This window comes from Limanda limanda, chromosome 5 (assembly GCF_963576545.1).
Source record: "Limanda limanda chromosome 5, fLimLim1.1, whole genome shotgun sequence".
NCBI lineage: Eukaryota > Metazoa > Chordata > Actinopteri > Pleuronectiformes > Pleuronectidae > Limanda > Limanda limanda.
Window position 1 is genome coordinate 20,912,066 of NC_083640.1, and position 138,377 is coordinate 21,050,442.

Genomic DNA, 138,377 nt, shown 5'->3' on the forward strand with positions numbered 1-138,377 from the left:
CAGAGGTGCTTCCATTGATTTTTCAAAGTTCATATTTCTGATTCAAAAAAAAAATGCTGGTGCAAAGAGAACGTCTTTAAAAAAAAAGCTGCAGGTCACTTTTACGCACTTTTACGCACCGCCTGCCCCGAGCCACAGCGCTACACGTAGTTCCTCTTGTCATATTCCCCGTTCGGAGTGGCTCTCTTGGTCTGTGCGTATTTGACCGAGTATCCCGAGTTCCCACTGGGGGGACAGGAGCAGCACAGCAGCGTGCCCCCGATCAGCAGCATGGCTGTGGCCGCCCAGCCGATGTACAGCGCAGCGCCGATCTCCCTCTTCTTGGATGCGGGCACCTGTGGATTGTAGAAGTCCGATATGATGCTGTTGGCCAGCCAGCACAGAGGCACCAGCACGAACAGCCCACTGAGGATGTAGATCACCCCTCCGGCGTTCACCACCCGGGCTTTCACGTACTCGGTGCGGATGCAGTTGGTGCACTGCGCCCCGGCGATGGTCACCATCAGTCCCAGCACGCCCATCACCGAGGAGATGATGGTGAGGGCTCTGGCCGCCTGCAGGTCGTGGCTGAGGGCGAGGACGGAGTCGTGCACCTTGCACTGCATCTGGCCCGTGCTCTGCACCACGCACGACATCCACAAGCCGTCCCAGATGGTCTGAGCCACCACGATGTTGGCCTCGATGAAAGCAGTCACCTTCCACATGGGCAGTCCGCACGCCACCATCACCAGGAGCGAGCCCACTACGCACAGAGCCAGTCCCACGATCTCCAGTCCGGCAGACACCATGTTCGCACTTTACGTTTAAGTCTTTTAAAAAACTTCAAAAGTCCAAACTCTCCCCTAATTGATCTTCTTCTTGAACGCCAAGTGTGCTTCTGCTCTGTATCTTCTTCTTCTCGCCTCGATGTCCAATCAAGCGTCAGATGTTCATCACTGGGCTCAGGGAGACGTGAGAGGCAGCAGCGTCTCTTTGTTAGCGAGGGGATGTGAAAACAACTGGAACCACAGTGGCACCGAATCACCAATATCTGCAGGGGTAGGTGGGGGGTGTGTGGACTGGAGGAGAAACTTTCCTCCAATCACATGTCGCCGCATCCTCACGGGACCAATGGAAACGCAGGCAAGTGGTGAGGCTGAATGAAGCGGTCCAGAGCGCATTGTGCGTTTGAACAGTTATGGCAGAGGAGAGGGGGGGGGGGGGGGGGGCTCTGATGGTATGTGGCTGAAATGCAGTGGTTTGGTGAATCAGGGCGGTTGTTGTTGGTTTTTCAGACATGGAGTTTAATGGCACTTGTCTGCACCGAGAAGGGCCATTTCACACCCATTGTGTAAAATATATGAGGCTTTTAATTGTCTGACATACAATGTAAGAAATAATAATAATAGTAATAATATTTATAATAATAATGTAGATGCATCCACTTTGATTTCGAATCAGTTTTACTTTCCTCAGTCCCTTAGAAAAACGTGAAAAAGAATAAATATATTTACATATTTACATCACACATTAGTTACAAAAGTATTATGATGACACAATAGTTTCTGTTTCATTAAAAATGCTTGTTTGCTTTGATTATTCATTTTGTTATTAAGGTTTCGTGTTTCGTGTTCATTATTATTATTATTCAGTGAAATGCAACCTTTGAATTCTGCATTGTTGGGGGTTTTGTTCATGTCTGTGAAACATCCTCTAGGCTATGAAAGATTAACTGTGTGTCATAATGTAAATGCAGAACCAACAACTACCGGGTTATTATTTAGAATAATCTGGCTCACTGTTGCAGAGATTGTGAGAGGCCGCCCAGGAAAGGTTTTAAAATGTGAACTTGTGTGTTTTGTTATACCCAGATGTTCCTTTCAAAAAAACCGGCGTGTTATCGTGCCAGCATGTTCCTTACTAGATCTAAATAGACTCTCACGTACTCGCCCAGTTCTGCTCCAATGACCTTGAACAACCACAAAGATACTCAATCAAGTATGTCGGTTACTCCTGTGTCCAGATGTGTATTTTCTTATAATTTCTTCACGGCTGTAGACTAACAGGAGTTGCATATAGCAAGTATTTATATTTCGTTATTTCATATTATAAAATTTAAGTTGTTTGGCAGTCATGTAAGAAAGTATAACAATTAATAATGTAGGATTGGCTGCTGGAGGTTTCCTCTTTTACAGTTGATTAAACTTATAGTATTTAGATGCTTTAAAGAAAAGCATCAATACCAAAGTGTAAAATGACACCGTTACAATTCAAAGATGCCACTCACGTAAAAGACTGTAAGTAAAATCATGAAAATACTTGAAATATCCATCATTATGAGATTTGATATAATTAGTTTATTATCACTCAGGTGTTGAGAAATGCAGGGATTTGGGGTCATAGCTGGTTTAAGTTGTCTCATCTTCACCGTTCGTCCAAAGGAAAAACTGCAAATGGTCATATTTGAGAAACTGGAACAACTAAACGTTCTTCATCGAGAACAATTATCAACATAGCTGATTCATTTCTATGGACTTTAATTTACTTATTTATTGAGTTGTGCTTATAGAGACTGTTATATATCGGAGATAGTGCACATTCTATCAATATAAATAAAAAGTCGGCTACAGTCCCTCTGAAAAGTGGAATAGAAAATTCAAAATGGCAAAAAAATAACATATTCAAGTGAAATATCTAAAAATGTGCATCCTACTTACTTCAGTCAATAACAATAAAAGTTTTCCGTGAAATCGGCGGGCAGAGAGGAGCGCGTGAAAGAAACTGAAACACGTCAGCAGCCATGTTGGATCTGACAATCAATGTGTGTCTACGGCTCAGCGGCCCCTGTCCCGGAGCCAAAATGGCGTCAGTGGCGCAGCTCGACGGCCGCTGGCGATGAGAAGAATCTCCTCGGACGAGGGGCGGGCTCTCGGGAGCGGTTTCCGGGTTTCCCTTCCTGGGCTGGGACGGCGGCGAGAGTCCAAAAAAAAAGAAAGAAGCAGCTCCCGTTGATTAGGAACAATCCCGCTGAGGTAAGACACTGTCCGCTGGTTCCTCCATGTTGTCCTGTGTGTGTTTGTGACGAAACCTCGGGGTTCAGGTGAAGCTGGAGGAGGAAGGTTCCCCCCGGAACCTCCGAGCTGGCAACAGGACACCAGGCGAGCTAACAACTGCTGCCTGCTAAAAGTTTGACATGTCAACTTTTCCAGAGCTGAGTTTCTCTCTCACTCCGTCCATTAAAAGACACGTTTTTATAGAGGAAATGGATGTTTTCTTTCGAGGGGGGAACTATGGCGCGTAACTGATGGTGATGGTGCAAATTTTAATGTCAGTGTCCCAGCCGTTGTGGTGGTTAAACTCAGTGACAGACAGACTGGGTGTGGTGGGTCAGATCCACAGGCCTCCACACACACGTTACACACACACACAGACACACACACAAAGTGGGACTGAAGCTCATTATTTTTACATGTCTGACACAGTTACACGAGTGAAGTCTCCTCCTCTTCTCATATTCACAGCCATGATCATAAATCCAGTACTTTTTAAACACTTAAAGAGATAGTTCACCCAAAAATTAGAATCTCACTCATTATCTACTCAGCCGATGGAGATGGAGGGTGAAGTGTTTGAGTCCATAAAACATTTTTGGAGTTTCAGGGGTAAACAAAACAACAATAAAATAAAAACATAAATGCCTCCATACCTTTATCCAAGTGTCCGTACGCCCCGGCATTCAAGTTTGACCTGAAACGACTTCTTTTACTCCATGTTTCAGCCAAAATGTCCTCTGATATCTTCCTGTGGAGCCACGTTCATGTGGATCGCAGAGGATATTTGGGCTGAAAACATGGTTTAAATGACGCTGTTTCAGGTCGAATTTAAGTGACGGGGTTTACGGAAACTTTGACACCACTGAAACATTATGGAGGCTTTTTATATGTTGTTGTTATTTTAGTTTGAAGAAGTGATCACCATTAACTTGTATTGGATTTGGCTGCAATGCTGTTTACCCCTGAAACTCCAAAAAGTGTTCTGTGGACTCAAACACTTCACCCAACCCTCCATCGGCATAGTAGTGAGTGAATTTTCATTTTGGGGTGAACTATCCCTTTAAGTTTCTGTTGCCTCATTGTCTCAGTTCATGTTCTCATCAGACTTCACTGGGCCTCCATATTCCCAAACCCGTTTCATGTCGAATCTGCACAAGAACACCCATTCCAAGCATGAACTTTCACGAATTTCCTGTTTAGTCCTCTCGTGAAACATTCCTGGCCTCTGGAATAACTTTCTATCATCGATCAGTTCCTGACCTTTGGTTGAGAGGCGTATTTGCGCGAAATGAACTTGATGTTTAGACAACTTCACAATAACATTGGCAAACAATAACGCATTTCAATGATGTGTCTGTGGCGGAGGGCCACCATTGAAGAATTATCATCCATCTTTGCTTGTGCTTAGTGAAAACGCACATATTTCACTTCCTTTCTCGCTGGGTTGTGAACATTATGGGCACCATGGTTGACTGCGTGAGCTGTAATCTCAGGCCGGCAGTTTCCCTTTTTATTACACAGATGAATTTGATATCAGAAGGACAACAGAAAGGCACCCGTGCCTCTGATCCAGCACCTTCACCCCTCTCTGACCTTTCCCCTTCCTGCGACCTCTTCCCACAAACACTGGCACGACACAGAAGCGCTGGGGAAGACATTTGTCTGACACTGTAAACTACAAGGGGATGTTTCCTCCCGTTTTTCACTGGGGTGTGAATGGAAAAACAAAACTTGATTCACGTCGACAAACCCAAGTGGACGTGCGCTATTGTGCCAAAGGCTTGATTGATTTTACACAGCAAGACATCTTTATTCACGGAACCATATGTGGAAAAAACGGAGGAAGAAAAGCACATTAAAAATTTACTTTGATCCCTCGTTTTATTGTGTTAACAGGAAAACGGTCTTTTTGAAAGTTGAGTTGTTTTCGCCCACTCCATGCTACAATCGGTCAAGTATATTGGGGCGAATAATTTTGGTTGTCAATGGGGCTAGTCTTCATTTTAGGAATGCAACTAACTCTTCTTTTCTTTAAAGCTGAAATTATTCAATTGGTGTTGATCAAATTTGAAATTTATCAACTTTGTGGATGACCAATTCGTTGTTTAAGTTATTTTGTTTTATTTAAAGTAAATTATCAATAATTTAATGAGATAAACTTCTAATTATCATACTTTTAAAGGTGTTACAATAAAGGGAATTCATAGTTTGGGTTTTTTACAACTAGGTGGACAAAAAAAGGACATTTGATTGATGCTACCTGGTGCGTGAGGATAGCGGATGGTGTTTTTTTTTTACAGTTTTCTGAATCAAATGACTTGTGCGATCTAACTATTGAGATCTTTGAGTTGTATCTCTACATTTAATTTTTTTATATTATTGAATCATGACTGATCAGCCTCGGGGTTGGATAATATGAACTTAGACTTGAGCAAATATAATTTTATTTTAAAAAGGTATTGAGAAAAAAAAATGCTAAGAGTAAAATCGTATAACTGTGTCTAGTTATGTATGATATACAACAAAGTAAATACATTAAAAATTAAAGTACATCATCACATTGATGCAAAAATTCTTCTGTTTCAATATTGCTGTAAATCAGTTCAGCTCACTCTTGCTAACTGATTTAAATTTCCCCACAATATAGATATATTTATACATGTGTATATACAGTATATATGCACATATATTTCTCGATTGGTTTGCAATAATTACCTTTTGACCAAACCTACACCTTTTACCTGACTTTTAGATTTAGTTTCACATTTAATCATTGAACTTTCTCCTCCTAAGGTCCATTGTACCAAACAGCAGCTGTGATAGAATAACAAATTGTTTCTATTCTATGTTTTTAAGTCATTTCCTTTCCTGTCCCCATTTTCATTAATGTTCCATCCTGTGCTTTAAACTCTGTGTGAGCTGGCTGCTTTCCTCCTGGTTGAAAGGCTTTTATATTCCGCCTATTGTGGCCTTTTCCCCCTCTCTATCGTCTCATAATTGTAAGTGTTTTTAAAAGCACGACTTTAACACCAGCATAATATATTTATTACTGTTGACTATTGCTACTACCTTTGGTCTCCAGGGGCGACATAATTACAGCCAACACCCCATATCAATGGGTATTGTTGTTTATGTCTGTGTATTCTACATGGGCCAAACATCACTTTTATAATGCTGAGTAGCTCCAGGGTCCCTGTTGCCATGATCACTTGCCAGTAAATTACCATAATTGTTGTGATGCCACTGAGTTCACACAATCTCCATGGTGTGAAATTATTGCTTCAGTGTTTCCACTAAGAACAGAAAGTTCCTAAACCACGGAGGGTTGGTGTTCGGACCCTCGACCCTGCCTGTCAGGAAGGTGAATAGTTCTGCTCGTACTGCTGCCCCCTTCGTGGCTTCACTCCAGCCAATAAATCAACTGTAAATGCCCGACATGCCAACAACTTTGGCTTTACTAAGGTGGCATTTTTCCCTTTTGGCTCAAACAGTTTAATCTCCCCCATGTCTGGCCTGTTGATAGACGTGTGTATGTGTGTGTAAGCAGCTCAGCAGCCTGGCCGATTAAATGGCCATTATTAAGTGAGTATTATTGAAGTGTGCCTCCCGCCTGTCTGTCCTGTTGTGTTGTCTTTGTGATATTACAACTGCGATATTTGAACGTTTTAATTAATCTGCTGCTGGACTAATGCTGCTTTCCCACAGAGCCCGTCAAAGAGTAGAAAGGTGTGTATGTGTGTGATACACACGGATAAGCTTGTGTGGGCAGCTACATTAACTTAGATGTTCATTAACAATGAAAACACATTTTTTGGCGTCTTTGTCGTGTTTCAGGGCTGAAACTAATGTAGTGGCTCAGAGGATGGAAACGCTGGTTGGTCAATCCATCACTTTGTTGCAGGTCGGACTTGTTTTACAGTTAAAAGTCTCAAAAAGGAAATCTATGAAAGGTGATACAGAGATTCATGCTCCCCAGAGGATGTATCCTGATGACTTTGATTTTCTCTATCATGACTGTAAAGTTGACATTTTAGATTTATCCCTACATAAGTTGAATGGATTGCCATGATATTCGGTCTATATATCAAAGTTCTCGTCAGAATACATTTTCATAACTTTGGCGCTCCTTGGACTTGTCACTCAGTTTCATCATCAGGTCAAACAAGTAGTGGAAGATGATGAACATGACAAACATTTTAGCCCCCAAACATAGCTTGACCCTAGACTCGAAGTCTTGTTTTCATTATTCATTTCATTATACACTTTTACAGATATATATTTCTACTTTTATATAAAAAAAATAATAATAATAATAATTTAAAACCACTATATATAATGATAATATTCCATTGGGTTATCCCTTCGGCTGGTGTCTCCCCTCGCTGTCCTGCTTGTGGCCGGTCCTGAATGTGGTCAGGGGTGAGGCACGTGTTCTCCCTCCTCCCCAGCTGAGCTGCTCTGTATAGGAAAGGCTTCAGGAACCAGAGGGATAAACAGCCATTGTTCCACTTGTGGGCTCGATGAAACTACCCTGTCAGTATGAGAGATCTCTGGCCTCTTTCATGTAGATACAGAGGGCCCCCCGACTACGGCCTAATGAATCTAACAGTGTGAAATGGTTCCCCAAATGAGCGAGGTCAGTTCGGGTTCCCATGCCGCCTGTTTTACCATTACGTAACCAGAGTGCATCTCTGTTTGGCAGCACACTGCAGCCTGCCTCTTTCTAATGCTTATCACACTCCACCTGTCAAGGGCCAGTGTGTTGGTGATAAAATGGAGCCTGTTCTTCCTGCTCAGTCATTATGTGGCTAATTTATCAAGCGAGCTTGTTGCTCTGTCGTCTGCTCAGGGTCGTAGATTTGGGCAGGAGCAGGGGTTACACTGGGCTGCGACAGTTTAAATGGTGTATAGGAACAAACCTGTTGCCCAGAGCTCTTAATCTCTGCTCCTTCCTTATGATAGTGTTGGAGAACAGTGTTGTCATCGGCCTGAATTAACGTGGACTCAATGTGCTTTTGCCGCTGACTGTATGGTTGAGAAGCATTATGATGTAAACAAAGAAACAATGTTAATTGGGTTGGTTTGGTTCTATTTTTATTAAATACTGTAATTTATTTTTTGCGATTTTACCCATTACTAATCTACTGTATGTGAAAGTTGTATGAAGTTCTCAAGTATTGGTGACAAGAATTTTCCTGCGGATTAAATGCCTATTTTTAAAGTAACCTTTTAAAGTGACCTCTTGAGAAATGATTTCATCAGGATTCCTGGAAGAAGTGATTTGCTGAAGCAGTTTTCTTTTCTTCTTCTAGGTGTTTTTACCAGTAAGCTCGTCAGACGTCCAGTAAACAGGAGCGATGTCTGAAAAGGGGAAGGTAAGTAAAAAAAATGAAATTGTATGAAGTAACTGAGAAAGTATGACACATCGACAGAGTGAACAAGAGGGTTCTGGTAAAGCCGTGGTGATTAAGTCTCATGGTACTTGTAATCTCATGCACACACACTTACACAGGCATCCAGGGAGGATATCCTGTATAAATGCTAGTGTTTCATAGCTTGGTTTTATTGCCTGTTTCAATTTCTCAATGATATGCATCATCATCAATCTCACTTCACCTGTACAAACACACTTTCCCTCATAAACTGATGGAAAATGTCAGGAGAGAGTTGGTTAGTAGATTTACTGAGTTAAGAACTCTGTGACAAATAGAAGATTATATTAAATTACATAAATACTGTCCCTGTTTTACTCAGTCAGTACTAGTTCCTGAAATTCATTTTTTATATCTTTTTATCTTCGGCAGTTCCAAGATGCATCAGGCTATGTAGGTTTTGCCAACCTTCCAAACCAAGTTCACAGAAAATCTGTGAAGAAAGGCTTTGAATTCACCCTAATGGTTGTAGGTGAGTGACCACTCGTTTCTTACAATAGAGACTTCAGCTAGAACTCTTTTGAGAATAGAGCTTTATTTGTCATTCTCTTTGGTTTTCAGGGGAGTCTGGTTTGGGAAAATCAACACTCATAAACAGCCTGTTTCTCACTGATCTCTACCCTGAACGCTTCATCCCTGGTGCCGCAGGTACACTCCCCAGTACACACACACACACATACATGAACGTGCACAAAAACACACACTGTAATAATACAGAAATGTCTGCTGCAATGTCTCCAGCAGAGCAGTGCTTCAAGAGGAATGCTGGGAATGCTTTAGTCTCAAAATATGACCCTGCCCTTCTTATGACTTGACTTAGATTAGGGCTTGTTCTGGCTTGAAAACAATTATCCGTGCCCCCCCGGGTCAGTATGTACAGATAAGAAAACATGTAGTCCTTTTAGATGACAAAACCTATATATATTTATATATTATATATTATTGTTACTATTCTATAGTTGTGTTGTGTTTTGGTTGTGTTGACTCCATTGGACAGTGGTTCATCTAATCATATTTTTACTTCCTTCCCTTTTCCTTGAGCAATTTCCCTGCAGTCATTAATAAAGTTAAGAGATTGTGATTATTATTGTTCTTGGGCTCCACAGAGAAGATTGAGAGGACGGTGCAGATTGAAGCATCGACCGTTGAGATTGAGGAGAGAGGAGTGAAGCTTCGTCTCACTGTGGTCGACACCCCTGGATACGGCGACGCCATCAACAGCCAGGACTGGTGTGTTTGTGTGCTGTGGGGGAGTGAGAAGTGATAATAACTTGGGACGTGCTTCCTGTCCAGTGTGGAGACTCATTCTTCTCTCTTGAACAACTCCCTTTCTTAAGTTTCTACTTAAAGTCCTTTTCCTACATCTTTTTTCTCTGCATGCTCTATGTTTCCTTCAACTGTGTGTGTGTCTGGTTGTATGTGTGTGTGTGTGTGTGTGTGTGTGTTTTTGTTTGCTTGTTTGGTATCCAGATGCTAGTGCTGTTAGTGTGACCTCCCCTATCCTGTATTTCCTGTGGATGGACCTGGTGTTGCTGTATTTTTAGAAGAGTAAATAACTGCAAAAGAGATGAAGTCACATTAATACAGTTGCTTCCTCTTTATTCTGTCTCAGCAAAATTGTCCATTGTTTTTTACATCTGGTACAACAGTGTTTTTGTGGTAGCTTTGTGTGACTAATGAGGCTTCTATCCATTTATCATCAGCTTCAAGACCATCATCCAGTACATTGACAATCAGTTTGAACGGTACCTCCATGACGAGAGCGGACTGAACCGAAGACACATTGTGGACAACAGGGTGCACTGCTGCTTCTACTTCATATCTCCATTTGGACACGGGTAAACAAACAAAGAAATCCACACACACACACACACACACACACACACACACATCAAATCTAACCCGGAGTTGATTTTTTTATTCTTCCCAGTTGAGTTTGTCAGATCTACAGCAGTACTTCCAAAATTATCTGAAATAAAAAGACTGGGAAATATATTTAAATCATTCACTTTGTGCTGTAGAATATATAACAATGATCACACCATGCCACCAAGCAGATGCCAACAAGGCAAAACCTCCTAACTTTTGATCAGTCAAAATAAGGTAGCTGTTACATCATTATTATTATTATTATTATTATTATTATTATTATTACAGGTCATTTAGCATGCAAGTAAAGCTGCTGTTTAGCAAATTAATTTCCGCTTATAATGAATTGAAGTGTGTTTATTGATGAACATATACATTTGACCTTTAAACCCCTGTCTCTAAGTTCTCTCTCAGTACATAATCCGATTGACCTCTCTGATGGTTTCTCGTTTGCTGTCTCTTCTTCTCTCCTTTTTTTTCCTTTCCCAGTCTGAAGCCGCTGGATGTGGAGTTCATGAAGGCCATCCACAGCAAAGTCAACATCGTTCCAGTCATCGCCAAGGCTGACACGCTGACACTGAGGGAGAGGGACCGCCTGAAGAGGAGGGTGAGTTGGATGTACACATGCACAGCTGTCCCCTTTTTCCTGGATACAGTATGCCATAATAAACGTTCCCGTAGATTTGACATTTAGGTTTGTTTTCATTCCATCTTCATCTCTATGGTTTAGCCATAAGAAAATGGAAAAGCCAAGTGTCTGCCTGTCTGCACGTGCACCTCCCTAGACTTCCTACTGTTCCTGACATGAGTATCCATGAATATGGAAACCAGACCAATCAGGAAGATCATGTTTATTCTCTGATAGCCAAAAATAAGAGTTACCATTAGTTGCATCATGTCCTAGGTCAGAAGTATGTGGGTGGTGTGTGCGGCTTAAGTTGCAATTCCTTTTTCATCTCAGCCGACTCCACTGTTTTTTAATTGGAAGTCAGACTGTCTCCCCACCTGCCCTTACATGCCCAGACCCCCCACTTGCCTCTCATTCAGCTCTCGGAGCCGGTGGTCTGGCCGGCTCGGGAAGTCTGTTTTGTTCAAAGCAGTCAACAGCCAGAATCGTTAAAATGGCCGATGCAGCATTTTAGCAAAATGAGGGGGTCACAGTTTAAGGTTTTAAAAACACACACGTTTCGTCTCGTTTCCAAAGATAACAGGATGTCACATTTGTCACAGTATCAAAAGCTGAGAGCTCAGTGAATACGTTTTAACCACCGTGAAGGGTGAAATTCCTCCTCTGCGCTGACCTTAAGAGGACCTACCAGTTTAATTGTACTCTGTAGTGTTGTTTTGTGTTTTGACCTTCCTCAAACCTTGTGTGAGTGTTCCTTTGGCACTTAAGATGAACAAAAACCATGTTTCCTGCCAGTGCTGACCCCCTCCCCAAACTACAGAAAACCCCCAAGCGTGTTGGCTGTTTGATCCAGCTGGCAGCGTGCGAGCAGGTCAGCTGTGTTGATTGGACTTTTGGCACAATTTTTGTTTAAATCTGACCATGTTTTGCTTTTCATTCAGTTAATTGTTGGACATCATATACTGTAAATGTGTAGCCAATAACAGCAGAGAGGGAAATTACTGTGTGGCAGCGGAAGATACTGCAGCTGTATCACTCTGATCTGACTCCTTTGCTGCCGAACTGTCCACAACCATATCTGTACAGCAGAGTTTATCACGTGCGCTGCTAAGTGTGCCCTTAACAGACATTTCCCAGTGTACACTAAGGAGCAATTAGCTGCTGACTCAAACAAAATCGACACACACACACGTACATTTTCCATAAAATTCTCTCCGGGAAGAAGACATTTTTATTTCTGAACTACATTTTGAATTTAGAAGTTCTGATGCATATTCAAAGACTTGTTTGAATTTAGTTTGACTGTATTTAATGAGTTCCTGGACAGACAATTATTGTCAGGAAATTCACAGGGTTAATTGAGCAATCGGCCCCCACATTTAGGAATGGCCGTGTCCCCTCAGGAGTGTATGTTATTTCTGCAATTGCTGTCACATTCTTGGCACACAAAACTTTTATCTTCATCTCAATTTGTTAAAATAAGTATCCTGCAATGGAGCCTCTGTGGAGATTAACATGTCTGTCAGTGTATTTCAAATACCATACAATTTATTTATGGATATTCTTAGTTTTTAACAGTAATCTAGTACAGATAGGAGAGAAACCTTTTATATACGTGTGTCCCTATTATAAAGGATACAGCACTTGTTTATTACAGTTGAACAGAAAGTTCACATAGGGACACATTCACAACCTCAAAGCATCTTCATTGTAAACAGGTTTCTCCTGATGTATTGACTCACTATATTATGTCTTACTCTGAGAGTTCACACTAAAAATGTGGTGTGACATTAAAATATTGACTTTACTTTTCAGGTATATTCAGAGTTGATTTATCTCAGTTATTTACTTTTGCATATAATCCCCATTCGTCTTTCTAAGTGTCTCTCAGGAGAACAAATGTATCTGTCCTTAGTATTCGTTGGTTCGATCAGATTAGCTGAAGTGGCTCTTAGGTGTACGTGCCTGATTCCTGCCATTCAGTCTCGTACAGTGCACTGAGGCACCAGGCCTTCCTTTGAGGTCAGAGCAGCCAAGAACCTGCCAGAAAGCATGATTGATATCCCCCTGTGTTTCTCCCATAGTATTCAACAGTTTTTTTTTTGTAGGTTGCTTTCTCACCGTTTTAAGCCATTTGTCGCCCAGTAAACAGGTCCCCCTTCCTCTCAGAGCTCGTCCAGTGTTTTGTCTTATTATTTAGGGGGAACAGCTTTTACAGAACAATAAAAGTTTCCTGCAAAGTGTGAAGGCTGCTCTCCTAACTAGATAGAACCTGCTGTCCCGTACGGCTCAGGCTCTACAGGACACCGTTCAGCCTTCATCCCCTTAGTTCTTCTTTCTTTCTCCCCCAGACCTTCCTCTGCTGGCAGCGCCTCACTCAGCTACCTCTTACTTTCTTCCTCTGCCTCTTAGTGTCCTCTTTTTTAATTTTCTCTAATGCCAATTTCCTTCACCGGGGTCTCTGTAGTCACCGGCTCATTAAATGCCCCGAGGAGGGTATATTGAAGGGCTGATCCTCTCAGTCTGGGACCTTTCAGTCATATCCTGTGTGAGGCTTTAGTCTCAAATTGCTTTAGATTTGTGTTTTGTATCTCAGTTTGAACAGAGATGACAATATGCAGCTGGTTTATACTAGAATCCCAATGGAAGCAGGTAAAAATGATTGCTGTTTTCTGAACTAAATAGTTGTTTATTCAAGTTATTCTGTAACTAAAACAATCCAATCAAATCCCATCTTTTGGTTTGTGTTAACTTTCAGATGTGAGATTTCTTTACTAAAACTTAGTTAAATGTTTCTCATGCTGGTGTAATGCATCAATAACAAATAGCCACAGCCTAGAGGTGAGAAAAAGCATCTTTAAACATCTGAAACTCTGCTGTGTGGTTTTTTAAATGATCAGCAGTAGAAAAGCTGCATTTAAAGCAGTGAAATACACCTTAGTTTGGATGAAAAGTTTGCAGGCTGTTCTTTTAAGCCAGAGGTCAGTAAGGGCTGGAGAACCCAGCTCCTCCTCTGTTCTCGCAGCAGACAATAGTCCAGACCCTTTTCTTCCCTCCACTCCCTTCTGGGTCCGTCTGAACCTCCTCCCCACATCTCTCATTGCTTCCCTCATCTTCTGAATCTCTTCTCCCTTCTTCTGTTTTCTTTCCGCATCCATCTCTGCTCACCGTCTCCCATCCACAGCCCCATACGTCCCCCTATGTTTGTCTCCTCAGCGGCCATATTTCACCCCTGGCCGAGGCCCTGTCCTGTTTTCCCCTCATTGTCTGACTGGCTGTTGTCTCCCCCAGTCGCTCCACCACATTCCCGCTGTGTGAACCAGCTGTCTACGACCCCACTGGGACACATTATCCGTGGACTGGACTGCTCGTACTGGCCAGTATTGTCACCAGGGTTTCTTAAATGGAATTAACAGAAAGCGAAGCAGTTTTAACAAGGAGGGTAAACAGAGGGTAAAAGTCTATGGTGGGATCTGTTGGGCAAGGACAGGAAATGATAAGGCAGGTAGAGGCGACTGATTAATGATATGTGAGCTTGAGATTCATTTTTTTCTTTGTACATGTCTCCACTGGTGCCCCATGAGTAAAGGTGTTGAACGTCATTACCTCCGTCTCCCTCACTGCTCCTGTGTGTGTGTTTGTGTGTAACGTATACGAGTCCCTGGTCGGCCTGTGCTCTTCCTGCCTGTGTTTCAAACACGCGGACATATTTATTTTTCTGCCCTCCAGCAGTCATTGTGCCAGGCCATGCTCCACGTCTCTGCAGATTTTAAAACAACAAATATGCATTTTTTGCCTCATAGAACCAGCAGCTCTATTACACACAATCCCACTCCCACTACACTGTGAAAACAGGGGGGGGGGGGGTCCTTGTATGGAGACCAACCTGTAGCTATGGTTTCTGGACTTTTGCCTCGCTGCTAATGAGTCACTTTTAGCTGCTGGGTTTACTGTGAGACCCTTTTGATTGCCAGCTCAAGTCACAGAACGTGGTGTGTGTGGATGAAAAAAATCTTAAACTCGCACTGTCCCCTTCTAAATCGTACTTAAACACAAGATTACATGAATGGCTCGATTGTTCCTCTCCATGCTTTTTGATCAGAGGGAGAGGTGGGTGGTCTTAACTGTTCTAATACTTAGCCGAGACAATAGCAGTGTGGGTGTGTGTGCGTATGTGCCTGCGAGTGTGTTGATCACCGTTACTCATATGATGCCTTCTCGTTGCTATGGTTGTGGGACTTCCTCTGCTGTTCCAGTCAGGATCGTCCACTGGCAGATAGGCCTGGAATTCCTGTACGTGCATCCACGTATCTTTAATCCTCTAAACAGAAAATGATTGTTTTTCCCTGTGCCGCTTATGGGTATTGGTTCTTTTAGTAGAAGATTGGATCTGAGCAGCCAGAGGGAGTCGCTCTGTAGACTCTGTGGACGTCACAGTGGCTGAAAATGCCAGCATGTTTTTGACCTCTCCATTGTCCTGAAGCAACAAAACTCTGCACACTCAAGCATATGAGAGTGTGTGTGAGTGTGTGTGTGTGTGTTCGATTGTGTAGGAGGTGTAAATCCCTCCAACCCCTTTACATTAGGTGTTGCTGGTGCTCTCTGACCACCTCAGACCCCCTGCAGGCAGGAGTTAGTTGAAAATGGGAGAAGCAAGAGAGAAGCATTTATTTTCATGTGTCTTATCATTAGCACTTAATTTTTGTATTTATTTCGATTTTTAATTTAATTATTTTTCCAGATTTTAAATCTTTCTATTCGTCTTTCTGTAATCTTGTAATTGAGTTAATTGAAGTCTCTATAGAGCAACAGACAGCTCAAAAACCCTGAGAGTAAATTTATTTGTTGGCACACGCCTGGTTTAATACTCTCTTTTAATCATTGCATTTAAATGTTTTGTTGATAGAAGATGGTGGAGCAACTTTCCAATTGTTTCACACTGGCTTGGAGACACAGTTTGACCTACAGGAATCTCATAAAAGGACAGAGAGCGCTCAGGAAAAAGGACTTAATGCTCACCGTTGTCCATTTTCCTTTAATAATAAACTCTGCCGTCTTGGAAAAAGAGGGCCCCTGCCCCTGAAGGTGTTTTCTCAGTATGGAACCAGGTTTTAAAACTGACTAAAAGCTAATCAGAATTACTACTTCTAATTGCAGCGATGCACCTTTTCAGTCCCCTGGCCGCTCTGCAGAGGCTGGCAGGCAGCAGTGAGGTTACATAAACGTTACGTAAAACTGCCGCTGCTCTGGTCCCCCTGTGTCTCCCTGTGTCTCCCTGTGTCTCCCTGTGTCCCTCTGTGTCCCTCTGGTCTCCCTGCGTCCCCCTGCGTCCCCCTGTGTCCCCCTGCGACCCCCTACATCCCTGCTCTTCCCAATCAGAGTTGATTAGGGAACAGTTGGATTGTCTTGTTTTGTAGATTGTTTTTTTTCTCTCTCACTCTCCATTGTTGATTTCCTATGACTGTTCTGGTTCATGTTTCTACTTCCAACTATTGTTCGCGGTCACAGTTTTGGTCAGCTCTGTCCTCAGCTGTCACTGTGTAATTGCGACTGTGTGTTTGTGTGTTTGTGCACGTGTTCACCACAATCCCCTCCTTTTGTCCCTATGCTTTTTTCTTGGGCGGCTATTTGTTTTCTTGCGATGTTGTTTGTCCAAAATTAATTTCTCGGTGCTTAGCAGGTGTTTGAGTCATTCATATTTTTGTGGGTTCGCTTGTGAGAACGGAACAAATCCTGAAAATATTATTCGCTCTGCAGGTTGACGAGGTGAAATGGTTGATCCCTGTAATGATGGGTTTGCAGCCCGCTACATTGTGATTTGAGGTTATGGTGCAACTGTAGAGAAAATCTGCTGAGCCGTGTCCCCCATGACCTCACCATCTGTAATTAGATCTATGTATAGAACCACATGTATGCTATATTTGGACTGCACATAACCAACAGGGTATGTTTAATACAGCTATTCCTGGAAAAGAATCAGTCCGACTTTTCACTGGAACCACACGTCTGACATGATTCACCTGATCTCACTCCTGACCCATTTTCTAACTGGACAGCGTCAGCCTCCGTCCCCCCCTCACACTCACCGTAACTGGCCAACATGACGAAACATTTCCACAAACAACGTTTCGAACCAAACGATGTGAGCCAGAAACATAAGCCGATAAATCGCGGGCTTCCTTTTCTAATTAATACTGAGGCCGAGTGTTGTGTGGCATTGTTTGTCCGCCGCCCTGACAGCCCTGAGTGGACCCAGCATGGCCAAGCATAACAGCACAGGGAGGGGCGGGGGCAGGGGGGGAGGTATTATAGCCCGACAGGATGATCATAAAGTCAAAATGGCTCCCACTGCCAGCATCTCTGTGCCAACAAAAACACACAACTACAAGGAGGAGGAGAGGCCGGTGTTACATTAGGGATACGAGGCTTACATTGTGTACAGTAAATCAGAAGGAGACAACAGGGATTTGAAGCAGGCAGTGATTTTGACATGGGATGATCCCTGAGAGGTCCTGATTATAGGTGTCAGGCCGTACTAAGCACACGTTACCGAACGGAGTACTTCAGGTAAACAGCCATTTTGAAGCTTTTGGCTTAGTTAGGTCTGGAAACAGATGATGGCAGGGAGACTCATATCTGTGCAATGACCAGAGGATGTTTCTGGATGTTTAATACTAATGTGAAATATGTTACTGCTCTCTCAGTTACCTACGCTGACAAGGTTATATTTTCAAACTTGTCCGGTTTTCTTTTGATTGTTGGCTCAATTGTTTGTCAGCAGATCTACTCAAAAACAACTTAACAGATTTATACACAACTTGGTGTAAGTATGGGACAAACAACAAATAAAGTAAAAATGGGGGGTTCCAGGATTACTTTGGTGAGAGGTGTTTTTTAATATTTTCATCGAAAACCCATTGAACAAGTCATGAGTACATTTTCAAAGATATTTTTTGTGGTTTCACCTTTATTGATAGGTCAGTGAAAGTGTGTAATGCGGAGATAAAGTGGGAAATCAAAGGGCCAGGTCGGAGCCGAACCTGCAGCCGCGCAGGAGGACACAGGCCTCAGTATCCAGGGCGTCCACAATACAATCCTAATGAGAGACAATCAGGCTCATTAAGAGATCTGACATGTATGAGTCTGGACAATTTTGGGGCTTCATCAAATCGAAGGGGACTTTGGGCCTTCGCTGTGGTATCCGCTCTGCTGAGGGCCAATCCAGTTAGTTGTTCATTTAACTGATTTATCAGTGGCCTTCCGTTTAGGTTTTTCCTGTTTCACTGCATTTTATCTGAATTTATCTGTCTTATCTTCATGTGCGACTGGTTTTGTTGTTTGTTTAGTTTTTTCCTGCCATTGTATCTCATGTGTTTACTTTCATACAACTTCCCAAAATTCTCTGTGCTCTGCCCCGCCACAGTGATGTTTATCCAGCCCCCATGTTAGAGGGATCTATAAATTGTGTTTGAGCAAAAGAAGGAAAAAGAGGGTCTGGTCTTATGTCACGCTCTCCTGTTAGTCCTGCGAAGCCTGTTTGTTTTTAGACCTGCCCCACAACAATACCCGACTCTCCACGGCAGACACACTATCTCACACACACTTCGCACAGAGCTCACTGAGAAAACAAGCAGGAGCCATAACAAGGGCTCAAACAGGAGCTGCGCTCGGTAGGAAAACCTGCGCTCACTTCCCAGGCTCCTGGCTGACTCAACACTGTCCACAGTACATGAAAGTCCCCAAAAAGTCAGGAAATCAACATTTGACATTTTTGGGCTGCGTTACACAAGACTGCATTGTGGATCTAAAAAGTCTGCTCTGGAGAACACAAAAGAAAAATGCAGCTTTGATGTTTAGAATAATAAATACTGACATCTGTCCCTGAGGGTCGGAGCAAAGAAAGCTCCTTTGTTTGAACTTGTTTCTTCACCGGTCGGCCTGCGAGGGAAGCAGGGTGAGAACTCTGCTTCTGACTGTTTTAGAACTATTTCAGAACATACACACACACACCTACACACACACACACACACACACACACACACACACTCACACACAGGCCGTTATTATTTTTCACCTGTCTAACCTTCTCTGTCTCACCCCTCTTTCCTCCGTGGGGTGCTTTAATTAAACGTGTTGCTGCAACAACAGGTACTCACTCACACCCTGCCATTAGTCTGTTGGGCCATCTTACTTTCTGTTTATGGGTCAGAGCGGCAGCTGTCATTTTGTGCGTATGACACAGGTTAGCGAATGCACCCATTTTACGAATATAGACAGTATTTAGATAAATTACCCACATCTCTGATATGCTGGAATTAAAGCAGATGCACATAGTGGATAGAGAACTTTATGAACACGGAATACAGAGGGCCGCATGATAGATGTTAGAGCGCACGCCACATGCTCGTACCACAGGTCCCTGGTTTGATTCCCAGCCGGCCAGAACACTTACTGCATGTATACATTTCCTGTCTCTTCACTCTTCAGAATTAAAAGTAACAAACAGAGACATTTATAAAAAAGATTTTTAGGATCAAAATACCCTGTAGTGGTGAGTTACAGTGACGATGGTTTACTGATCGTTTGTCTCTAGACTGTTGGAGTCTGGACTGAGAACAGGTTTCAGGACTCAAGTCTTCCTTGTTCAGTGGTACATGTCATGGAGTCTGTGATGAGGTCACAACACCGCCTCCATTACCCTTTATGTCTCTCTTCTTTTCATTTCTTAGATCCTGGATGAGATCGCCGAGCACGGGATCAGAATCTATCAGCTGCCTGACGCAGACTCAGATGAGGACGAGGAGTTCAAGGAGCAGACAAGAGTCCTGAAGGTGAGGGAGGGGCTATGTCAGCTGTGTGGGCGACATCTTTTCTGATGAAGTGATGGATGTCATTCTCTCCCCATTCATCCTTTCTTCCTCTCTGACACCTTACTTTCTCTCTGTATGTGTTTCTGTCTGACCTTCTCTGACCCCTTTGTTTTCCACATCTCTTTCCATCTGACTTTGTTTCTCACTGGGATCCTTTGACTTTTATCTTCCTTCCCCAGGCGAGCGTTCCCTTTGCTGTGATCGGCTCCAATCAGCTGATTGAGGTGAAGGGGAAGAAGATCCGTGGTCGTCTCTATCCCTGGGGAGTGGTTGAAGTGGAGAACCCTGAGCACAATGACTTCCTCAAACTACGCACCATGCTTGTGTGAGTAACCCCTCAGTAATAAAACTGCTTCAGCAAAAGGGTAATCTGAACGTCTTGCTCATTAAACTGATAGAAACAGCTCTATACTGCCTTCTAGTGTGTGAGGATGGGATTGCGTGTCTGTGTGTTGCAGGACCCACATGCAGGACCTGCAGGAGGTGACTCAGGATCTGCACTACGAGAACTTCCGCTCCGAGAGGCTGAAGAGAACGGGCAGGTGAGATGTGAATCTATATCAGGGAAACAGCAGATGATCTGGTCACAATTTTTAGCAAATTTAATAATATTTCATGTGCTTTCGTGCAGGGCTGCGGATGAGGAGGTGATGGATAAGGACCAGATCCTGCTACAGAAAGAGGCCGAGGTAAGAACTCCCACACGCCTCATCTCAATTTTGTAAAAGCTGCAAAAACTGAGGTTTAAAACATATAAAATTAAAGGTTGGGATTTTTTAAGCTTGGTATTATTGAGCTTCTCACTTGCCCTAAGCATGTGAAAGGAGTTATTGGTCCCTAAAATTAATACTCCATATACCAGGTGCTCCCTTCTTAACTTCTCAACACTACTGTAGGAAATGAGAAATGTCCAGTTCTTCAATTGTTCTGTGCAAAACCAAAAACCACTCACATCTCTGACGATAGGTTCCCAATTCATGCAAGAGGCACTGTAATTATTTTAAGTAATTTTTTTCTGGCATTTTGCCTTATTATGATGGCAACAGTGGATGGAAACAGGGAAAGAAAGGGACGTAGACTGGGGATGAAATGGCAGTGTTCCTACCTGTGCTGGACTTGACCTGGCTGCTGTTTTAACAACTCCGTCTTACAAGAGAGTACATGCTTAACAGAGTGACCTAAAATGACCCGTGTGCATTTCTCTCTGGAGCCACAAGATGGCAGTAGACATCATAGAGAGCAACTTTAGTGTTTATTATTAGTTTGACCTGTGATGGTTTTCAAATATAAAAGCTTCCTGTTCAGTTAAATCCTGTTAAGTCTGTCTTATGTAAATTATATGCAAAGTTATGAAAATATAAATGAATATTAATCAATATATAAATATCATATAAATAAGTCAGACTTGATTTAATATGACTTTATTAGCGCTGAGTTGACTTTATGAACCTGATTAATCCTGATTGTTTTTGTATTCTGAGAGATCTTCTGTTTATTAGAGACATGAAACAAGTCTATTCCCAGCAGAGGAATTTTCCCTGGAACGATCGGCCCACTTCTGTATTTTCACCACATATAAAGTTTACTGAGCTGTTTCCAGCTGGTTCAAGTTCTCATTACTCATCAGCCATTAAGGGCAAACAAAACACTGAACAAAGATCTAAACACGGAACCTTGTTTTTCTTCTTTCTTGCAGCTGAGACGCATGCAGGAGATGATCACTCAGATGCAGGCGCAGATGAAGATGAACGAGTGAAAAGATCGATAGGAGCAGAGAAGAAAGCACAGTGATCTTAATAAACACACACACAAACACACACACACACTCGGTTCTCCTCTGAATCCATCACTGCCTGTGGCCCCCTGCCGACCCACCAGGAGCCCACGATCACATCATCTTCATCTGCACGCCCAATCATCGTCATCATCATCATCTTCCATCCAAACATCCATCAAGGGTTCACAAGCTCACAGTATTTTTTTCTATTTGTAATTTGTTCTCAAAAACCCAAGACTCACTTTTCAAAAGTACGACCTCGATAATATTTGATTACTTGACAACATTGACATTTATTCATCATTTAATTTTGTATTAATCGTGATCCACCGAGCTGCCAGGGACAACAGACTGTTAACAAACATATTTGCAATAATCCTGCATTTTGTTCACGTCGACGTCGACATTTTCCAATTATTTTGTTTTCACTATAAGACTAGTTTGAATTTTTTTTTTTACTTAACAGTGAAAAAACTGTCTACTTATAATGCTTTCTATTGGCTTGGGAGTCTCTGAGAATCATCTTCATCTTTGAACGGTTTCAAACTTTGCGAACGTGTTGGCTTCAGTCTCACAACCCGAGGCCTTTAAATATCACCACAGTGAAATGTAAGCGTGGTTGTGAACGAGGTGAACTGTCCATGTTGAGAACGAGGAATCCTCTAGTGTCCGGGTTTCTGGGCAGAATATTTGCCTGTAGTTGCCTTAGAATGGAAACCTTTATTTTTTTAGATACATTCAATTTGAGGTGAATGTTTGTCTTTTAGTTTGAAAAGCTGTTAAACTAATTTACACTCCGTTACACAGAGAAACCAGCATTCTGTAGGAACGTGCATAATTAAATTAAAGGGCCATGTTGTTAATATCTTTTTTATTTATCAACAGCTGCATGATCTTAACGCCGGTGCCAAACCACAGACTTAAAACTAATCAAACAAGTCCAGTGGTTTATTGTGTATTTGCTTTAGTAACATTTGTACGCTACTTGTGCAGTTCTTAATCATACTGTGTGTAGCTTCTCCCATTTAAATATCCACTACTATAATATGTAACTGCTCTTTGTGTAGACTCCCTCCAGCCTTCTGACGTTCCACCAGCATGATTTTGTTTCTGTCTTTTGCTCTGATGCATATCTGTCTGTTGTACTCGCGTAGACAAAACACTATTATAATTTTTTCCTAATCAAATGTCAGTAAAGTCTTGTTTTTTTAAATGTCAACATTTTTTACATTTCACTCTGAAATAAAAATGTGTTTAGAGAAAAAAAGCTTCAGGTACTGTCAGTTATTTTATTTTTATCAGGTGCGTCTGATAGAAAGAAACAAAGATCAAATCTTCCTTGTTGTCCCCTTCACAGAATCTAAATATTTGAGTTTAGCACTTATTATTTGTTTTTTATTAATAAATTCTATGTTTAATCTACAATAGAAAATGGATCAGTATCTTCAATGCAGTAAATGGTACATAGTGACTTGTGGTTCATTTACTTCAGCTCATCAGAAGTGTGAGCACATTTGTTTCTGTTGTTTTCATCTTGACATTTAAAGATAAATATTTATCAATTAGCTGTTTACATGTATTTCTGTGGGAAAGATTTTTACTGTGTAAACTTGAAACTTGGCGAGAGCAGCACAATTCAAATGAAGAGCAATTCAAGAGGTTTTATTCATGTTCTCTCGTGTTGAGCAGCTGAAATCACCACAATATCATCTCAGCATCAGGGTTTTATTACAAAGCTTTTTCAAAAAGCAACAACTACTATTAGAGAACCTCCGTAAATTCTGTGATCTGCTCTTTACTGTAACAACACCATGGTTGATGACATCATACCGAGGCTCCACGCCACTAACTTTCTACCGGAATCACAGTTTGACATGTTTGCTTTAAGTCAAAACATGTAACTTTTATGTGCCTGGACTGATTTACTATTACAGTTTGCACTTTGCTTATAATTTTGATGCTAAAACAGTGGTTAGGTGTCCTGTGATTTTTGGGCGGGGCGCACAGTTCCTTGAAACGCTGCACAGGCTTTGTGGAAAACCTAGAAAAGTAGAAACCCGACAAAACAACTCAGTAGAGCGCATACCTCTGCACAAAAGTCCCCTTAAATTCAACCCGACTGCACCTAAATGCACCCACTCGTTGATAGCAGTCCCCTGAATGTGCTTTGGTAAAAAGTTCCCTGACCCACATCCACCGAGTTGTGTGATAATCCTTCCTGTAGTTTTTGCGTCATCTTGTGTACAAACAAACACACAAACCCACACAGGAAGGGGCAAAGGGAAACTTGAGCAGGATAAAGCTCAGTGGTGAATGTTTGTGTCATAATCCAACAGATTTATTAGTAGAATCAGATGATTTTAAATCGAATATGTGATTGATGTTCATACTTTGGGATTTGGGACAAACCTCTGTCCTTCCCCACGTCCATCCAACCCTTGGATAATAAGATGAAGACAGACAGTCAGTCAGAGGGGCTGCAGTTGACCCCCCACCCCACCCCCCTCCTGTGACCGCCTCAGCTGGTGGTTAAACTCTGCGCTGTGATTGGCTGAGTGGAGCAGGGGGAGGTCCCTGTCGGCTCAGCCCGCCCCCCCCCCCGCCCTCCCCTCTCTGTGTGACCGGGCTCTGGAGGCGAGGGGCCGCTGTCAGTGAGCGGTGCGACCCGGGGAGGAACATGTCGAGCAACACCAGGTACAAGAGCCGGATCCCGGTGAAAACAGGTGAGGAAGACGCTGATGATGATGAAGATGCAGATGATGCTGTGTTTGTCCGTGTTGCATTGACCTGCTGCATGTCTCTGTGTCTCTGGGCGTCGCTGCACATCCCTGCACCTGCGCCTCCTCCTCCTCTTCTTCCTCCTCTTCCTCCTCTTCCTCCTCATCCATCATAATGGCCAACAGAGGACAACGCGGAGGTAAGAAACGCTAATTTTCTGTGTTCTGGTGAATTAAACGTGTTTATTGAGAGGTTCTGTCTGAGATCAGCGTCGCGGCTGCTGCAGCATCACAGGCGGTGTTCACGCTTCTGAGCGGATGTGTTAGCGTGGGTCTTTATTCGATGTTTTGTGTGAGAGATGCATGAAGACTGGTGAGAGCAGCCATGCCACCACAGACTGAGCTCTGCTCTCCACACTGACAGGAGGAGGAGGAGGAGGAGGAGGAGGAGGAGGAGGAGGAGGAGGAGGAGGAGGAGGAGGAGGTTAGATTTCATTTTTAGACGCATATGTGGAGCAGGCCGGCGTCACAGCATCAGCATGCCTCCACCCCTCCCTCCTTTCCTCACTATCCATCCCTTTCTCATCTCCATCCCTCCTCTCCTCTCCATCCTCCCCATCCCTCCTCTCCTTCCTCTCCATCCTTCCCTCCTCTCCATCCTCTCCCTCCATCCTCTCATCCTTCTCCTTCTCCACCCCTCCCTTGTCTCCTTCCTCGCCATCCCTCCTCTCCTCCCTCTCGTCCCTCCTCTCCATCCCTCCTCTCCTCCCTCCTCTCCTTCCTCTCCCTCTTCCTCCATTCTCTCCTTTCTCTCCATCCCTACTCTCCCTTCTCTCCATCCCTCCTCTTCTCCGCTCCCTGACACAAATAGGAGCAGTTATCTGTCCTCAAGTTGATCTAATTCTCAACGTTACATCAGCTCGACTTCAGCATTATTTCAGTCGCTACTGTTGGTTGAATCCTTCCTGGTGAAGGTTCAGCAGGAAAACGAAGCTGCCACATGAGCCTTCAGGGGAGGTGATGCTCAGTGATGACCCCGGGCCTTCCTCCTCCTCCTCCTCCTCCTCCTCCTCCTCCTCCTCCTCCTCCTCCTCCTCCTCCTCCTCCTCCTCCTCCTCCTCCTCCTCCACTTGCTCTGTTCATGGTGTCTGGTGACTGTAGATAAGTGGTAGCATGTTGGTTTGCTTAAATGATTCAGTGATTCCTGTTATTTTGATCGGCTAATAATTCAACACATTTAAATACAACAATAGATTAAATGTCTACAACCCTTGTACCTCTAAATAATATATAACAGTCAATGTATGAAGTAAATACTGGTACCTGAAAACAAATGCAATACTTTTACCACTGGTATTAAAACATGCTTTACAATAAACCTAAATTAAAAAGTCAAACAGCAATAAGAAGGATAAAAAAAATCATTACTAGCCCAATTTATTTCATTTAGTTTAGTGTTTTAACTTGTTTTATTTTTGTTTCATCCCTTTGTGAAGCATTTTGTTACTTTGTCAAGAAAAGTATACATTTATTGTTATCATTATATATATATATATATATATATATATATATTTTTTTTTTTTTTTCATATATATATATAAGTTCATATTGGTCCAGTATTTACTCTCCTTTGTGCACGTTGTCCATCTCCTACCGCATAGAAACTGGTCAGGTTGACTACAAATTTATTTTCTCACACAAATGTACTATTGGACCAAATCCAGGGGCTGAAATCAATGTGGTCACATGCATCATAACCACACACACATACACACACACACACACACACACACACACACACACACACACACACACACACACACACACACACACACACACACACAGACACACACAGGCACACAAGCGTATGAGTAGATTTACTGGGAACCTGGATTAGCATTATTCTTGTAGAGATGTAGTTTGCAGCATTTTGTGCAGAAACATAAAAAAGATCTAACGTTACAATCAAAGCAAACGTTTCTCTCTTCATATTAATTTTCATCCACGTAGAGTGGTTCACTCACGCTCAGTATTCCGATTACTACACAGTTTTTACACCTTGTGGGTTTTGTTGCTGGCTGTGAAACGTTCATCACTCCCACATACTCCACTGCATCTGACCCTGTTGGACACTTCCAGAAAAAAATTTCCTATTCTTGAGGAGGAGGAGGAGGAGGAGGAGGAGGAGGAGGAGGAGGAGGAGGAGGAGGAGGAGATAACTGATATTCAATCCTGAATCAACGTTCCCAGTGACTTCTCTTCTCCTCTTCCTCTGTCCAAATTTCCCTCCTCCTCCTTCAAAGTCCCATCACTTCATGGGACTTCATTCGCTGTGATTTTTCCGTTGCCAGGCAACAGTCTTTTTTTAATCTGTTTTTAACACTTCTCTGATACGAAGGACTGGACGACTCCATCTGCCCTACCCACAATCCCGTGTGGTGATTATTCTCGGTGTGTGGGAGGATATTCATGGAATATTTTTGATCACAGAGAAAAATCACAGTTTTATGGACAGTTAGCTTGGATATGGCGTCACCCTGATTTAGTGATGCACAGAGGGTCAAATGATGTAGCACCTCTGAATAACAGCTATAGCACTGTAGGAACATCCTGACCTTTAGGACCTTTAGGACCACATGGAATGACGGCACGCTCCAGTATTTCCAGTGTTGCAGCCTCAAAAAGTAGTTAATAAATGAGTCTCACGTGATAACCTGAAAACATTTTTCTGAGCACCTCTCCGCATCAGATTAAGATTAGAATAAAGATACTTAATCTGTCCTTGATCCTTGTAACAACAAAAAGTCTCACCATAAAGTCCATTAGTGCTTAGTTTATGAGCCTTTGATCAAATCACATGATTTTCAGTTTTCCTGAGCTCTTCTCCTTCAACGTCAGAGTAAGATTTGAATGAAAACTGTTCATTCTTGATCCTTGAAACAATAGTTCAGTTTCAGCACAAGGTCCAAGCTAATGAATGTGAATGTTGATATTTAATTTATTGTTTTGAAAAACCCTGTATTATTAACCTTTACGTCACTTATTCTGACATCTTATTTATAAGTGCAGACCTGATGGCTAATTGGAAAGTGAGACACTCTTTAGTAATCACTGTATCTGATTATTTGTATTTATCCACAAGGGACAATGCACAATAATTAGCATGCGTCCAACATGTAAATGTGGCAGATTTAGCCCGGCAGGTTTTCTTCTACTTGTTTCTAACAGTTTGATATCAAAAACATATAAAAACACAGAAATACACAGATTTATTATGGATAATTAATAATGATATAACTGTATGACATATGTAAGGTCACAAAGTACAAATAATTACAGGAGGTGACTAATACAGTTTTGCAGAATAATTAGTAAAATGAGGGGTTAAACAAAGAAAGTCTATAATCACTTCTCCAGATGATGACACCGGGGGAGTTTATAATTGAGATGAACAGTAACTTGTACTCGTTTTTAAATTTGTTTCATATTGTTTTAGATATATATATATATATATATATATATATATATATATATATATATATATATATATATATATATATTGTTGTATATGTCTGATTGTTATTTATGTGCACCAACCACACCAAGGCAATTTCCTGTATGTGCAAATATACTTGGCAATTAAAAGAATTCTGATTCTGATAAAAGCATTCTGAATGGCTCAGCAGCCGAAAAGTTGCCAGTACAACCTCCTAAAAAAGTGTTATTAGAAAGTGGGATCAAATTAACGGTAATTTATATTTTCCACTTTATCACATCTTGTTGTCTTCATCATCACTTCCCAAGATGTCTCACTGCAGGAGTGGACAGATGTTGAGTCAGACGTATAAAACACATGTGTAACTTCACTTCAGATACACTCACTCCTCCTCTCACTCCTCCTCTCACTCTTTAAACACACTCTCGCTGCCACAGATGGGATCGTCACCGGCTCCTGGTGAGGACCAGCTGCAGAGCGTCTCGGGGGGATGGGTGGGGTGTGGAAAGTGGGGATTTGAGCCCCCTGTGGCTCCATCTCCTGAACAGAACCAGGAGGAGTGAGTGGTTGACACAAGAAGTCTGGGATCTTTTTAACTTGAAGTTTTCCTATGAAATAAATAGTTTTATTTCTGGGGGGGAAATACTGATCCTCATTATGGTGACCCTCGCAGACGTGTGTTCCAAAAATGTGGAACTATTCCTTTAAATGATCTCATTCCACACTTTGAGAGGCTGACACAGTTTGAACACAGTGTGTGACTTGTTCAAATCAGAGTGAAACTTTATAAATCACTCTTTCTCTTGCTGAAGTTTGGAAAAGCCAAAGAAAGACAACCAATGAGTCTCCAGTGGTAAACAATAATAGTAATAGAGTCCAATAGAAATAGACAAATAAGCATACAGATACAAATCTAGAGATTGTGGCTTCATGGGTCTCATCCATGAGTTTGTCAGATCTGTGGCTTTAAACAGTTTATTTTCCATATTGAAGAGGAAATAGAAGTAAAGAAAAGACAAAAACTAAATCTTCCGACAGAGACTTGATTTGCTCCAAATTTCCAGAGCAGGCAGAATAATATTAGATTTAGAAACTGTATGAAACCCCAGAGGGGACGTAGATTGGTTGGTTTGTTTCAGTCACGTCAGTTCAAAGCTAAACAACCTATGAAATCACACAACATTACAATTTTCCTGAAAGAGCTGTCGTACACATAGAAGATGTCAATAAAGACCTCAACTTAAAAAGACAACAGGATTCAGGAGGTTTTAACGATTAGTGCCGGCGCCATGTGGATGTGCTGCAAACAATAACAATGTGCTTTCTGCAGTGGAATTAATACGTCACGTGCTGCCCTATCCAGGCTCCGCCCCCAGCTTGGTCCTGTTGTTGTGAACGTGTCTGAGCCGGAAAATCTCCTGCTGCGTTCAACTAATTAGAAAGGGTGGAAAAATTGTCCCGATTACAATTTTCCCGACACTTTCCAGAGTTCGTGTCTGAGAATAGTTGCAGTTTCGTCAAATCCCAAGAAGAGACCAAACTAACACAGTTAGTTTGAGTTGGTTCATCTCCCAAAACCATGACGTAATCACTCGACTTAAAGCTCATTCAAAGCTCCTGAATATGTTAACCTTTTGTAACAGGTCTTAAATATATTGTTTCATTTAAAAAATCTAGATAATTTCCTCTAACAACTGGCGAATGTAGGTTTAAACTAACAGTAGTAAATGGTGCATTCGGCTCAACACTCACTAACAGCAGCAGAACCGAGCATGTGAACTAAAAATAAACCTCAGTGCTCCTGTTTTTTGTAATGAAAGAACTAGAGCAGCACCGTCGCTGTTTGATGTGTTTTTAGATTAGAAATCTGTGACACAGACCAAAAACTTCCGTCCTCTCGACACACTTTCTTCTGCCTTTGGTCCGACAGACATTTAACTGACTTGTTTGTATCATTCAACGTTGAGGAGCCGTGTTGTTCCCACCAGTGTCCCTCGTCTCTGAGTGGGCGGATGCTAAAACTGGCCTCTGATCGCCAAGTGTCCTTCATTGAAGCTATTTTATTGTTGCCTGAGCAATTACATGCTGTCAGATTAGCATGTTTAAGAGCCAAGTGCACGCAGGCCTCTGCATCTCCAAGGAGAGAAAACACAGGGGGGAGGAGGGAGGGGGGAGCCCGGAGACTTTGGGTCCATTTATGCTGTTTTGACACCCCCTCTCCAGCAGGCCCTCCGACCCTCACCCCCTCCCATCACCCCTCTTCTTCTCCCTCTTACCCTCGTCTGCCTCACTCACTGTTTGCAATGTGGAGGAAGCGGTCAGGGTTAATGGTGTGAAAGTGCCAGCTGGACAGCAGGGAGAGGCAGAGAAGTCCTCGGTAAAGGTCACTGCTCCTCACTGCTCCTCACTGCTCCTCACTGCTCCTCACTGCTCCTCACTGCTCCTCATTGCTGCATCACAGGGCGTCTGGCTGCTGCTGCAGAGACTCCACAGGATTCTAAACCCACCATTTTATACCACTTGATGATTGATTCTCAAGATCATGTCTCCGTTCTGAGGAAGGGTTGAAAGCAACTAAATACCGATGTTCTTATTTCGCTTGAAGATATATTTTTATATACAGTAGTTTTTCTTTTCCCACTACCAGTAATTCCTCTTTCATTTTCACTTTCAGTTACACCTGTGCTGTGGCTCTGGGGAGGGGGGGGGGCACTAATGGTCTGTAGGTCTTTGATCCTCAGCTGAGAACAAGATATTCCAGCAACTTTTAGACATTTATGTTAATTTCAGGATAAATTGTAATAACTTGAAATCTCTTATTAACCTTTTAACCATCATCAGGGGTAAATTTCGTAGGATTATGACCAAATATCTGCTAAACTAATGATACACTGACCAGCTTTAGCTTTAGCTACGCTTTGTGTTTAGTTATTTAGCAAATGCTACAATTTTGACACACTAATCTAAGAGAGTGGAAATTATCTATACAGCTAAAGTCAATGTAATGTGTCTGGCGACAACATATTCTTTTTTGTTGACCCAAGCACATAACTGTCACACCAGAGTGTGAGTTTCACACCCAGAGTCACTTTGTCTGTGGTTTCCATGATAGCAGCAGCAGGTTTGGAAATAAATTTCGTCGTTACTGTGCACCTAAATAAGATTATGATATTTGCAGTCATGGTTTAGTTGTACAGGAACTGAATTAGAAGGAGACAGGTTTAGAACATAGAACCCTCAACATGAAGATGTCAGCTATAGAATCATGTTGATATGAGCATTTGGCTCAAAGTCATAACGAACATAATTCACTTCAGTTAATTTAGTCAGTTTCTTTTAACATTTTCATGCAGGAGACCCAGTTACAGAGACAAGATGAAATATCCCATTCTTCCACATTTTTTAATTTGTACAGAAATAAAACCCTGGACAGATCTCCAGTGTATTGCCGTGCCGAAATAAAGAGACCAACAACTTTTCACGCTCCAATTTTGTGAGAAATTTAATCTCCAATTATCATAAACCCAGTCTGCATGTCTGTGGACCTGGAGAAAACCCCCACAGACACGGGGAGAACACGTAAACTCCACACAGAGAGGATTTAAACCCACAACCTTCTTGCTGCTCTAACAGCCTCAGCCTTCGTTATCTTGTACAAACACGTTCAGCGGTGGACCAGTCAGATGATCCGACAGAAACCTTAACCCAGCGGGTTTGTCTGAGACTTTAAAGTGTGAACAAGCTGGACTGTCAGATGTGTGATTCTTCTCACGCTGAGTTTAGATTTTTAAATTATTTTTTCGCCCGTCGTCTGTGTGTTTGGGTTGTGGTGTCTTGAAACTGTTCGGCGGTAAGGAGTAATGTGTGCAGTGCTGGACCAGATTCATTTGGATATTGTCCTGTATGTTTCTGTAGCTGTATTGTGTGTGTTTGTGTGTCTGTGTGTGTTTGTGTGTAGCCTGGCGGTGAAGTCGACCGCTGTGGTCTTTTGAGAGATGCTTCCGTTAAGGCCGAAGCTTTGTAATAAGTGAGAGGAAGAAGCTGAGCCTGCTGCCCGAGTGGCTGATCTCTGGATCTGTGCCTCTGCAGAACTGACAAACAAACACAGAAGCGCAGACTCACAGTTATATAGTGAAGAGCGGAGTTTGAAGATTTTAAAGTCACCCACACATACAGCAGCTTGTGTTTCCAGTCATTAGTCCTGAGTCATGGTTCCTCCTCAAAGTCTCTTTGCACCTGCTGTTCTACATCCGACCCTCTCTCTGTTTGATCAGCTGGAAACGAGCAAAGAGGTGAAGCCGACCTGAAACTCTGACAATTTAGATCTCACATATCAACCATGTGTGTTTGGTAACTTTGGTAACGTCGTCTTGCAAGTTTCAAGAGTTTTAAGCTCTTTATCCAGATGTTCCGGCAGTGATCGACTTCCTCAGAGTGCATTGATATTTCATAAGTTTGACCATAAATGTGTTCACAAATCAAGAGGGAAGGACATACACAGTATTTCATAATTCAAAATCTCTTCTGGTACCTTAACATTTCACCCAGTCATCCTCTTCCTTAATTTTCATTCATCTCCGTGTGTGTTTGAACGAAATAACTTCAAAGCTCCCTGATGGATTCCCACTAAACTTGTTATGGGAACACTACTTGTGAGGGCGTCTCCAGGCAATTTATATTGGGAGCTGATTGGTCAAAGGTCAAGGTCAAGGTCAACAATATGGTCTGAAAAACACATTTTCCAAGATATCTCTATAGGATTATATAGACATGACCTGAATCTTATATAGCCCGCAAAGTTATTCACGATGTTATGGAAGGAATAACGTCATCACAAAACGAGAAAATTACATCACACACTGTAGTAATGCATCGACTTCTGCGACCAATCAGATTGTATAAATGCATGAATCATGATGACGTCACCATAAAATGGCCTCATTACAATGTGATGGCTTGCATCACTTCTTTAGGTTACGTCCCTAACCCTCTGACGCTGTTCAGTGAACATAATGATCTCATTAGACTTGCAGATTATATTTAGTGCATCTGTGTGTGTGTGTGTGTGTGTGTGTGTGTGTGTGTGTGTGTGTGTGTGTGTGTGTGCGTGTGCGTGTGCGTGTGCGTGTGCGTGTGCGTGTGCGTGTGCGTGTGTGTGTGTGTGCGTGAATAGACAGCTGGCCACAGAGTGGTGCTGGAGGTGGGGGTTTAGTCGGGGGTCTATTGTAATACCATTTCATGGCATCTGTTCCTATCTGCAATTCAGATTGACCCTCCCACCCCCCCGCCACATACACCAACTCACTCCTTCATCACCTCAGCTCTTCTTCTATCATCAGCCTCACTGTCATGGCTGAGAACACCTCAAGTGTTTCTTCCCAAAATCATGAACTTTTAAAAAATCCGAGTCGGGTCCTCTGTCTCCCTCCTGTGGAGAGACGTGGGACGTTTGCATCCTGTACGTGGCATCACCGCGGGGTGTTGCCGAGCTGAGGAGGAGGAAAAAAAAGAACTAAACAGCTTCAGCTTCTTCTATTTCAAAGAGCATTTAAGCTCTGCTGCCCACATCATGTATGAGGCGGACACACCCACACAGACACACACACACACACACACACACACACACACATACACACACACAAAAACCACCATCACATCTGGAAGGAATCAAGTTCAACCTCTGCCATGACATGCACCTCATTCACCTCCACACACACACGCACACACACACACACACACACACACACACACACACACACACACACACACACACACACACACACACACACACACACACACACACACACACACACACACACACACACACTGAGAGTAACCAGAGTAGACAACATGATGGCTGATTTCCTTTGCATCCCTTTAATCAAAGTCTTGAGCGGGACTTTCTAAACTTTAAGTTAAATGACATCATAGATATCCGCTACAAGAATTGTAATGACCCCACAAAACTGATTCACTTGCTGTAAAATATAGTAAATGTGTTAAAAATGTTGAACTATTACTTATAGTGAAGGTAATCCTGATGTGATCAAAACAAAACAGCAGTTGTAAACAGTAAACTGTGTTGTTTAATGGGTTTATTTAGAGAAATATTAGTTTCAAAATAAAGCATGAATTATAACCAGCATCCTGATTAAAGCTTTTTGAAAAAAGTAAGGTTAAGATACATTTATTTGTCCCAAACACATGCACAGACATGCACAAGCACACTCATGCAATTGTAGGGAAATTTAACCTCTGCTTTTAACCTGGTGCAGGACACACAGAGCAGTGAGCAGCCATGTACGAGAATCCTCTTGGATTTTTGGACAGATCAGTCCAGGTTCGTCTTTTTGTTGTTTCTCTGTGGAGTCGAACCAGAGACGAACCAGAGATAAAGCATAAATTATAACCAGCATCCTGATTAAAGCTTTCTATATGTGTTAAATTTGTTCAAAAGTAGAATAAGCTATCTTGGTCATCTGGAGGAAAAATATTGGAAAATAAATTAACTGAAAATGAAAAGAAAAACACCCGTGAATCATTTTTGAGGTGCTCAAAACGAATAATACACATAATACATTATAAATCAAGATATGAATCATTCAAGTATAACCAAAAGTTAGGAGACACAAACACTTTTCAATACAACACATGTGACACGAGAATATGAAGCTCAGGTGAGGATGTGTAGTCAAACCATCACAGCTGCACCAAACATATTGACGTGTTAATTCTCTTGATTATCTCACTGCTCAGGTCTGTTCCTGCAGCGTTTGTGTCTTTATCTGCCTCAGCTTTGTCACAGTCGAGTTCAAACCAGCTCTTCTATTGTTTCATATATTTTAAAAGTGAACGCAACCCTTTCTGTCCGTCCGTCTACTCCTCCTCGTTACCGTGGTCACTTCACTCAGCGCAGACTTTTATTTTTCAACTGTCGCAGCTGGGGGAGGGAGCACAGGCGGAATGAATGAGTTTCTTTTAGACTTTCGCTGCTTCCATCCCTGCCCCGTTTCCTCCCTCAAATTGCCACCTCTCTCTCGTGCTCCCTCTCTCCCGTTTCCCTCCCTCTCAGACAGAATTCCTCCGTACCTGTCTGGACAGGGAGAGCCGGAGCGCCACAGGGCAAAGGAAGGAAAGAAGCGGAGAAAGGAGGAGGGCAGGCAGGGGAAAAGAAAAGAAAAGGGAATCCAGAGAAGGAGAATAAGAGGAACAAAGGGGTCTGATTTAAAGAGCACAAACAGGAAAGAGGTGCATCAGAGACATTTGAGGGACAGAGAGAAAGGGACAGACGAGTTTATAAGCTAGTATAGTCTTTGCTGCATCCTGTTTCCTGCTGGGTTTATTTTTCGACGTTCTGAGACCCGTGGCTATTTTGGTCCGTCAGTGTCGGAGCGGTTTGGGATGGATGCCATCATGCTGCAGGAGAAACTGGTGGAACGGCTGCTGTGCCCACGAGTGAGGACGGCCAGACAGAAGGTAAAGGTCTGGATTCGTCGGAGGAGATAAATGCAGGATAAACAAAGAAGATCTTTCAGAGTACACTGAAATATAAAGTCTCAGAGTTCAGGATTGGTTTTGGAAATGCAGAAACAGGAAGTCCTCACACCTGTAAACTCACTGTCAGCATCTTTCTAATGTTATTCTGACTTTTCTCTGGACGTCTCTGAGTTCAGTTCACTCTTGGGAAACGGCTGCAGGGTGACAGACTCACTGCTGGGATAATTGAATGCTTTATTTCTTATGATTTCGCACAGATTTATATGCAGCCTTCCTCATTGTCACCCAGCTAGCTGTTTGAGCAAGTGTGTGTGATTGCACCATCTGAGTGTGTGTGTGTGTCTATGTGTGTGTGTTTGTGTGTTTTTATGAAAGCGATCCTCACACGAGGGGGCTGTCGGAAATGCCTGTGACAAGTTATGACAGCTAACGAGGATTCTGACTGTGTGTTGGACTTGTGTGTTTGCAAAGTTTTAAAAAAGAGCTTTTCAGTTCTGTTGAATGCAGCTTCTGTGTTATGTGTGTTTGTGTGTGTTTGTGTGTGTGTGTGTGTGTGTGCACTCGGTGGGGGCCTCCAGTGTGTATTTCTATCTCACTTGTCAGCACTGCAGGGTAAAGATGACGTTCTGCCAGATGCGGCAGCGAGACCCGGCAGGACTGAGAGCTACTGTCCGACACAGTGAGAGCCTGGCATCCTGTGGTTCCCTTTGTGAGAGACTTAGTGGAAAATCTGAGACGCTGGTTATTCTCAGCTGGGATGAAGAGGAATGCGTGTTTTTCCACGCAGTTGTAGATTTTCTTGATTTTAAAGTCAGCCTGTCTGTTGTGGTCGTTTTTAAAGCATCAGCCGGAGGGATTCATGTTGTCTCCACATTAAAATGGTTATTTGGCGTCTGCGTCTATTTTTAAACTGCTGACTTTTGATGTTTTATTGTAGAGCTGAAATAATGAGTCGATTCTCCACTTAGGCAAATTACCTAATAACTTCTTCTAACTTGTTATCCTTCTTTTAACAAGAAGACTATTATTTTCATGTTGTTGTTTCTCAAACGTGAGCATACTGTGAAGTGGTGGAAGAAGCAGTGTAGAAATACTTTGATACAAGAAGTCCTGCTTTCAAACAATTGCAAAACTTATTAGCGTTTGGCATATTTACAGTACTAAAAGTAAAAGTACACATACAGAATTTTGGAATCATTATAGAATTATAACGATCGCATTAACATGCACTTGTGTGGTTGATGTTGTGTAATTATATGTAGCTTTTCAATTTAGCCCCTAAAGGATCAATAAACGTATATCTTAACATATAATAATAAATCATACTGAGATAACAAGTACCTTAAAATTTAACTTGAATAAGTTACTTGATGTAAATGTACTTAGTTACTTCTCAGCCTTTTTTGAAAGTATACTGATTATTATTTGTTTGGAACTGGTCGTGAAAGAAAAAGAGTATTTTAGAGACAATAATTTAAGGACACAGTATATTATTTTTCCTATTGATGGAATAATGTTTTTTTCCTCAAGCCTAAAGTGAAGTCCTCATATGAAGCTGTAACAAGAGAATGATTTGCTTTACTGCTTGAACAAATATTGGAAAAAAATCAAAGAATTTATCCAAATAGCTGCCAGTGATTGTTTCAGCTCGACAGCAGCTGTCAAGTGAACTGATTTAAACATCACTGACTCTTTCACAAAGTATTTTTTTTGCTGAAACTAAAAACCTTCTCCTTCCTCTTCTGTGTCTTTTCTTTCTGTCTCAGGAGAAACAGTATGTGGGTTTTGCAACTTTGCCCAATCAAGTCCACAGGAAGTCGGTGAAGAAAGGCTTCGACTTCACCCTGATGGTGGCAGGTCAGTTTGGAGCTGAACGAGCGAACGTTACAGGAAACTAGTATTTCTCCTGTAAACATCGGTGAACAAGATATTATAGAAACAATATAATTCAGCTGCAGCCTCTGAAAAGACCATGAGGTTGAATCAACACATCTCTAACTAGAATGAGTCTCAGTTCAGCACATACTTCACATACCTCCACCCAACAGTCCCCTTAAATTACATCAAGCTGCACTAACTTACACACACTTGTAGATATCAGTCCCTTGAATATAACAGATTTTGTTTAATCAAGATTCATGAATTCTCTGTCAGATCAATCGAATGTATTTTGGAAATTCTTTTGTTGTTGTTTTTGGTGTAATCCTGCTTACAAACAAACATTCAAAACACACAAACAGGGGTAAAAACATAGCGTCCTTGGTGGAGGTAATAAAACAGCTTCAATACAAACTGATGGATTTATGCAGGATGATGACGTTTATTGTCTATCACTACAATCAGTTCATTTGAATCTGATATACACACATTATATTTGTGTGTCTGTGTGTTGCAGGAGAGTCTGGAATGGGTAAATCCACCCTGGTCAACAGCCTGTTCCTCACAGACCTCTACAAAGACAGGAAGTTACTGAACGCTGAGGGTGAGTCTTCCTGCTCTTTATCATCTCACTCTGATATCTTTGTTTTGCACATCAACATCTGACCTACATCTGCAGCGATGAAATCTTTTTTGGTACATTTGCACTTGATTAACTGGTAACGTGTAGTGTCGGTGATATTTCATATTTCTGTGGGTGACATATCCCTGCCAAAATAAGATTTTTTGATAAAATTTCAGACCAGTTATTTATTAAATCAGGGCACAGTATGACAATTTAGCTTATAAAGATTTCATATAATATGATGCAAGGATAAATCTGCCAATCCTTTATGAATGTAGGTTTAAGCTTGTTTTAATCGTATCCTTGTATTTATACAAAAGATGTATGTGTGTTTCATGTCTTTCATGTTGTCGGTGATATTCATGCAGTTTAAAGTTTACTCAGTCATTTTTTGTAAAATATTTCTGATATCCTCATACATTGTTTACTCCTTAATTTGAAATATAATCCCACACTTCCCAGTATTCATGAGAATAACAGGTCAGATGTGTATCTGACCTGTTATTCTCTGTAGCTGATCATAACAACTATTGTGTTATGTTGTGTGTGTTGTTGTGCAACCTGGGTGAACATGTAATAACAGGTTTGAACTGTTAGGTAGCGGCCTCTAGAGCTGCAAATGTGTATTAATCCATCAACAAAAATAGTCCCAATCAAATGTACAATTTAGTACTGTTAAAGTAATTTTTACTAAAACCTGTTTTCATGGATTTGTTTCTAAAAATCAAACTCTCATTTTGAGCTTTATCCTTTTAAACAGCTTTTTAATCAATGGAATAATGATTATCAATAATGCCACTGTTGCTAAATGAATAGAAACACCATCAAAATCATGAATCATTCTATTATCATCCGTCATCTGTTGTTTCCCCTCTTTTCCTCCCTGTCACTCACTCACTCACTCTGCGACTCCTTCTCCGTGTCGATGCCTTTCAGAGCGAATCAACCAAACAGTGGAAATCATCAAGCACACGGTCGACATCGAGGAGAAAGGAGTCAAACTCAAGCTGACCATCGTAGACACGCCGGGGTTCGGAGACGCCGTGAACAACAACGAGTGGTGAGCCTGAGGATCTGCAGTGTCTGACTCAGCCTGAACTCACAGGGTCTCGAGGAGCTGCTAATGACGTCTGTTTCTGTGTGTGTCCCAGCTGGAAGCCGATCACAGACTACATAGATCAACAGTTTGAGCAATACTTCAGGGATGAGAGTGGACTGAACAGAAAGAACATCCAGGACAACAGGGTCCACTGCTGCCTCTACTTCATCCCTCCATTTGGGCACGGGTAATAACACACACACACACACACACACACACACACACACACACACACACACACACACACACACACACACACACACACACACACACACACAAACAGAGGCACCTTTTCTACCTCATGAAGTCAACGATTAAAACAGTATTGAACTTCTCTCCACAGGCTGCGTCCGGTCGATGTTGAGTTCATGAAGGCGCTGCATGAAAAAGTCAACATAATTCCACTCATTGCAAAAGCTGACTGTCTCACGCCCAACGAGATAAAGAAGCTCAAAGACAGAGTGAGTCCTGGATCTATAGATCTGCAGCACCGTGGAGAATCCAAGATGTTTGCCTTGTGTTTTATTATTCACTGTATAACCCTGATTCTGATGTGTCTTTATGTGTGTGTGTTTGTGTGTGTGTGTGTAGATACGAGAGGAAATAGACAAGTTCGGGATCAAAGTGTACCAGTTCCCTGAATGTGACTCCGACGAGGATGAAGAGTTTAAACAACTTGACAAAGAGCTGAAGGTGAGTCTGGCACGGTGACTGGAGATTTCTGCATGTTTTGCGACAGATTGTGAATCTGAGTAAACAAAAGAAGGACAACAAATTATTATTTCATGCTGATTGCATTGATAACTAATTTGACATATTTCACTTTCTTGAAATATAATTCTCTGTCAGATCAATCAAAGTCTTTTTACTCTGTTTTAACCCCTGTTTCATATTTTATCTAACATATTATATGATTAGACATTCAGCTTGATTAAAAGATTAAAGAAAACAATGAGATGCAATGGAAAGCTTAAAAAAGGTAGTAGTAGTTGAGCCAAGATGGTTTCTTATTTTCTTATTCATACCACATGCAGATAGTTTCAGTTTCAGGTAGAGAGATTGTAAAATATCTTAATATCACAGCTACAGAGTTTAGTTTTGATTCCTCACGTTGTGAAAACCTGAACAGAAACGTGTTTGTCCTGAAACAATGTCCTCGTTTCACAGGATAATCCACCGGCTTCGCTGTGAGCCACTTTCACAGGGAATTAACTTTTGAATGCAGCTGTAGTAGGAAATCTGTTCGGTGAGGTCTGTGGATTATCCAGACTAAACACTCCACTCTGTTTCACCTGTTTATGAACTTTTGCAGAAGTTCAGGAGTTTACATGTGTTATGAAGGGCATCTAACCGCTGATCGCCCTATTGTGTTGTGATGAACATAATGAAAAGTCTGAAATGAAGAGGTAGTTTTGTGTAGCTGTGAATTCAAATCTTGACAAACGCTGCTTAAATTCGGGTGTGATCATTGAATTATCTATTTTGGAAAGTTACACAAAACTTTCGGATGATTCTGCTGTCGGAAAGAAACTGACTGTCCAGTTTTTTCGAAACACAATGAAGAGGCTTTCACTCGGAAACTATAGAAAGATGAGTTAAGTTAGGTTTTGAATCTCAAAACCCTTGATTAGTAAAACCAGATTTGTCTACATGACGAGAGACAAAGTCAAAGTCAATAAGGTTAAGTGTTTTTTTGTAATTCCGGTGAACTGACCCTTTAATATTTGCTCTCTTAAATCGAAGCGTAGCTGCAGCTTCGAGGTGAGGCCAAGGCTTGTGACATGAATCCTCTGATCAGCCGGGAAGATCAGATCAGATCAGATCTTTTACTCGTCTCGACAGTTACAGTCAGGTTTCCCTTGTGACTGTGTGTAGCTGTGAATATGTATCAGGGCTCAGTTTGCTCCGTCAAATTCCTCTGGGTAGACATCAGTTAACGCTGCCCTCCTGTGTGTGTGTGTGTGTGTGTGTGTGTGTGTGTGTGTGTGTGTGTGTGTGTGTGTGTGTGTGTGTGTGTGTGTGTGTGTGTGTGTGTGTGTGTGTGTGTGTGTGTGTGTGTGTGTGTGTGTGTGTGTGTGTGTGTGTGTGTGTGTGTGTGTGTGTGTGTGTGTGTGTGTGTGTGTGTGTGTTGCAGGAGTGCACCCCTTTCGCTGTGATCGGCAGCAACACGGTGGTGGAGGCTCGGGGTCAGAGGGTCCGAGGACGACTGTACCCCTGGGGCATCGTAGAAGGTACGATGGTCTTCGTGTTTCCTCTCCCGTCAGCCTGAGCATGAGTCAGACACAGTTTGTGTTTTAAACTGAATCTTTGTCTTTGGTTTCTTTCAGTGGAGAACCAGTCGCACTGTGACTTTGTGAAACTGAGGAACATGCTGATTCGCTCGCACATGCACGACCTGAAAGACGTGACCTGTGACGTCCACTATGAGAACTACAGAGCACAGTGCATACAGGAGATGACCATGTACGCGTGAGAGAGAACACTGATGGTGTTTTGTAAACATAAACTGCTGATGTTGCTTGATGTCGCTACAGATGTCAGATCAGATTTGTCTCGTTCACACCTCCTCCATTTCCTCCTCTTCTCTCAGTAAACTGGCTCAGGACAACCGAATGGAGAGTCCCATCCCCTTCCTGTCCACTCCAGATGTGGAAACTGAGAAACTCATCAAATTGAAAGACGAGGAGGTATGAAGCATCATTTGCTGCTTCAGCAGACGATGAATGACCTTTGTTATTATATCTGATACGACTGACGAAACCATGAATGTAACAAGGTCTAATTCTTTGCTTCAATCTTTGCCCTTTTATACATCTACTCTTTATTCTTTACACGACCTTGATAACTTTTAACTTCAAGCTCCAAGTCCTCTGTCAGTCTTTCCCGGAGAATTGTTTAATCAAACAAAAAACTAATCCTTAGATGCATAGAGAGGAAAAACACAAGGTGCTCAGAAAACTCCCCTGTCAATATAAACATATAAAACTTTTATATTAGGAAAACAAGCTGTGGAACCTAAAACCTTTGCAAAAATTGGTCATCATGAACTCATGAAGCAAGCATGATTTGACACTTTATCATCCCTGGTTTGGAGAATAATCTCACCATGGCATCATCAAGTGGAAACTTTGCCACTAGATATTTAGTTAGTGTTATTTAAGGATTCAAGAATACAGAGCAATAAACCAGCAGGGAGGAGTAGGATATTCTGATCCGTGCCAACATTTTCTGTTATCTTTCTTGGCCCATGTCCCATCTCACAACGTTTCACGTCTTCTTCATAAATAATCACATAATGCATGAAACATCTTCTCATGAGCAAAGAGCTGCCTCATCAGCCACGTGCATAAACCAACATTAGAGGAAATCCTTCATTTTCCGAAATGTTTATAATCTGTTTATGTGTGAAACCAGTGGGAATTGTAAATGCATGTGTTGACCCGTCCAAACCTTCCTCTCCACCTGCAGCTGAAGAGGATGCAGGAGATGCTGAACAAGATGCAACAGCAGATGCACCACAAAGACCAGTGACATCTCCCAGAGCAGAGCAGAGCTGTAGCGCCACCTGCTGTTCCCCCCCCGCCCCCCCCCCCCCTGAACAACAGTGGGAGACACCTCCAGACAAGGGAGCGATGGACGTCAAGTGTCAGTGGCAACTCTGGTTGTACATTTATCTTCAGTTTGGTGCTTTGTATAGTTTGTTTGCCCGGAGACTTGTTTCATCAGAGTTGTTTTTTTGTTTTTGTCCCCCCCCGCCCTCCACCTTCTGTGGTTAAACAGTCTTAACATATATAATATTAATGTGTAATTTAAATTACTAGTCAGTGTATCTAATTTATAAATGCAATGCTAGACCTTTTTCAATATTCTGTCAGGGTATGAACATGTGTGATATAAGATGTTTTGTAAAGAAATTTAGGTTGTTGGTCTTGAACCTGGATATTGTTTTTTATTATGTGTTTGTGTGTGTGTGTGTGTGTGTGTGTTTGCGTGAGCGAGTGTGTGTATCTCATGAAATTTCCTTAGACAACACCAGGTAAACATCCATAAATCTCCCATTTGTCTGACAGCTGAGGTACCACAGTGACTTTACTTTTTAATAAGGTGTTTATTTCCTCTCTGATCCTCATTAATATCTTCATGTAACCTTTTTTTTTCTCTAACATATGGCAAGTCAAAAAAAATCCTCCTCCAGCATTTTTTTACCTGTGCTGGTGGAGCTGAAAATGCACTTATTGCCAGTGGCTAACTGTGAATGGAGAGCCTTTGACGTAATGAGAGGGTTGGTACATGTGCGAGCATGCTGCCGTGACTCGTACCCGCTGAATGCTGTGGACCTATTTTTACTGCTTTATAGCCAATGCCCCTGTGCTTGTATTAAAATGCATCATGACCCACAGTTTGCTGCTGTGCTACGATGAGGTGTTGAAAATAACGACGAGCAAATGCTGTGTTTACGCTTCTGTTTTAATAATTCTGCCCTCGTCAGTGAAGGTGTGTATCCTATGATTGCTTGAGTGTGTGTGTGTGTGTGTGTGTGTGTGTGTGTGTGTGTGTGTGTGTGTGCGCGCGACCGTGTGTGTGTGTTGACTCTGCTGATGCTGAGACACAGAACATATTTTGCCTGAAGGCTCTGAGCTCAGCCTGTGCCCCTCTTATATAAAGGTGTGACAAATAAACCCTTGTTTCTCGTCAGTCTGGCTCCGCCTCCTCTGTCACTTCCGGAGTCCGAGCAGTTCGGGGCCGGAGCGGCTGCATGGACATTATCTGCTGATTCATGTTTTATCTCCTGCAGACATTCTTCCTCTGCATGGCACACGACATCTTCTCCCTGTCAGTCAGAGGAGACACACACGTAACGTTAGTATAGGAGCAGTGATGGAAAGTAACAAAATACAATTTCAGGGTACTTATACTGCTAGTGAGTGCTTGTAGATTTTTGTTGATACAGATAATTAATACAAGCAAATAAATTATATTGTATTATTACATGTAAGGCAGTTTTAAATGATCCCCTTTTACACATGAAGGCATCAATTATCATAATACAATGATATCATTCTGGAACGAATCTGCATAATGAGTATTTTAGCTATTACTGCTATTAATTGAATAAAGTATCTGAATAGGAGTAGACATTTTGCATTCAAACTTTTAGTAACTTTTAAAACTATAGTAACTAAAGTTAACAAATAAATGTAGGTGAGTAAAAATAACAGCACTGTGTTCAAGCACTTAAATTCAGTTCTGCACATCTTTGTACATTAATATTTGACAGTGGTCTTTATCAGTGAGTGCCAGCCGGCAGAACCACACACACACACACACACACACACACACACACACACACACACACACACACACACACACACACACACACACACACACACACACACACACACACAGCTCTCAGAGCGTCAGTCAGAAACAGTCTCTCTCCCCTGAAGACGCGCAGCACTGAAGGTAATTTATTCTCTATATTGAGACTTTTCTGTTCTGTAACTTTCATTAACATTAATTATGTTATTTACATTCAAACTTAATGTATCTAAATATAAATTGGTGTGCAGCCTACACAGTATTAACTAGTGAAGGAAAGTGAGAGTTTTCATGGTGTCAGTTTACTGCACCAACAAAATATGTTGTATAATGAACAAATTAAGGCAGTTGTCTATGCTATGTGAATGCACAAACTATGTCTATGTAAATTTAGTAAACATCACATGTTTATTTGTATAAAATCTGAGTGGAGGTAGCCCAACAAAATATATTACTTTAAGACATACTACCCAAACAATGTGTACTCATATACAAAGTGGGTAATGGAGTTTTATATTCTTAAATATATAGACTAGACGATTAAAAAAATGTACACATTCTAACACACCACATTTACAGTGTAAATTAACACCTAACTACCTCAACACCACAAAGTTCAGACTCACAACTTACGACAGAGCTGAATCAACACCTCTCAGACAACCTAATAAATACAAATACGTAAGCATTCCTGTCTATATTCTTATATACCCAAACAGCTCTTGTAAACCATTTGATTACATTTATAATATATTTTTTTATTTATGATAATGACGTATTAGTTATCAACATGAGAATGGCAGTCGTCAGTTTGGAATAAAGGGAAATGGGCCTGTTTTAAAAACTTTAAATGTTTAAAGTAAATTTTTTCTGTAACAGTTGAGTGACCTTTTGTTGGAGGCTCAAACTGCGGGTGTCTGTATTATTTTGTTTTCCTACAAATTAATATGGTGTATGGCAAAATCCCTCTGCTCTCCTCTCCTCTCCTCTCCTCTCCTCTCCTCTCCTCTCCTCTCCTCTCCTCTCCTCTCCTCTCCTCTCCTCTCCTCTCCTCTCCTCTCCTCTCCTCTCCTCTCCTCTCCTCTCCTCTCCTCTCCAGCATGACGGGGCTCCTGCTCCTGTGTCTGCTCCTCCTGTGTGAAGGTCAGAGGTCATCATCGTGCCCTCACCTCTGCTCCTGTCACGGTGGTCTGGTGAACTGCAGCAGCAGGTCTCTCACCTCCTCCTCGCTGCCCACCAGTTTCCCTGCCGGGACCACCGAGCTCCGTCTGGACACCAACCTGCTGACCACGCTCCCTAACGGCCTCCTGGACAACTTGACCCCCCTCAGCTCTGTCTCTCTTCATGGTAACCCCTGGTCGTGTGACTGTGGCGTCCTCTACCTGCGAGCCTGGCTTCTGCGTCGGCCCGCCGGCCTCACGTCCCACCTGGGCGTCAACTGCAGCTCCCCCCCCAGCTTGAGAGGGCGACTGGTGGTGTATCTAACCGAGGAGGAGGTGCTGGAGTCCTGCCACTACTGGTACTGCGACCTGGCCTGGGCCTCCCAGGTGTGTCTGTTTGTGTTTGTGGTGGTGCAGGTGGTTCTGCTCGTGGCCCTGATCGTGTTCCTGAGGAGATTCGAGAGGTTGACCAAAGAAGCGAGGAGAACCAAAGAGGAGAGCTTCACAGCCGGGGAGGATCCGAGGGAGAACGAGTACTCACTTATGAAGGACAGCAGCATCTGAGCATGATGACATGCACAACTTCCTGTCTTTTTTTCAGTCTTATCATTTTTCCTCCAAGTGTTATCATGTGGGAGAAACGCTTCCTGTCTTCATGTGAAAAATTCGTCTTATCATATACATAATGATATCAAGAATAATATTTGTTGAATAAAATGTTAAATATGTAGAGAGTGGTACATTTAACACTTCTTCTTCTCTAGTGAACAAAGTATGTAATGACATTTCTAACTCCTCATACATATTTAACATTTGAGAACTTAACCACTACTTAACCAGTCAAAAATATTCTTTAACGGCTGATTATCGTATTACTGGGACATTGCAACCAACTGGGACTGTAGTCACGTCAATTATAATGCAATTATACAGTCATGCCCCTCCTCTCTGTGACTTGTATTTGACATGTTTACAGTATAAAGTAACATAGTATATTTAGATATGCACAGTAAAGTATATAAATTTGAACTGATTTCACTCACTTCCATTAAAATATTTGAATTCAGATGTGAAATATGTGATACCATATGTTCATGCCACACAATGATCACACAAAGAAACCAGACAGGAACTTTCTACCTGAACCAAAACCCACGTGTTTGAATGATCAGATTTCAGTTTCCTTTCTTCACAGGATGTCTCGGTTTAATTCTTTTTTTCTGTGCTCCTACTCAAGACTTTCAGTCGCTTTATTTATGGATGTGAGAGGAATTAAAATAATAATAAGAGCTTGAATAAGAAATGGTTATGTTAATTTTATGTTTTTCTGATGGCCCTATATTTTATTTCAGATTAAGTCATTTGCAATTTTCTATAACCTTGTGTGTAATTTCTTCTTCATAACAATATCAACTTATATTGACTGTACCATGTTTAGACCACTTATAATTTAGACATTTGCATACGAAACTGTTTTCTAATCGATTTGATTGCATTGTGGACTAAATCAATAAAGATATTTGACAGAAAATCATGGATGGATTATTTTTTCTCATCTAATTCAAACTGATATATTTGCTAGTCGCCTGATTTTTCATTCTACATGTGCTACACTGTGATTTCCAACACATAAATACATAAATTCGATAATAATTATGATTATGATCATTTAAAACCCCCAAACCAATCTGTCATGGAGGAGGATTCTTTTGTAATCATTTGTGTTCGTGCCGGAACCTTTCTTCCAAGACGACGTTTCATCGGCGGACACTTTTAACTGACGGACACCCGTATGTTTACACGTGATATTCGTGCAGAGCAGGATTTCCACACATGGAGAGTTTAAATTTGTGAACTTGTTGTTTAACCTGCTGAAAAACTAAGGTTTGTGTTTTTATATGAATCACAAAGATTCACTGTAGCGTGTGAAATACGTTAAAACACATTTATAGCTGGAGTTAGCTCGTTAGCTCGTTGCTTTGTTTGACGAGGTGTCAGTTCAACATTACTAGTTATTTATTACTTATTAAGTAATAAATTATTATTTTCCAGACGTCGGTGTACAATGGGGAGACTGAGGAAGAGGCACAACTGGAAGGGGAGACAACAGCCTGACAGTCAACCAGCAGCAGAGGAAGACAAGGCTCAGGAGGTGGTGGTGGAGCTACAGGGTAAGACTCCATCCAGAGACCAGTCCAAACATGTGGGACCTGGACTGAACTGGTGACCGATAATGTGTGTTTAGAAAAATATATATAATATTTATCAATCAATAAATCAAATTTGATTTTTATAGCCCATATTCACAAATCACAATTTGTCTCATAGGGCTTTAAGATTGTGAGACATCCTCTGTCCTTAACACTCAACAAGAGTAAGGAAAAACTACTAAAAACCCTTTTAACAGGGTCAAAATAAGTAGAAACCTCAGAGAGACACATGTGAGGGATCCCTCTCCCAGGACAGACAGACAAGTGTAATAGATGTCAAGTGTAGGAAAACATCATCAGGATAAAGGTTTTAGCAGCATTGATGAGGGTAAAAATTTTGCAGGATAACTTCAATACTATATGTCAAGCAGTCCTGCTACAATCATAGTGTATGGTCAGCAGCCAGCACGATCAATATCAGCTGTATTTGTGACAGATTTATTCATAAAGCACCTTTCATACACAGATGTAGATTATAGGTGTGTACAGGAACATTCAAGAAAAACCACACCGAGACAACATTTAAAGAAAAGTATTTAAACAATATGAAAGCACAGTTTAAAACAATTTAAAGAAAATTAAAACTTTAAAAAGAGGTAATAGCAATAAATCTGTATCAAAATCTAAACATGAGCTGTAAGGGAAGAAAATACAAATAGATCGAGGAAGGTGATAAAATTAAAAATACAATGAAATCCAATGATGACTTTATAAAATAGCTCAATAAAAGGCAGTTGATTCCAGCATTGTGCTGCATAGAGACTGAAAGCTGCTTCTCCGTGTTTAGGTTTAGTTACGTGTCAAATTCAATGTACCGGGTCCAGATGAAAACCCCAGAACTTTGACGTGTAATATTATGATTAGAGGGAGATGTTGACCGCATGGTGTCATATGTACATGGTTATTCTTCAGATGGAGCCAGACTCAAAGGTGTAGATAAGAGCAACGCTTTGGTCCTCCCATCAACCAAAGCCAAGAAGAAGAAATCCTCAGTGACGCAAGTTTCCAGCAGAAAGCCCCTAACCAAGAAGCAGAAGAAAGTGCTGGAGAAAGTGCTGGAGCGCAAAGAGAAGAAAGCTCAGGTGAGAGACAGATTTAAAACAGCTGGTTCCGACAAAACTGAGCGGCTTTAAGAAGAGACTTATTTCTTTAACAAGGTTGTACAAGCAGTGTCTCTGTGTTTGTAGTTGTCCTTAGATTTCACACATTACAACTGTCTAAAATACGGGTGCAAAAATATAAATGTTGTGGTTGAGATCATAATGAAGATGTTTGATGTGTGGCCTGACCTTTGACCTGTGACAACTGAGTACTTATGTAATAATGTTGTGATGACTAGTTGCAGATGGTGTGATATTTATTCTTTGATCATAGTTTTAAGACTTCAGTTAGGAGTTTTTGTGCTTACACAACCTATTCATGTGTTTTGTAGAGAAACATGTTTTCTATTATGTTCTGTGGCAGTTTATAAATGTATTACAGAAAATAAGAGATGATCTGGAATGAGTGAGAAAGATATTGATTTTCGGTTTCTTTACTTAAATTCAGGTGTTATACTATAGAAAACTTCCTAAATCTATCCCTACTCAGTATTAATATGATTAATGCAAATGACCAGATCACAACCAGCTAATGTGTCGCTCTCTGTGTGTCCCGTTCAGAGAGCAGACATCCTCATCAAACTGGCTGAGGTGCAGATTCCAGAGTCTGAGATTAAGCTGCTGTACACCACGGCCAAAATGGGAACAGGGGACAAAATCTACCAGACTAAAAAGTTAGTGCATGAAACCAACACAAGCAGGAGGAGGAGGATGTGTTAAAAGTGAGGTCGGTGTTTTAAATTCTTTGTGTAATTTTCAGTACACTGGATGAAATAAAAGAAGGAGACTCGGGTCCAAAGGTCAGCAGCGTTATTGGAGCGAACAGGAAAAGAAAATGGAATATAGTAGAGGAAGATGATGAAGAAGAACAAAAGGCAGAAGAAAGCAGCGACCTGGACACTTCCTCTGATGATGACGATGTGGAAGGAGCGGATGAAGACGTGAATAAATCTACAGAGATGGCTGAAACTAAGGAAACCCCACCTCCATGTCAGGAGCCAGAGTCCAAAGAGGGAGTGAAGGAAGAACAAGCAAAACCAGAAGAGAATGGACAGAGTGAGAAGAAAGTTTCAGATCAAGAGCAAGTTCAAAACAAGATACTGTCGCAGCCAGCGGTCTTCATTCCTGTTGACAGATTACCAGAAATACAGGTGTGTGTTCATTGAGTGTGGGTTTGTTGTCTGTGTGTTTTTTGGATGATCTCTTTAAGTGTGTTTCTATCCGATTCTGCAGGCGGCTCGTCTGAAGCTTCCTGTGTTGGCAGAGGAGCAGGTCATCATGGAGGCAGTGAAAGAAAACCCCTGCATCGTCATCTGTGGAGAGACAGGAAGTGGAAAAACCACTCAAGTGCCTCAGTTTCTGTATGAAGCTGGTTATGCCAGGTAGTTTATCCTCTTAACCGGACAATCCTTTGATGTTTCACTGGGTTGTTGCATAGAAAATGTTTACATGTGGATTGATGTTCATTTAAGTGTGTTTGCATGTGGTCTTTATATTTTGTATCTTGTTTCCTGCAGTGAAAGTGGGATTATCGGCATCACAGAGCCGAGACGAGTTGCAGCTGTCAGCATGTCCCATCGAGTCGCCAAAGAGATGAACCTGTCCACACGGTAACAAACATAATGCAGATTTTCATCAAATGTATATAAAATAATGTTTGAATAGAATATAAAAACGTTTCATCTTCTCAGCCTCTTGATTCTGTTTGTTTTTCTTTGCTCAGCGTTGTGTCTTACCAGATTCGATATGAGGGGAATGTGACAGATGAAACCAAAATCAAGTTCATGACAGATGGTGTTCTACTGAAGGAGATCCAGAAGGTACCATCTTTACTCTTTAGTTATTTAAATAAAATATGGGAACACATGGTGACAGATTATTGGACCTACTGATATTTCTAACTCTAACGGTACATTCAGGTAACCAATATGTTATGTTTATGTTCATTTATCTAAACCAAAATTGTTATCTATAGACAGAAATAATGTCTTTTTTTTGTGTTTCCTGTGAGTGTTTGTTTTATTGTCACCTCATAAAAATTGAATAAAAAATGAGACATGTCTAGTTGTAAGAGATCATGTCTATATTTCATTTTGAACCTCACAAAAAAACTAAACAAGTAGCCTAGTTAAGGCCGACTAGTTTAACTAAGTGACTCTAAGTTTGAACAGTCACCAGCAACAGTAATAGACTCTGTTATAATACACTGTACATTACACCTATGTGAGTCTTTTAACTGCTTTGATATTATTTCTCTCCGCTCTGCCAGGATTTCCTGCTGAAGAGATACAGTGTGATCATCATAGATGAAGCTCATGAGAGGAGCGTGTACACAGACATCCTCATCGGACTGCTGTCTCGCATCGTCCCACTCAGAAACAAGGTAAACCACAGTCTGCGCTGTGAAAGCTCAGACTCACACATTTCTGTTTCATCAACTGGCTGTTTCACTCTACGCAGAAACAAATGCCCATGAAGCTGCTGGTCATGTCCGCCACTCTGCGGGTTGAAGATTTCACAGAGAACCGGAAGCTGTTTCGGATTCCTCCACCCGTCATCAAGGTGGACGCTCGGCAGTTCCCTGTATCGATCCATTTCAACAAACGCACCCCGCTGGACGATTACTCCGGAGAGACTTTTCTAAAGACCTGCAAGATCCACCGCATGCTGCCTCCAGGTGCACACACACATGTTCACTTTTAAACCGATTTTGTAGGTTTTAAAATGTTCACGTTTGTCTACTACAAAACTCCACCGCCCTATGGAGGTAAAATTACTGAATCTGAGGTTAACCAAACTTCTTTTAGTCTTTTTTAAATGTAATCAGGACAGTAAACAGAAGTAAATAAGTCAAATCGTTACACACACTAACTACCACCCTGATGTTGACGTCCTTCAGGTGGAATCCTGGTGTTTCTGACGGGTCAGGCAGAGGTTAACGGTCTGTGCAGGAGACTGAGAAAAGCTTTCCCCTTCAGAAAGAGTAACACAACCACCGGTGAATGTAACACACACACACCTGTGTCCTTTCACTCTCTGTCATATCTATTGGCAGTTATTTATTGACTTGTTTTTGTGGTCAGGTGAAGATGAAGACACTTCAGAGGCCACGAGGAAGTTTAAGAAGAACAAACAGAAGAAGAATGTCGTAAGCCATCTTTTTATAGAATGCCATATAAAGTCTGTTTTTTTTGTTTTATAAATATTGGTTGTGTACTTATCCTAAGAGTTCTCTCTGTCTCCAGTCTCTGCCCCGCATCCACTTGGATAACTACTCTGCTCTGCCGATGGATGAAGGGGACGAGGACCGAGAGGCGGGGATCAGAGACGAGTACGACTCGGACCTAGAATACGGAGACGACCCTGACAATGCAGGTGAGCTCCTCCGGTCCAGAGCGAACATTCTTCCAAGCCAGTTGTTTATATTTCTCATCCTGACAAACTCTGCTCTGTGTTTTGTCTCTGCAGAGGAGAAGGCCGACCCGTCCATCCCTCTCTATGTCCTCCCTCTGTTCTCTTTGTTGGCCCCAGAGGAGCAGGCGAAGGTGAGAGGAAACTTTTGAAACGGAAACAACAATGATGAAGAGTTACAATGAGAACAGAGATATTAAAGTAATGTTACTGATAATCAATAGGATACAATAGAAAATGTGTGTTCTTCTTGACTGTAGGTGTTCAGGCCCCCCCCTCCTGGTACTCGTCTGTGTGTTGTCGCCACCAACGTGGCCGAGACGTCTCTGACCATCCCTGGCATCAAGTACGTGGTTGACAGCGGTCGAGTGAAGAAGCGTTTCTACGACCGGGTCACTGGAGTGTCATCCTTCAAAGTCACGTGGACCTCACAGGCCTCCGCCAATCAGAGGGCGGGTAGAGCGGGAAGAACAGAGCCGGGACACTGCTACAGGTTGAGACTTTGAAACATTGTCATAACACAAATGTTTTCTTTAGTGGAGGAGGATTTCCAAACCTCTGCGTCTGTTTCTGCAGGTTGTACTCGTCTGCAGTGTTCGGAGATTTCAGTTTGTTCTCAGAGGCGGAGATCACCCGCAGGCCTGTGGAAGACCTGGTTTTACAGATGAAGGACCTCAACATAGAAAAGGTCAGTAAAACAATTCAAACATACAGGATTCAGAGTGAAACGCTGCTGGGTGATTTAAAAACAGCTTCATATATTCTGTTGTGCAGGTGGTCAACTTCCCGTTCCCCACGACTCCCTCTACTGAGGCTCTGGTGGCAGCAGAGCAGTTGTTAATCTCGTTGGGAGCTTTGAAGGAGCCGCCTCACACTGAGAGGTGGGTCTCTTCAAGATCTCTGACTTTATCGCTTTAATTAAACAGGACGATAGTTGTGTGGTTCTTACAGAGAAGCAAAGTCATATCAGCTTTGTCCTGATCAGATAAATTGAGCCAATTATTCCTCGTATGACATGTCCTCACTCTCTTTTTATTATCAGGGTCAAAGAGATGCAGCGAGCGAGGCTGTGCTCTCCCATCACCCCCCTCGGCAGAGCAATGGCTTCATTCCCCGTGTCACCCCGTTACGCTAAAATGCTAGCACTCGGGAAGCAGCAGGATTGTCTGCCATATGTCATCGCCGTGGTAGCAGCCATGACAGTCCGGGAGATCTTTGAAGACCTTGACAGGTGAGGACACACACAAAGGAGTAGGGACGTCCAGTGCCTTGTTCAATTTTAACCTGGAGCTTCAAACGTGTAAATATGAAATGTCATATCATGCAGCCTTATCTTGTTTTTATACTCATGACAAGTTTCTGATTCTCAGACCTGCAGGAAGTGAAGATGAGAGCTCCACTCTCGCACAGCGTCGAGCTCGGCTGGCCCAGATGAGGAGGCTGTGGGCTGGGCAAGGAGCCTCACTCCAACTGGGCGACCTCATGGTCATGCTGGGTGTGTTTGCTAGTGTGAATTGTGATTTGAATTATAATAGGCTATATGTTCACACTTAAAGGTTTTCAAAGAAAATCTTGATTGAGGAACATTTGTTGGGAAACAACAAAAATCTATGATCATATTTTATTGACAGAAGTTTTACCCTGAGGTGAAATGGTTTAGATTTCAGTGAGATATAAAAAAAAAAAAAGGTTTATACCAAAAAGTTGTCGCTGTACCAAATTTTTTATATTATGATCATGTTGTTTAACCTTATGTCTGTATTCTTGTGACTGCAGGTGCAGTTGGTGCTTGTGAATTTGCTGGCTGTACTCCCAAGTTCTGTGAGGAGAACGGCCTGAGGCATAAAGCCATGGTTGAGATCAGGAGGCTCAGAGGGCAACTCACCAACACAGGTACAAACATGCTACAAACCCAAAAAAACTAACACAAACACCTGCTGCAGGAACACAACAGAAAATCATCCGTGTTCTTTTCTCCAAGTGAACGCAGTTTCTCCAGAAGTGGGAGCATTTGTGGATCCTAAGATGACTCCGCCGACCGCGCAGCAGGTGGTTTCCTTGCGGCAGATCGTTCTGGCTGGACTGGGAGACCATCTTGCACGCCATGTGCAGATGGAAGAGATTCTGGATCCAAAATGGAAGAATGGATATAAGGTAATATACACTGGAGACTGTGATGGCTGTGAAGGAGACTTTACTGAGTTATCCTGTTCCTTCAACCCCTCACCTTTATGTGCTTTTGTTTTTAGACGTGTCTGATGGACGACCCAGTGTTCATTCATCCCACATCTGCACTGTTCAAAAAGCTGCCAGAGTTTGTTGTCTACCAGGAGATCATGGAGACCAGCAAGATGTACATGAGAGGTAAAACATCTCGGAGGAAGTCAGTAAAGCTGCTTTCAGACATGAACTCTGCAGATCCTCCATATTTTATACCTGATAGACATAGAAACATGATGCTGATTGATGTGCACATGTTTTTGGGGATTCAGGGTGACTTTCTCAGGATATCAACAAAATTGTGCTATATTTATATATATGTATATAGAAAAAGATGCCCCTCAACAACAGGAGTCAAGTTAAAGCCTACAGCAAATGTCAGAATAGTAATAGAGTAATATAGATATATTGCAGAATACTACATACTCGTTCTCCTCAAAATGTGTCAACAAGCCACATTTCTACACTACAAAATAAAGTTTGTATTGGATTGTTTTACAGCTGTTATTGAAACATGATTTGCGGGCTGATAGTTTCACCTTGTTACCTTCCTTCCTGTTTCTTGCAGGTGTCTCAGCAGTAGAAGCAAATTGGATCCCACAGTTCCTGCCTCAGTACTGTCACTTCGGCCCCCCGCTGGAGTCTCCGGCACCATGGTTCTGCTCGTCCACCGGCACCATCAAATGTCACCGTTCAAGCACCTTCTGTAAGTTCTCAACAGCTGCACACCACAGCTGTGTTTCTGCTGAAAGTTGTGTCTGCTTACATTTGACTGATCACTGTTGTCCTCCCCTGCAGTCCGTGTGGCGTGGCAGCTGCCAGCAGTGGAGAAGGATTATCCCGACTGCCTGGACCGTTACAAACTGTTTTCCAAGTTTTTCCTCGAGGGACAGGTACTGCAGCAAAACTTGAAAGTTCAACGTCTCTGTCAAGTCGTCACTTAAGACTCAACTGGGCGTGAAAACTTGAACGGGACAAATTCTGTCTCATCTGTAACTGTCCTTACACTTGTCTTTACACACATTTGTCTAATATGATGAGTATTTGTTGCCTTATCACCTGTTATTTGTTTCCTTAGCCTTAATAACACATTAACTATCACCTCACTATAACCAACTCATTGTAATTATATTCATGAAATATAAATAACTGTCAATATGAATCAAATCAATCCAAAATGTGTTTACTAACAGGTTATGCCAGATGCATTGCTCTGTGTGCCAAAAAAAATGCACTAGAGTTAAATAGAAATAGGATTTTCTTTTTTATAAAAATCTAAAATCTGAATCTGAAATTCAGAGCTGGTCCAAAGTCTACAGAAGAAATAAAGCGGTGGACTTCAAAAAGGAGCTCTTGTGTTATGTTAACTGATGTTTGCTTGGTCCCGTCTGCAGGTTTGTCCTAAACTAAAGAACCACGCCGGTCACCTTCTCTCAAACCCCTCCATCATGTGCAAAACATGGGCAAAGTAAGTTGATTCTCTCCCACACATACATCTCTTAAGGGCATTTCCTGATTTTGATCAATTAACAAAATGCTTAAGATAAAGGACTCTTCTTTTATTATTGTGTCTTATTATCTGTTGTAGACTTCAGCCCAGGACGGACGCTCTACTGGGGCCGCTCTTGACAAAGGGAGTGGACTGCAGAGATGCTCTTCTCTCCGTCTGGAAGACTGACGATAAATGTGAGGATTAAATCTGTTTTATTATAACTTTTCTGACAAACCCTCTCGTTATCTAATCACTGTTTTTTCTCTCATATTTTTTTCTCTTCCAGTTCTGTTGTCAGCGTACTGTCAGTGGCTTCCTGAATCCGTGCATCAAGAAGTAGCCCTAAGCTGGCCTCCTGTTTAAAGGAAACAGAAATCACATCATGGTGTTTTGAGCTTGGCTTGTATTGACCTGCAGATGGGTAGAACCCCTTTCTTCACTGTGGACGGGCTTCTTCACACTCATCTGTTTTGTTATAGTGTTACTGCCACCCCACAACATGGCCTTTTCACCATTTTGTATTGTATACACTGCATCTATGATTTGTACAGTTCTGTCATGAAGACAGTGTTTCACCTAGAGTTCTATTATGACTTTTAACTTGTTTTTCAGAGTGCTGCGGTTTGTTCTAAATGTCTGATTTGGTCTTCATAAGACTCATTAAAACTAAGAGGCTCTGACCACAACTCGTGTGTGATTCATTCATACTGTGTGTAAACTTTGGTTAAACTCCACCACTCTTACACATAAAAAGCCACTTTCACCCTGTGAGAACAGATGTAAACCTTTTCTGTCTTTGGAGAATCTTTGTCAACAAGATCCTTATGATGTCAGAAGAGTTATCACGGCTAAGTTTCAGAGAAGTACAACTGTGTAGCTGAAAGACACTACCAGGACATTTACCATTCAGGGAGTGACTAATGAGATTCTGCTCAGAAATCTGTTTTAAAGTCAGGAACAGCAGCTTAAAAACAAACTAACAAGGTCCATTATTTTCACATGATCTTCAACACACAGTGTTTACCTGGTTGTCATTTGCTGAGACCTTTATACATTCATGTTCGAATTAACCTCAGATCGTGGAATGGCCTGAGAGTTTCAGAAACTAAGGGCAAAATTAATAATTTGCCTTTAAAACAGCAGCAATTCTCTTGTTCAGAGTTTTTAAGGAATGTTTTATTGATCCACATGGGTGAAAGTCAGCTATAACAGCAGCCCAAGTACAGAATGAATACAGGTATAAAAAAAACTATATAATGAAATATATATACACAGCAATGAGACAATTTACATTACATAATTTTTATCCAAAGCAATTTACAATAAGTGTATTAAACCATGAGGGTACAAACCCAGAACAACAAGAGTCATGAAAGTACATTAGATTAAAAAAGACAAACTACCAAGTGCAACATATAAGTGCAACTAACTTAACTTGTAACAGGAATATAAAGTAGTGCAAATGCAACAGACAATATACTATACAGAGGACATATAGTGTTGTGTAATATAGAATATATGTGTTCTGTACAAAATGTATAAATTAGCCCAAGACCTTGTAATGTTCTTTGATCTCTCTTTGATATTTATATAATCTATAATGGAAAACCTTGTCAAACGCTCGCTGTGATTGGCTGCCGACCTCTGTGTCGTCATTTCCTTTTTCCGGCTCGTACTATTTCCGGAAGAAGCAGAAGACAACAGTGCAGAAATACGTAGCTCCTGTGATAGTTTCTAAATAAAAGAAGGACAGATATTTATCCAGTGGACTGAGCAGCAGAGACCCGACCTGTCAACATGGTGAGTATCCCTCCGCCTGTGTTCACCGCTGAGGACGAGTCAGTGTCTAAACTCATCGTAGTTCAGAGTTTAGCTTGTGACGCTACAACATCAACAACAACATGACGACAGCAGCAGGAAGATGCGCTGTCATGGTGAAACCAGTCCAGTCAGCTCCACCACAGCAAACACCACGGCTCTGGTTCTACTGGCTGAGTCTGATTTGTTTGTTCCACAGTTTTCCTTCCAGGTGTTCGATCACCCGATGTCCCGGGGCTTCCAGAACCGCTTCTCCACCCAGTACCGCTGCTACTCGGTGTCCATGCTGGCGGGGCCCAACGACCGCTCCGACGTGGAGAAAGGAGGCAAAAGTGAGAAACACTGGAGGAAATGTGGAGAAATGTGGACTCATCCTGTCACTTTAAAGGGATAGTTCACCCTAAGATGACGGTGCACTCTACTACTCAGCACTGTGCTGGTCGAGGGGTGGGGGTGCACTTCTGGAGTGTCAGGGGACGATAGATAGATGGATGGATACTTTATTAATCCCGTGGGAAATTTAGGTCATCCAGTAGTTTATACACTTATACACCTCGCCGACATACAAACATAAATCACATATACATAGGGAGAACATATTACAGATACAGAAATGGGTCTGACCCTATGGTACAGAATGCAATGACTGTGTCAGTGTCCAGTAGGAAAGTGTTCTTGTGCTGCTGGAGTGGATAGTACAAAAAATATATATATATATAAAAGAAGAAGAAAAAAAAACAAGAATATGTAAGTGGTAAAGTCTGTGTATGGGGCTAGCATAGCCAGTAAAGGGATGGACAGTGGGTTGGTATATAATGAGATGTGATGAGAAGAGAACAGCGTTGCAGCCAAATCCAATACAATTAAAGTTAATAGTCACCACTTCTTCAAACATAAAATGCCTCCATTCTGCTCCTGTGGTGCCATCCAAGTGCTAAATGTGTAGTACTGCAGGTTAATTACGATCTAGTTCTCGTATATTTCGACCCGGATTGCACTCGATGCAGAACTATGTCATTTTTTTTAAGGTTTCGTGCTTTTATCTCTTAGTCCTGATACTTATGAGAATGTTTGTTCTTCCTGTCGCTAATAATTATTTGTCTTCTTTTCAGTTATAATGCCACCGTCAGCGCTTGACCAGCTCAGTAAGTGCAACTGAAATCTCCTAATTAAAAAGAAAAGTCTTATATGTATGTAGAGTTCATGTTTCTTATCTGTCTCCACCTTTTCCCTGTACAGGCCGGCTTAACATCACATATCCAATGTTGTTCAAGCTGACCAACAAGAACTCAGACAGAATGACCCACTGTGGTGTTCTGGAGTTTGTGGCAGACGAGGGAATCTGTTACCTGCCGCACTGGGTAATAAACAGAAACAAACTCATTGTTGATGTCAACAGAGATGAAAGTGTCTGTCGTCACCAGTGGTTCAGTGGTATTCTTCATAAGTAGAAGAATAGATTTATCAACTGAGTATTTTATATTTAATGCCAATATCAATAAAGATGTAATCTTAAGAATCTACAAGTAATGGAAAACAGACTCAATAACAAAACTTGGAATTTAGGTAAATTAGGAAAAATGGTGGAATGGATTTTTAGGAATATGACTGATGCAGAGAGATACAATCTTAGATGTTTCTTATTCTGTCTGAACTGTTCTCTCTTTATTAACTGAATAAAGTTGCTATGTAATGCAGAACTGATATTTTATTTATTTCCTTCACTGCAGATGATGCAGAACCTCCTGCTGGAGGAAGGAGGGTTGGTGCAAGTGGAAAGCGTGAACCTCATGGTGGCCACCTACTCAAAGTTCCAGCCACAGAGTCCCGACTTTCTTGACATTACGAACCCAAAGGCAGTGTAAGAATGATCAGTTGAGGAATGTAAATTCAGCCTTCGTCACATTTAGTTTTAAACTTAAATGATCGACTGAGCTGTCGTGTTATTACAGACTGGAGAATGCTTTGAGAAACTTTGCCTGCTTGACGACTGGTGACGTCATAGCGATCAACTACAATGAAAAGGTAAATCAGTGAATCCAGATTATGGTATTCAGATTATGTGAATCTGTATTTGTCTGTTTTTCTTTTTACTGAATAAAGGAACATATGTTTGTTTCAGATATATGAGCTGCGAGTAATGGAGACCAAGCCAGATAAACAAGTTTCCATCATTGAGTGCGATATGAACGTAAGATCCTCCGTTTTATTACAGACAAGAGTCATTTACTCTGTTTAATTAATTGTGTTTAACTCTGAGTGTGACTCTGTTTCTCAGGTGGATTTCGACGCTCCGTTGGGTTACAAAGAGCCTGAACGACGGCCTCAGCACCAGGAGGAACCAACAGTACGTACCACACGTTAACGTTACCTCTACACTTACTGTGTTTGTGCTCTGGACAGTTAAATAAAGCTCTTAACTTCACAGGAGGAGGAACCAGATCCCAGCAGTTACGCAGACATGATGGACATGCGATTCAGAGTGAGTAGATATTGTTGTTGGTGTATAAAAATCTTCACAATCAATGATAACCGTATGCAATCTAACTTTGAATCTGTCTCTAATGCTCAGGCTTTCACGGGTTCTGGTAATCGCTTGGACGGTAAACTAAAGGGAATCGAGGCCAGTCCCGCTCCGCTGGATCCAAGTGATGTTAAAAGGTGAAAAGATTTTCAGTTTGAAATATGAAGTAGCCTCACTGTTTAATATTGTAACACTATTCAACATGATATGATTTATTTTATTCCTCTAATACACAATAGATGATAAACACATGATTTACAGATTGATTATAATGTCTGTAGGTAGATCGGTGATTTGAATTGAGACAAAGTGATGCATCTCAAGTCTGATGCACACTGTTGTTGTTCTGAGGGTCAGTGTGAGTGCTCAACGGTCACCCTGTTTTTATGTCATATGACATGGTCTATTTTACAGCACATGTAATATCGAAGTGTAGGGATTTAACCAACTCAGCTCGGCTCGTGTTGTCTGGCTGCTAGGAAGAATCAAAATATTTGTCTTTTCTTTAAATCATATCTTTCATCCAACAGAGGCATTCCAAACTACGAATTCAAAGTCGGCAGGATCACCTTCATCAGAAATTCGAAGCCTCAGCCCAGGAGATTTATAGATGATGTAAGAAATGAATGGATGATGTTATTACATGTAAAACATTTTGACTAGTGTGCATTTGTAGTATTTTAATTCCTCCAAGTAATTCAGCTAATTAACTACTTTTATCTCCTAATTCTGTCAGGATGATGCCTTGAACAGATTCATTGCCTTCTCAGGCGAAGGACAATCACTACGCAAGAAGGGCAGAAAGCCTTAAAGAAAGTGGAGAGCTGGGCTAGAATGATCATATGTATTATCACCTTTAACAGCAGAGTAACAATAACTGGTCTTCAGATGCATTGGCGTAATATCAGATTGATTTCATATATATCAGGTTGACTTTTCCCCACTTCATAATTGTTTCATTTGTAAAGTTCAATTTGAATATGATAAATTAAAATTTTGGAGCAATAATAGCTCTAGACTTGCATTGTGATTATATAAAATTGGATGTTTGATTATTTTCACCCTGACTTATAGGGATACGTTACAAGTTGTTTCCTATTTTTCCTGGTTTATTTATAGACAAAATTAATAAAGGATTGTGTTTTGCAGCTAATTCATTGTGTCCTCTTATTAATTGTTTGTTATATTATTTCTGTAACTTTGGCATTTTTCTACACTGGCATCCAACTTATTCATTTCAGAATAATCAGATGAGGACTGTGCATAGTGGATAGAAGTTTTAATTATTAAATACTCATTTCGTTTTTACTAAGTAAGTAATAATGGAGTAGGTACTGAATAAAGCCAATAGAAAACACTTTTTAAAAACCAATAGGTGTCTTTACTTGTCCAGCACAGGTATTTAACTTAAATTAAAAGCAGAGAACTTTAAATAAATTGGATGAATATTTGTTAGTAAATAAAAGATCTTATGTGATGTTTAAATCTGCTTTCTACAGTAATGTATACTCCTGAGTGATTTTCAAAGTAAGTGGCGTTGAACTGTGCGGTTTGTGCTTTTACTGTGAAAAGAAAGTCACACCGGAAGTTTCCTTCCATTCAATCTTCCGCAGCTAAGCTAAGTTAGCAATGGACCAATCTGGAGCTGTACCGTGGAGGGTAACTAATTCAAAACATTAACTCTATCGTAAATTATGCTCTTTGCTTAATGAAGTGATTCAGTGTATCCTGCCTTGATCTTAACCGTGAACCAAACTGTTAGCAAGGGGAGAAGCTAACCGATGCTAAAGGGGCAAAGTAACCTTAGCTAGCTGCCGATTCGCAGTGTCTCGCTCAGCAGGAGGTTTAAACAGGAACCCGCTGTTATTTACCTAGTGTATTATTAACTGTGACATTTAATGAAGCGCGTCAAATAAACAAATGTAAACTGGATCATTGTACCTGAGAACTGGCGACCTTTGGTGACCTCAGGGGGGCGCTGTCAGAAAGCAGTTACACACATCTGCTTTTGCATTATTAAGTCAAAAAAGTATTGCCTGATTTTTCAGTATTGTTTGTTTTTTGCATGTTACTTGCATGTAAATCAAGTTCTGTGTCAGAATGGCTCATTGTCAAAGTCTCTTCACGATGCCAATATCCACTAAGAGTTTTATCTCCTCTGGTTTAATCACATTTGTTAGTGAAGACAAACAGTTTTGGATAATGCTGGAAACCTGCTGCACATATCAATCCCACTGCAGGTTGATGTGTAATAAACCCGAACCCTGTCGCCCACTGTCTCCCATGGAGCATGAAAGATGTAACAGATTGTGCAGCCATTCAGAAACACAACAGAATCGGGTTAAAACCAAATCCTAACTAGATAAATCAGTGATGATCTCTGCCCTTGTCCGTTACCTGCAGCCCCCCCGGGTATGTGATGACTACTGGAGTGAATTCAGACACTGCAAAAGCTTGTGGAATCGCTTCCACCACTACTACACTCATGGAACCTCCCCGTCCTGCAAGCAGTGGAAAGTGGACTATCGTAACTGCACCGAGTGGGAGAAACACAAAACCACCGAGGCAAAGGTACGAATGCTTCCACCAAGTGTCTGCACATCACTTTAGAAATTCCTGAAGCTTCTCATGCGTGTACAAGCCGACTCACAAGTAAATATTCTTTCCAAAATATGTCTGTATTGCAGGAAGCGTTGCAGGCGAGTGAAAGGTGCAGAGTGGCCGAGCAGAGAAAGTTCACCCCGGTGTGGAACCTGAGGCAAGCTCCCCCCAGAGACTGGAACCTGCCCTTGAACCAGGGGAAGCCTCAGGACTAATGGATTTTAACCTGCTGTCTCTGCGGTGGCCGGAGCAAAGTGAACTGAACATACGTAATATATTTTTCATTTCATGGACATAAAATCCCTATGAGCTACATGCTGGAGACTCTTGGTCACTCACTGTCAACTCAGATTGAGCTCAGAGAGCTGCTGTGTGGAAGCAGATATGTGGAGTGTATTCAAACAGTGAGGGCAGCATCTAGTGGCCAATGATGAGGATGGCAACACATGAATTACAACATGTCTGTTATTAAAGCACTTCTGTTTTTGACAGTCATAAGTAATAAAGTGTTCACAGCTTTCATAAACAGATGCAGAGGATGACTGCACTCACACACTTGATTAAACAGTTCAATATGAATTGTTCCTTGTTAGGGAAGAACAATATATGGTTGAATCATACAGCGGGTACTTATTCAGGATTGTATTTGTCATTAAAAAAATGTTCTACACTAGAATGTACAAAGACTGTTTTCCCTCAAGCACAATTGTCCTCTCTAAATTCACTTGTTTGGCTGTATCTGATACTGTAGATGCTTGTTATTGATGCAGTAAGGTGAGCTCAGCTGTTAAGTTTCAACCCATCCAGAGCTGTGCACTATATCTCAGCCTTATATGATTTGATCGTGGATTTATGCTAAAATCACAGTAAAGTATACTGAACAAATTGGATAAATAAAAAAAATTCAGTTTTATTTTCTTTTTATGCTATACACAGAGATGTGAAAATGGGGGGAAAACAAGTGATAATACAGACGTGAGAGAGCGGACGTGACGTCAGCTTCATACGCTTGATGACAATTCACTCCTTCATCTTCACTGTTAGAAAAGCTGCTTCCTGATTTATTGACTCATGTACAAACAAGGATACACCAAAGAAACAACAATACACAGTCTACACCCACAGCTTGTGCCCTGTCCATCACTGGGTGTAAACTTTAGTGATGTCATTGTATTTCCCATCCGGAGCTTCATAGGTCTTCGGCGGCGTGTAGGCAGGACCCTCGTGACTGAAGGGGAACAGGAGGGGGTCTGGCTTCAGCGCTGCCTGGTACAGCTCCTCAGACTCCAGCTTCAGCTCCTCCAGCGCTTCCCTCTGCGCCTCCAGAGCAAGTTCAACAACCTGCATTTCAGCCATGTGCTGCTCCTGCAAGATTAAAGGCAGATAAGCAAATCAAGCCTCTATTAACTGTACATGATGGAGAGCAGAGGCCAGAGGCAGCATTTTCTTTAAAAGCATTAGTGATGGAGGTGTAATCAGTAAGTGGTGACCTGTTTGTATAGACTCCACTCCTTCAGCAGCAGGGCTCGAGCCTCACTTTGTTCAAATGACAGCCTCGGTGTAGAGCGCTCCCTGAGAGATAGAAAACAAGTTATAGACCTTTAGAGCAGCAAGGAAAGAACAAAGGGTGAGTCGAAGAAAAACCGATGATACATTGTAATGTGGAGTTATGAGCCGGCCTTCAGCTGTTTAAATCCTGTGTAGAAAACCAAATTCATACCAAAACACTTGTACAAATGTATTGTTTTAAAGTGCTAATAATAATAAAATAATCCTTAATACAGTAGTGATTTGAACCTCGTTGCATAATTTGTCTCTGGTCACTGAGGTCAGGTTTCCAGCAGCCAACTGTCTACAACATGTTGACTATGGATCCAGGAGGCAGAGAATTAGGAAAGTCACATCCTTGGATTAATGAATTTGCTCTTCCTGCTGTTTTCCTTGTGCAACAGGAGTTTCACACTGTTTCTGGACTAAGCACCAGCTGAGGAGTGAGGACATGTATCAAATGATCAATATGTGGCTTCTTTCCTTTTTGCAGTTACAATGTCAAGAACTGAAATAGACCAGAACCAACGCAACAGATGTTCATTGAGACAATTTAAATCATTTCTATTATATATAGTAGTTCAAATATGTGACATCAGCCAGGCAGTAAAAACCAAGGCAGTATTTTTTCTTTTTGTAGGAGAATACTACTGCCAGCCTTATTCTTTGAAGTACATTTTACTGTTACCACATCCAACATTAGGTGTTGTGTTGAGGGCAGCGCTTCCTCAACACAACACAAATTTAACCAACAGTGAAATATGATGTACCTCGTTTCATCCAAGCATTTGGTTGGAGTCATGAAATCTTCTATCGGGATGTATTCAGCAGGAACCTTTTCCAACTTCTTCAGCTTCTTTTTCATCCGTTCTCTCAGTAACTGGTCCCTTCTTGGGTCCACCTTCTTCTTCTTCTTGGGCTCTGCTCTACGGCACAGAACACAAAGCACAGCGCTATGTGAGCTATTTCCATCACAAGGTACATGTTGAGTCAGATTGGGGAAATCTAACAGTACAATACATGAAGTATATTTATAATGTGACAGGAAAAGAGATATTGTCTGGTCATAATGATTTATTTGATACTGACTTGGAACAAAACTATTTGTTGTACACAGTCTGGATTATACACCATCATACTCACCATCAAAATATTACATTAAAGCCTCAGTGTGTAAGATTTAGGTGAAAGGGATCTATTGGCAAAAATTTAATCAAAAATAATCCTAGTGATGTTTTCACTACTGTGTTTCATCTAAATTGGAAGTTTCCTCTACCCTAGAATGGACCCTTTATAGTTAAATGCATTATTTTTACATCAGGAGCGGGTCCTCACTACGGAGGCCGCCATGTTTTTTTTACAGTAGCCCAAACTGGACAAGCTAAACACCTTTTGAGTTTTTATGAAAACTGAAGGTTTCCACAGGTTCTCTAACATGTTTGGAAGGGGAGGGTGAGGTGAGGGGTATTCAGCTGCAATATTAAAGTCACCACTAGATGTCACTAGATTCTACACACTGAACCTTTAAGTTCACAGTGACATTTCCTTAACGTTTGAGGACAGATTTGTAATGTTTGTTTGTTGCAGGGGTTGTTTATTTAAAAATGAACTACACATGTCATTTCCAGACCAATATCTGTCTAGTTGAGTCTTGATCTTACCTCAGAGGGGCAGATGTCTTCAGTGTCATCACCGAAGCAAACCAAGGACTCCTGGAGACAACATGGACAGGTTCTCGCGACAGGACGCTGCAAAGACAACACACAATGCAGGAACCAGTGTGTTGGTCGATCACAGATCTGACAGCAGACACGTCTCCACTCAATAACCTTAGCTAGCCGCGTTAGCTCCGTGTAGCTAACTTCAGGTCCCATCACACTTACCTGGACGCGGAGCTCGGTCGCGACAGAAGCCTGCAGACACAGCGCGATAAAGGCAGAGACATGATTCCTCTCCGTTCAATCTGAGCTCCTTCTGAAGAGAAGTTCACATGCAGCCTCACATCACTGGTTTGTCCCTTTGCCTGAGTGAGAGGTGGCGCAGGGTGATGACGTAGGGTAGTTTAACAATTTAACAAGACGCACTTTCGAGTGTTTTATTCTGCGCATATAAATAAATAAACCTCGTTAGTTAAAAATAAATCTCACTTCAAACTTTGAGTAAAAGTTAAAGAGGTTAATTTTTTAAATTTTGAATCGAATATATCAAGCAAAATCCTTTAAGGGATTTAGAATAAATATTGAATATTACTGCACCTTCTATTAACTTGTAGATACCAGTAAATGTATTATGTTACTGTACTAAAATATTCTGCGGGTGAAGTTCAAAATCTAATCTAAGCATATAAACTGGACAAATTATTCAGTTTGAGGATAGACACATTTTTCTATGATTTGACAATGATGAGGCAAAGAAAGATATTGAATTCTTTGTGTATTGGATTTTTCAGTGAGAAAATTCCACATTAAAAAATATTGAACTTTTCCATCGAGAACCTCGTCAAAATGACAAAAAATTATATTCTGCGCACATAAATAAATAAAAACCTTGTTAAATAAAAAGAAGTCTCACTCTTGCTGCACCTTCTATCTACTTGTAGATAAATAAATAACTGTAATTTTTTCTGTCACTAAACAAGAATGTTCTGGGGTTGAAATTCTTAATTATATTATAATTCATTTCCAGGATAGAGACGTGTTTCTATGTTTTGACAGTGATGTGGTAAAAATAATCTAAATTCTTCGTGGAATACATTTTTCAATTGGGAAATACCGCATAATTTTTTATCCAATCATTTCAATCGAGAACTGCATCAAAATGAATAAAAATGTCGAAGAAAAAACATCACACTCCAGCCCAGAGTGTGGCGGTAATGCGCCAATAAGTTGCCTGGCGACCCTCAGAGCCTTGTTAGAAGAAGAAGCACCTGTGATAGCAGTAGAAGAAGAAGAAGAAGAACTACAGTGTGTGTGCTCTGGTTCAGTATTTGGGGGAAAGGTCGCAGCAGTGTCCGACCCTCGTATTGACTCTGGACGGCTCCACAGTGTCACATCAAATAAAGCAGAGCAGAAGGTTGATCGTGGAGGTTTGTTGAATCCTCATCGTCATCATGTCTCTTCTCAGAGGTGAGTGCACACGTCCCAGCTCTAATACAACCACACACTGTGTAGGAGACCCACAAGCTGCTGCTGCACTTTGTTAGCAGCTCTGCACATGTCACATTTTCTCAATAGTGTTATTATCAGTGTATTCACACGGAATGTTCTCACTGTAAACTGTTTTTTTAATTTTTAAAATATGTGGGATCACGTCACAGCAATATAGGTAAAAGGTGACAAGATGGAGTCATTCAGAGCTCTCCGGTCATTGCACAACTTTCCACACTTATGCAAATTATACAAATGTGAAACAGATTCATATACTCTTGTAACAACATGGACCTAAAAGCCTGTTTACTTTTCACAAAAAATAAAAGCTCACAATCTCAAAAACTTACTTTACTGTAATTACTGTATTATTCTATTTTTATACTTCATGATATTATAGCAAACTGAACTAAATCGAAAGCCCAGTGAAGTGTAAACACATCGACAGTCTCATGAAAAGTCAACATTTACACTTGATCCCCTGTTGACATTGTGTCTGATTAGAATCTAAAAAAAACAACACATCAACTCTTTTTTTCCAGACAGAGTTAAAGATCTGATTTCACTCTGAATGACCCAACACGTGTAAAAACTCCAATATAGCTTTCATAAAGCTCGACAGACATATTTTCAATTTTGTTTAAAAGGTTTTTATAAATCTCCTTAATCCCTGAACAATAATACTTTTTATATTCACGTGAAATATTGTGGTGGTATACTTTACTTTGACAATTGAAAATTCAGTAGTAGTTGGTCCCTCTATTCCTGTTTCAAGCATCTGATGTAATTTCCTCCTCTGCATCTCAGTCCACTGACTGCTAGTATATCCTCAGTATGCGTTCTGGCTGTGGTTTAATGGTGGGAGCTGCTGTCACTGCACTAAACTGCTCCTTTTCTCTTCAGGTGTATTTATTGTAGCGGCCAAGCGCACTCCGTTCGGTGCCTATGGTGGAGTGCTCAGGGATCACAGCGCCACAGATTTGGCCGAGCATGCTGCCAAAGCTGCCCTCGCTGCAGGGGGCGTCGCACCCGAGCTCATAAACAGTGTCATCATGGGGAATGTCATGCAGGTAACTTAAATCCAACATGACAGTGGTCACATTCAAAAAGTGCCTGTTTTTGTATGCTGACTAGTGTTGTGTCTCCTTCTAACCCTCTAACCTCAGAGCTCATCAGATGCACCCTACATCGCTCGTCACGTGGGTCTGAGGTGTGGGGTTCCAATCCCAGTGCCTGCACTCACTGTGAACAGACTGTGTGGATCTGGTTTCCAGGCCGTCATCAGTGGTGCTCAGGTAAATACAGCAGGAATACAAATGTACAATAAACCATAGTTTTAAACACTCAGTGGCCACTTTATTATAAAACAGGTACAGTCTAATACAATCCAAAACAACTGGTTTACTTTTATACTACTTATGTTGTACAGTTTTTGTTGACACTGCTGTAGAAAGGGTGCATTACATTATGTGGCGTTCCTAATATTTTCTACATAAACACAAAATGAAGAAATATTCAAAACACTTGTCAATAAACCAAGTCCAATGCTTTTAACTATGACCCCAAAAAAGTTGATTGATCTTTTGCCTTTGTGCTCCAAAACAAAAACCTTGTACTTTGTGTGTTTGCAGGAGATTTGCCTGAAGGAGTCGGAGGTGGTGCTGTGTGGAGGTTCAGAGAATATGAGCCAGGCTCCATACGCTGCTCGCAACATACGATTCGGTACAAAGTTTGGATTCGATCTTAAGGTTGGCTTTTGATTGATTTTCTTCTACTTAATATTCACCAAATATAAATGTAAATGGACCCTTGTGATTTTCATAGAAACAGCTCTTTGCTGAGCCTCAGAAACTTGAATATTAAGCTCTTCTTTGTCTGTCTGACAGCTGGAAGACACTTTGTGGGCGGGTCTGACTGACCTGCACATCAAGATCCCGATGGGCATCACGGCAGAAAACCTAGCAGACAAATACGAGATCTCACGACAAGACTGTGACAACTATGCATTCCAGACGCAGCAAAGATGGAAGGCCGGTATGTTGCTCTTTTCATGGCCTGCTCGCCTTCCACATAATGACATTGAAATATATAGTTTTTCAGAAGAAAGACTGGTATTTTGCTCAAGCTCAGTATCAACAGCAAGAAGTTTCTGTCCACAGCTCATGAAGCTGGTCACTACACAGCAGAGATTGCTCCCATTGATGTGAAAGCCAAGAAAGGGAAAGTGTCCATGGCTCAGGACGAACACCCCCGGCCTCAGACCACGTTAGAACAGTTTGCCAAACTGCCCACCGTCTTCAAAAAGGGGGGGACGGTCACTGCTGCCAATGCTTCAGTGAGTTAAAGCCTGAGGTGCTGTCTGCTGTTTACATGTATATACAGTATGACTGATCTGAACACTCTCTGCCTGACCTCCAGGGTGTATCTGACGGTGCTGCTGCGTTGGTGATTGCTAGTGAAGATGCGCTGAAGGAGCATGGGCTCACTCCACTGGCCAGAATCGTGTCCTATCACGTGTCAGGCTGTGACCCGAGCATTATGGGAATTGGTGAGTTACACCACTGACATGAAGATGCAGTTTAATCTGCTAGAGGCTAATAAACTGTTGTGGTGTTTGACCTGATCTCTTTTACTTAGTGTCTGGTTTCCTTTGAATCATCTTAGGTCCCGTCCCAGCGATCACAGAAGCTCTTAAAAAAGCCGGTCTGACTCTCAACGATATGGATCTAGTGGAGGTTTGTTACCTGTGAAAAACATATGTGACATCCTCTGTGTGAGAGTAGGCGGGATTCAATATGGAAGTAGTAAAGATGAGTTAGGTTTTGAATCCTCAGATTTTCATACTAAGTTGTTCCACTGATGTCGTTTGCTCTGCACAGGTGAACGAGGCGTTTGCTCCTCAGTTCCTGGCCGTGTCTAAGGCTCTTGGACTGGATCCAGAGAAGACCAACGTTAACGGTGGTGCCATTGCCATCGGACATCCTCTCGGTGCTTCTGGAGCCCGCATCACAGGTCACCTGGTTCATGAGCTCAGGTAGCCTTGTCATTCCTAATTATAAATATTTACTGTATATACGGCGAATCTTCTGAGATGTTGGCCCTTTGAGAAGCTTTGAATAATGATCTTTGTTTTTTGACAGACGACGAGGAGGCAAGTACGCCGTTGGCTCCGCCTGCATCGGTGGAGGTCAGGGCATCGCCATCGTCCTGGAGAGGTGCTGAGGGAAGACGCTGCCAGTAGCAGAAGAATGTCCGTAGAAGAATGTTAAACACAATTTCTCCACTCCAATAAAAGTGAAATTCAGTCGACATGCGCTAAAGAGATTTTCTTCCACAAACACACAAAATGGTCAATGTGCTAACCTCATTTTTTGTGATTTACTCCTCTGGTTCAGTCTTTTTATACAAAATGAACAATAAATGTTCAGTCTAGTGTTGCCTGTGAAAACAAATCACTAACTCCTGTGTGAGATCCTTGTACCACAGTGCAGCAGGAGACTGTTTTTTTTCATGTGCCTGAAAGACAGAGGTGACTCCTTGTTAGCATTAACCCATGTAGCATATTAATAACTTACCAATATAGTTTGTGTACGGTTAGAGTGACGTTTGAAGAAACTCAGAAAACTCATGTTGGCCTTTTTATCTCTCCTTTATCAGGGTGTTTTACTGTCAGAAAATATGTCTGATGTTTTGCTTTTGTATTTCTCAGAACAGAAATTTGGAAAAATAAATAAGGTTTTCATCAGCAGCTCTTGATTGTACACGTTGATTTTTTTTGTCATTTAACAGAGAACCACTTATAATTTTTATTTTAGTCCTAGTGGTAATTCATGTTCAGACAAATCACTATTGTAATTCTGTAAACATAGGATTATATAGTTTTATTTCTTATTATTATAGTGTAATTCATAAATTGAACATCAAACACTCTTCACAATACGTTTTGCTGTTACCAAGGTTTTTAAGGAAGGATTTTCTTTACTTAAAGGAAATATTGAAAATCAAAAATAATTTTGAGATATGAATTTGAATATACTTAAGAAGAAGAAAAGTCAGTTCACAGTTATTCTTGGAGTATTAGTTTCAAGAGATTTATTGTCATACATAACGTTACAATGTAAATGTAATATACAAATTACATTAAGCAGTCGCTTGCAATGAAATGCTTGGGTCACAGGCTCTCTTATGGCAATGCTCAAAATATTATAAGCAGAAGATGATATTTTTGAATGTACATAAAGTACATATAATTTTCTTTTTAGTGTGCATCAAATGTAAATGTACATTTTTGATTTTTGTAGGTGTACATTGAGGAAAGAGGAGAAATGTGAATAGGACTACAAATACCACAAAGCCTAGAGCTCCCTGAAAGGCGACGCACTTACGTCAACGTAATGCTGCAGCGTCCTTATAAACGTCACATCCCCGGATGTCGGTCTTTTTTTCATAGCTAAGGTAAGACTGCCTTGCTTTCGTGTTACTGTGGGAATCAAATCTACGTTCATCTGCGGTACAGAATAAAAACTACAGTTAAAAACCTTCAGGAGACGAATCCCTGTGTTTAGACGAAGCTTCGGATGCGATTATTTCAGAGATTAATCCGCCATGTGTCGGTAGAATGAAGAGTTTGGTGCTTCGGCAGCACCAGGCCGGCGGCTAGCCTTCGTGCTGTGTGTAACGCTAGCTAGCATGCTAATAGAAACGTGTTGTTCCGCGTTGTATTCGGGTGGTTTTAAACTTCCACGTCTTCTGTCACACACTCTGCTTCTTTTTAGATTAAACATATAATTGTTTTTCAGTCAAGTGGCTGTAAAACGTGTTTAGCGACTGTACTGTCCGTGGTGCTAGCTGCTAGCTACCAGTACTTAATGCCCCCGCTGCACTAGCTTGAACTGTGGTGCTAAGAACTCACCATTATTATAATAGTGGTTTTATTTCCTGCTCATTAATGCACACTATGACTATTTACATTCAGGCTGCCATCCATTGTTGTCATTGGTACAGTGGGAGTTTACTTAAAGCTCTACACAATGTAATGTGTTTTTTATCGTTAAGCAGCAACAAGGAAGTGTTTTTTTTAATACAATGCTAATATATCATGCTGTTCTATATTTAGTGAGGACATTATATTAAGGCTTGGAAACTCTTAATGGAAAGTACCGCATCATCTTAAATCCTGTTCAATTGCTGCAGTTTTTAAACTAACTCCTGTTTTTATTTTGCTTCAGATGGCCGAGGGAGACAAAGTGGCTGTCAAGAGGAAGCACGGGAGCCGGAACCCGGTTCTGGCCCGGGGTATCGGCCGGTACTCCCGATCCGCCATGTTCGCCCGCCGGGCAATGTACAAGCGGAAGACCAAGACCACCGAGACCAAGGTGAGGGCAGATGCACAACGTAACAAATGGACCCACATCAGCTGTGATGGTCCTGTTCTGATCACCATTGGCTCTTGTTACAGGTGGAGAAGAAGCTTAAGGCGAAACCCCAGTTCACTGTTGTGAAGACTGTTGGAGGAGACAAAAATGGAGGCACACGTGTGGTCAAACTGCGTAAGATGGTGAGTGACATGTCTACCATTCTTTCCTTTCAGAATTGATTCTGTTCATATCAATGACCAATGAAACTCAGGATATGTTTATGTAAACAGAAACAGAAGGCAGAAGAGTTACACATCAATGGCTGCTTTGCTGGATTGAGTACATTGTTTTAGATTTTAGTCTCCATCGTTCTGGAAGATCCTCATCAGTCCATATTCTAGACACACAAGTGCATTCAGATCTGTACCAAACAGCAAGAGTAGAATTCTTCAATTTGTGCAGGAAAAAATTGTAATAACTTTTATTTGTTCCACCTGTAGCCCCGTTACTACCCCACAGAGGATGTTCCCCGCAAACTGAAGAGCCACGGGAAGAAGCCTTTCTGCCAGCACAAGAGGAAGCTGCGTGCATCCATCACCCCAGGAAATGTCCTCATTCTGCTCACTGGGCGCCACCGTGGAAAGGTGAGAACCATGGAGCACAGGCCGTGATATCAATTCAAATGTTGTCTTGAATTGGCAGAAATTACTTGCATAGTGTTTGTAGAGCGTTGGAACAACTTGTCAGGTCAATATGTAATGCCCCTTGTATGACTGGGTGCAGAACTAATGTTCTAAGTTTAGAGTCCAGTGTGGGTTTAAGGAGCAGGTAATCTGTGTGTTTACAGAACTACAACCAAATCTCGAACTTTCATATATTACACAAAATAGTTTGATGCTGACTTGCATCATAAAAGGATTTAGACTGTCAAGGCATATAAACCTGAATGGATTCCCACATATAACCATCCTGTACTTAATGCAGATGATTACTGTTGGGTATTATAAACTCATTACGTCATGGCCAGCACTTCAGTGATCTAGCAACACTTAAAACGATTTGTGACAGTGAGGTAAATACATTACTGGTAATTCATTGTAGTTGATGGCTAGTTTTATAGCGAGACTTCTGATTGACAGTTTCATGGATGAACTGGCAGTTGAAGTAAATAGTCACCTAGAAACGTGATTTGGAAAGAAGATGATTTATTATTGAATAAAGGACTCCGAAGTCTAAACCAAATTTGCAAGACAAATCAAATCCCACTTGTGCTGTTTAACTTGATTCATTATCTGTGAAACATTTGGTCACAAATTGTGATTGACTTGTATTTTTGTCATAGATAAAACGGTTCCAAATTAACGTGTCCTGTCGTCACAATTCATAGAACACAGTATCAGAAGATATAAGCCGGTTCTAAGAAATGTGCATCTCTATTGTGCAGGAAAAATTCCTGTTGAAGGACACAGTTGGTTTAATATCAGTGTAATTACACACCCACGGTACCACAGACGTACCTCCCACACTCGAACACTACACTGGCAAGTTGTGAAGCAAGTATGCCCACACAGACTGAGCAGTGGCTGCCCTAGATAATGTTTCAGCTATTAAACTGACAGGCAAAGAGCCCCCTCAATTAAAACCAGTGTCAAGTAGGTTTATTTTTTCCTTTTCTAAATAGCCATGCATTCAAGTAGTTTGCAGCCATTGTCTCCAATTGGCAAACATTTGAGTTTTTGCTTACCACATGAGTTGTGCAGTTAAAATTGTTTCCAAGTTGCCACTAAATACTGTATACAGTGTTTGATGCATCAATTGTTGATTGATGTGCAGCTTAAATCAATGCCACTGTTCTCTTTTAGCGCGTGGTCTTCCTGAAGCAGCTCTCAAGTGGTCTCCTGCTCGTCACTGGTAGGTGGTGGTTAATTGAATTTGGATTATTCATCCATATTTCAGAGTAGTAGCACTGTTGGCTCGATGTTTATTTTGCTTTATTCCTCTTGCAGGCCCTCTTGCTTTGAACAGAGTCCCCCTGCGCAGGGCTCACCAGAAGTTTTGCATTGCCACCAACACAAAAGTTGACATCTCCAGCATGAAGATCCCCAAGACCCTGAGTGATGCCTACTTCAAGAAGAAGAGGCTGAGGAGGCCCCGTCACCAGGAAGGAGAGATCTTTGACACAGAAAAGGAGGTGAGCTAACGTGGATGTTGTCTCAGAATTCACTATTTCACTCATTTTCTATGAGACGTTAAGCTTCCAGTTTGATTCCTACCTAACGTTGGTCGTCTTCTTCATTTGTAGAAGTACCAGCTGACAGAGCAGAGGAAGGCGGACCAGAAGGCCGTTGACGCTCAACTCCTGCCCCTTATTAAGAAAACCCCTCAGCTGAAAGGATACCTGCGCTCCAGCTTCTGTCTGTCCAACGGTGTTTTCCCCCACAAGCTGGTTTTCTAAATGTGTTAAATAAAGAGTACCACCATCTTACGCAATCTCCTGCCTGGTTTGTCCTGACTTGTGCATTTTCTATCCCAACCTTTACTCTGCCATCAGCATACAGCTGTTCTACCAACATAAGTGTATAAATATTTCATTTTTAAATTAATGTTTGGCAAGATTTAATGTCACGTGGAAGCAATTTGAGCCCATTAGCCATCTGATGTCATTAGTGTTGTTCTAGCTAAAATTTAGGGCCTCTGGTGTGTATCTGTTTTCAGTGAATAGTTCTTTGATCAAATGTCTTTTCATAAAAGCACCATTCTTATTTAGATTTGCAGATGACTCCTCCGCTCAGATTTACCTGTAGGCAACTAAAGCCTGCCTAAATGTTTTGGCTATGGATATAGAACCAAATGTCTAAGGTTAAAGTGCTTGTGTAAAAACTATTCCTGAAAGAAGCAGTGGCTCATCATTCGTATGAAATGTTCAGCTTCCCTCAGTTTTATTTTTTTATACAGGTAGTGTTGGCATCATATGGATTCTAATGCAATTTCATCCTACAGGTAATGTGCTAACTTTAAATTTCAATACCAACAGATGTCCTTCCGAAAACAGTACCTGGGATTATAATCATTGGTATATAATCGTTTAATGCAATGAAGTGACCACACATTGGACCCAGACAGCTTAACAGCTATGCTTTAATTAAAAAAATGACATGTCATGTAACAAGACAAAAATAAATAGAAGTGTTTCATCTCTTTAACATGGCCACGTTTTTTTAATCCTTAAAAACAGAACAAAGTAGAAAGCAGCACAGAAAAAGGCAGCGGCCCCTTGCCAAGGAATGATAAGTGCCTTTGTCGAGTCAGTCAGTACTGTATGTATAATGGTCAGCTGGTGGTTAAAAAAACCAACGCGTCCATCAGCCGGACTTGAACAGCAGGATGGCCACCTGACCCAAGTAGAAGTAAATGAAATGCTTGGTCTCATGGGTCACGTAGCTGCCGAAGTTCCTCCCGACGATGCAGTGCCAGGTCGGGTTGTATTTCTTGTCGAACTCCTGTAAGGGACATTTTTAGAAAAGGGTTAGGGTCGTCTATCTCCAAGCAAGAATACATAATTAAATAAAGCATGTAATACAGAAGGTGAGTGAAAACAACTGACAAACCACTTTTGTCATTAATTATTTTAAAGGTTACATCGCACTTAAGATTGCTGCTGTGTGACATGAACTCAGTGAATCCTTCCATAACTAAACGAATGGTATTTTCCCCTGGAAATATAAACCTCTTTACGGCCCAGACTATATTCTACATATGATCACACCCAAAAATATATTCCTTTCATTGTCAGTAATGACGCCACTGAGTGGAAATATTTAGTTTTAGCTGTGTGTTTAGAGCTAGACACACTACATTGTGGTAAGTGTGCCCCCCCCCCCCCCCGAACTGAAATGCATATTGTGACAAGACCAGATTTCTGTATTTTTGCCATTGTGTGGTTGTGATCATAACTCTAAAAAGTTATTTAGGTATCAACAGCTAAATTATACTTAAGGGACTTTGAATAAATAAAACTGATAAGAGCCAATTTTGCCAAAGCACCCTATAAACCACAACATTAAGTCTACATCACAAAATCAAGTTAATGTGTTTGTTTATCAACACTTTAGATGTAGACACTAAGTTATATCAATGTGAAAGTGTCTATAGGAACAAGGGTGTGTCCCTTCCTGCTCACGAACAGGAATGTCATCACTGGAGAGAAATATGTGTCTCGTTCCTCGGGAAGTGCGGAGACGATTGGTTATACCAGTTTGGGTGTGTGACAAGGATGATGAGCGAGGGGTAGTTAAATATAATAGATTTACATCACTGGCACTTGGAGCAGAAATAATGGGTTTGATGAAAGTTGCACGGTGGCAACAGAATTCCTGAGGGGATCTGAACGGAGGATCTGCCAGATGCAGAGGCGGCCTCTTTGGTTTCTTTACCTTCTTGATGAAAGCAGCGATGTCCTTCTCGATGTTGTACTTCTCCAGGGCCTGAGTGGCACACTCCACCGCGTCCTGCTGCATGTCCTCCGACATGTCGGCGTTCTTGATCACTGCTTTTCTGTCAGACATGGTTGCCCTGGGAAACCAAAACACAGCGGAGGATTCATCATCAGCTTCTCAGGCACAGTTTTTACACACACATACACACACACAGAGAGAGAGAGAGACACACACACAGAGAGAGAGACACACACACACACACACAGAGAGAGAGAGAGAGAGACACACACATATAGAAAGAGAGATCGACTGCCCCCCACCCCCCAGCATCCCTGTGGTCGATGGATTCAAATGATCGTGTAACGAGAGGGTCTCATGGGCGAGTAAGGAGGAGGACATAAAATGGCTGGTGACGATGTAATTACATAACCACGGACACACAATATCTTAACTTGCCATTTTCTACCAAGTGTTGCGTAACAACTTCCCTCAGCTGGGAGCTCGCGGGGTCTGCGCTGTCTGCGTAGTTTCTATAGATACGCACGACATTTGCGACGTTCGCCTACGAGCCACCGGAGCTTATTAATAAATTATTTATTTATTTATTTGATTTAAACGCGAAGCCTGTTGAAATACGAGGCTGCGAAATGGAGCCACGCTCCTGCGACGTCAGAAAGAAGCAACGTTAGGAAAATGCCGGAGATACTTCGAGGTGCAGATGGAAAAATAAACAAAATAAATAATTAAAAAACAAGTGACTTTTACGTTTTTCGGATGTAAGGCGACACGATGGGAGGGGGGGGGGTGGTTTTTTTTTTAGCTAGCAACACATCGCCACATGCATTCGGAGCGATGACTTGCTGCTGCTCATTCATCCAGCGACAGGAAGGAAAAACACCATCACATTTTACCGCTACGACTTTTAAAGAGGAATTAAATCAGACTTCGTGCATTTCCCCTGGTGTGGATTCGGCATATTTACCTCTTGGTTGCTGCTCGCTCGGGTTAAAGAGAGATGACCGCTGCTGTGCTGACAACTCCCGCGAACTGCTGCACACAAAAGTGATCTGTGGGTGTAGCGGCTGCAGCCTGCGAGGCTCGCCGCCCTCCCATTGGCTGGTATTAATGCTCGGGGCGAGCGGATTGGCTGCACGGAGGCCATCTTTCCGGTGTTTGTGGCAGCGTTTTATTTCAACCCGTCATGCCTTGCGAGTTGACGGTTGCCGCGGCGACCGTAGTAAACAGCTGCACCGTAGAAAGCGTCGTTTCACGTTTTCCTCTCATAGGAAATATTTGATTGTTATTGTTTTGTTTATTTGTTTTTTTGTGGTTTTAGAGAACATTTCTGAAGAAAAATCTAAGAAATAAAATAACATGAATCGGCGAAAATGTTAAAAAATACTAAATTATTTATAAAGGATAAAAATGTCGCTTCCTGCGTACGTCACGTTGCGCTGGACCACGCCCACTAATCACGCTTTACGGTACACGCCAGCAAGTGTAGACTACACGGTAAAAATTTAATGTAAATCTAATTAAAGTTTTAAAACGAGGCTTACCTTCTTTTGGCAGTAGGTGGTGCTATCACTATCACTATATACAGACTAGTTTTGTTTAAGACATCAGACGAATCTATGACCACTGACCCTGTGACATTAAAGCAAATTGACCTCAAGGAAATATTGGATTAATTAATCCTTTGAATTGTTCTTTTTATAAATCCTGGGTGGAGTTAAATAAGTAAATCACAAACAGGTGTTATTCTTTCAGCTTAACTCTTTGATAAACAACACGGGTTGTCATTCAGTATTTTAGGTAATTACCAATTAACTTGTTTTTGATCATCACAAATCCTTATTTGGATTATTCCTTTGTTTTTTTGGATAAAAATACTTTTTTTATCACTACACTTCTAATGCACAACATGGGTTAAAAATGACCCATATGGATTTCCTGTGTTATTTCATGCCTTAGAGTTTCTTTGCCATAAGTTTGAAATCAATGTATTTTACCTTTTAATATTCTAAGTATTCATTAAATATCTTGTTTTAGATTACCAGAAATCATAAAAGTTCTTCCTTTCTTACTTTATAAACAAATGTGGGACCAATATGTATTCACGACAGAACACCTACCATTAATTTCGCACCGCTGCTTTTGCACATCTGATGCATTTAAGTTTATTTTACAATCTATTACCAGTGAGAAAGAGAAATATGCACAATACTAATTAGCTGTTAGCTAGCTAGCTTCTTTTCTGGCTAGCTAACCATAGCTAGATCAACAAAATAAAACTCGAAATATAACAGTATATACTAATCGAGTGATTGATATGCATTTGACAATATATTCTAGGTTCTTCTCTATCCAGAGTGTAAATTGGTGGTCGATATCATTTCAGACTTACGGTTTGTTAAAGATCAGGATAAGAAAAATGAGGAGACAATTTTTGGTCTTGATTCTGAGGCATTAATCTCAGATGCTGAGGATCTTGACTATGAGTCTTGGAATTCAGTTCTCCTAAATATAGAAGGCTCCTTTGATGACATAGAGGACTCGTCGTCTATGTCTTCAAAGGCGCATTCTCCTTAATGAAAAGCAAGAATAAGCCATGAAAGATTATAGCAAAGAAACACCCAGCCAAGCATGAAATAAAAGGAAATAAATATAGGTCATTTTTGACCCATGTTGTGCATTAGAAGGGCTCTGCATTAAGAGGTCCTTTATTAGTCCCGCCATGGGGACATTTGCAATTTTACAGCAGCAGAAAGACATCAAATAAGTAGTATTCAGTTCTTGGGTGAAGGAATATAAATAAATATAAATAGAACAAATATGTAGAAAAAATATACATGTAATTAAACTGGTATATATAGTGAAAAGAAATATATTATTTGTCAGAATATAGTACAGTGAATAGTGCACAGTTGAGAAGCGTTAAAGTGACAGTCTTTAGTGTTGGTGTATGTAGTATGCATAGCTTAAGTCACAAACAACTGTTATTCCTTATGACCATATCAACCGTAAGTACGAAATGACTTGTTCTGGTGATTCAGAGTAATCACCTGGACAACTAAACTCAGCAGTGCAGTAAATCCATGAAAAGTCCATAATGGCACAAGAGATTAATCACCAACAGCTGGTAAATCTTCGGCTGTACCTGGCAGACCTGAGGACAAAGGAAAATAAGGAGAAGAACAGACTAGGAATGCAGAAGATGAAAGAAATGTTCATCTTGTACGATGAATTTCACACTGTCGGTGCTCAGGCCCTATTAACAGTATTTACAACATTGATTAAAAAAAAACACTGTGTGTGTGTATGTTGTAACATAATGGAAAAGTGGGTCAATGTTTAAAGTATTTGCACATAAGAAAACGTCTGATAGAGATGAAGGGAGCAGCAACGACGAATGAATTGAAGACTTATTGTCAGTAATGGTAGAGTATGTGAGTAGGCATAAATTAAAAAGAAAAGTTCCACCCTGGATCAGACATGTGGCTTTTATTCTCATTGTGAAATGGTCGTCAGCCTTCATTCTTGCAACAGATTTCTCCGCAGTGAACCAGAAACACCACAACTATATTTATATGGTCCGGCTATGCTAGCAAGTCAGCTGAGCTTAAGCCGCATGAATCTACCTAAACATCCCGGACGGGCATGACACAGATTTTTCAAAACGGTTGAAAAGCAAAGTAAAAAAAAATTTAATAAAAACATGACACTGTAATTTTACCAACCCATTCATTTTACTCATTCATAAAAAGACGTTAAAACCCACTCTTTGACATCGTTTTTTCTTAAATACTTTATGAACTAAAATACAACCACCCACGTTAAAAACTGACTTCAAGTCCTAATCCTAACATTCAGGTTTTGTGGTGCAGACTAAAACATGTACCTGAAGTTACTCCGTAGCTGCATTCCTGTTGCTGTTTTACTTTTGTTTACTGCTGTTAAAAGCCTCCCTGAAAACTCGATCACACAATTCCCTACACGTAATAGTTTTCACACAAACTTGTACAACATGTAACAGTCTTTTTCATATATCGATCAAAACCTGAGAAAATTTGTATTCTTCCAATTTGAACACAATGTTTGACTAGAACTAGAAACTGCACCAATTGATGAAACATTTTTCTTCAAATAATTGTTAAGCCCAAAATGGTAGAGAATTATCACATGTGTAACCCCGCCCCCTCCACCACACACACACATTTCATGGTGATTGAGATTTTACAAAACTACTAAAGTAGTGATCTCATTTGCATGTGTAATAACTACACATTAAACCACATTTTCACATCCAAGCCAAAGTATTACACATCACAACTGTCCTGATTGTGGAGATGACAGAGGTCCTCAGTGTTTATGATGGTTGAGTACAAACTTAATCAGAATCCAGGCCCCTTTAAGACCAATCCTCTTAGGTTTTGTAAACGAAATAAATTACAGTTGACCCTAATTAAAAAACTTGCTGACATTTTTTCTAAAGCCCATAAGCTTTCATACGTGACAATGGAAAATAGATTCTTAAAATCAAGATAAAAATTGTCCAAAACAAGTGACTAAATGACGTTCACAGTTGTTTTCATTTCAATAATATTGCTGAATGGTACATGAAAGATGAACACACATTTGTGTACGCATGCTTCTGATCCTCCAGCCTTTAATACAGATGTGACAGAAACTTCACTGGCTGCGTTCCTTTGGCTCTCTGTATTTGTACTGGATGTACTCAAAGATGTCTCTCTCACTGTCCACCAGGAGAGGCTCCCCAGCCACACCTGAAATAGATCCACACAGAAGAATAGCAGATATTAGAAGCTGAATGCATCTGAGGTTACTGACGGATGAAAGAAGCGGCACATAGCTGGAACAGAGTTCACAGGGTTCATGTCATATTTGACTGAGTCTCACCAGTGACTCCCAGTGGTCGGATGGTGTACTCGTTCAGGGTGAAACCTTTCTCCAGGGCATGAGTTCTCATATTTTTATTGAAGATATCACTTCCAGTGAAATACAGGACTCCACAGTAGTACTGGTCTTTGGGAATTAACCTTTGGGAAAATGGGGAAAGGATAATTACAAAGCAGGATCAAACAGATGGTAATAAAAAACTAAAAATATAAGTTGCCTATTCACTGTTGTAGCCATGTATCTAAAGCTTTCTAAACCTAATTTTGGAAAAAACGCAATATAGAGCAGGGCACCTGATATCAATACGCCGGTGAAGGTATTCTTCTTCCTCCTCCTCCTCATCATCATCATCACTCTTCTGCAGTTGGCAGACTCCCTAGAAACACAAGAGTTGGACCGTTGTGACCTCAGTCATGCGCTTCATGGGTTGGGTATGGTTACTGTACTAACTGTGTTACCAGTCACATCAGACACACACAGCTGAGCACATGAGACAAAATAAGCACAGGCCTCACCATGAACTTGGTGTCTCCTTTGGAGAGAGTGTCGGTCACAAACCCTGTGGACTCAAAATGACTGACCATGTCGTGGAGGAGCTTAGGCTGGAGAAGAAGAATGGAAAAGAATGAATATGACAAAATATACAAGCTGCAGATCATGGCAACACACAGTGGTGAGGTACAAGGGAGAAGAGTTGTACCTGTTTCTCAGTCTCAGAGGTGTAGTCTGGATGTGTCAGCAAAATATCAATATCACCACTCGAGGCAGCACCTGGAAATTATGAACATGTCAATTAATTTCATGATTCCCAGAGTCTATACTCCTGCCATTGACTGAACATCAGCTGTAATAATCATCAAGGGGAAGATTTTACCTCTCCTGTAACTTCCACAGATTGTTCCAATATATTCTTCACCAATTTTCTTCAACTCTCCCCGAATCAGAGTCTAAAAAGAACATTTGCACACAGATTTAGAAAAAGCTAAACAATACTCATCAGAAGATAAAAGAAAAATATAAATGCTTGATCACCTCCATCTTTTCCATTTCAGCACGAGGGATCCTTTTCTCAAACTCCTCAAAGTACCTGAAGGCAGCACAATAATCCATGAATTACAGCTCATGTATCAGTAGAAAGACTTTTCACCTTCACACTGAGCAGAACTTACTTGAGTCCAATCTGTTGATGATGGTTCAGTTTGTGCTCGATCTTTTTCAGATCTAAATAAGGAAAGAAAATAAAAGACCATTAAAACCATAATGTACATTTATTGAGAACCGGTATGTGCTACATGTGTCAAAATATTACAAGTCAAACAAAAATAAATAAAAAATGATATTTTTATAATTATAATGTAAGTCAGCTTCAAAACAAACCTTCTAGTGTCTTCACCCCATCTTCAAAAAACTTCCTGGCAGCAGCAGGGCTGAGGTCAAGAGGCAGAAGATGCACTTTGTTATATGAATGTTGGAAATGTAAATGAAAACAAAAAATATGCGGTATCCCTTTGGCAACTGAATTAGTCTTACAGTGATTTTAATTAGTCTTGATGCGTTTCCTGGATACACAATATTAAATAGGTTTTTCATTTGTATCAACAGTTAAGACAAACCCAATTCCAGTAACTCTGGTGAGGAAATTGATGGAAGAGCTGGTGTCATCAGTTCTGATCTAGAGAAAAATATAAATGCAGCACATCAGTCTGTGTAAAGTGTTAAATTTATCTATTATACAAAAACCAAAAACATTACACCGTTTCATCAATCGTGCGTTCTCAGGCCAAATGATTCACCTTTTCCAGTTTGCGTAGGGTCCCAGTTTGTAAGAACTCATCTATCTTTTCTGCTATTTTAGGTCCAACACCCTCCTGTTAAAATGGGAAAACAAACACGCGGGTGCTGAGGAGTGCGAGCTGCAGCGGTTACGTAAGGTGCCCAGAGTGGCTGCTCAGGCTCAGCAGCGGGCATCACTTCACACACAACCACAGCAACATCACTACACAAGTGCTGAAGACAAACAATGATGCGGCCATTTCCAAACATCTTACAACGCCCTACTTTCAGAGTAGCATTATCCAAACATAACAGAATTTCTTTATGAAGCACATTATGACACATTAAAAACACTTAAGACTGACCAGCATGTTATTATCAGTGTTTTCAACTAGAATTACTAAACACTGTTACCTTCATAAAGGTAGAATTTATAAGAGGACTTAATACTGCATTGCACTAGCTATGTTTGTGCTTGTACTGGCCAATTGGCAACATGTGCCACAAATCAGCTAATGAATTATTTATACGAGTTACTCAATAGAGACATTCAATTTGTAAAATTGTATTCAATGCACATACCAGTTTCTTGGCCTCTTCCCCATTCTTGATCTTGTTAGGGTACTTGGAAATGGTAGATGCTGCTTTCCTAGGCACAGAGCACAAGACCAGTGGTTATGTAACAGCAAAACAACATTGTATAAAAAGCTTTCACTGAATTCCTGCTATAATAATGTAAAAAAAAATAAAAAAATCTAACCCTAACCTGGTTATCAAAAATTGGCCATCAGTTTAATGACAGCTCCCCCCCTCACAGTAATTACTGCATTATTAAGCACATCAAGTTAACTAATGCCATAAATCCTGTCCTCATTTGGTATCGGATGAAACCCTTTTATGGGGGTGCTAATCCAATAATATGGTTACTATACAGGCGGTTATATTGTATTTTACTGTATACCAGGTGTTTTTCTTATATACTTAGTCCATCCTCACTCATATTAGTGGTGTTATTGATGTACAAACACATCTCAGTACATTTTAATTCTAGCCACTGCACAAACTAGTCATCGAAATTATCATAACCCAATAATCTTTAAGAAGGTAGTACTTGTTGCTGTAATAAACAACATTACTTTTATCTATGTGAACGTAACAGCAAAACATTTCATTCTTTTCTGTATTTAAAACATATTTAAACCCGTCCACCTCCAGAGCTTACCTGTAGGCGTTGTACTTGTGTATGGCCCTGTTGACATTTTTCTCATAGTTGGCCAGCTCTGCAAAGAGAAGTAAGACAGTACAGAGTTTAATACTTCATTCACAACCAGTCCCACCCACTGCAGGACACCATCACAGCACTGGGCAGCTTAAGGAGAGGACCTACATCCACCCAGTATGGACTCTAACTTAACTGTGCAATACTCATGCTGTCTGTGCAATACAATGGTTCATGTGCAATCCAGTCAATGCACTTATTCTCACACTGTATATATGAGTCTTTATTCCATTCATATTTTTCTATATTTCTTACATTTCCTCACACTCAGGACACTTGCATGATCATATTACTTACTGATGGCTATTTTGGACTCTTGCTGCTGTAATATTGCAAATGTCCCTATTCCAGGACGAATAAAGGATCTAATCTGATTCTACCTCATCAAACCACTGTGGTTTGTTGCTGTTATTTCAGGAAGGCATTTAAATGGCAGTGACCATTAACTTCCCGGATTTACCTTCTGAACAATTACTGAGAAATGCAAGAGAGGAGGATTATCGTTAAACATGGTTTGAGAGATAAAGCACACATGCAATACGTTATTCTTTAGGGTTGTTGTTGTTTAACAATAGAACATAGCAATCATGCTAGCGTCTGTTAGCTGAGAGCAGCTGTCCGATTCTTCACGTACCGACAAGAAAGTCTGTAATTCCCTCGTTGGGAGATTCCTGCGGTGCTTTCCTCTTGCTCATCGTGGACTTGAAAACCTCTCAACCGACCTCTGGGGATTTAAAACGGTTTTATATGAGCGAAAAGTAAAGTTAAGACCGCTTAGTGTTCTTGGTTAGCCTTTAGCACGTCGGCTAGCTCACACTGAACAATGGCCGCAGGACGTTGGAGGGGGCGGGGCTTGTGTGACACGTGACAGACTCTCAGGGTGATTCTCTGCTTTGTGTCAGTTTTTTTTATTCTTTTTTGTTTAAACGCATCGTAAGTTTTCATTCAAAATTATAAAATGCAGCGACTTTACAAAAAATAACCAACAGTCAGTTTTACACAAATCACTGAATGAATAACCATGTTTTTTAAAACGACAACATTCTGTTACAAAAATACATTAGGATCTAAATGGAGGTAATTATTAAATTAACTTAATGTACTTGGCCTTTGCTTTTTCCCTCCAAAATAGAAATGTAATCATTAACTTTAAAATTCACTTCCCATTAAAAACAATAAAATAAACATGGTTCAGTGTTATGTTACATAATGCAGCTACAAATGAAAGATGAATCTCGATAAAGCAGTGGATCTACAGGTCCGTCTCCTCCTCCTCCTCTTCTTCTGTCTTTCCTCTCCTCCTCTTCTTCTTGTGTGTTAGGAATCTATTTTAATGTAAACTTTGTCCCTTGAGAATATCTTAATGGCCTCCTCGATTTCAGAAAGCCGACAATCAAGCTGGGTCTTTCTCGAGCGGAGACTCAGATTGTCAGCTTTGAGCGGAAGTGACAGCAGCTCAGTCACCAGCGAGCAATGGGCTGTGAAGAACCAGCAACAACAGAGTTAGACTCCCACACATTACTCTGAGAGACTGTTGTCATTGTGAGTATCAGGACAGAGATGAGGAGCAACAGAGACATACACTCTTTGAGGGACTTCAGCGTCTCCTGTCTCTCACTCTCAGGCATCAGGGTGTGACCTGCTGGGGCTCTGGGATCAGGTGCATTCCTCCTCCTCTCCTCCTCCTCTCTACGCCATTGCTCCTTCCTTTCTTCAAGACTGCAAGCGTGTGTTAGAGAGCAGGAGCAGACATAAGCAGCAGAAGTGACAGAATATTCAAAAAACTGGCTACTTTTGAGCTGATTAGGATTGTGAATGAGAGATATTCTATAGGAGTACTCACTACTGAGGCACCTGTCCCTTGACTGCACTGGGCACAGGCTTGTCTCTCAGGTTGGTCAGTGACTGGGACCGACGCATCACAGCTTTTCCTGCAGCTCTGGCGTTATGTTTAATGAAGTCAATGTTCTGACCTTGCACCTGTAACTGTATCCACATATAACAACGCATGGAATGAAACAAACAGGAAATATATGAGATCCCATTCAAGGCAAGTGAATTGCATTCATGTTATACTGCATTACATTGCATATTGCAACTTGACACTGTTCTACTTTTTTGCATTTTGTATTTCACTTTTTACTTCACTTTTTATATTTTTTATCTTTTAGATATTTTTATATAAATATGTTTATGTCTAAATCAATGTTGCTTTGTATAAATATTAGGAAAAGTGAGTAAATAAGAAGTAAATAGTGAGTAAATATATACTGTTTTTTTAAATAGTTTTTCTTATGTGTGTTGTATTTATTGTGTTTTTATGTTTCTATGTTCATTGTATGCACCAATAACCAGAGCAAATTCCAGGTAGGTGTAAACCTACTTGGCAATAAATACCTTCTGATTCTGATTTGTAAATAAATGATTTTTGAGCACAAGACATTAATAACAAGGCTTTCTCTTGTCTTCTATTCCTCTTTTTGCTTGTTCATGTGTGTGTATCAGAAAGTAATCATGTATTGGCAAATCCTCACTTGCAAATCCAGGTCACGTGCAGAGTTACAGGACGCAGGGCGGTGCAAAGCTACAGGAGAGGTTTTGGAGCGTGGTCTTGTTGGGGTAGTAGATCCCCCGTTAGAGTGGGCCTTCAGAAAGTTCTGACACTGTGGTTTAACCGATGGACTTGAAACCTGTGTCAACCAGATTGGATTAACAAGGGAGAGGAAATGTTCACAACTCAATGACTCAACATCTCAATAAAACCCTTACCTGCAGCTGGACCATGAGCCTGGATGGGACAGTCTCGTATTTGGAGGAGGTCCAGAGAGCTTTGACTGGAACCGGACGAGACTGTGCTCTCTCGGCCTCCTGCTCTTTGCAGCGTCTCTGGATCTCCCGGAGACGACGTACATTTTCTTTACTGAAGTCATGAATTCGCTGTCCTTAAGGGACAAATAACAAAAGATGTCTTACTTTAATATCGAAATCTCTTACTTGCTTTAGCAAATCAAAAAAACAACAAGTAAGAAAAGATTCTGACACGACAGAACAAGCTTCTCCTGTTTTTGACAACAAAAAAAATCAATTGCACTCACTCTGTTTGGGAACAGGGGTAATTGAAACACCATCTAGTTTGAGGAGTTCCCCTATTACGCCTCTTCGTCCTCGCTCCATAATGTGGGCTGCATTAGGCCCGATACGGGACGGGTGTGCTGGGGTACGAGCACTGTAGTAGCCCGGGTACAACACAGGATCTGGAGCAAGGGGCCCTGAGAGCAGGCCCAACGTAACATTATGGTTCCCCTCTAAACGTCCACGAGCTGGGGGTGGAGAAAAAGTAAATAAATTTATAACAAAGTGTGGATTTAAGTGGAATTCAATATGCTGCCAACAACTCAAATTCTTGCTGTAATATCAAATAGCAGGAGACAGAAGTCGGGGGTTTGTCGATATTTATTTGACGACCCTACATACACAATGAGAAAAGTGGGGTTTCAGTAAAGCACAATAAGCACATGGCTGCATCTGACCTGAAGCAGGCTGTTTGTTGTAGTACTGAGGGAACAGTGAAGGATCCGGGGGGATTGGCCCAGATATCGATGACGGCCCCTCACACATCTGAAGCTGTAAATTATAAAAAGTATACAACAAAGGCTACAGTTTCTGCTGAGAAATTCAAACACAAACCAAAATATTTCACAGTGATATCGAGCCATTGACAAGTGTTTGTAAAAAAAATCCTTGGGCCTGCAGGTGGTGGCTGAATCCTTTTAATGTTTTAATATATGTGATTTCATCAATCAATATCTGCTGATTGGTTTTCACAAAGTCATTTTGGAGGAGGAGTTTCCACAACCTGGCAACCCACGAATTGTGTGTATGAATGGCTGGACACACTTAAACCCTTAGTGATATTATTTATGAACTCATAAACCCTTCATACCAACAGGAAATAATGTCACCATGAGTTACACGTGTCTCATCCGAAGGTGGTAACACAACATTGTTTAGTAGTTGAGGTGAAACAGCTGATCACACAGACTTGTTTATGTTTACATCTGTGGTCAGTGTGTGTGTCTGTGTGTGTGTGGTTGTAGCTACACTGCACGAAACAGCATCACTCACCCAGTCGTTGTTTTGAATGAGGCTAGCAGCTCCTCTGATAAGCTTAACAGAGTCTAACAATAGCTATTGTTAACTAGCTTGTTGACATGTGTGATCAGCACAGACGAAACACAACCGAGCGTTGAACAGTTTCAGCTGTGACGTGCATCAACCGAACAACTGAAACCGGTCAAGTCGAATAAAGTTGAAGTCGTTTACCTTGAAGATCGTCTCTATGTTTATCTGGTGGAGGATTTTATTCACGCGCGCTGATGACGCCGAGGTGTCACCGCTTGTTGCAGTAGTCGTCCCCATGGCAACGGCGCGACCGCGCATAGAACTAGACACGACAGACCGGAAGGATCTGTTTATTTAAAACCATTCAGACAAGACATTCAAACAGTAAAATGATTATATTAAATATTAAATCATTGAGAACACATTGAAATTACATTTGAAATAGTATGTGACACTCACAAGTGTTTCATAAAGGCAGATAAGACTTTAAACACAAGATAAGATGTGATAAAACTTTATTGATCCACATACTGGGGACAATCCGTTGTTACACCAGCAGGCAGCTCAGAATGAGGTAGACAAGAGAATACAAATATAAAAAAGTGCAGTAGAATAAAAAAATGCTGAGTATGTACAGTATATATAATATATGTATATACCTTCTAGCAGGTGTATTTCTGTGTGATTAAAGGTTTACGTCCCTGAGTGTTGCCTTCCAGGCTGTCTGGAAATTCCCTCCTACTTCACTACAACCACAACTGTAAAGCTCCATACTTAACCTAGATTATAACTATCATAGATATAATAATATTCATAATATTGTAATACTATTGTCTTTGTGAAGCCACTGAAGCGTGCAGGTAAGATAAACTGCTCATAGCCTGACAAATTCGCCTCAGGGCGTAAAATTCCTCAATATTGCCATCAGCGATATTTGCGAGAGGTCACTGCCCCCATGCGGTAGAAAACTCTCATTACACCAAAACAGGTGCGGTGGTTCAGTAGGCCTATAATGAAATGTTCGCAATGACTTTCTTTTAGGCACATTCCTCACAAAATTGTGTTGTTCCATATCTTAATTTATATTGAAAAAAATAATACATATATGTATTTGACAACAGTTAAAATTTCAGCTCAGTAGAGTGAATTAGGGGAATCTGGGACACAATGTGGGACACCTAAGATTCTGTCTGTTTATTTCCTGTTCCAACAAAATCTAGTTGATTTACTATAGCTTTGCATGGACACAATTCGACTGAAATCACATGACTTCGTGTGATGATGTCACAGAAACAGGCGGGGCAATTGTCAATCAGAACCCCTCCCCAGTCCCTGGAATTGCAGGACAAGGTCAATGACATAAGATAAAGATGAATGTGGAGAATATAAATCATAAATAAGACAATATTTCAGATTGTTATCAAATTGTATTTTATGTCCCACTTTATCAAACATGATTGATAATGTGGGACATCAAGCTTTGGGTAATCTGGGACAGTCATTGAAGTTCTCTGAAGGAGGGAAATATGCATTTAGTGACTTCCTGAAATAAAATAAAATGGATAAACTAAAGAAATGTAGCAGATGATCTGCAGTTGTCAGACAGGATTTAATAGTAAATTCATATAGGTATATATTTATATACTTATAATCTGCTATGTTATTTTTTCTTGCTGTTGATTGAATTTTTAAATATTTTGTTCAAATGGATACACATTTAATAGATAGATTGAAATTAATTTGATAGCGCCTGTATTTAGGCTACAAACATCTTAAGGATTTTATAGACATCATCTTGATCTAACGTGTAAAACAGAGATCGGGAATAACACGCTTCATGTTTGGATCACAACACTATTTGTCTGTATTTTATTTGCTTACACAAAGGCCCCGCCCTCATCCGGAGGTCTTGCGCCTGCCCAGTGTGAGTGTGTCTGTTTTCTCCTTCAGTTCTCCGCTGCAGCCAAACAGCCTCCACCAGGTCCGCGCACTCCGAACCTCCGACACAGGTAGGAAACCCCTCACTTCAACTAAATGTGATATTAAACAAGCTAGAGTCTCATGGTCGGATCTGGTCGAGAGTGTAGCTGCTGTCATTTCTGTTTTTTTTTACTGGTAGAATATGTGAGTCACACATAAAGGGGTGGGAGTGCAGCAGCAGCAGCAGGAGCAGCAGCAGCACAGTTCAGGCCTGTGTGCCTTCACGTCACTGAATTTCACAACTGTAAAACAGCCTGATATTGAATATACTTATACAGAAAGTCTACTAGAAGTGGTTTATTTTTAATAAGGACTCCTATCTCCTGTAAAGTGGCATTTTGTTTTTAACACTGTGCTGCAACACATAGTTTATTTTATTCAGATATATAGAGATAGTGTGTTGATAGATTGTTTACAAGAGTGTGTAACACAAAGGGAAAAGTGTTGTGTTGGTAGTCATGCACACCATGGAAGAACAAAGGCATCATCCACCGACTGACAGGACGATCTGAAGCCATAAATCACGTTGAAACACTTTGGTTTATGAGCAGACACATTACAGGGATCTTTATCTGTCTGTCGCCTGTACGCATGCTCTTCACCAGGTCATTTCACAGGTAATTTCACAATCCTCTCAGTCTCATCAGACACAGATGATGTAACAAGGGGACTCCAACATCAAGGTCAGCCTGTATGGACAAGTTAAATTATTCTTTTATTCTTATAATTATTATGTTTGTATTTCAACAAACAGACAAAAACAAAACATCTACAGTACAGAGCAAAGATACAAAAGCTTAAAAAAACAACAACCACAGAAACGCCCGACTAGACATAAAACTACAAACGTTACAGTCGACATCAGTCAAGCATTTAATGAAAATATAGCACATGAAGAGGAATTGCCTGAATGGATATCATTGTTATTATTATTGTGGTCATTTATCTTCTTACTTAAGAAGTCAGGCCTGTGGATCAAGCACCAGACTGTCTCCTGGCTGGAAAAACTCAATAATAACAACACAACATGATGCAACACGTATAGAATGACACATGCCTCTTAAAACACACACAAAACAGCAGTTGTTGTTATTATGCTCTCTGAGGTGGACTGGAAGTGTCTCTGATTCTGATACTTGAAGCAAATACTCCACCTCGTCATGTGCTTTACATCCAGGCTATACATTTTCTAAGGTGTCACCTGACTGCACTTGAACTTATCTCACAGCCGCACATTCCTCCAGTTCTACGCCTCACACACTGGCCTTGGTCTCATGTTATCAGAGGGTTCAGCCGGGGCTGGGCAACTGCACGTTTACCCAGTTCAATGTTTAGTATCTGTCCATTAACAAGGGTTCGATTATCAGCGTCTTCAACAGAACTGAATGATTCATTGAGATATTATACACATCACAGGAGGTGCAGGGTTTTTGATAAAGGTAAAGTGTGTCATACCTTCTTATAAATGTTTCAGAGATGCAGCGGATTACAAATCATGTTCTCCAAACGTAAGGGAACATGCTTGATTAGAAAAGATCCCCCTCTGTTCAAAAATATATAACATTATATATTTAGATAATTTATCTTTAGTGAAAATTGTATGTAGAAATTAACATTCTCACTTAATTCATATAGCACTTTTTCGAAAATCCAGTATACAAAGTGCTTCACAGATATAAAAACGAAAATGAATGCAGTCGCCCAGAGCTGGTCCTCAAATTAAGTTGCTAAATTACTGTTATAAGTCAGTTATTTTATAAATGGTACAATAATTGCCCAAATCATATAATTTATGTATAGAGATGTAGGACTTCTGCCAATTGTCATGTTTGATTAGACATTTTGAGAGTAAGAGAATCAAACACTGCCTTATGTAAGAGACAGTTTCTGTTATAAGAAGGGAAACTATGACACAAAATGTGTCCTTGTGTTCTTCATCAATCAAGATGTTGAACTTCTTCTTCTTTGTGATAATGTTTGAAGATGGAAACACACAATTAATTAGTAAATACACACTTTGTATTTTCACAGTGTTTTTTTAAAGATACTATTTGTTTGCTGGTTGACGACCACCACTGCTGTTTGCACTTTTACTTTCACTTCCCTCTGTGTCATTTTGACCTCTGAGCCGCGTCATGGCTGCCATGTGGCTGCTGCTCATGCAGACGAGCGGCAGGAGAGCGTTTGTGTCGTGATTAGTGATCAAGGGTTAGAGTCAGTACAGTAAAGAATACAAGTGGAAAATACAAAGAAATACACTGATGCTTGCAGGGGCTTTAACAGGTTGAACTTGGATAAGGGCACAGGTTTGAAACTTGGTCACATGTGTTGTAGTGTCATGTTCACCTGCGCTAAATATAGAGACTGAGGGAGGAAGGCTCGGAGGGAAGGAGTCAAAAATGGACGTTGTGCCGCAGGAGGTGAGAGGGCACAGAGCTGAGAGGTAGTGAAATAACCGAGGCAGTCCAGTGGTCAGTGAAGAGCAGGTCAGCTGCCACACACCGGCTCAGGGTGTGAGAGATGAAGAGCGACACTAAGCGGAGAGACGGACGAGGCTTTGTGGCACGCACTGTGACTGGATGTCAGGTGTCCGTGTCCGAGGGATCGTATTGGTCCAATGACGTCCCACAAGAACACAGTCAGATCAGGGTTATTTCATTTGAGAGATTTATTCCTTTCTCTGGGATTTAAACTGAGCAGGTCCCATTTTGAAAAAGGTGGTTTCGGTTTTATTGTGCAACAGAAGTTAGGGACATCTGAATCGGCAGGTGTGAGCACGTTGTCCTGTGTTTTTTGTTAATGTTAAACTTACAACTGGTGTTATTGATATTTTTATAATAATGAATAAGGAATAATAATGAATCTCACATTTCACAGGCACCTATTGTGTGTGGAAAAGCTCTAAAAGCAGCTGGCCTAAAAAATAACTCCAAATAAATTATTATCTTGCAACTTCACCATATTAACTTTAACGGTGTTGAATCATCAATGTTGTGTTTGTTTCTGCTGCACAAACTGGCCAAAAATGATTTATTTTATGATTAATTAATAAATATGCATTAAGGATGTTTCTAAACATATTTATTTATTGATTTAAAGAAGTATTTAGGATTTGAAACCAGGTTTTCCGGGGATTGAAACACTACACCACCTCTGAAAGTGTAAAGTGTAAACCTGGAGAGAGAGGCTGCTGCACCCTGGACTCTGCTCACGTAGTCCACGTACATGACAAGCCAGAGGTCAATGACACTGTGCTTTAACGTGCCGTTGATGTAACACTCGCGGACAGATGCTGATGACAGACGACAGGTTTATGACGTGTTGTGCTTACTGTGCTCTTGTATCAGGGACACGGGGACTTCAGTATTTCACCTGCTCATCGTTTTGTAGCCTTCATGCAGCTAATCAGTATCCTTTGTCTGATAAAGGTGAAAATCTTTCAAATGAGGGCTGCACACGGGTCTTATCCTGTTCAAATACAGTGCACAAAGTACAAGGGCTCCTACTGCTGACATTTACAGTACAGGGTGACGCAATAGTTGGGGGTCTGACTGCATGCGAAGGAAAGATGATCACTGCCATTCTACGAGCAGCCTGCATAGAAGAGAACGGGACTGTTGGCTGAAGTTGATCAATTGTCCCTCCTTGTGCTTCCCGACCTCTGAAGAGACATGGCAGAGATGGGGGGTGTGGTGAAGCAGCCAGAGAACAAAGGACACTGTGGGACATGTCAGCACCACGCACCCAAAGGGCCTGGTGAGTGGGGGGGGTGTGTGTGTATGTTCATAGAAAGAGATTACGTATCATCAGGGTCCCTGGATCGCGTTTTGGCTGCACCGGCTTTTTAAATATATTTATACCCGCTGATCGTCTGCACTGGGTCAGTCAGCGATGCGTCTGCTGATGAAGCTGCTTCGCCCTCCTCGCTCCAACCTCTGCAGAGAAGAGGTGACGGAGGAGATTAACAGCGGAAGACGCACGAGAAGGAAGGGAAGCTTGTAGTAAACCATTAATCCAGGTTTAGGTTGTTAGTGAATGCAGGATATTCTACCTGCTCCTGCAAAGTCACCTTGTCAAAACTACCCCCCCCCCCTCCACACACACACTCACACACGCACACACCGACCCAGGGGACCCTGATGACTGACTGAAGCATTACGGTGCAGTGCAGTGGTTTGCAGGACTCGTATTTGCTGACTATCAAACCTGCTACTGCTCACGTTATCTAGACTGCATTGGCTTGCACACTCTGTCATTACACATTGTACATACAGTAACATATCCCTCTCTTCCCACAAGCATAACATGATGAGGATCTTATTAATATTAAAATACAGTAGTGACACTTGCAGCAGATTTTCTGACTCTGTCTCAGTGTTTTTATTTTTGCCTATTAACATTCTCTGCAAGAGAGGGAGTCCCATTAGCGTAAGAAGCTCTGCTGCCTGCTAATGGAGCGCTGCCAGGCAATCAATAGGTTTCACATGGACGATGGGGGGGGAGATGCAGGATATCACAGACAGGTCCTCTCCAGAGAGCCTGGGTTTCATCATCAGTATTTATTTATTACAACCTTTGGTGACACATTGAGGTAGATCCCTCATTTTAAATGGTGCCAACACACATGGATATACCAGTTAAAATATATTTGCCCAACTTAGGCAGAGATTTGAATTCTCTTTTATACTGTTTGCTTCCTGCAGTGCTTTTAGTGTGAGGGAATACTGCTCTTTATGTTTGTTTTTGCCCTCTGAGCTGCTGCATGAGGTGCGTTGCTTAGCTTCCACAAAGGTGCAAAATTCTGTGTATTCTGTGTGATTGTCTGCAGCATTTTATTTTGAAGGGGCACTCCATCGATCATCTAGTTCTAATGGGCAGCGCTACTCTTTCTTTGATAACAATGATATCTACAATCATGTCCTCTAAGGCAGGGGTTCCCAAAGTGGGGGTCGCGACCCCCGGGGGGTCGCGAGACACAGAGGCGGGGTCGCGAAATGCATTCAAAAAAAAAATACAATTATTTTTTTTTTTTATAATATATACATATGAGTTGATATTAGAATAGAACCATGCAATTGTAGCCGAGCGTTTAGTTGTTGTATTGAATAAAGCCTCAGCCTAAAGAAGACACAGGAGACATAGCAGCCGTTTAGTACAGCACATCCTTCCGGTAAAACCCCTCTTCAAAATAAGAGTCAAAAAAAAATTTCATTTTTTTATCTTACGAAACAGGTTAGCGACAGTTCAATTTACAGCAGCACCAGTCACACGGTAGCTGGCCAAAACTCTTTTGGAAAGCAGCTGAAAATTATTGACAGTCACAATGAAACGTTGGTTAATACCAACCAAATCGAGGAGGCCACAGGAACAGGACAGGCTAGCGGAGAAGGAGAGGCTACCTGAGCAGACATGCACAAGAATGCACGCACGCACGCACGTATGCATGCATAGTGCATGTGCGTGGCTGTGCGCAACATTATAAACCACCTCCAGTGTCGTTGGGGGTCCCCAGTCTCTGGCACCGTTATTTTGGGGGTCCCAGGCTGAAAAGTTTGGGAACCCCTGCTCTAAGGCAGGGCTGTCTCAGTTCAGACTTTATGTGTGTCACAAAAAATCTGGCAAAGGGTGTGAGTGATTAAGATGCTATCACGATGCATTATGGGAGATGCAGGCTCCAGCACATTTGGAGTTTGGCACTAAAATCCAAATATTTGAGCCTCTGCTGCACATTCTGCATCCTTCCTGCAAGCCCTGCAGCTTCATGGAGGTGCTTAATTAAATTGCTGGAGTATCCCTCTGACTGTACTTCAGCCAACTGCAGTTTTTTGTAGTTGTGTTTTCTCTCTGTCGTTGTGAATAAGACTAAACAGTATGTACATGTGTGTTTCCTCAGGAACAATGGCTGTCCCTCCTGCATACGCCGACCTGGGCAAATCTGCCAAAGACATCTTCAACAAGGGCTATGGTAACTTCACCAGATTTATAAAATGTTTTGGATGAAGCTGGACTGATGTTAGAGAAATCTCTGTTGCTCAGTGTCACTTTGAAGTCCAGCTGTTTATTTTCACTGCAGCTGTGTCCGAGCCCTGCTGTTATTTTCCATCCTTTCTTTTCTGAAATTTTCCGGATGTTTCTTTTCTTCCCAGGCTACGGAGTTCTGAAGCTGGATGTTAAGACCAAGTCCCAGAGCGGAGTTGTAAGTACTATTTTATTCCCTGAGAGCCTTAAGTGTTCAAATTCCTCGTGCAGGCCTTTCTCTCAGCGTTCTGTGGTATACATGGATGACTCATAGTGTTTGCAGCCCGAGATCAGTCCAACTTACAGACTCAGTAACATCGTCTGCCCAACAAGCTTCCTCCTAACTGTTGTGTGTTTTGCCATAAACCGGTTGCCATGGTAAAACCATAATGAACGCTGGTGTTTAGTTTCCCACACGCCACAAAACTCAAACCTCACTGAAATAAACACTGGGAATTTATTTTCTCACCAGGGTTTCCACTTTAAATCGCTCTGCTTTCTCCCGGTGAAATCACTGCATGTGAGCTCCGTGTGGTTCTACCTAACTTTCTCTATTTTCTCTTTTCTCTGCCTCCTCTCTGGATGCTCCTGTCAGATGGTAAGAGAGAGAGTGAGAGAGTGTGTGTGTGTGTGTGTGCACATATGTAATGATTAAACACACGGGCACTGCCGGGTAACACATTTAGATGTGTGTGTGCAGACAGTGTGTGCAGGCTTTCCCCCATGTGTTTCTCTGCAGCAGAAATTTGTCCAAGTGACAAAGTTACCCCCCCCTTAACCACAAGCTGCCTCTCCAACTCGCAGTCCAGACTCTATTTACACTTTTCCTCCTCAACTCACGTCTCCATCTTAAACAAATAGCCAGTCATACAAACCGGAGAGGGATTGTGTGGCAGAGGAAGAGCCGAGAAACAATGCTCCCTTCCCCTCACCTTAGTTGTCTTCCTTCCTCTCTCTCCCCGAATGCTTCTTCACTCTCTCTCTCTCTCCTTTTATTTGAAGAGCTGGGCTGTAATGTAGCAACCTGCCTCTCTGCTTCCCTTCACGCCTCATTTTCCATATCCACCACCACTCAACCCCCTCCATCTCATTACTCCACCCCTCTCCGACCCGCAGGAGTTCGCCACGTCCGGCTCCAACAACACAGACACGGGGAAGTCCGGCGGTCACCTGGAGACCAAGTACAAGATGAGTGAGCTGGGCCTCAGCTTCAACCAGAAATGGAACACAGACAACACTCTGACCACAGAAGTCACCATAGAGGACCAGGTATTAAATACATAGGAGAGGAATTTACTTTACCTCGCTTATTAAACATTTACAAAACCTCAATTCAAATGATTATCTCACCGTCTGTGTCTCTTCTTTTTCTCTCTGCAGCTGGCGAAGGGCCTGAAGCTCGCTCTGGACACCTCATTTGTGCCAAACACCGGGTAAGAGCATCTTCCTCATGCTGAGTAGTTTTTAATGTCTTCAATAAGTTTACAAACAATGTGAATATCAATGCATGTAATAAACATATCAATTATGCAGTGCTTTCTAAATGATTTTTTCCTCCTGCTCTTCCTTGTTATTCCATCTGCAGGAAGAAGAGTGCCAAACTGAAGACTGGCTACAAGCGGGAGTTTGTGAATATGGGCTGTGACCTGGACTTCGACATGGCCGGCCCCACCGTGCACGGAGCTGCTGTGCTGGGCTACGAGGGCTGGCTCGCTGGCTACCAGTTGGCTTTTGACACCGCCAAGTCCAAACTGACTCAGAACAACTTTGCCCTCGGATACAAGGCCGGAGACTTTCAGCTTCATACCAACGTGTGAGTCACCACATTTCAGTTTCGAGAGGCGGGGGAATGGAAGTGATGCAGTGGACGAGTGCAGCCACTGAGAGAGGAAGCATTTCCCCAGGATGAAACCTAACATTCAGACTAACACCCACTGCTGCTCACCTCTACCTTTTCTGTGTTTTTCTTTTGTAATTAAGCAATGATGGCACAGAGTTCGGTGGCTCCATTTTCCAGAAGGTGAACAGCAACTTGGAGACAGCGGTGCACCTGTCCTGGACCGCCGGCAGCAACAACACCCGCTTTGGAATCGGGGCTAAATACCAGCTGGACAATGATGCGACCCTATCTGTAAGAACTGACTTCAAAACCTCTGAAATGATAAAGACAGTTCTGTGTAGTATTGTCAACAGTAACAATAACTGCAGTGAGGAATTAGGAATTCCAATTTGGTAGACGTCAGGTAAATACCACCCTGCTGACCTGATAATCCTGATAAAGGGAAAGTCAGGGATCAACAAAGTTATAACACTTATTTAAATATACACAGAAAGGTCAACATAGCCACTATAGAGCCACACCAGTCTCTAATCCTACTCCCTCTGCAAAACCACTTGACTTTAAAAGCTTAACTCCTCTGCAGTCGTTGATCTGAGGCTGCTTCAAATACATGAAACAAATTATGTAACTAGTAAAGAACAATTCTGCCCCCTATGGTCACCTCACCGTCCATGTTTGGTTTCTCCTCACAGGCCAAAGTGAACAACGCCTGCCTCGTTGGAGTTGGATACACACAAATCCTCAGGCCAGGTTGGTTAACTGCTTCTTTTTTTTCCTGTTTCCTGTAACGCATCAGCACGATTACTTTAAATGATCTGACCCCTCTTCCCTGCAGGAGTGAAGCTCACTCTCTCAGGTCTGATCGACGGGAAGAACGTGAACGGCGGCGGACACAAAGTGGGCATGGGTTTCGAGCTGGAGGCCTAAATCGACTCCGAGGGAGGACGGACAAGAGGAGAAGAAGACACAGCCCAAATGTGACAACACCACAATGGTCCACACAGCGACACAAATACACATCTTCCCTGCACACTGAGTGCTACACACATATCTACACAAACACACACATTCTTTGGCCTTAACCCTGAAACCCAGAGCAGCCTCCAAGACCTCCAGTACTGTAATTTTGAAAGAAGCAAGCAATATTTTTTAAATGTTGCATTACTTACAGGTCCCATATGTTATATGTGTCATGAAAATAATCATTCTCTGAATAATGTGCTCCTTGTGACCGCTTTGACTCGACAAAGTGCACTTTGTCTCAGACATATCTGTATTTCTGGAACACGACATGAGGCCCCTTTCTTATTTTGACTGTGTTCAGGTAATTTTAGTTCAGATATATTCTGTCTCTCAGACGTGAATCAGATGATTAGAAGAAGCTTGTTTTGGTAAGTTGTGGTTTTGTTGCATGCTTTCAAGGCTTGAGGGAAGCTACTGACTTCAGTGTCACATTGACAAGTACAGTGACGGTAAACAGATGCAATAAAGGCTGGAGAGCGTTGAGCAGAAAACACAGCGAGCGGCCGGTGACTCTCAGACTGAGTGGACCGACTGATTCAAAACATCGATTTTTCAGGTCCTCTTTGGTAAAAAGGCTCCGAGCCTCCTCGTCTTGTTGGGTTTCCTGTACCTGTTCAACCTTTACCACTACATTTCACTTTATCTGTGCTGTGCTTTGTGTAGAAGAGTTAGTCAACAGTTAGGACCTCAACCTAATTTTATTGAATTGATGGAATAAAGAATGTAAAACTTTATCAATCAGTGTTTAATTTTATTTTGGTTGACATGAAACAGCGCAGGAAGAAGAACTTGTGCCTCATCCTTAGAAAAATTGGAATGAATCGAAGAAGACGTCATTTACAGAAAAATAAAACACTTTTCAAGATGAAAAATTCAATGAGGGATGTCGTCTAACATTCTGTTATTCTGACGTCAATACAATCGTAACAGTATGTACACAAACAACCATCAGGATAATGTAACATCTCTCATCACGGTGAATTATCGATGTACAGTAGAGTCGACCGACAATACTCAGGATACAGATTGGATGTGTAAGTGTGAAAAATCTCATGATGCAGCCGTACAACATTGTGCTGTAGCAGTCTTATCTCAAATTCACAGATTCAAATGCAATACAAATAAAGGCCGTTACTGCATAAGTCTATTTAACTTACAAACTGCTTTCACAGTTTTACAATAAATTTTGACCCTTTTTAAAATCAACAAAGAACATTTTCAAAATCAAAAGTTATGCTTTAGAATGTAAATCATCTGTACTTAACACCATCTTGAACCAGGCCCAGTGAGTATAACGGGATATGAATGTGTCGTCTCCATAAACATTGAGTCACACTAAAAACTTTTGAATCTCTTAAAATCACTGCAGGGACACTGGACTGCACCAAACTGTGCTGGTGTTCCTGTTTCTGGGTCAAACCCCCATGTCATTATCAGCGGATGTAGAAAAAAACATTCACATTCATATTATTCATAAACTTACATGATATTCAGCGAAAATACATTTTGCAATGAAAAACAATGCTGCATTAAGAAACATATAAAATCTGATAAAAATGTATTCTTTAAAATACTATTGACTTTTTTTTTTTTAACTTGTGATTAATGTGCAAAAGTCTTTTCAAATAAAGAGGATGGAAATATTTCAGATCACTGCAACACATTATTTACATTCATGTATTCTTTAACGAAAATTTGTGGTTAAAATATATTTCTGGGATATTTCAACAGAGTTCGGGCAAATCTCTCCTCATACTGGGATTGTTCTAACTGGGATTTTATAAACATTTTAAGTTTAACCACACTTCGGTAGGATCATCTGATGAAATCAGTGGAATGGTTGAACTGTGAATGATGAGGTTCACTTCTACCCCCAACTCATTTGATGGTTCTTTTAAACTTACAGGTAAGGTCAATAAATACTTATATTAGAAGTTTCTCTGATGTGAGTCATTATGGCAGTAATAATTGGCTTCAGTGCTCTGATGTTCGGCAGTGAACAGATGTACCTACTCTCTAATCCCATTCAGCAAATATGTGCCAGCATCTATTGCATTGTTACTCCACTCACATTGACAGAACAGCTGGAACCACGTCTCGGTGCAGTGCCACGTCCCGTCCACACAGAGGCAGCACAGCACCACATGTAATCCATGACTGAAACTCAACTTAGGCAAGATCACTGGAGAAACTCTGGCCTCCGTTCAGCCACGTCCACTCACTCAACATCTGGGGCACAAACAAAGGGTTTTGACTTTAATAGTCATCCACATAACTCAGAGAAAAGCAATGACAGCTGTTTGACATCAAAACAGGATGAGAATAAGAGCTGAGGGAGGGAGGCATGTTTGTGTGTGTGTGTGTGTGTGTGTGTGCGCGCGTGGACAAACCTCCATACTGTTTTCGGACTCCTGCATGGTGTCCTGCAGCAAACTCTGCAGTCGACTCTCGAACGTTCTGCTCTGCTCCACCAGAGACTCATCCCTGCAGACACACCCAGGGTTCGACTCATGAAGATACTACTCACGATAACACCAGAGTTCATCAAGTGTTTATGCTGTAAAGTCTCTGGTGATCGTCAGTATACGAAGAAGACTCCCACAACTTTGACTCAAGTTGTGTTTAAAACCTCAGAAATATGTAAAGAATTCTCAAAGCTGTGCCAATAGTTGAGTGGCTCAGTGGAATGTCAAGTAAAGTTCATTTTCTGTAGCTAATATAATAATATTTCAGAAAAACAAGTCGAGTGTGTGAATGTGTGAGTGTGTGAGTGCACTCACAACTGCTGTAAACTTTGTTTGGGGGTCAGCAGAGGAGGCACCGACGAGGGGGTTCGTAATCCATCCGGACTCCCACTCACCGGGCTCCGAACTTTACTCTACAAAAGAAAACATGATGCACTTTTTTAGTTAACTCAGCACCTGCTTAATGTGGGAGACAAAGAGAAATACATTCTTGCGGTTACTGTATAGAATTGGCTGAGCTTTTGTCATTTGAACGTTTGACATCTGGACTATTTTACATTGATGAGTCACGGAGCAGAAATAAACAAGAGTTCAATGGAATTGGGTAAATTCAATCTAATTTGAGTTTATTATAACTTGTCAGTATCTGTATTCTTCCTGCAACCGCAGAATTATACAAAAACTACACAGATTTCCAAAGAAGTTGGTGGAAAGATGGAACAAGGGCCAAGAAAGGACCCATCACATTTTGGCTGTGATCTGGACAAAGGGGCGGATCCAGGATCTTTTCCCACCAGTTTCTTTAACATTGCAAGAAAAGGCATTTTGATGTTTTCCCCAGTTTTCCAGGGAATAATTCATGAATCAGGCATATTTAGGGGACTGATATTTGAGTATATGGAATTTGGTGCAGCTCTACTGAGTCACATTATAGTTTGTGGATGTACTGGTGTTATACGTTTATATGCAATCAAGAAAGCAGCATGTGTATGTGTGTGTGTGTGTGTGTGTGTGTGTGTGTGTGTGTGTGTGTGTGTGTGTGTGTGTGTGTGAGCAGTTCATGTGTCCTCACACAGGCGACTTTGAGCAGGTTCCACAGCTCCCTCTGTCGTTTCTCCTGCAGACTCATCAGGACCTGTTCGCTCTCGGCCATCTTCTCGACCACGCCCTCCACCTTCGGCAGCAGCTCCATCACTCGCTGACGACACACGGCGGTCTTACTGCCAAACACACGCACAGGAGTGTGGCCGCGGTGAACAGCGGCTCAATACGGAAGAAAAGTACCTGTTCATCACGCGTTATTATGGATAGTGTGTAAGCCGTTTTAAAACACTCATTTAAAACCGCAGATGTGATGGTGAGGTGTAATGTTGAATGAAATCTTTCATTAATATAGGGTTGTGATTCTTTACACTTGATAATAAACAATCAAATCTCAAGTTGTAAACATCAGTATGCTCTTAATTAAATGTTACATATCTGTCACCTTTTGCACTTGGCCATCACAATACAGTTATAAATATGAATCAGTATGTTCTATTATTCAGCCGGAGCAGACCTCGTCTCAGGGCTGTGTCTACACCACACACATTTATAAATACTTCACTCTCCTGTTTGTGAATATGTTATTAGTCACATCTCTGCTTTTCCTACTATGACATTTTGAAGTATGTGCTTTCCCCAACACAATAAAATAATTATTTGGTTATTCTGGAGAAGGCGTGCTAGATTTTTGTTGTTATGGTACTGAATTCTGTTTTGTGTGATCTGGGGATTTTGTGTGCGAGTACCTCAGGTGTGTGTAGAAGTCCCTGAGCTTCTTCTCGTAGAACTGCACCGCCTGATCCACCAGGCGCACCACGTCGCAACTGTCGCCTGGACACCGCTGGTCTGAAGGAAGGACGGGAAAAGGAAAGACAGAAGAATAAAAAAAAGGAGGTTTATTTTCAAATGGAAACACCATAACGAGTGTTAGGTAAAAAGTGAGCGGAAGCATGAAAAGTCCAAACCTCTGGGTCTCTCTCTGAGTTTGCGGAACATATCCATCGCCTTTCCCTCTCTGAGGATCACAGCAGGGACGTGAGCATGATGGAAGATCACAAAGCAGTTGTTTTCATTGCTTTTACAGTTACATTTGGTTTAGACTTACAATGTGTCCAGGGCCTCTCCGCTCCTCCACGGCTGCCTCTGCACATCCACTATGTCCTGCTGCAGCTGCATCATCTCTTCCTCCAATTCACTCACATTGGCCTGGATACACACACACACACACACACACACAGGGTTTAGTCTTTTTACAGCACAAGTGAATAAAGCACCCACACAACCTTGTACTTCTATTTTTAGTGAGGACCTTTATTGACATAATGCATTCCCTAGCCCCTTACCCTAACCTTTGACATCACAACTAAATGCCTTAACCTAACCAAACCTAATCCTAACTCCCAAAGCAAATATTAACCCTCAAGCAACTCATTGAAAAAGTGAGGGCTTCCCAAAATGTCCTCATGCCATAAGGTCTATGCTTAAAATGGTCCTCACAAAGATGTCAGCACACACACACACACACACACACACACACACACACACACACACACACACGTACATGCACGCACACTGTACCTGACCACAGCCGGCAGCAGTTTGCTCCATCTCCCTCCACACGCAGAGGAGCTTCTCTGAGGCTACAGATGTAGAAACACTATCATTAGTCGGTGGTCAACTGAATTGTTCGACACATTCATGTGCACTTTCTTCCTGGCTCTCAAGCTACCGACATTATTTGAAACGCAGTTGTAATGTAACTCCCTTCTATCTATTAGGATGTTTTGGTGTATATTTGGGTATAATACCGATCCCAGTGGCTGTCTGCTCCTGGTATTTGTCCATGTCTATGTGAAGACTGGTTGAGAAGAAGTCAAGCTTGGCCAAGAGTCGCTGGTGCAGGGACACCATCTCATTCTTCTGTTTGGACAGGAAAGAGTTGTGCCTCAGCAGGCTCATGCTGAAAGAATGAGAAGAAGAAATGGGTTTGTTTTTAGCAAACAGTTCATACACGTGTCTGCTGTGTGTGAGAGTTTTGTGTTTGTCCTACATGGCAGCTTTCTGCCCCTGCTGCAGTCTTTGCCAGTCTTCCTTTAGGGAGGAGATGGTCTGCCACGCCTGGCCACAAGTCCTCCTCAGAGGGCTGTAAGCCAGAGGGTGCATGGGATTCGATTCTATGAAAAAGACAGAGACAAAGAAACACACACACAAAGGTTATAGAGAGGCAACAGATGTTTACTGTTATCTTATTTCAATCCAAAGTTTGTAGTCTGAATTTTGCCAGTTCTGGCAGATAAGACATATTATATAATACTTTATAACAGTAGTGAATGTGGAGCAAATGCAGTCAAACCTGTGCTGGATTGTGGCGATTTATCGTATTGAACATAATTTATCCATATCCAAAACTTTTGTTTTTTTTATTTACCTAATTTATCACACACCCAAATGCAAAACTTCTACTGAAAGACAAAGATTTAAAAAAACAAAAAAAACATCACAAAACAAGACATTGTACTTTTTTAATATCCGACAAAAAATCAAACTCACGGCAAAAGCGGATGTTTTCTGGGAGGGTGCGAGGAGTAAACTGAGGCTCGTAACTGCAAGAAGAGCGATCGAACAGGAAGACCAGAGGTAAGTCTGTCCGTCGCCCATCTATTTCCTACAGACACATATATACACACACATAATAATACTATGACTCCATTATCACCATGTGTTTTTAAATATTCTGTGTGTACTGTGAATGTTAAATATTACTTTGTAATCCACGGCACACTGCGTGGCCAGTGCATTGGGCTCCAAGACTAGTCCCGCCTCAAGCAGCAGCTCCTGATTGGCTGGAAGGATGTCAGTGTCTTTTCTTATTTTCAGCTGCAGGTGGGCCACAGTCTCTTCGTCCGAGACCGAGTACACCAGGATCTTAGCGGTCATCATGTTCAGGACGTGAACCAGCTGAGGGAGACGAGAAGGACAACACACATGAAGACAGTACAAGTACATGTGCTGTTCTGATGACTGCTTATAAAGATGGACAACGTGAAAGCTCTCCAACAGTCATGCAACCTTGATTGCCACATGGTGGCTGGCAGCAGTATAGGTCATAAATCCCACCTCCTCTATGTCAGTGGATGGGACACGGAACAAATGAAAAAGTCAAAGTACGCATCAAATCAAAGATATTTTCTGTCATATTAGATCCCATTCCCTAATTGCTACTGCAAAGAATCAAATGTAACATTTAACTACAGCTGTGCCATCAGTCTATGAGATAATTTGTTGAATGTTGGATCACAGATTCAAAGATCTAAACTCTTTACTTTGAATAAACACACAGAGGAAAGTGAAAGATGAAATGAATGAATTACTTAATCAACCTTGAGCTGCAGGATAATCTCCAGCTGGGAGAAGCAGTCGCTGGGCGTGGCGTCGGGGTCTTTTCCTCTCTCCTGAGGCGACATCTTAAACATCAGCTTCAGCCACTTCTCCATCTTCTTTAGCAACAGACTGTCAAACAACAGTTATCATATTAGACTGAGGTAATTAAAGTCATGATTGTGTGCATGTGTTGGTGTGTGACAGATGTAACCACCTGTTGAGGTTGTTGGGCTGGGGCAGAGTTTGGGAGAAGCGGACCTCCCCTGTGAGGGCCTCGTAGACAGCAATATCATCATCCTCCTTTTGCGTCAGTTTGTTGTACCTGAAATGAAACAGATGGGTTATATGAGAGAAAAGCTCTAAAAATGAGGCCTGGAGTTGCATATGTTTGTTTTTTCATCAATTGGATTTCTAACCTGAGAACGTTTCATGTAATACAAGGGGAGTATTTTGCCTCTATGCAACCCAGACCCCTGTGGAGTTGTATATTTTTCTTCTATCATATTATAGAGGAACCAAGGCCATTGCAGCACAACCCACATATCCTGCAATTCTTTGCTTTGGCAACTCTTGCTTATTTTTGTATTCAATGTTAGTCATTGTGTGTCAAAATTCCTTCACGCAACAATAACACTCCTTTGGAATTAAGCTTATCATTACTTAACATTGAACAATGTCATTGTTCTGCTTCTTTTTACAAAACATAGACTATAATGACAGAGGTGCAAAAGAGGAAAAGGGAATATGAAATTTGAGATGTGTCAAATGGTGGAAAGTTTGAAATGAGAAACTAGTTTGGAAAACATTACTTCATTTCCTTTCTGATTTTGTGAAATTGTTGAAAAAGGTGGTACTACCAGGGGAAGGGCTGCCAGGTCGGTAAGAAAGGACGATATCCAGTAATGCACTCAAACACCAAGGTCCCAAAGCTCCAGTAGTCCACGGTGACTGTGTACTGCTGCCTATCAATGAGCTCTGGAGCCTGAGACATGGGAAAGGAAAGCTCCAGGTAAAAGGTAATTCTGTCGAGAACAAAGTCGGAAAATTCTGTGTAAAACATGTCCGACACTTACCAAGTACTGCAGAGTTCCCACAAATGATGTGCACAGGCTGCTCTGGTCCAGCTCTTTGGCATAGCCGAGATCTATAATCTTGTGGATCAACTGAAATTAGGGGAAAGTGTAAAGAACAATATGATGTTAGCAAACTATAGTAGGAATAGTTTGACAGTTTGTCCTTTAAATCCCGACTCCAAAAAAAACCACGTCTGTGTGTTGGATTTGCTGCTGCTCTGGTATGCAAGTCAAAAAGAAGTCTTCATGCAAAACTATAAACTTAGTGCAGATAAACTTTGATTGGTTACATTTCTATGAACTATAAACACAGCACTGTGCATAAACATGGATATATGACCTTTTTAATACGTCTAGCCTCAGTTCTGTAACATTTTTCATTTTCCTGTGTCCTGTTAGAGGCTGGATAATGACATGATTTATTACATAACAAAATAGAAGGGGGCCCCACGGAGGAAGGTAAGAACAATGCAGCCTCGTAATTGCAAGCATAAGTTAAGGGATTCAGTTTTCCACAGTAAATATTCAGTGCACTAGCATTCTGCTCAACTGGTGAGTGTTAACATGTGGATGTGAGAGAGACAAGTCCCCTGCACTTATTCCACATAAGCCACATAGAAGCAAATAAGCCTTTATATGACCTCTTTGTTGTGGTTTGGGTGTAGTTGTCATAAGAAGATGGTTCACAGGGTCTTTAACTCACTCTCTTCTCTCCCTGCTGCAGCACAATGTTTTCTGGCTTCAGATCTCTGTGGATGATCCTTTTATTGTGGAGGTAAGTCAGAGCCGAAGCTGCGGGAGAGGAGGGGGAAGAGACGAAAAAGAAAAAGACGAAGGCAGAGTGAGTGTGGCCTGCATTCCACTTACATACACTTCAATTAATAGAAGAAGTAAACTGTAACATGGACCGAAAAACTGGCAGTCAGAAAGACAACATTAATCAAAATGTATATAAAGGACATAAACTGTAGTACAGCAATGCCAAAGATATGTTTGAGGTTATTTATAAGTAGCATCGCAAATACATAGTCACCTTATTAAGAAGATAATAGGTAATAGATATGTTTCATTCCCGTTTTTCTAGCATCGAAAACTAAATACGAATACTTGAACAAAGATGGGTGTGACTGTCCCATCTACTAACAAGGAGGAGGCTAGGTTTATGACCTATACTGCAGCTAGCCACCAGAAGGCGATCCAGATGTTTTGGCTTGTTGGCATGTTGTCCATCTTTATATAACGTGTATGGTCTAACTTCTCACTGTACTACAGTGATGTAAATAGGTATTCCACTCATAAGAGGATAAGACTCGTGTATATACACATACCTAAGTCTTTAGTCTAGTGAAACCTAAGTGAAAGGCTAATGGGCTTTGTCTGAATTCATGCAGTAGTGTCACCTCACGTGCGTCAAAGAGTGACTCGTGTGTGTGCTGGCAATGACCGATCAATGAAGCGGAACTCGTAACCTTAGGGCAGCTAAATGTATGTGTGTGTAACTGTGTGTATGAGTCTGTGAGCTTGTGGGTGTGGACGGGCAGTTAAAGGGGATCACTCACTATCAGGAAACATCCACTAGTGGGTAACAGGAAAAGGTGGTTCTGTGTGTGTGTGTGTGTGTGTGTGTGTGTGTGTGTGTGTGTGTGTGTGTGTGTGTGTGTGTGTGTGTGTGTGTGTGTGTGTGTGTGTGTGTGTGTGTGTGTGTGTGTGTGTGTGTGTGTGTGTGTGTGTGTGTGTGTGTGTGTGTGTGTGTGTGTGTGTGTGTGTGTGTGCACATCTCACTGTACTCCCACATGTGTCCTTTCTCCAACCTGTTTATACAGCATGTAATATACAATGTGTTGTTGATGCGAGCGCTCGTACTTGAGTGTCCGATCGTTGACGCAAACCTGCGAGCGCCTGAGCAGATGCGGCGGCGTGACTAAGAGGCTGGTGGTTAATGGTCATTGGTGACATCATAATAGTGTGACGACCATGATGACCACACTACAGGAAACTAATCACACTGCCAGCTTATTAAATCAATCTCTCACTCTAACACATGCACAACGTTAAAGATCTAATAACAGTCCTTCTTTAAGCTGGTACTCACAGATGTCGCGTAACAGAATCAGAACAGAGCCCTCCCTCATTCCACAGCAGTTCTCCGGGAGGTTCAGATACTGCAGGGAACACAAACACAGACACTTGATACTTGTATCATATAAATCCCGGGAGGAAAACGATAAAAATGGTAAATGGATTTGTATTTATATAGCGCTTTTCTAGTCTGATGATGACCACTCAAAGCGCTTTACAGTACAGTTTCACATTCACCCATTCACACACACATTCATACAGTGCATCTACTTGCAGCACTTTGTTATTCTATGGGGGGCCATTCAGGGTTTAGCATCTTGCCCAAGGACACTTCGGCATGCAGATGGTTCAGACTGGGGATCGAACCACCGACCTTCAGGTTGGAGGACGACCACTCTACCACTCTACCCCTCAGCCACAGCCGCCCAAAGCAGACGATGGCTTAGCAAAGGGTGCATTGATCTGTCTTTTTTTTAGAGTGTTTGGTAAATTCCTGCCCTTTCATTTGGCGATAAAACAGCTATTTTCTTGATTTATAAGAGTTGTCAGGAAATCAGCTTTTTCTTTTCATACGGTAATTTTGTTGGAGCATTTTTATTCATCTTTAAAAAAAACATATTTCCGCAGCTGGAAACTTGTGACAGTCCTGACAAAAACGGATGGTGCCGTTTTCCAATCTGCCCCCAAATTGGCCGCTTACGTTTTGACCATCCGGGATGCTTTGAAATTTTTATGACACTGTGGTTTGTAATGGTTGGCTTTTTCCTCCTCTGCTGGCAGCTCGGCCCCAACAACGCCTCAGGCTGCACACTCACACAGTTTGTTTAATCCTGCTCTAGATTTTTTTCTCTAGAATGAACAGCAAGCAAATGCCCTTTGAAAATCTTCAATTTGAGAATAAAATAATCAATTGAAGATTGTTGTGATGTGTTTGGTGATGTGGTTTGTCCCAGACTTTTACCTTTCTCAGATCCCCCCCCTGGCAGTACTCCATGGCCAGCAGGGGCAGGTCGTTGCCGGACACCAGCTCCTGCATTCCCTCAGGAACCTCTCTGGCTGCAACAACGTTAACATTATCCAACCTGAGAGAGACGAGCAGACTTCATTCAACCGGGCTGCACAATGTCTCATCTTGTTATTCAGGAAGAAGAAATGAGAAGACATGAAAGAAGACGTATGTTCCTCTTCGGAATCGACTTTTATAAATCAACAAAATCCAACTAATTTCATGGTGAATAACTTATAGTCCCAGATGCACACCCCAGAACCCCCCCCCCAATCATCTGACCTGCTGTATAACTTTGTGTGTTTCCATTTTCTTGCTCTTACATAACTGATTGAAACAATGTTTTTCTGATACTCTCTCAGCAACACCAACTTTTAGCAAAACAGAGACATTTAAAGAAAACAAAGTCAAACTGATTCCAGATCCAAAGGGAAAACTGTTTTCCACTGAACACATAAAATTAGAACACATGTGATCAGTGCATTGCAACAGCTTCAATCTTCAGTAGAATAATGAGTCATCAGACGTTAAAATGTTTTTATTCTGTATAACTGTAGTGATTGGCTACGTGGCCATCAATCAAGTCCACACAAGATTAGAAGTGATAGGATCCTTTCTGAGTGCTGCACATGTGATCTCATGTGAAAAATGTTTCTCTTATCTTAGTTCTGCCTCTCTGAAGATTGATAAAAACATTTTCAGTGGATAGAGTCACAGTTCAGGAGAGTGGGATTAACTGTGAACCTTCATGAGGTTGTGGGATAAATAAATAGTTTTTCTTTCTTGGTTTTAGGCTTAAACATTCAGCAGACGTAATTCACTCTCTATAAACACGTCACAACTCAAAAACACTGCGAGACGGATGTGTTTTTAAGTGTATGTGCATGATACCATCTTTTGTTAAGTAGCTGTAATAATATAATGGTGGGTTGCCCTGTGGTTCTTCCACGAGTCGAGCGTGGGTGCACGTGAAAGTTGCGGTTGTGTCAGTCTGAAAACAACACACTTGTTAAATTGGGATTAGAAAAGAAGTGGGTTTTACCTCATTGTTGCACCAACAAATGATACAAAAACAAATATTACATTTCACAGACAATAAAAAACCCAGCATGAGCTACAATTCAACTCCAGTGACCCAACACCAAAAATGAAAGTGCTAATGGACGTCACAGACGTGTGTGGAAATAAAACACACACCAAACCAGAACAAAATGAGGAGGCGGCTCATTAGCCAGTTAGAAATAACCACCAAATGACCAGAATAACCCAGACTCCACGCTGTTCTAACTATTTGATGTCTTGTGTGATTTTCTTTTCTATTTCGGTGAAATGGAACAAAAATAGTGGTTTCCACTAAACCGGTGTCACAGGCGGGTACATAAACGTCAAATGTCCAACTCATAAGCACCCAGCTTGTCATGGAATACACAACAGTGAGTCACAACAAGTCAAACCAAAACTCCTCTTATTCTCACATGCCAAAACAAGCTTTAAGGCAAAGTATGAAGAAGTTCAGACGGTTAAACGTAACGGGGAAATCACCAATTTCTTCAGGCAAAAGCTGAAGAAACAAATGTGTCACACATTTAGGTGCAACACTGCCGAGAGAGAGAGACCTGAACCTTCCGTAAATAGAGACCAGCTTGAGTGAAACGCCGTCATCTAACCAAACAATTGGTAAATCTTGTATTTTTTACTCTCTGCAGGTCACAGAACAAATATCTGAAGATTGATGTGAAAGATGTCATCACATAAAGCCTGTAAAACTCTGTAAGCTTAAAACTGTGAATGACAGATGAGGCCAACATGTTCAATATACAACATAGATAACGTAACATTCAAGTGTGTTAATGATAATGACATTTTTGTTTTCGGACCTATTACACATGATATCAGTCTGACTCTATAAAAACTACTGTGTTGCTTTACTTATATGGTTCATGTCTGTTCACAGCATAGGAATATTGGTTCATGTCATGTTTCTAATGTGGTGGATTGTGGATTGATGCAACTTCAAGTGCAACTCACCTCTTCATGATCTGGATCTCCAGGCACCATCTCTCTTTGTTTCTCTCGCTCAGCTCCTGGCGACATTGCTTTAAAGCGATTTGCTCCTCTGTGTCCTTAAATCACACACACGTACGCAACTTAAATACAAAATAAATGATCATATAATTTTGTATGTCCAATTAGGCTGAAACCCTAGTTTTGATTATAAACAGATAAGCAAGAAGAGAAACAAGGGAGTACACATGCATCGTGACACCGGCGATCACAGAGCACCAAACACACACTGGGAATTTGACGGCATGTATTCCCGAAAAAGACGGGTAACACAGGTACATCTCATTACCTGGTACTCATGACATCATTAAGAAAAAGGCACAAACTCCACTTCCTATAATGTGACCTGTAAACTAATAATAACCCCCAATATTGTTTGAAATTTCCTATACAGGAAGTTTAGTCATCACAGCAGTGCCCTCTTCATTTCCCGCATTTTCTTCCTGTGTTTTCCCATTTCCTCCACTACCCAGTCTGGAGTGGCCCCGACTGGGTAGTGGTAAAGTGATAACTTTTGAAATACTGTTAATAGCAGTAGAACACAATTATATGACAATGTAAACTAACATGATTCAATAATTGAGTGACACAATATCAGTTTATGAGCTCAAAAACACATTTCAGAAAGACAAAGGCTGATTCAGTTAAAAGCAATAATGTTCAGGTAAAAAAAGAACGGTCGTCAACAGAGATAGTTTTTATAAAAACCAAACTGGTGATGAGAAATTCTATTTTCATTTTCTGCATATTTTCCATCTGCCTGGATCAATGAAAGTTCTAAGTTGGCTGTGAGTGTGAGTAACGCCATCGATGATGATTCTTAGAGAGAGGAAGAGGAAGCTCCACTAAGCGGGCGTGTTCATGTTCCCATGGTTTCCCCCGACTCTCATCCTGTGAGTTACAGTCAAATCCTAACAATAGAAACTATTTCTACTGTAGTAATAACAGAACTTCCTGGACTGATGTCACACTGGTTAAAAAAAATATGCAGGTGAAAACCCTTTCTTGAACTGAAGCAAATTCTCTAGAACAGAGATTTCCATTTTAAGTTATTTCATTGTGGTTATGTTTACGACAGTTTGTAATTTAGATTGGGACATTTCTATTGAACCCATAAAAACAGAATTGTGAAACAAACAAGTGATTTGAGTTCTCACAAGAGTTTACACAGTGCAAACTATTCTCAAGGTTTAGCAAACTGAACTCAATGTAGGAAACATCTGAGCAAGGATTTTCAGGATGGCATTTTAAAGTTACAAGATTTACATGGAAGACAATAAAGACTTTCACTTGTACCTTGTGTTGCTTTTTATTGCTTGTACTAGTTTTATATAAATTGGTTTACCTGACAAAATGTATATTTAAACATGGCAATGATGTTGTTGACGTTTGCTGGGGAATGCTAAGGTGACTTAATTGATCTTTTATCTGAGCACAGTCAATCTATGTTCATTAACCACCGGCCTCTCAGAGGATTTTCCAGTCATTCGGTCCACTATCACTAGAAAGCGTGCAGATCCTGTACCTTATTCTGCCATCTTGTGACATTCCCAAAGCCTCCAGTTCCCAGCCGCCCCTTCTGCTCCCAGGACCCACAGCTCTGCTGCTGCAGGGGAACTCGATTCATGGCCTCCTCAGCTGGTCCTACCCCAGCACAGCAGATAACAAGGATACAACTTAGGACACAGTCATACTAGTAGTGGCTCTGTGAGGCTCACACCAGCAAGAAATAAATACAAATACAGTGGATACATTGAAAAATGGGGTTGCAACTTTGCCACAGTCATGAGGATTTATTCTGTGAAATCTGCTGATATGAGCCAAATGCAGAATAGACTACAGAACTGCAGGTTGTTGCTATATGTCATTTAGGCTCTTCACAGTTGGAAGAGCACAGGAATAAATAAATCATTAGGAATAAAATTAATATTTTATCCACCTTTGTGCCTCATTTCCAGGGTCTTGGTGTTCGCATGCTGACACGACTTTGACACTTAAAATAATGGAGTCAGCTTTAGTGTTGTTTTTAATACCTGTGTTTTTCTCTATGTTTCTGCTGTATCAAAATAAACTGTTAAAGTGGAGTTTTTTATCTCCACAGTCACCAAAGTGCTGCTCATTGTGGGGACTGTTGGGTTACTCTATACATTTGAAGGTCTTGATAATCTATGTTATGATTGGCTCTCAAAATTGAACTGAATACCATTTTTGCTATGGATTCCTGTGAAGTACTTGGTAACCGTGTTTGCTATACAAATAAAGTTATTAGTATTAATTTTATTATTATTACAGTGCAGAAAATGCCTCAAAAGTGCTGCTATAACATTATGTGTTCATCATCACTGATATGATGATTTTGTTTTAAACTCTTATTGACACACACATACATGGATATATTTCCTCAATTCTACTTATACAAGATGTTTGTGTGACTTTGAAATGATCTCTATCCTATATAAGATGTTATAGACTTTATATACAATCACCTAAATCAGTTCTCTGCTGCTGCTGTCTGAGTTAAATGGGCTGATAAGCATTAAAGCATATTATTAAAAACTGTTTACAGTATGTGTTTAATACGAATACTGATATTACTAACAATATTAGTAGCAATAGTAACATTAGGATGGTATGGATAATATTAATAATAGCTGATTTATTACAAATAGTTTGTAAAGAGCTGATTTAACACCTCATCTTGTATTTAAAAGTTTACACACATGAAATATGAACTAAACTAACTGAACTAAATAAAGTTCACACGATGTAAAGAACAAGCATCAATCACACCGCTTCCTTTCGCTTTACTTTCTGTTGTTGTTTCCTGAAGTTTAAGTTCTTGTGTTTGAAAGCAGATAAACTTCGTCAAAAAGGTAAACACCACAAACTAAATCCTACCTTAGACCCGAAGGTGACGTGTACACCTGAGTATCTTTAACACGGAGTTTATCCGGCCTCTAAACCGAAAGTTACACTTTGAACATTTGAAAGTTTGGCGACACAAACAGACCTCCACAAACTTTCCACTTCCTGGTTCTCGTGTTTCCTGTAAACCTGCAGAGAACCGCCCACAGGAGGCAGAGTCCTCCGCGTCACGTCCAGGAGGGGACTACTTTGTGCAGCGGAGCAATACACAGTCTGAAAGATGAGCGTGTGACCCATTCAGATTTATTAATGAAAACATGAATCATGTGTTTTCATTGTCGATTTGTGAGCCGCAACACACACACTTTAAAAGTACAAACATACATATTGTGCAATTGAAGGCTGTCAATCTGATTTTAGCAGATAGATCCAACTCCACCATGTTACCAGTTGGTTATTTCCCTGCCCCAAATTACCTTAACTTAACTTAACTTAACTTAACTTAACTTAAGCCCCCGTAGTCCTTCAGTGTTCTTCAGCAGGTCCTGTAGCAAAGTAATTATCAATTTGAATCTATTGATTTGAAAGTGGAAACATGAGCTTATTGTAATTCTAAAAATACATTTCATGTTAGTCAATACATGCGGTAATGGATTAGATGAATTAGTATCTAATGATATTATTAAGGAGACCTGGTGCCACTATCTTGGGAAAGAATGTCCCACATTCATACAGGAAGTTCAGTTTTACAACTTGATTGGATAAACTTCCCATTCAGGACAGTCACCCTGTTTCTGCTTTCATGACCTCATCTTCATTATTTCCTCACGTAACGTTTTGAGATTGCATCAATTGACTTGAGCAAGCATTATTGTATAAAGTGTTTCGTGTGTTATTCAGATACTGTACCGATGATGATTTGCTAACTCTACTCTGTAATCATTAATCCAGTGGATGTTATGTTTGGAGATGATTCCTCCCAAAATACCAGAATGAACCAATGTTGTTTTTCATTTCATCATCTGCTTTTCTTGAATCAGGTATAAACAGAACTCATCTTTTATACAACCAGAGACTTGATCTATTTGCTGATGCACATCTGATGATGCTGACTTGAAGTTTCACTGCGTAAGAACTTACTTTATCTGAAGGGTTTCTAAAAAACATTCCTGTTTATTCTAGAAAATGGTCCTGCTTCCTAATCTTTTCCAGTAAGGCTTGGGTACAACGGAGAGAGGGAACCATGGGAGTCGTAATGATAGACGTTTGTTGTCCTATTTAGCTTCGTTTAGTCATGTAAACATAACCTGTGGAACCGGTTTGAATATTGTCCTTGATTACATATTATTATACAGGAGTTTATGTTCCACTACCTTTATCCGTCTGTAGTTTTTTTAATTCAGATTTTATTCAATCGAACACACTGTTGCTAGTAGCAACAGTTACTAAGACAATGGATTAACTGACACCATGTAGTTGGTTCCAAATGGACGTGATCTTTTATCATAGTAGGATTATATATGTTACTAAAATATCCCTTTGTGGCGGATTATCTGCTTGTACTTTTTTGGTGATTGTTAATTTGGGACTTGTTCATTAATTTTTCTTCCAAACTGATGACTATGCTGACATTATATTTGCCTTTTGGGGCTTTTGGGTTGCTAATACAGAATTCTAGTACCAATATACATGGCCTACAGTCAACCGCTGGTAACAAAAAAAGTCTTTGTAGTATTATATTTTCTTTCCACCTCAACCCTAATAGTTTTTCTCATATGCTAGAGTGATGTAAGATAGGAATCTCTGAGTTGTGTCCGTGCCGCACAGAATGTCTTATGTATTCAATATAGTTGTTGATACTTTGTTTATATATCTGGAGCATCTGAGTGCAACCAACTGACGAAGTATTCATACCCACATTAAAACAGTAAACAATAACAGTTTCTGTAATTCTTCCACAGAGTTTACAACTGATTGTCATTCAAAGTGTAAATAATGGGCAAAAGGAGGATAAGTGAAATACTTTCTGCATCATTCAAAACCAAAACAAGGGAGGAAGTGTTCCTTAAATGGTCAGTTGTGTTTAATGAAGATGTTTTTAAGTGAAAACAAGATACTCTGTTGGAGGAGTTGTGTGCGTGTGCGTGTGTGTGTGTTTGTGCGCGCTCTAATCTAAAACAAATGGAAACACAGAGGACAGACGCCAAGTTAACAACCCCTGACTATTACATACTAAAGTGTTGCATTTTCTGCTGTTTAATGTGGATTTAACAGACGGTAAAAACAATGAACATTAATTATCCAGGGTGAAAAAAAGACACTTCAGCTCCAACAAAAGCTTGAATGATTCTTGAGGTTGATTCAATGACTGATTTCCTGAGGAAGGGATGGGTTCAATAAAGAGGATAGTGGTTGTGACAAATGGTTCCTGGTGCCAAACGGTTAACCACTCCGATATTGAGACTGCCAAAAAAGCACACACAGTGAAAAACACATAGTAAGTCAGTGTTAATGTCAAATAACACAAATTAGATTCACTTTAAAAGCACAAGTAACCCGACTAGAATTATATCACATCCAAATAACTGAAAATAAAGCCCAGAAACCTCCTTTGCAGATGCCATTAACTGAACTGCTTTAGTCTTCATAAAGTGCAATGATCATTATGATGTTACTTCTCTTATCTTCCATAAATATTTTAGTTAATATTACTTGGTGTAGGCCTATAAAATGTCTTAACTGTCACAAACCCAAACATGCTTTACTCTGAAGTTTATTAAGGTAGAAACACAACCAAATATTCATGCTAAGTACAGAAAACAGTATTTCATGTGATGTTTCTCCTTCAAAACAAGACTTAAATGATTAGTCAAATATTAAACCTGTCGTTAATTATTTTCTGTCAACCAGTGTATCAGTTAATCAAGTAATCATCTCAGCTGTACTAGTTGTTGGTTTCTAAATAATAAAACTGCAAGACTATGGATGGTTGGAGTAAATGAGGGCCAAACAACATGTTGCCCTGGGGTCCTGTAAGAGGTTAGTCCGGCCCTGGAAACAGCAATAGTTAACTTATATTCAAATAGTAAGACTGAATTGTACCTTAAGTTATATATTCTTACAGGTGCTGACAAAAATGTAACTTCAGGTGAGTCTGAAATTTGCTACAGGACTTTGAAATCCATACTTGTCATTGATGGAGAATTTTAGCTGGAAGAAGAAAATATTTATTTCCAGTTTCTAGTTAAAGACGTGATTTGCTCGCCCAGCCTCCAGGGAGGTGCTGCTCCGTATCGGCACCACCCAGCAGGCTGCATCATCACCATCATCATCCGGCCGGTCAGCCAAGCTTCCTCCCGCTGAGGTCACAGCCCCCCGCCCACCCCCCTCCCCCCTGGAGCGCTGCGATAAAAGCAGGGAGCCGAGAGATACCCGGCACAGTCTGAGAGCCTCATCCCAGCGACACCGAGCCGTCTCCCGCAAACACACTGAGACGTAACCGCTCCAGAAGACTTCACACTCGGTAAGAGCGTTTTCCTCTTTGTTTTAAATCGCATGCTGTTGCGTTTCAGATCCTTTTAGACGGAGCAACGTGCGGTCTTCTCGCAGAATGACGACTTGAAAAAGTGACATCAGAGCATCATCACTATCTGAGGCTGTAGAGCTTAAAGTTAACACACTTTAACATTTTGCAAAGCTGCAATTTGATGCGTGAAGGAATCTTATACATAAAGTTGTATGGAAATAGAAACAGTGGGAATTGCAATCCCTAGTATAAATACACCTAATAAGAATATACCTATAGTTATAATAGTCTAATCAATGTAAAGGGCAACTTTAACAATATTTTCTTTGATTGAGAAATGTAAATGTCTGATATGGAGCTATGTTACAGTTCTCTTGTTTTATAAAACAATAATAAGACAAATGTGAAATAAGGTAAGAAATACTTCTGCCATACTGAGTAATCTGCATGTGTGCTATTACATTTGAGCAAACTTGGTGGATTGAAGCTTGTGAAGTGAGTTGTTTGGGATCATAGTATTAATTTCCCCTCATTGCACATCCATGCGGTTCTCACACAACACACAGCGGATGTTTTGTTGGATTTCTTTGTGCTTTCTAATTCGATTATTTGCCGTCGCAACTTTGACTCACTGTGACTCCAGCGGCTCTTTATTTACCTCTCTCCATCCACTTGTTAAACCTATGGTGAGAATATACAAATTCACCTACAGTCCAGTTTTAATCCCCAAACGCTTGACACAGTAAATCAGGTACTTGTTGTTATCAATATTGTTTACGACACACGATCATGCAGTGCTCTGTGGCTGCTTCTCCGAATGTTACAAGAAAGAACATTGTGCTCTGCTGCTGGAACGTCCCTTTAAGATACAGTGATCTGTGCATGTGTGTGTGTGTGTGTGTGTGTGTGTGTGTGTGTGGTATTACTTGTGTTGTGGTGACCTAAATATGTAAACACAACACATTTGCATAGTGAAGACATGTTTTAAGGTTAAGTTTAGGTTGGGTTTATGTTCAGGGTTAGGCAAGTAGTCACTATGGTTACGGTAAGAGTCAATGTCCTAGGCATTGTGTGTGTGTGTGTGTGTGTATGTGTGTGTGTGTGTGTGTGTGTGTGTGTACTTGCAGCACTCAGGCCAAACTCTGTAGGATCACTGGCAGGCTCTTATCGAGTTAATGAGGTGGATTTACGCACAAGATTGCATTTCAGGAATTTCCTCTCCCCAGCATCGGTCAGCAGCGCAGACATTCTCCGTCACTCTGGTGCTCGGTTGCGTTGCATGTTGAGAGATTGTGGAGTGTGTATGCATTCCCTGCAGTGTGGTCACCTGTGTTTGGTGCCTCACACTGATGTGTGTGACTCACTGGGATCAGTGGTTTTGGTCCTAAAGCCGTAAGTGGAGAGCAGGTCAGACGGGATAGAGCTGGATCAGACTGTGGGAGCGATGGGATGACACTGGATCCTTAATGAATGTGGAGGTTGTGTCTTCTTCTTCTAATGTTCTCAATTCTTGGTGTAAATCCCCTCAATGCCTCCATCTGTGTCTCTTTATACAGCTGTGTCTGTGCAGCCCTGGAAGCTTGGGTGACTCAGGACGACTCACCCTCTTTCTGCTGACCTCCGGGATTTGATTTCATTTTCCCTCGTCTCCCTCTTTTCATCCCTCTCCCCTTACCTTCTCTCTCCCTCGCTCTCCATCCTTTCATCTCCTACCACATAGTCGTCTCAGCTCCATTGTCTCCCACAGTTTAATCCCATTTCTAATGTCAGCACCTGCTTCTTTTGGTTTTATGAGTTTCTCCTGATAAGGACAAGGCCTCATATTGTGCACAGTCGGAGGCTGGAAGGCAACAATGCTTCTCTTTGTTCTGCGGGACTTTACAGAGCCAGATCACAGCTGGTTCACTGCATCGCACTGAACCCCCCCCCTGTTAGTAGTGTATAAAGTCCTCTAAGTAGCTTACTTATCAACAGGACATCACATGCCAGAACACATCATCAGCAAACACGATGCACACATGAAGGAACAACACCTAAACTGAAGAAACAAAGAAAGAAATACAGGTTTATGGATCCCAGCAGGTCGAACCAGTTCAAAATATGATGTTTAAACTTGCTGCCTGGAAAATGACACTGCAAGAATGATGTGGCACAAGAAGGGAAACTCTTTATCCCACAGTTGTTGAGTTTAAGAAATGTTGTTGAGAAACTAACCACAGTTGTTTGAAACTGACCACAGGTGTTTGCCAATTACTCACCTGGGTCCCAGTGTGAGCAGTCCACCCTCTTTAGGAACTTTATCAAGTACCAGTTCTGACATTTGTACATGAAACAGGAAGCGAAACCCCAGCAACGCTTTCAAGTGCAAACAGTGAACCAGAATTTGAACTTCACAGTCAGACGAAACTATGCTCAGTGTTTTAGACTTTGACATTTTGGCGTTGCGGTTTGAGGACGAGAATGTCTCACCTCAAAACTTTACCAACCCAGCTCGCCATCATCATTACACATCCTCGCTAATGGTCCCCTGAACTCCCAGCCAAGAAGTCAAAGTTTGTGTTCAGCACTCAAACCAGTTCCCAGTTTACACTAATTGGAAACTAACAACCTTGTCGGAAAGCCGCTTTTGTTTTAGGCTTCGACATGTGTTTTTTTGTCTTTGTGTGCGTGGCTGCCTTTTTACGTCAGCAGGATCTAAACTGCATTCACTTAATTGGAGCATCTTAAAACCAGCGGCTGACTCACAGTCTGGCTGCTGCTGCAACTCGGCTGATATTTCCATTTCTTCCATTCATATTTGACCTACAAACTGAAGGAACCACACTCTCCGCAGGCTGCAGACTTGGCTACACATGTTTCAACAAATAACAGATTGGGTGTAACTGATGAATGCTTTAACCCCGGCAGTGCCAGTGGGACGGCATTGTCCTGCTTTTAAGCGAGGCTTGATCATAAATCTTACTGTCAGTCAGATTATCAAAAGCTCTGGTTCTTCTTCTTGGTCGTGACCCCCTCATGCACATAAAGTTGTATCTCCTTGTCCTTGGTGGACCGAGAAGAGTTCACTGATTAGTATTATAGTAATGTGTACTACATCTTTTAGTTGTTATGATGTCTTTTTTTAAAGGTATTCTAGGTTTTGACTATTGACCAGAAAAGTTAGGAAGACATGAGAAAATCTTAATTGAAAATACTTTTGCTGTTTTACCTGATCAGTTTTACCGTATGCAGCTGTTGCCAGGGTCTTAAACAATCCCTGTTTTGTGATGGTAATCATGTTTGCATTTTAATAGAAAGTCTCCATAATTTTAATTGAAAAACATCTATAGTCAAGCCAGTTCTGTTAAAAAAACACCAACTGTATTTGGTCAAAGATTCTGAGTTGATCAGGTCTATAGAAAGTTTTTCCCTCTGTATATAAAATCTAAAGACTTTTCCTTTGTAACATGACTTAAATGAGGTTTTGTTACATACTTGTTTAATTGGTGTGTTTACGTCTGTTCATATGTATTAGATTTGGTAAGACAGCCCTCAAAAACAGCTTAAGATCAGGCCCATTGCATTGTAGGATTGTTTATGGAGCAGTGATCATTGCACCCCAAAGGGGCCCCTGCATGCCAGATACCACTGACTGTAAAAAGGGTGGGATACACATATGTTCGAGTCTGATGTGTGCGTGTTTGGACGGGTTTGTGTGTGTGCGTGTGTTGATATTTGCACACATTTCCGCCATGCAATGCACGGGCCACGCACTGGCAGTGTCGCAGCAGGAAACACATGTTTTTAGCTGACAGGGCCTCAGAGAGGGCCGACTGAACAGCTGCACAAACGAAACAAAAAGAAAAGTGGTTGCTCGGTTGTCACCCTGCCAGTGGGGCTCTGTTGGGGGGGTGAAAGCACAGCAGACAACAGGGTTCCTATTTGGTTGAGGCAAGAATCGCTATCAAGGGAGCTGCCCTCTTAATGGTGAGCGTGTGAACTCATGTATGTGCCCTGAGTTGGAGACTTTGTTCCAAGGAACAAGGAGCAGAATGTACAGTAAAGCTTTTTACAGGGCTGTCGATTAGCTGCATGTCCCTGAGTATTCTGTGTTTGTGGTCACCAGCCTTGCTGGCTTACGTCGCTGATATATCAAACCCCCCTCTGTTTTCTATCAGCTCAGTCAACCACAGAAGGTGAGTCAGTGGAGAACCATCCGGCGTCTAAAAACCTCCCCGAGAATAGAAGTGTTAGTGCAGGCATGTATGCAGACGGCTGTAAGTCATGTTATTTGCATGCATGTGTCTGTAGACGTTTCCCACCATTCTTTTTAAAGCCGCTTTGAACTTCCTCATTCTGAAGCCATTTTTACACTTCAGCAGAAATCTTCTTTTTTTAATTATCCTTTCTATACTCCTTCTTTCCTCCCCCTCCTTCTTTTGTGACTCACGTTAATTCACACTTGACTGAAGAGCCACAAGCACCCTCATCTACAGATCCGTCCGATAGCCACAGCTTTTTCTAGAAGTACAAAAGGGAAATTTGAGTTTAGTGACTTTTTCTTTTGCTCAAGGCTTTTCCTTCTGTTTCTTCCTCTTTCCCTTTTAAGTCCTGAGTCACTTTATCCTCCTCCAGCTGCTGCTTTCATCGCTGCAGGGTTTGTCCAGATTGGGCTGTTTGATGCTGATGGTCAGTGTCTCATTTTTTTGCCATGAAGATAATCTGGTTCCTGTTTACTCCCAGTGGGGAAGAGACAGATGAATTTGCGGATTACTGTTATGACATGAATATAAATAAGTTGAAAGAGTGGGCTGGTAGGAGGAATGGGACAAGATGGGAAATTGGGTAAATAACATGTATACAGCACAAACTTGAACTCACCCATGAGACTGGCAAACTTCAAGAAACTAGAAATGACCTCTGCTTTCCCACAAGCACCTCGCCGTGTCCACCCTTTCCTCCCGAACGGGCTCCCTCACTCCAAAGGGATCATTTCAGAGGCAGACATCGGGTTGGAGGAAGGAAGTCGATCACAGAAACAGAAGTCGACCGGTCAATCGCTTTCCTGCAATTGTTGGCTCAGTCTTGATGACAAATTCATGACTACGTTTTATTGCACGGAGAGTCACTCAACATTTACACATTTTTGCAAATGAAGTTGCCGATGTTGTCAACGTGTTTGCATAATTTTCAAGAGATTCCTGGAAACAAATGACCTCATTATTCACAGCAGGATCATTTTACCTTCATATTATATTATATTAGACATTATATGGCTAGAATCTGATTTCACTCAATTTCTTATTTACATTTTTTGTCCAAAACACTGTTGAAGATGCATTATAATGATTAAGGGAAGACTATTTGTAATGTGGTTTCATTTTGATCCTGGTCATTGTCTTTGTTTATCATGGTATCATCATTTTTATATGTATTTAATATGTTTTTTATTTTCTACCTCCAGTAAAGTAAAGACCACTTGAGGAGGCATGACCAGATCCTTTGGAATACTCATTCTCCTATCTGCTCTCTGCTGCGGCCTAGCGGACAATGTAAGTACAACATATTCATAAAGAGGATGGATTCATACCAACTCTATGTGCAGAAAGTTTCCTCTGCACGTTTATTTTCCCAGTATCCTGAAGAGAAGATCCCTGGCTGCTTCGGCTGGAAACCAACACCATGCAACCATCCAACCATCCTGGGCCGCTCTGAGTTTAACTGTATCTCCTGTGTTGCAGGTGCGGCCGCTCCGCTCTAAGAGAGGGACCCGTTTTTACAGAGGTGAGCCCAACAGGAAGCCGGCCAGACGGACAATTTTGATTATTCATGTCCAGAAGTCTCCATCCCCCTTTGACACCTCCCGTGAGCACCAATCACACGCTCTTTCTTCTCCAATCACACCATCACCACCCTCACCATCTGCATGTTCTCCTTTTAATTATCTGTCGTCATTCACGTGTTTGTGCTCCTCTTCCCTGTTTTTGTATCTTCATGTTTATAACTTCTTTATGTGACAATAATTCAGATTTCTCTGTGTTTGATTGGCTGTATACTCACTGTTTGTGTTTGTGTGTGTGTGTGTGTGTGTGTTCTCAGTGCGTTGTGTGGATAGTGAGACATCAGCAGTGCGTAGTTATGGCGACGCTTGGCTGCGATGGAGGGGACAGCGTGTGGAGTATTGCCGTTGTGCATTGAGAGGACGAGAGCGTTGTCATATTGTGCCCGTCATCAGTGAGTGTGAAATGAACACACAGACACACAAACACCTGTGGACTGACTGACCCTCGTCTCACTTTGTCTTGTTTGCATTGAGCAAGTCACGATCCTCTGTTTGTCGGTTTGTCCGTGGATCTGACGGCCTGCCCTCACCGACCTCTGTCTTCCATTACAACTTCATTTTACCCTCTAACTTACCGTGAAAACCTCAGATGATTATTTGAGCTTTCCTCGCTCATGTGTCCAAATCGCTGTTATTTCAGTGCATCCCAATGAAGATCCGCTTGGTTTCTGAGTGGGTGTAGTTTAGTCTAAAACACTCCTGCCAGACCAGCCCTCGTACGCACGTTCACCCTCATTGACGAACTCTATGAAGCACGGTTGCCCCTCCCTCAGACAAATTGCAACCACATTTTCGGTCTGCAGCGTCTGTGAGCTCATACGACGAGGGGGGGGATGAGTGGGGTGCTGTTATTCTGAACGCTAACCTTTAGGAAATGTTGAAATACTAAATGACGAATCGGACTGATGATGCCATAAAACCAGTTCTGCTCTAGAAATGAACCCTCTACTGGATAGACAAAACCCACTAATTGAATTCTCTGGAATAAGCTGGCATGGCCAAATCAATCATATTCTGATTATTAAATTGTTCATGTTCCGAAGAAGTGGTTGATGTAGGACTGACTAACAGGATCCCTGTCTGCTCCCCTTTCCAGATTGCTACGTGTCTCAGTGTTACAATGGAGGAACTTGTAAGGAGGCTGTGTACACGTCCGATTACATTTGCCAGTGTCCTGCAGGCTTCAGTGGGGCTCAGTGTGAGATCAGTAAGTACACAACACGCCACAGGCCACGGAGATTAAATATGAACATCATAGATTTTGTTTGCCAAATGGTCTAAAACCCCCAAATTCAGTTTAATATTTAGTTTGTTATTTAAAGTGGGAAATCCACACAATACTGTAGCTAGAAACCTTTAAATAATGTATTTCACATTCACATGTTATTCTTTAAAGCAAACAATAAACTCATCCACGTCCATAACAGTGTGTCTGACACAGATTCCAATACGAACTTGTCAGTGACTCTCGATCAGGTCACAGTTTGACTGCGTGGCTCATACTGAGGTGTCATTGGCCTGCGGCTTGGAGAGAAGAGGAAAAGAGTATAAACACTGGAAAGACATTCTGGGATATGAATGTTTGTGTTTCTGCGGGCGACTCCTCGAGGCTTCAGGGACACCCCACCCTCCCAGTGGGATAATTACGTGAACCCCAGTGGTCACAGTCAAGTGATTCCATCGAAAGAGTAATGAGTTGGGATGGTCAGACTCACTAAATATGACGACATTTACAATCATCATAGTTTATGTTTGGTCCGCGTTCTCAACCACTAATTTGAAAACTCCACTATAAGGACACAAGTTGTGCATTTAATGTTATTTAAGAAATAACAATGTTTTTCATAAGTCGCCCAAATATTTTGAACAACGAGTTCTAGATCCAATAAATGGACTTTATTGTGTTGGGTCAGTTTCTAAAATGACATCAGTCTCACATATACATAATTGACTCTAGACTCAGTTTAACTGTGTCTCTCCCTCCTACAGACAACAATGAGAAGTGTGTGGTGGGCCGGGGCGAAGGGTACCGTGGGACCTGGAGCATCAGCCACTCGGGAGCAGAGTGCATCAACTGGAACGCCACGTCTCTGAGGGGGAAAAAGTTCACAGCAAGAAAATTGGACGCCAGCAGTCTTGGACTGGGAAACCACAACTTCTGCAGGTATGGGACCGGAGGAATCTGTTCGGAACTGGAGCATCTGTAGGAATAAACGGCTAAAGTCCATTGTGACCGTGCATTTAAATAAAGGAGGGGTTCTGGTAGGTGACCCCACATTTTCAATTTTATTCTGGCATTTAAATCAGTTATCTTATAATAACTAGATGTGTCTTACATGACTCATAGACTCATCACAGACCAGGCAAAGGTAAAGAGGCAGAAAATCCAAAATCTGGCAAAGAGCAGAACTGGATGATGTGATATTCGGTCTTATTTTGCAAAACCTTGTTTGGCTAATGCATTTTTTAAACTTGAAGGTTTTTTCATCATTTATGAGGTGAGCCATGCACGTGCAGCATTTCCTCATTGTCCTTGTCTTTGTTTTCCCTTCTCAGGAACCCAGACAACGACAGCACTCCTTGGTGTTATACCTACAAAGGCACTCAGATCGTCTGGGAGCTCTGTTCTGTGCCCAAATGTCCAGAAGGTGCAACTTTACCAGAATCCAAACTAAATTAAACACTCAATTATCTGTGATCCAGCTCGGTTAAACCCTTGTTTTCTGTGTGTGTGTGTGTGTGTTTCGGAGCAGATAAGAACCAGGAATGTGCTCTGGGCTCTGGTCAGTCCTACAGAGGCACAGCATCTGTCACTAAGAGCGGCTCCAGCTGTCTCCCATGGGACTCTCCTGCTGTCAAGCGTAAGCACAACAACGCCTGGCGCTCGGATGCGCTGAAGCTTGGGCTCGGCAGCCACAGCTTCTGCAGGTAGAGATCCAAGCACGCACAATATCCTAAAATCTCCCCTGCACTCAGGATTGGGTTTCATTTTCCTCTTCCTTTACCCGACAGGAATCCAGACGCTGATGACGGTCCATGGTGTCACACCTACAAGAACATGAGGCTGACCTGGGAGCTGTGCGACATACCCAAATGCTGTGAGTTTGCATACTTTCATTGTACTTTCATAGCAAGAAGGTTTCCGGTTCAAATCCCGGTTTGGCCTATTTTCTCTGGGTACTTCCTCCCACAGTCTAGCCTCATGCAGATTGGGGTTAGGTTGATTGGACACTCTAAAGTGACAGTAGGTGTGAATGTGAGAATGAATGTTTGTCTCTGTATCCCTGTGATACTCTGGTGACCTGTCCAGGGTGAACCCTACATATTATACATATTGTAAGTGCAGGAACGTGTGTTGGTGCTAATCGTCTGCCCTTTCTTGTTTCCCTCTATTTTAGCAATATCTCTCATCACTACCCTCGGCCCGCGGGCCCCGACCAGGAACAACAACCACGGAGGTAAAACTTCCTCATCCTCCATCAGTAGGAGTCCATTTCTCCTGATGTGTTTTTTCAGTTGGTTATTTAACCGTCATCCTGTCCTCCCTGCAGCCACATGTGGCCAGCGTTTAGATAACTCCCTGAACCGCCCGGCGTTCCGCATATTCGGGGGCAGAGAGACCGACATCACGGATCAGCCGTGGCAGGCGGCCATCAACGTCTACCAGAACCGTAGCAAACGTCACTTTCACCGATGCGGAGGCGTCCTCATCAACTCGTGTTGGGTCCTGTCGGCTGCGCACTGCTTCGAGGAAAGGTAAGACAGACTCGCACATCCTTCTCCGTGCATAATATGAAATGTGTGTCGTGCAACATGTAAACACATTCTCTGTCTTTTTCAGGGATCAAGCTGAAAAACTGCAGGTGATTTTGGGAAGAACCTTTCGGAAACAGAACTCGAGCAGTGAGCAGATTTTCCAGGTGGAGAAGTACTGGAGGCATAAGAAATTTGACAGCGAAACATATGACAATGACATTGGTGAGTGACAATTTGAACTAAACTAAAATCAAATCAAAATCTTTCACCATTTCATGTCTTTCTCTCGTTTTATTTGTGCACTTTTGAGTTTTGGCGAGCTATAAAGTGAATGATGAAAATTCCACATTTTCCCCCCAGCAGTGATGGAATGGAAATTGAAGTGGGCAGCAAATGCTTGTTAAAACCTAAAACAGTCCCTCAGTCATCATCCCACATTTCCCCCTCGTGCATTACCCTGACTTTCCTGTGGTCACTGTCCACTTGCAGCTCTCTTGAAGCTGAAGACAGACATCGGCATCTGTGCTATAAACTCTCCGGAGGTTCTTCCCGTGTGTCTGCCGGAACCGGGGCTGTCGCTGCCCAGCTGGACCGAGTGCGAGATCTCAGGCTACGGGAAAGACAAAGAATGTGAGCAAACATCTTTTATAATTCACGGTTCTCACTGAGGTTGCACGTTGACTGACCAGTGGAGGGCAGTGTGAGCCAGCGCTTCCACAGAGCTCGGTTTCTGGTTTGAATAGCAGCTGCTGGAGTATTAATTCAAACCCTCTCCACAGTTGCTGCAGAGTACTCCGAGCGTGTGAAGAGAGGTTATGTTCGCCTGTGGCCCAACGAGCGCTGCGTCCCAGATGTGCTGTCTGGACGCCCCGTTACCCCCAACATGTTGTGTGCAGGTGACACCCGAGGCCTTGACGATGCCTGCAAGGTGAGAACGCCCCATTTCTCCTGTTAACATCCTCATTAGATCAGTGCTGATGACATCACTCACTCTCATTCCCTCTCTCATCCCACAGGGAGACTCCGGCGGGCCGCTCGTCTGTCGGAACAACGACAGGATGACTCTGATGGGTGTGATCAGCTGGGGCGACGGGTGCGGCCACAAGGAAAAACCCGGGGTCTACACCCGTGTCACCAATTACATCAGCTGGATCAACGGTATAATGAAAGCAAACCCGGTCTAAAGGAAGAGAGGCTGCATAGAGGATGACGTTGGATAACTGTACCCATGAGCACATGTGGGTAAAGCAGCAGATTTGTTTATCAGTGGGAAGATGGACAGTGAGGTCCACAGGACTCTCGGGACTCTACTGATCTGAACTCATGGAGATTTTGAAGCCGCAGGGTCACTCCGACAGAGACGCACAAGAGTTCCCATGCACCGTGTAGCTCCATGTTCTCTGTTCATTGCTGTGATAATATGACACAATATGTGGTGAGAACATAATTTTATAATTTTTTTTAATCTTTTCATGCGTACAATCTTTTCCTGTGTTGTCACAGTTCTGCCTCCACCTCACCGGAGGTTTAGGTAGCGAATGTAACGGGAATGAGTGGAAACTCCTCCCATCTCTGGCCTTCTCTACGCTGGTTTAAAACCAAGAAGTCACAGGGACAGACTTCAGATCAGTAGCACTTATAACCCGGAAGAATTCTCAGTCAACAGAGGACGTTTACTTTGCACAGCTCAGTAAGTCACATAGGAATGTTTTTGCTTATCTTCTCAAGGTTTTGTGCAAAAGATTGTTTCACAGACTTCTCGATAAGAGGTGACGTCGGAGTTTTTAAATGTAAAATGTTACTTCAGGGCTCGATTGGTTCCATTCAAACCACAAACATATCTGCTGGTTCAGATTCAGCTTGTTTTGTCTCTTAACGCTCTTAAGTGGAGGCAGTTCAGATTTGTATCAGATTATCAGAACACTATCTCCACCATATACTTGGGTTGATCCCAGTGTAAATATAACATGTATATTGTCTGATTATTGATTTTATATTGAAAAAGACTGGGGACTGTTTGGTTCTGCATTAAACTGCTTATTGACTGCAAAGCCTAACACACACACTCACTGTGTCCTTTGATAGATTCTCAAGGGTTTTCAGATGTTTTGTGCTAAGTTAATATTTATGTGTGTTTTATATTGCTTTGTAGAAAATGTCATATGTTATGTACTGTCGACTAATAATTTATTGTTATTATAACCACTTTTGTCAACATATTCGTTTTTCAATAAATAAAATTTGGAATAAACCTGGTTGGAGCTTTTTATTGTTTCCAGTAAAGTGCAGATAATTTGTTAATTATTTCTTTCAGCACATTCCTGCGTCACCACTCATGAAACTCTGAGCTGGAAATTCTGTCACCAGGTTGTTGGTGGAGTTAATCTTTTTTTATCATAACATTTTTGTTTCAGTAGTAACACATATTCCTCATACTGGAACATAAGCTTCTTTATATTACTCCCACATCCATTAACCAGGAAAAAAGACTGTTAGGCTGCAGTGCGTGTTTGCTTTTTGACCATCAATATGCATAATTAATTCACAGTTTAATTCATATCTTATAATAACATTTTGACAATAAAAATAAACGCAACAGCATAACTACACTTCCAACTTCAATTAAAGTCTATGTCCTCTATAAAAACATGTGAAGTACGTAACATTTTCTTTCTAAAGGCAAACAGACTCACTAATAATTAACCATGGGGACAGGAGTACTTTTCATTCATTATTGATCAGTAAAACATTTAAGGAAACAGATTGGTTTAGTGTCACAGGAACAACAAATCTTCCCTTCATGAGTTTTTATCGAGATTAATTTTTATTGTAGGTGTTGATCCAAATCTGTGGAGGCTGCACTTTGTGGTTCTAAACATATAAAATAATACACTGGTTACTGAGTGTGTGTAGAATTTAATTCTTAAAATTGTAGAAATGAATTCTCTTTAAAAACGTCTTTGTTGTCTGCAGTAGGAGTTGATGTTCGATTGTTAATAACGTTGGTTTATGTGGAGCCATGTCTGAGCTGTGCACTGGCTGCAGCTCACTTAAAGGCACAGAACAGCAGGTGAAGGTTTTTTCTGACACAGGTATAGGAAATGCAAATGAGATCAGTCAGAGCTGCTCTTCACACTCTCTCTCTGTCTCTCTTTCTCTCTGTCGCTCTCGTTCTTTCTCTCTATCGCGCGCTTTCAATCTTTAAAACCATTTGCATTTAAAGAACGGCGACAAAGACAAATCTTCATGACCTGAGCTGTGAGAGCCTCACGACGATGGTAAGGTGCCATTTCATGTTTGTCTTTGTTGGTTGGACAGTTTTGTAACTTTGTGGTGGAGTGTGATGGAAGTAGGCGCAAGTAAGAGGTTGCTGTTATTATTTCAGAGTTCCGAGTGAGGCGGGGGGAAGATATTTTAGAATCCACATTGTGAAAGCGGTGATTGTGGGGGAGTGTGAAGGCGAAACTGTGAAAATGACCCCTAGACAAATACATGATAACCTGAGAGTTAACACTCTGACAGGCATCAGTCGAGATAAAGTTCTCTGAGAGATCCAACAAGTTTGTTAAGCTTCCTCTTCTGTGCTCTTTGTTCAACAGTTCTCCATTAACTAACTTTATTAGCATTTATTCAAACATGTTCCAGTGTCATTCACGAGGTTTAGATTTTAATAGATAGAAAAACCCGATACAGGCGTATTATTCATTTTCCAGTTTCGTTTGAGATAAGAGGTATCTTCATCTCTTATCTTCTATCCAGACTCTTTCTGTAAACATGACAACACAGTTTATGCTTTGGTTAACTCACAGATCGAGATGTGTTCATTTGAAAATGTATATTTTGGTGACGACCCTTCTGGTGCCAATATTCCCAGCTGTGCATCAGTGTGTCGCAGTGAGATCTGAACATAACATAGTTTTCACAATTCGGTAACATTCAACCTGCACCTTGTGGTTCTGCCTGATGGATTTCTAACTACAGGAGTATTATCACATGGGTTTTGCGGGGACAAAATATATTATAAAATATTTTGTTTAGTTAGAGCCAAGAACTTCAGCGACAAATGTTTTATCGCTGGAGGAGATATGCTCACGTCTTGAAAACAAATAACAAAAAAAAAATATATATATGTAACAATTAGTACTTTTATGGCTCTTGGAATATCTGTGACATATAAAAATTTAGATTATAATGAAGTAACTTATTCATTTTTATACATATCCTATAAGATATATACTTGGTATTAAACATATGCACTATTTAGTGCTACATTTCAATGTTTCACTTTTCACACACGCTCACTGTGTCTTGTTCTTTGTATCAAATTTCCCTTCATGGTCACACAACTTTTTCCTTTTTCCTCCTGTTGGCTTCCTGATGCTCTGACACTTTGGACAGAGACACACAGACACACACGCTGACTGCAAGTGGTGCTTGACGGTTTCTCCACAGACAGAAGTTACAGTCAGCAGAAGTTCAAAACGTCAGAAGTTGTTGTAACTTGACCCGACTTCAAACTGCAGCTATTTTTGGAGTGGTCAGGTGACACATAGGTCATGAATAGCAGAACACCGCTCACCTGCTGCTCATTTATCAACAGAAAACCTTTAGAAACATTTTGTGTAATTGTTTTAATGTGCTGTGAGACACAGAGACTCTGCAGTTCCTACCTCTCCGTCTATATCATTTGCTTCAAACCAACACTTCCTCATGTCTGCTGGGCTGTGTGGGAAAACTGAGTCACTTCCTGATTTCACTCATCGTGAGTTTTTGTTTATTCATCTCCTCCCCCTGCATCTCAACTCAGTCACATCCCTGCACGAATAGTTTTTATGTACAAGAGGGTCGACTTCAAAATGGCATCGATTTTTAATGAACTGCAGCAAAGTCAGAAGTCGTAGAAATAAAATCATGATAACATTTTAAAGGACAAAACTAGTTTACATGAGAATACTCACATTGCACCCTCCCTTTTCACATTTATTAGAACAAATAATCTGTGGTGGAGGAAGTATCCTGATAGACAGTTTTTTTGGTCATTGTAGTTCATTTAAATATTTGTGTCTTAGTCTATCCCCTTGTGTGTCTGGATTCATGTTAATTGCATTGATTAATTACATTAATTCATCTGAATCCGCAAAGTAATTAGTAAAATACGAATATCAACACAATCTGGAAGATGTCTAAAGTATAACTCTTCCCTCTGGACTGCAGTGAGAAGTATTAAAGCTCTATTGTTATTGTGTGACTTCCCCCGAAAAGCAGCCACTGACTCAGACTGAATGATAAAACTGATAAAATCCTTCGAGCTGCATACTGGGCTCGTAATCATTTACTTTGAGTTATCGATCTATGTTAAATCTCTGAATCTGAGGTTTCTGTTTTTTTTTCAGACCTTCTTTGGGAAACTGAAGAACTTGTAAGTCCAGTTCCCAGGAGGAGAACCTCAATGGTGTATTATATCATACATGAAATCAAATATTTCTATAGCATCTGACCTCTCCTCTTTCCCTCAGACACGCTGGACCTCCAGTTCCCAAAAGAGAAGGTTGGATTGAACTTTGGTGTGAAGGGATGATGTTTGGATTCTGTCTTCACTGGATCTCAGACTAAGTTTATTTTCTGTTTCAGATGATGATGCAGAGTTCAGGTGGCCACAGGACGAGTTTGTGAGTAAAACAGTTTCTGAATTTGTGTCTTTACAGGTTGTATCCTCATATTATTACAGATGCTACATGTGGCATTTCTAAACACCAGAATCTAATTCTTATGATGTTTTTTCCACATTTCCTTTTGTATGGATTCTTGAATGGGCCAAGGAGGTAGGCGATTCATATTCATATTTTTTGTTGGATAGATAACTAAAATACTACAAAGAGTCCCAATGACAAAAAGATGCACAAATGAAAACAAGCAAGAACAAAGACAAATTTAACACCTAAAACCTCATTTTAAAACTGGATACATTTGTGTGGAGGAGGAATGAAGGACCTACTGTCTCAATATCCATTCATTAGCTCTGTTGCTAATAACATAAGGCATTTGATTTCTTTATTTTGTTTTAAATTAATCATCATGAATTTTTTCCATTGCTATGTTGGTTATTTTGAACTTTAGCAGATTTCCTGCACAAACCAAACTACATTAATATCTCAACATGCATGTACCTTTGAAGCTATTTCATATTCCTATGCTCTCATGGCAGGATGATGAGGAGGGTAACATGTATGAAGCTCCTCCCTGTGAACGTCCACCTGCGAAAGTCCAACAGAGACAAGAGGAGGAGGATGTTTATCTGGGTAACGGTATTTCTTATTACATATCACATATTACAACTAGGTTAAACAGTTCAAAACCCTGTTCAGCATATTTCCTTTGTACAGACAGGACGTCCAGTCCTGCTGTTCAACAGAGGCAGGCTGCTCCTCCACCCAGGCCGGGAAAACCCTCGGTAACTTATCTCTGTGTCACTGCAGCCGTCAAAGAGGTTGAAGATGAGGCCTTTGTTTTAACTAACCATCTCCCCTCTAATCTTCAGATACCTCCACAACGTCCTGAAGGTTTCTCCTACGAATCCAACTCCAGGAAACGTCCGTCATTAATCTGTGTCATTTACAACTACACAAACTGCTGATTTTGTTCATTGACTGTGTTTTTTAAACCACCTCACTTGATTTCTTCCATGTCCTCACTCAATACAACTACACCTCTTCCCCCCCAGCGCCGGAGATAGACAGAAATGATAAGCCAGGGAGAGCCAAGATGATGCCTCATCCACAGGTCCGCTCTGTTCCGGCTCCGCCTCCTGAACTCAACTCAGATGAAGGTGAAGTGAACTAAGCCTTTCACAGAAGTTATTCACCAGCCTGTAAATGACTCTTGACTGAGAAGATGGCAAAGGTCTTAGTATTCATTTTATTAGCTATTTGTGAAATGAACAACATGAAAGATCTTACATTTGCTGTTATACTGCTCCTCTGTTGCATGGTGGTGCATATTGTTCTAAAAGACACAAGCAACATCACTTAATCTGATATGAACGAATTCAATTAGAGCTGGAAAGTTACTGTAATTTAATCCAAAGAAATATAACAGGGTGCCACCTACTGTACTTCCACTGAGCTGCACCTGAATGTACCAGAAACTCAGATATTTTGTATCAGTCTGGTTGCACAGTGGAGATTGCAGGAATAGGAAAGATCAGGTAGTTGTCATTGTGACACTGTAAGTAATATTTGCAGTATTACAGTTTCAAACACCTGATGTTGTGTTTTAAAGGAAGAAGGAGAGGTTTAGGGTTAACATTCAATATATTTATTTATTCAACTCATGCATTTTGATCTCCTTTTCTGATTGTTATAAGACCTTTCCACACCACTAGAGGTCACAATACAGATCCCTGTCATTGTTTTCTCTCTGCATTCCAGATGTTTACCTGGATCCTAATGAAGAGCAGGTGAGTTTAATTTGCAACCTTCAATCTCCATCTTTTGTATTTTGCAAGAGGCACATGGTTTATCTTTGTGTCGAATTAACGGCTACAACAGTTGGAATTAGACCGTCCACGCTCGTTTTTTGCAAGAAATTCCCAGTGATCACCTTCACACCTTAACTCAATATTAAATCTTAAGTAAATCAATACTGATAAAAGACTGAAAATACAAAGAAGAGGCAATCTGATTTTATCGTTAGAGTAATGTCAACTTGTAATGGTCACTGTAACCTGCATATGAGTGGATGTTGCTATAAATGAGCTGGTCACTGTCAACCATCAGACAGCTAATGTCAGTCAAACTAAACGTGATTACAAATCCTAACTCAACCTTTGGCACATTACACCTTGTGTATGGATAAAAATGCTCCTATGAGTTTTCAGGATTTGACAATATTTGTCATTTTGTGTTTCAGGAGGAAGATGACGACCTGTACTTAGAGCCAGCAGCAGGTCAGTTGAGTCCCGCTTCGCTAGATCTTTCTCGGGGATTTTAAGTGAAAACACACCCTTATGAACAGTGTTGGTTATTTGAACAACTTTAAAATGTTCAAATGAAAAGACCAGCAGATTTGATTTTCGGATAATGGAAAGAATTTAAAAAAGAAGGATTTTCTTTCTCCTCAGCTTGTGCTCCGGCCCCACGTGGGCCAAAGATAATGATGCCTCCACCTCCAATGACAGCCCATGTACCGTCTTCCATACCCACGTGAGTAAAAGCTGCTTTCAGCCAAGCTTACCAGCATCTGACGATACAAAATGGAAATTAAGTTTCTCTCTATCTGCAGGATGAAGCCTCCTATTCCCAGAGCAAAGCCTGTGAGTGTATCTATTCATCTCAGTGCCAGTCGAATCAGCTCCTAATGCTGAGCTCTGTCCTAATTTAAAGACAAACTGTCACGATAAACACTGAGTTAGAAGGTTTTCAATTATTAATCTGATATTTATTTCTCCTTTTCAGAATTTGGTCTCATCCTTAATGAACGAGGCAAAATCAGGTAAAGAGCAGCTTCTTTACAAATGTCAGAACAAACCACATCTGCAAGAAATGATGATGATGATGATGAAGAGTGCATATCTCTCCTTTATAGCTCCTCCACCTGAGCTGAGACGACCCACGTTTCCAAACAAACCCCCTCAACCAACTCCCAGTGTTAAACCTCCTCTTCCAGTCCCCACGAAGGAAGCTAAACCCAGGTAAGAGGACTGATGCAAAGAGGCTGGACAGGTTTGTTAGTCCAATGAAAGTTCCTGCTAAGATTTGTCAGTTGCTCCCATTTGCAAGTGCACGTGTGTGATGTATCGTCTTGTTGCCTTCACTCTAGCACTGCAAACCATCCTACTGCAGGAACCAAGCCTGTGGGTAAGCTGACATGTTGAGGTCATTTTGGGTCAACTTGCATATATGTATTTCTTCTGTCTCTTGTCTTATATGTGCCCGTTTTCTATTTTATTCTATTTTTCTCCAGCTTCTTTCGGTGGTAGGAGGGCAAGCAAACAGTCTGACGATGAGGTATGGTGTCTATGTGTGTTCATGCACACGTTCGGAAGTTTGTTTCTAATATTTGCTTTTTCCGGAGAAAAAAAA

At 41.3% G+C, this 138,377-nt stretch overlaps 17 protein-coding genes across 20 annotated transcripts in view; 11 read left to right on the forward strand and 6 right to left on the reverse strand.

The window, feature by feature from the left end:
* The window catches only part of cldn5a (claudin 5a), a 1,640-nt gene extending 636 nt beyond the window's left edge, over positions 1–1,004 (reverse strand). Inside the window, exon 1 of the mRNA XM_061070830.1 lies at positions 1–1,004. This exon is cut by the window's left edge and continues 636 nt beyond it. Within this exon, the coding sequence (XP_060926813.1) occupies positions 141–788 (648 nt within the window). The 5' untranslated portion in view covers positions 789–1,004 and the 3' untranslated portion in view covers positions 1–140.
* A 1,919-nt stretch (positions 1,005–2,923) lies between these two features.
* zgc:63587 (uncharacterized protein LOC393431 homolog) lies at positions 2,924–22,875 on the forward strand. Its single transcript, XM_061070829.1, has 12 exons — positions 2,924–3,011; positions 8,345–8,407; positions 8,837–8,936; positions 9,026–9,112; positions 9,571–9,694; positions 10,168–10,302; positions 10,823–10,940; positions 19,691–19,792; positions 20,011–20,156; positions 20,290–20,373; positions 20,463–20,520; positions 21,528–22,875. The coding sequence occupies exons 2-12, from the start codon at positions 8,390–8,392 to the stop codon at positions 21,585–21,587; spliced, it is 1,032 nt and encodes a 343-aa protein (XP_060926812.1). The 5' UTR covers positions 2,924–3,011; positions 8,345–8,389; the 3' UTR covers positions 21,588–22,875.
* A 12,347-nt stretch (positions 22,876–35,222) lies between these two features.
* On the forward strand, positions 35,223–42,451 carry septin5a (septin 5a). Its single transcript, XM_061071479.1, has 11 exons — positions 35,223–35,297; positions 37,085–37,175; positions 37,714–37,800; positions 38,758–38,881; positions 38,973–39,107; positions 39,264–39,381; positions 39,512–39,613; positions 41,055–41,151; positions 41,248–41,383; positions 41,511–41,607; positions 42,389–42,451. Exons 1-11 carry the CDS (start codon positions 35,223–35,225, stop codon positions 42,449–42,451), a joined length of 1,125 nt encoding a protein of 374 aa, XP_060927462.1.
* A 1,874-nt stretch (positions 42,452–44,325) lies between these two features.
* gp1bb (glycoprotein Ib platelet subunit beta) lies at positions 44,326–46,857 on the forward strand. Its single transcript, XM_061071826.1, has 2 exons — positions 44,326–44,383; positions 45,339–46,857. The coding sequence occupies exon 2, from the start codon at positions 45,340–45,342 to the stop codon at positions 45,961–45,963; it is 624 nt and encodes a 207-aa protein (XP_060927809.1). The 5' UTR covers positions 44,326–44,383; position 45,339; the 3' UTR covers positions 45,964–46,857.
* Positions 46,858–47,194: 337 nt separating this feature from the next.
* Positions 47,195–56,518, forward strand: dhx37 (DEAH (Asp-Glu-Ala-His) box polypeptide 37). Its single transcript, XM_061071444.1, has 27 exons — positions 47,195–47,283; positions 47,452–47,570; positions 48,522–48,691; positions 49,271–49,383; positions 49,470–49,860; positions 49,943–50,091; positions 50,227–50,319; positions 50,433–50,529; positions 50,979–51,092; positions 51,170–51,386; positions 51,609–51,707; positions 51,793–51,857; positions 51,955–52,084; positions 52,178–52,254; positions 52,381–52,613; positions 52,697–52,808; positions 52,895–53,001; positions 53,163–53,351; positions 53,491–53,615; positions 53,897–54,013; positions 54,102–54,274; positions 54,370–54,484; positions 54,909–55,046; positions 55,139–55,233; positions 55,735–55,808; positions 55,929–56,026; positions 56,119–56,518. Exons 2-27 carry the CDS (start codon positions 47,465–47,467, stop codon positions 56,193–56,195), a joined length of 3,474 nt encoding a protein of 1,157 aa, XP_060927427.1. The 5' UTR covers positions 47,195–47,283; positions 47,452–47,464; the 3' UTR covers positions 56,196–56,518.
* A 1,006-nt stretch (positions 56,519–57,524) lies between these two features.
* Positions 57,525–61,327, forward strand: ufd1l (ubiquitin recognition factor in ER associated degradation 1). Its single transcript, XM_061071390.1, has 12 exons — positions 57,525–57,632; positions 57,850–57,982; positions 58,763–58,795; positions 58,890–59,011; positions 59,381–59,511; positions 59,603–59,675; positions 59,773–59,841; positions 59,929–59,997; positions 60,079–60,132; positions 60,223–60,311; positions 60,705–60,789; positions 60,911–61,327. Exons 1-12 carry the CDS (start codon positions 57,630–57,632, stop codon positions 60,983–60,985), a joined length of 936 nt encoding a protein of 311 aa, XP_060927373.1. The 5' UTR covers positions 57,525–57,629; the 3' UTR covers positions 60,986–61,327.
* A 444-nt stretch (positions 61,328–61,771) lies between these two features.
* On the forward strand, positions 61,772–63,416 carry c5h22orf39 (chromosome 5 C22orf39 homolog). Its single transcript, XM_061071471.1, has 3 exons — positions 61,772–61,833; positions 62,578–62,745; positions 62,862–63,416. The coding sequence occupies exons 1-3, from the start codon at positions 61,804–61,806 to the stop codon at positions 62,988–62,990; spliced, it is 327 nt and encodes a 108-aa protein (XP_060927454.1). The 5' UTR covers positions 61,772–61,803; the 3' UTR covers positions 62,991–63,416.
* Positions 63,417–63,665: 249 nt separating this feature from the next.
* On the reverse strand, positions 63,666–66,355 carry mrpl40 (mitochondrial ribosomal protein L40). Its single transcript, XM_061071470.1, has 5 exons — positions 66,207–66,355; positions 65,985–66,071; positions 65,094–65,249; positions 64,266–64,347; positions 63,666–64,140 (listed from the first exon to the last, which is right to left on the reverse strand). The coding sequence occupies exons 1-5, from the start codon at positions 66,266–66,268 to the stop codon at positions 63,916–63,918; spliced, it is 612 nt and encodes a 203-aa protein (XP_060927453.1). The 5' UTR covers positions 66,269–66,355; the 3' UTR covers positions 63,666–63,915.
* Positions 66,356–67,281: 926 nt separating this feature from the next.
* acaa2 (acetyl-CoA acyltransferase 2) lies at positions 67,282–71,217 on the forward strand. The gene is made up of 10 exons (XM_061071322.1): positions 67,282–67,448; positions 68,373–68,539; positions 68,636–68,764; positions 69,101–69,217; positions 69,356–69,503; positions 69,629–69,804; positions 69,888–70,017; positions 70,134–70,204; positions 70,349–70,503; positions 70,610–71,217. The coding sequence occupies exons 1-10, from the start codon at positions 67,433–67,435 to the stop codon at positions 70,689–70,691; spliced, it is 1,191 nt and encodes a 396-aa protein (XP_060927305.1). The 5' UTR covers positions 67,282–67,432; the 3' UTR covers positions 70,692–71,217.
* A 1,460-nt stretch (positions 71,218–72,677) lies between these two features.
* Positions 72,678–75,311, forward strand: rpl6 (ribosomal protein L6). The gene is made up of 6 exons (XM_061071196.1): positions 72,678–72,844; positions 72,928–73,026; positions 73,327–73,470; positions 74,689–74,737; positions 74,833–75,017; positions 75,129–75,311. The coding sequence occupies exons 1-6, from the start codon at positions 72,698–72,700 to the stop codon at positions 75,279–75,281; spliced, it is 777 nt and encodes a 258-aa protein (XP_060927179.1). The 5' UTR covers positions 72,678–72,697; the 3' UTR covers positions 75,282–75,311.
* Positions 75,312–75,950: 639 nt separating this feature from the next.
* dynll1 (dynein, light chain, LC8-type 1) lies at positions 75,951–78,325 on the reverse strand. Its single transcript, XM_061071197.1, has 3 exons — positions 78,245–78,325; positions 77,260–77,398; positions 75,951–76,326 (listed from the first exon to the last, which is right to left on the reverse strand). Exons 2-3 carry the CDS (start codon positions 77,389–77,391, stop codon positions 76,189–76,191), a joined length of 270 nt encoding a protein of 89 aa, XP_060927180.1. The 5' UTR covers positions 77,392–77,398; positions 78,245–78,325; the 3' UTR covers positions 75,951–76,188.
* Positions 78,326–80,749: 2,424 nt separating this feature from the next.
* Positions 80,750–86,054, reverse strand: polb (polymerase (DNA directed), beta). The gene is made up of 14 exons (XM_061071256.1): positions 85,869–86,054; positions 85,178–85,235; positions 84,538–84,604; positions 83,976–84,050; positions 83,796–83,854; positions 83,560–83,609; positions 83,352–83,403; positions 83,215–83,269; positions 83,057–83,129; positions 82,883–82,953; positions 82,698–82,784; positions 82,476–82,558; positions 82,183–82,322; positions 80,750–82,049 (listed from the first exon to the last, which is right to left on the reverse strand). The coding sequence occupies exons 1-14, from the start codon at positions 85,927–85,929 to the stop codon at positions 81,955–81,957; spliced, it is 1,026 nt and encodes a 341-aa protein (XP_060927239.1). The 5' UTR covers positions 85,930–86,054; the 3' UTR covers positions 80,750–81,954.
* A 497-nt stretch (positions 86,055–86,551) lies between these two features.
* On the reverse strand, positions 86,552–88,861 carry enkd1 (enkurin domain containing 1). The gene is made up of 7 exons (XM_061072379.1): positions 88,765–88,861; positions 88,330–88,554; positions 88,004–88,176; positions 87,769–87,924; positions 87,078–87,220; positions 86,817–86,953; positions 86,552–86,712 (listed from the first exon to the last, which is right to left on the reverse strand). Exons 1-7 carry the CDS (start codon positions 88,850–88,852, stop codon positions 86,552–86,554), a joined length of 1,083 nt encoding a protein of 360 aa, XP_060928362.1. The 5' UTR covers positions 88,853–88,861.
* Positions 88,862–91,288: 2,427 nt separating this feature from the next.
* On the forward strand, positions 91,289–100,951 carry vdac3 (voltage-dependent anion channel 3). 2 transcript variants are annotated; one of them, XM_061072242.1, is made up of 10 exons: positions 91,296–91,365; positions 95,004–95,092; positions 97,230–97,301; positions 97,483–97,532; positions 98,471–98,623; positions 98,735–98,787; positions 98,940–99,167; positions 99,335–99,485; positions 99,887–99,944; positions 100,030–100,951. In XM_061072242.1, exons 2-10 carry the CDS (start codon positions 95,008–95,010, stop codon positions 100,119–100,121), a joined length of 942 nt encoding a protein of 313 aa, XP_060928225.1. In that variant the 5' UTR covers positions 91,296–91,365; positions 95,004–95,007; the 3' UTR covers positions 100,122–100,951. The 2 variants fall into 2 exon arrangements, with proteins under 2 accessions (XP_060928226.1, XP_060928225.1); XM_061072243.1 differs by lacking the exon at positions 95,004–95,092 and having other exon boundaries at positions 91,289–91,365.
* ikbkb (inhibitor of nuclear factor kappa B kinase subunit beta) lies at positions 100,948–116,364 on the reverse strand. 2 transcript variants are annotated; one of them, XM_061072241.1, is made up of 22 exons: positions 116,340–116,364; positions 114,855–114,973; positions 113,294–113,388; positions 111,221–111,341; positions 110,273–110,342; positions 108,884–108,972; positions 108,181–108,270; positions 107,965–108,089; positions 107,322–107,429; positions 107,107–107,236; positions 106,490–106,684; positions 106,277–106,391; positions 105,777–105,900; positions 105,535–105,686; positions 105,305–105,366; positions 104,832–104,932; positions 104,692–104,741; positions 104,473–104,572; positions 103,755–103,902; positions 102,998–103,095; positions 102,608–102,701; positions 100,948–102,446 (listed from the first exon to the last, which is right to left on the reverse strand). In XM_061072241.1, exons 2-22 carry the CDS (start codon positions 114,954–114,956, stop codon positions 102,387–102,389), a joined length of 2,229 nt encoding a protein of 742 aa, XP_060928224.1. In that variant the 5' UTR covers positions 114,957–114,973; positions 116,340–116,364; the 3' UTR covers positions 100,948–102,386. The 2 variants fall into 2 exon arrangements, with proteins under 2 accessions (XP_060928224.1, XP_060928223.1); XM_061072240.1 differs by having other exon boundaries at positions 116,228–116,356.
* Positions 116,365–119,647: 3,283 nt separating this feature from the next.
* plat (plasminogen activator, tissue) lies at positions 119,648–131,507 on the forward strand. Of its 2 annotated transcripts, none has more exons than XM_061071544.1 (15): positions 119,648–119,717; positions 125,164–125,251; positions 125,441–125,564; positions 125,799–125,933; positions 126,638–126,748; positions 127,531–127,705; positions 128,098–128,189; positions 128,295–128,469; positions 128,554–128,639; positions 128,940–128,999; positions 129,093–129,297; positions 129,383–129,519; positions 129,787–129,927; positions 130,077–130,225; positions 130,314–131,507. In XM_061071544.1, exons 2-15 carry the CDS (start codon positions 125,189–125,191, stop codon positions 130,479–130,481), a joined length of 1,821 nt encoding a protein of 606 aa, XP_060927527.1. In that variant the 5' UTR covers positions 119,648–119,717; positions 125,164–125,188; the 3' UTR covers positions 130,482–131,507. The 2 variants fall into 2 exon arrangements, with proteins under 2 accessions (XP_060927527.1, XP_060927528.1); XM_061071545.1 differs by having other exon boundaries at positions 125,441–125,483.
* Positions 131,508–132,405: 898 nt separating this feature from the next.
* Positions 132,406–138,377, forward strand: part of si:dkeyp-117b11.1 (B-cell linker protein) — a 7,591-nt gene continuing 1,619 nt past the window's right edge. Inside the window, exons 1-16 of the mRNA XM_061071054.1 lie at positions 132,406–132,575; positions 134,691–134,716; positions 134,814–134,845; positions 134,929–134,966; positions 135,503–135,596; positions 135,681–135,748; positions 135,836–135,887; positions 136,019–136,123; positions 136,725–136,753; positions 137,206–137,242; positions 137,417–137,498; positions 137,578–137,608; positions 137,751–137,787; positions 137,881–137,986; positions 138,115–138,152; positions 138,259–138,302. Coding sequence (XP_060927037.1) covers positions 132,573–132,575; positions 134,691–134,716; positions 134,814–134,845; positions 134,929–134,966; positions 135,503–135,596; positions 135,681–135,748; positions 135,836–135,887; positions 136,019–136,123; positions 136,725–136,753; positions 137,206–137,242; positions 137,417–137,498; positions 137,578–137,608; positions 137,751–137,787; positions 137,881–137,986; positions 138,115–138,152; positions 138,259–138,302 — 822 coding nt within the window. The 5' untranslated portion in view covers positions 132,406–132,572. The remainder of the gene's footprint in view (positions 132,576–134,690; positions 134,717–134,813; positions 134,846–134,928; positions 134,967–135,502; positions 135,597–135,680; positions 135,749–135,835; positions 135,888–136,018; positions 136,124–136,724; positions 136,754–137,205; positions 137,243–137,416; positions 137,499–137,577; positions 137,609–137,750; positions 137,788–137,880; positions 137,987–138,114; positions 138,153–138,258; positions 138,303–138,377) is intronic.

Bases quoted from the DNA above. Each gene is read 5' to 3' on its own strand.
- gp1bb (XM_061071826.1), top strand. From the start codon at position 45,340: ATGACGGGGCTCCTGCTCCTGTGTCTGCTCCTCCTGTGTGAAGGTCAG.
- dhx37 (XM_061071444.1), top strand. From the start codon at position 47,465: ATGGGGAGACTGAGGAAGAGGCACAACTGGAAGGGGAGACAACAGCCT. The intron at 50,092-50,226 runs GTAGTTTATCCT...TGTTTCCTGCAG, and splicing joins TATGAAGCTGGTTATGCCAG to TGAAAGTGGGATTATCGGCA. The intron at 54,014-54,101 runs GTACAAACATGC...CTTTTCTCCAAG, and splicing joins AGGGCAACTCACCAACACAG to TGAACGCAGTTTCTCCAGAA.
- mrpl40 (XM_061071470.1), bottom strand. From the start codon at position 66,268: ATGTCTCTGCCTTTATCGCGCTGTGTCTGCAGGCTTCTGTCGCGACCG. The intron at 64,348-65,093 runs GTACATCATATT...TCTATCTCTCAG, and splicing joins AAATGCTTGGATGAAACGAG to GGAGCGCTCTACACCGAGGC. The intron at 64,141-64,265 runs GTCACCACTTAC...TTAATCTTGCAG, and splicing joins AGTGGAGTCTATACAAACAG to GAGCAGCACATGGCTGAAAT.
- ikbkb (XM_061072241.1), bottom strand. From the start codon at position 114,956: ATGAATCGAGTTCCCCTGCAGCAGCAGAGCTGTGGGTCCTGGGAGCAG. The intron at 113,389-114,854 runs GTACAGGATCTG...GTGTGATTTAAG, and splicing joins TCACAAGATGGCAGAATAAG to GACACAGAGGAGCAAATCGC. The intron at 107,237-107,321 runs GTGGTTACATCT...GTTGTTTGACAG, and splicing joins CAGCCCAACAACCTCAACAG to TCTGTTGCTAAAGAAGATGG.
- dynll1 (XM_061071197.1), bottom strand. From the start codon at position 77,391: ATGTCTGACAGAAAAGCAGTGATCAAGAACGCCGACATGTCGGAGGAC. The intron at 76,327-77,259 runs GTAAAGAAACCA...TGTCCCTTACAG, and splicing joins TCGCTGCTTTCATCAAGAAG to GAGTTCGACAAGAAATACAA.
- ufd1l (XM_061071390.1), top strand. The intron at 59,842-59,928 runs GTAAGATCCTCC...TCTGTTTCTCAG, and splicing joins TCATTGAGTGCGATATGAAC to GTGGATTTCGACGCTCCGTT. The intron at 60,790-60,910 runs GTAAGAAATGAA...TAATTCTGTCAG, and splicing joins CCAGGAGATTTATAGATGAT to GATGATGCCTTGAACAGATT.
- plat (XM_061071544.1), top strand. From the start codon at position 125,189: ATGACCAGATCCTTTGGAATACTCATTCTCCTATCTGCTCTCTGCTGC. The intron at 126,749-127,530 runs GTAAGTACACAA...TCCCTCCTACAG, and splicing joins TGGGGCTCAGTGTGAGATCA to ACAACAATGAGAAGTGTGTG. The intron at 128,190-128,294 runs GTGCAACTTTAC...GTTTCGGAGCAG, and splicing joins TGTGCCCAAATGTCCAGAAG to ATAAGAACCAGGAATGTGCT.
- zgc:63587 (XM_061070829.1), top strand. The intron at 10,941-19,690 runs GTGAGTTGGATG...TTCATTTCTTAG, and splicing joins GGGACCGCCTGAAGAGGAGG to ATCCTGGATGAGATCGCCGA. The intron at 20,521-21,527 runs GTAAGAACTCCC...TCTTTCTTGCAG, and splicing joins TGCTACAGAAAGAGGCCGAG to CTGAGACGCATGCAGGAGAT.
- septin5a (XM_061071479.1), top strand. From the start codon at position 35,223: ATGGATGCCATCATGCTGCAGGAGAAACTGGTGGAACGGCTGCTGTGC. The intron at 35,298-37,084 runs GTAAAGGTCTGG...TTTCTGTCTCAG, and splicing joins TGAGGACGGCCAGACAGAAG to GAGAAACAGTATGTGGGTTT. The intron at 41,384-41,510 runs GTACGCGTGAGA...CTCTTCTCTCAG, and splicing joins TGCATACAGGAGATGACCAT to TAAACTGGCTCAGGACAACC.
- rpl6 (XM_061071196.1), top strand. From the start codon at position 72,698: ATGGCCGAGGGAGACAAAGTGGCTGTCAAGAGGAAGCACGGGAGCCGG. The intron at 72,845-72,927 runs GTGAGGGCAGAT...CTCTTGTTACAG, and splicing joins CCAAGACCACCGAGACCAAG to GTGGAGAAGAAGCTTAAGGC. The intron at 74,738-74,832 runs GTAGGTGGTGGT...TTCCTCTTGCAG, and splicing joins TGGTCTCCTGCTCGTCACTG to GCCCTCTTGCTTTGAACAGA.
- polb (XM_061071256.1), bottom strand. From the start codon at position 85,929: ATGAGCAAGAGGAAAGCACCGCAGGAATCTCCCAACGAGGGAATTACA. The intron at 84,051-84,537 runs GTATGTGCATTG...CCATTTTAACAG, and splicing joins GGGAAGAGGCCAAGAAACTG to GAGGGTGTTGGACCTAAAAT. The intron at 83,270-83,351 runs GTAAGTTCTGCT...TGCTGCCTTCAG, and splicing joins CATCAACAGATTGGACTCAA to GTACTTTGAGGAGTTTGAGA.
- acaa2 (XM_061071322.1), top strand. The intron at 69,805-69,887 runs GTGAGTTAAAGC...CCTGACCTCCAG, and splicing joins TCACTGCTGCCAATGCTTCA to GGTGTATCTGACGGTGCTGC. The intron at 70,205-70,348 runs GTTTGTTACCTG...TGCTCTGCACAG, and splicing joins ACGATATGGATCTAGTGGAG to GTGAACGAGGCGTTTGCTCC.
- c5h22orf39 (XM_061071471.1), top strand. From the start codon at position 61,804: ATGGACCAATCTGGAGCTGTACCGTGGAGG. The intron at 61,834-62,577 runs GTAACTAATTCA...CGTTACCTGCAG, and splicing joins CTGGAGCTGTACCGTGGAGG to CCCCCCCGGGTATGTGATGA. The intron at 62,746-62,861 runs GTACGAATGCTT...TCTGTATTGCAG, and splicing joins ACAAAACCACCGAGGCAAAG to GAAGCGTTGCAGGCGAGTGA.
- vdac3 (XM_061072242.1), top strand. From the start codon at position 95,008: ATGGCAGAGATGGGGGGTGTGGTGAAGCAGCCAGAGAACAAAGGACAC. The intron at 97,302-97,482 runs GTAACTTCACCA...TTTTCTTCCCAG, and splicing joins CATCTTCAACAAGGGCTATG to GCTACGGAGTTCTGAAGCTG. The intron at 98,624-98,734 runs GTATTAAATACA...TTCTCTCTGCAG, and splicing joins AAGTCACCATAGAGGACCAG to CTGGCGAAGGGCCTGAAGCT.
- enkd1 (XM_061072379.1), bottom strand. From the start codon at position 88,852: ATGTGTGAGGGGCCGTCATCGATATCTGGGCCAATCCCCCCGGATCCT. The intron at 88,177-88,329 runs GTGAGTGCAATT...TTGTCCCTTAAG, and splicing joins TACCCCTGTTCCCAAACAGA to GACAGCGAATTCATGACTTC. The intron at 87,221-87,768 runs GTGAGGATTTGC...ATGTGGATACAG, and splicing joins CACGTGACCTGGATTTGCAA to TTACAGGTGCAAGGTCAGAA.